The 144,179-nt window shown below is 41.9% G+C and overlaps 2 protein-coding genes across 8 annotated transcripts; one reads left to right on the top strand and one right to left on the bottom strand.

The window, feature by feature from the left end:
• Positions 1-38,818: 38,818 nt before the first annotated feature.
• Positions 38,819-55,520, bottom strand: CCNE1 (cyclin E1). 3 transcript variants are annotated; one of them, XM_073307769.2, is made up of 12 exons: positions 55,257-55,519; positions 54,891-54,940; positions 54,667-54,757; positions 54,285-54,353; positions 47,486-47,628; positions 47,265-47,400; positions 45,673-45,819; positions 44,020-44,115; positions 43,512-43,646; positions 43,297-43,408; positions 43,058-43,215; positions 38,819-40,948 (listed from the first exon to the last, which is right to left on the bottom strand). In XM_073307769.2, exons 2-12 carry the CDS (start codon positions 54,902-54,904, stop codon positions 40,826-40,828), a joined length of 1,224 nt encoding a protein of 407 aa, XP_073163870.1. In that variant the 5' UTR covers positions 54,905-54,940; positions 55,257-55,519; the 3' UTR covers positions 38,819-40,825. The 3 variants fall into 3 exon arrangements, with proteins under 3 accessions (XP_073163870.1, XP_073163868.1, XP_073163871.1); XM_073307767.2 differs by having other exon boundaries at positions 54,891-55,519; XM_073307770.2 differs by lacking the exon at positions 54,285-54,353 and having other exon boundaries at positions 54,891-55,520.
• Positions 55,521-55,644: 124 nt separating this feature from the next.
• Positions 55,645-135,643, top strand: LOC140896266 (uncharacterized protein F13E9.13, mitochondrial). 5 transcript variants are annotated; one of them, XM_078848107.1, is made up of 8 exons: positions 55,645-55,789; positions 56,091-56,166; positions 58,200-58,282; positions 71,044-71,224; positions 83,082-83,232; positions 84,656-84,709; positions 85,548-85,675; positions 132,092-135,643. In XM_078848107.1, exons 2-8 carry the CDS (start codon positions 56,094-56,096, stop codon positions 132,118-132,120), a joined length of 699 nt encoding a protein of 232 aa, XP_078704233.1. In that variant the 5' UTR covers positions 55,645-55,789; positions 56,091-56,093; the 3' UTR covers positions 132,121-135,643. The 5 variants fall into 5 exon arrangements, with proteins under 5 accessions (XP_078704233.1, XP_078704234.1, XP_078704232.1 ...); XM_078848108.1 differs by lacking the exon at positions 132,092-135,643 and adding an exon at positions 112,350-112,867; XM_078848106.1 differs by lacking the exon at positions 132,092-135,643 and adding an exon at positions 93,431-98,189.
• Positions 135,644-144,179: the final 8,536 nt, after the last annotated feature.

Here is a 144,179-nt window from a genome sequence, read left to right as displayed (position 1 = left end):
GCTCCCCGGATTCTCCTTCTTCCCTTTTTTAGATTGGTTCTGTTAGGGTTAGGTTGGTATAACTACGTTGCTCAGGGGTGTGGATTTTTTACACCCCTGAGGGACGTAGTTATGCCAATATAGGTCTGTTGTGTAGACCTGGTCTGAGTCAGATCCTTATACCATCATGCTGACAAGACAATTTAAGGAATGGAAAAAGAAGAAAAAAAACCCCACAATTTGGAGAATAAACCTAATTTTGTTAATCCAAGAATTTTCCAAACCCTTTAAAATTAGATCTACTATAGCACAGTAAAACCTCTAGACAAAATGAGGAGAAGGTGTTCTATAAATGGGGCTCACAGGCAGAGTCCACGCCTCACTGTGAGGCTGCCATATCATCATAATTCTTTACTGTTTGAATGAACTGAAATATGTAGAGAGAGCTGGACAAGAAACACCAGGAATAGAGCACCGGAGTCCCAATTCCTAACTACTAACCTTTAATGCAAAGTGACCATAAAAGGCAAACAGATTAGGCAAATTCTGCTCTCTGTTATACCAAATGGGGCTTCCATGGGTGAATACCGGACCTTCATTTTTAAAAGCTCAGTTTTTCTTTTACTTATTCACATCGGGGAACAATGAAAGACGGGGGATATCACTGAGCAGTCTGATTTTTAAAAGATTATACTAAAAGGTGAATTTATGTACAATAACATTTGCTTACATTTTAGCAGGTTTTGCAAGTCAGTGAGCAGATACCCACAAGCCTGAGTGTCAGAGATGGGCCAAAACAGAATCTTCAACTTGAGCCCCTTTGAATTTTTGGGTCATTTGGAAATGGATCCCTAGACTCTAGATACAATGCAACACTGAACAGGCCTATCTGTCCAGTTTCACTTTAGAAATGGTCAAAATCTCAAGGGAACAGCTTGCAAAAATTTCAGCACCATCAAATCCAAACCTCAAGTTCTATCCCCGGTTCTTCCTCAATACCAAACCATGAATCTAAACTGGAGCCAAATGTCATTTCCTCAGCCCAGCTGTATTTAGCATGAATGAAAATTACAAAGTATGCAGAGAATATTAACATGTCTCTTATATCTCTGAGAAAACATTCAGTTACTGATCTCTGAAAAGAGCAGAGCTCTCAAAAACCTCCCATTCCTGCCACGCAGAGGATCATGTGCCCTCAGCATTAAAGGGGGTAAACACTCCTTAATATGCAGTGAAATCCATCCTCCCCCATTGTCATCAACCAAGTAATAAAATTCACACAGCTAAGTGAGAGATTGTTAATTATTTTATATGGTCATTCTCTCTTGTGCAACACTGAGGTCGGTTACGTGCCAAAGCTTGCTCAGTACTTCACCCACAAAATCATGCACGTGCAGAGCAGAGAAGGACAGACCGACCGGTGGATTTCTTCAGGCCATGCCAAGCAGGGCACATATGCCAATCGATTTATAACCCTAGCAGAGATCAGACAGCAGCGATTGGGGAGAAGCGAGATATTGTAGCATGCAGCAAGTACTGAGGCTAATTCCAGACCAAAGGGGAAGTAGGATAAGAGGAAATTTATGAGTAAGCTCTTGAAGTAATGAAACGAAAGTAATGTTGATTGGCCTCATTTACAGCAGTTCAAAAGCAGATTGTCACCACTGCAGCAGTGAAGGATCGAGGGACAATCATTTCTACGAGAGAGAGAGAGAGAGAGAGAGAGAGAGAGGAGTTACCTTGAACAGGTTGAGAGAGAAGCTCCTTAGGCCCTCTGGCGACAACATGGCCTAGCAGTGTAAGCACATGACTAGAAGGCATTTAGACCTGGCTCTGTGACTGGCCCTGGGCACATCATTTAGCAGAGCTTAGCACACAGAGGCCAAATTTATGGGTCCCTTACAATGCTTAACAATAACAGTGACAATAATGGGCTCACTGCCTCACGGTTCTCCCTCTGTAACATGAGGAGAGTAACAGCCACAGGAGTGGTAAGAGGAATAGCTGGTTGGTATTTGGAAAGTTCACCTGAAGATAAAAAGCACAATATAAGCACTAAGTGTTGGTATTATCACGGTTGTTAAACTAAGTCAAATGTTTATGGAGGCAACTATTGTTTTTCCCTTACGGAACGTAAACAGAGAGATCTGTGTCACATCACACAAAGTGAATTATTTAAATTAGTGCCTCTCAACTGCATGTGGCCAGCTAGGGCCCAACGCTGCTCCCACTCCCACGGCTGGGCACCCACCACACAGAATCATGTACACCAACACTAGTGCCCTTCCCCACTAACCCATCCACCCACCACTTAATGGAGATCATGCCTATTCCACCTCTTCTGGGGCTCTCAAAACCCTCTAAATGTACCCCTTTTCTGGACTCTCAGGAGTCCTCAGGCTTCTGGATCTTTCATGTGCCCTCATGACTCCCACCTGAGCATCTCAGTCCCTGGGTCCCCAACAGCCATGCTCTGGGTCCCTCAGCCACCCCCTCTCCATTCCTTGCCCCAGATCTCTCAGAATCCCTCTTGGCCCCTTGTGGCCCAATCCCCTCTTTCTGGATCTCTCAGGGGGACCCTCAGTTATCCCTTATGGTTCCCGCCATGTCCCCATCTCTTTCAAGCCTCCCCTCCACTCACGCTGTCTCTCTTCTTGAGGTGGCTGCAGGGGGAGAAGTAGAGTTGGGGACCTGGCCTGGAGGGCCTCTATGATCTGCCTCCCCTGTTCACAGAGCCCTGCAACAGGGCAGGCAGAGATGGCAGCAATTCCTCCTCCAGTCTCCTTCAGCCTGTGCTAGCACCATGCGGGGTGGGATGTGGGAGAAGCTTTGGTGGCTGACGCAGGGGATGAGGCCAGAGAGTGAGGGGGGTCCAGGAGAGTTAGCGGGAGGAACAGCATGAGCCACAAGAATGCAGCTGCTCCCCAACGAAAGGGCTGGAGTGCTGCAGGAGGAGAGGAATGGAGAAGGACATGTGATGTCTCATGAAATTCTCAGACTTGGCGGCGAGGGTGGCCCTAGGCATTTTGCCAGCCAAGGTGGAAAACATTTGTGATGTGTCCCCCCACCCACACCCAACACACCCAAGAGAGGCCACAAAAACCAAAAACAAAGCAGGTAGGCCCAGTGGGCACTCACCTTTAAGCCACCCTTAATATCCACCCCAGCTTCGCTGCGGTCTTGTTAGGCACAAGGATGCACTGTACTCATAGCTTAGATACTGAGAAATGAACATGGCCAATTGACTCTAATAGGAGCAAGACTGGGCCCATAACTTTCAAATAGTCTCAAAGTCATGAGCTTCACTGAGTCTTTACTCCCACTTCAAGAAACAGACATATCCTGCAGCTTGTTCATCTTCTCCCAAGCACAGCATACCTGAAGTCTTCAGAGAGCTGCTAACACAAACCTTTTAATACTGCCCTCTGATGCAAGGCAGGTGTTACCCTTTAGTAGAATCACATGTCCAAGACCATATGATCACCATTCTCTTACCCCCAGTCTGAGTAAGAAAGACCATTCAAAAGTACAGCAGCTAATAGAACCAACAAATCAAAATAAAACCTAGTGCATCACCTTTATTCTATCAGTGTTTCTCAAAGTTTTGTATTGGTGACCCCTTTCCCACAGCAAGCCTCTAAGTGTGACTCCCCCTTATAAATGAAAACATTTTTTATATTTAATACTATTATAAATGCTAGCGGTGAAGCAGGGTTTGGCGGTGGAGGCTGACAGCTCGTGACCCCACATGTAATAACATCCCAACCCCTGAGGGGTCATGACCCCCCCAATCGAGAACCCCTGTTCTAGATCCTATTTGTAGAATGTAGGACAATTGCCTCCCAGATACTGTGTAATACACTAATCGAGAAGCAAGACAGAGGGAAATAATGCCACTAGGTTGAATTGATCACTATTGTAATTCCAATGAAGCCACTAAATTTGCCCTATTATGTTTATACATGAATTATACTGGAATACAATTATTTGAATGTCATTATGTTGAACTATTTGGAAAACATTTGATACTTTTGAATTTGAACATAGCCATCAAACCAGTTTGTCCAGAAACATTCATAGCCAAATACCAGATAGTACTCAGTTCTGTGAAATCTTTTGTCTTTTCCAGGCTGATGTATCATGTTGTGACTAATTTTGCAGGTCACACTGCATTATGTCCTGAGCTGTAATCAAAGTAGCATGCCTGATAAAATCACATATGATACCATTCAGCACAATACATAAGATTTGAAATTATGGATGGGGAAATGGCAATTTCCACATAAATACTGACTTAATTAAGAATGCAGCAAAAATTCACTCTATGTAAACACTTGTTGTTCAAGAATGCAGTATTGTAGCTGAATTCCTACACCTGAAAAAATAGGTTTATTTCTTTAAGGTTTAAATTTTAAAATTAAAATCAGATTTTTTAAATTAATCCTAATCTACAAATTATGACACAATCGGTTTATAATAATAATATAGCCAGACTTATGTAAATTAGTGATTTCCTGTGTAGATCCCCATCAGTAAGCAAAATGAAGCCTAGAGCTGTGCAACACTTGGTGATTTTACTTTGCTGACCATTGTTTTGTTCAGTTCATGTGGGTTCGTTCCTGTGGTGTTTCACTTTGAGTTTCAGGTTCTAGCAAACCACAAAACTCAAAATGAAATCCAGCTGAAATGACTAAGATTTGCCTGTGCTCATGTCAAAACCATCCCAAGCCAAAAGGAGTCAATCGCCTCACAGGTGGCTCTCAAAGTTTTGCAGGATTGGACCCTTATATTGTAAATTCTTTAAGGTAGAAACTGGTCATTTTTATTTGTCTGCAAAGCACCATATACATATATGGTGTCATATATATAATACCTAATAAGAATATTCAGAACACGGATGATGTTCTTTTCCAATATGTTATAGTTGCATAAGTATATACTTATCCACAAGATGGCAGTAGAATCTTTGAAATATCCTAGTTAGGTGATCAATACCTACATGCATTTTTAAATAAAGTACAACTGTTTGGTCTCAAATTATAACATTTAATATTGTAAGGTGAAAGTAGATTTATTCTGAAACAAGCACAGTAAAGCTAAACATGTTTGGAACATTCTTTCACCCACTTCTTATAATGAACAAAAGAGCAAATCTAAATAATTTCATGGGCTGGTTATAAATCTCAATAATTAATCAGAGTTTTTCATTCCCAAATTCCCAAACACTCCTCTCTTGATAATTGTCATCCCACCCAGCACATCCACACATCCTCCCTCTTTCCCTAATGTAGATTTAGAAACCAGGCACATGGGACTGATACAACATGCAGATAGTTTTTTTAAAAATGAAATAAAAATAAGAGCAACAATAAAGCAGTGGTCTTCGAATTCCACTGCTCCTGTAGAAGTGTTTGCTACTTCACTGCATATAAAATAATAACTAAGTTACCCAGAGATAACCTTCTCTTCTCCTTCACTGTATTGATGCTAGAGACTGGGCCAAACCAAAGCTCAACACCTCCTAACTATAGGAGAGTTTCAAAATTGATCAAGATCTAGGTCTCAGCTTTGTGACTCAGATCCATCTCTGAAGGATGCTAGGCCCTTAGGATAGTCCTGTTCACTCAACAATACCCTTACCTTATTTATTCACACTGAAGGTAAAAGTCCAGAGGTTGCCTGTGTAATGAATCTCCCTCAGTGGGATTTTATGTAAGGTAGGATATCCCTTTTTATCTCTCTGGAGGGAATTATAGAACACAATGAAAGTATCTCTAGAAGGTAGCTTAGTTCAGCCTGACTCCCTTGGTTTAGACCTGATGGGCAAGAGACCAGGAGAAAGCAGAATTATTATAACTGCTATCTTTATAACAACATCCCTTTCTTCATCTTATCAGGCTCTAACAATCTCGCCATATTAAGTGCAGTTTGTTGTGAGTCAAGCTTAGAAAGGCTGGAGTCTTGAATACTTGAAATGTTGTTACCATCATAAAAGGAGAAACCTTTTTCTTAAATATTTTTACAGAACAGCCCCCATCCAATCACAGAGGAAATGCAATAAATCACTTGTAAGCAAGTAATATTCCTGGAACACCAGGACACAAAAGGGACCCTTTCTCCATCAAACATGCTAGACATTAGGTTTGGGGAGAAGTTTCTTCCCTCCCCAGTCTTTGGAAAATCAAGTCACTTATTAAGGTGCCTAAATATGGACTCAAGGGCCTAACTTTAGAAACCCACTTTTGAAACATTGAATGAGACTTGGGCCCTCCATGATTTCATAATCAAAAGCAGAGTCAGGCTGGACAGGCCTTGACTTGCGATGAATGGGCCATGGCTGCTGCTGCTGCCAGCACAATGGACCGGCCAGCCATGACATGAGGCACTAGACAAGCCAGCCAGTGGTTAGATGTAATCACAAGGCATAATCACTGACCCGCTTTCAAATATGATACCATAAAAATTCAACCTAAGGTAAATACATCTTGGAGGGTTAAGGGGTTTTTCCATCCCAAGGTTGAAAATATTAACACAGAAGCTCTGTTCACACTGTGATTTTTTTCCAGACAGCTCATCCACTAATAGAGGCTGCTATACATCTCCTCAATTAAGCAGTCAAGACATTCTGAATAATAAATGAGTACAGGAAGAACTCAGTGCTGCAACTAGAACCCAAATCCCCTGGTTACTCTTGCAAGTGCTCTTCCAGTTGAGTTAGTGGAATATTTCTGCAAGCTCAAGATAGGAGAAAATACTCCAGCTTTACAGTACCTTTCTGTACTCACCCCATCTGGGCAAGCGAAACATTTTAGCGCTTTCTAGACAGCACCATGTGGCCTTTCACTTGCTCTACCCTCCCAGCCACTGCACAGCCCAGAGGGGCTGATGATTAAAGGATCCAGTTCAGTCAGAACTGAGACATATTCATATAAACATCAAAACCCCCACTCTTAGATGCCTCTCTTCCTTCTGCTCACAACAGCAGTCAGTTCCTTACCATCTCTGCAGCTGAGGGAACAGTCTTTAGGATGGCTGGTAGAAAAGCACTGAAAACAGATCCCTGAAAAGTCAGAAAGGACAGTCAGCAAGAATAAGGTGAACGTGGCTAATATAATAACCCCCGCCTGTGCTTGGTGACTTTGTAATGTAACAATCCTCTTCATTTTAATATGAGGGAAGAATATGCGGGAAGAAATAAAAAAGGAAAGAGAATCAACTTAGTTAACGCATCTGTAAAGTACTGTGCCATCTTATGTGCCTGCATGCAGCATGTCATCACATGCACCATGTGAACATGACTGGGGTCTTTGAACACTGCTGTACTAATTAACTTCCAGTTAGATCTGTGCAAAACAAGCTGTGCTTTTTGCTAGAGAGATTGTCAGAGAACAGCTATCAGAAAGGAAGTCTGTTTAACTTTCATTTTTTATTGAGTAGCAAAAAACAGATAGACTACTGCCTATTGTACATGCACCTAAGGGCAAAGGGCGAGATAACTATGCAGTTTACATATTAACCTTATTAATGAAGCTATAACCTGATACAGCCTATTAGTGTGCATTTGATACATAAATAAGGCTAACGTAAATGTCAGGAAGGACAACCCATGTACATCAAACAAGATCAGTTTTTTGTTTACAAGAAATTATGGGTCTCCCCCATTTGAGATGTTTTCTCAACATTTACACCTGGGCAAAGTGGATGTAATGGTAGAATTTTACACCCACTTTGGGTAACATTTTACACGTGCTTAAAAGACTACACAATGTGCCACGCAGTGGAGACCCAGGCCCAATGACTACATCTATTTAGAACAGTGTTATCAAACAGTTCATTGTTTGCATGGGTGGAGGGACAATAAGCAAATTCAAAACATTGGCTCCCAGAAGCCTGTAGAAGTAGCTAAACCCAGCAGCTAGTCAACTAACTGTTTGATGATAAATGCAAATGTACTTAAAGTAAAACATCATTGTACCTCAGATGGGGGGAGGGGAGTTTATGACAATGGAACTCACATTTTGCTATGTGAAAGCAACATCAACTTTTGCATTGCAATCCAAAGTTTATACTGAGTGTCCTTAGGAGATATAAATGGTGAAATTTTCTGCCTGTTTAAAACTCCATTGAAGCCAATGGAACTGCATCACTACAATATCATTTGACTGCAGTGAATGAGACAATTATGTAAATTAATACAAAGAATCCTGGTTTTTTATCCCCTTCTCATAGAATGATGGAAGATCTCTGATCACATGTATTACACGTCTTTAATGGCTTATCCTACTTACAATGCTGGACGCTGCATTTTGCACTAGCTGAAGGTCCCAGGTGGGAATGCTACAGCATGACTCTCTTACAGCCGGGGGAGTGCAGAGAAACAGGACAGAGCAGCTACATGCGCAGAACAGAGGCTGGAACTAAGAAGTAAAAATGTTAAAATTAGCCGTTCAACCCCGTGATGCGTCTACCTGATGGGAACCCACTTTTCAAAATTGGGGTCTCAAGTTTGGTACCTACATTTATAGTTTCATAATTAAGTGCTACTCATTACAGGTATCTACTAATACAGAGACTTGGTGGGATAACTCATATGACTGGAGTACTGTCATGGATGGTTATAAACTGTTCAGGAAGGACAGGCAGGGCAGAAAAGGTGGGGGAGTAGCACTGTATGTAAGGGAGCAGTATGACTGCTCAGAGCTCCGGTACGAAACTGCAGAAAAACCTGAGTGTCTCTGGATTAAGTTTAGAAGTGTGTGCAACAAGAGTGATGTAGTGGTGGGAGTCTGCTATAGACCACCGGACCAGGGGGATGAGGTGGATGAGGCTTTCTTCCGGCAGCTCACGGAAGCTACTAGATCGCATGCCCTGATTCTCATGGGTGACTTTAATTTTCCTGATATCTGCTGGGAGAGCAATACAGCGGTGCATAGACAATCCAGGAAGTTTTTGGAAAGCGTAGGGGACAATTTCCTGGCGCAAGTGCTAGAGGAGCCAACTAGGGGGGGTGCTTTTCTTGACCTGCTGCTCACAAACCGGGTAGAATTAGTGGGGGAAGCAAAAGTGGATGGGAATCTGGGAGGCAGTGACCATGAGTTGGTTGAGTTCAGGATCCTGACGCAGGGAACAAAGGTAAGCAGCAGGATACGGATCCTGGACTTCAGGAAAGCAGACTTCGACTCCCTCAGGGAACGGATGGCCAGGATCCCCTGGGGGACTAACTTGAAGGGGAAAGGAGTCCAGGAGAGCTGGCTGTATTTCAAGGAATCCCTGTTGAGGTTACAGGGACAAACCATCCCGATGAGTTGAAAGAATAGTAAATATGGCAGGCGACCAACTTGGCTTAATGGTGAAATCCTAGCGGATCTTAAACATAAAAAAGAAGCTTACAAGAAGTGGAAGGTTGGACATATGACCAGGGAAGAGTATAAAAATATTGCTCGGGCATGTAGGAATGTTATCAGGAGGGCCAAATCGCACCTGGAGCTGCAGCTAGCCAGAGATGTCAAGAGTAACAAGAAGGGTTTCTTCAGGTATGTTGGCAACAAGAAGAAAGCCAAGGAATGTGTGGGCCCCTTACTGAATGAGGGAGGCAACCTAGTGACAGAGGATGTGGAAAAAGCTAATGTACTCAATGCTTTTTTTGCCTCTGTTTTCACTAACAAGGTCAGCTCCCAGACTGCTGCGCTGGGCATCACAAAATGCGGAAGAGATGGCCAGCCCTCTGTGGAGATAGAGGCGGTTAGGGACTATTTAGAAAAGCTGGACGTGCACAAGTCCATGGGGCCGGACGAGTTGCATCCGAGAGTGCTGAAGGAATTGGCGGCTGTGATTGCAGAGCCACTGGCCATTATCTTTGAAAACTCGTGGCGAACCGGGGAAGTCCCGGATGACTGGAAAAAGGCTAATGTAGTGCCAATCTTTAAAAAAGGGAAGAAGGAAGATCCTGGGAACTACAGGCCAGTCAGCCTCACCTCAGTCCCTGGAAAAATCATGGAGCAGGTCCTCAAAGAATCAATCCTGAAGCACTTGCATGAGAGGAAAGTGATCAGGAACAGCCAGCATGGATTCACCAAGGGAAGGTCATGCCTGACTAATCTAATCGCCTTTTATGATGAGATTACTGGTTCTGTGGATGAAGGGAAAGCAGTGGATGTATTGTTTCTTGACTTTAGCAAAGCTTTTGACACGGTCTCCCATAGTATTCTTGTCAGCAAGTTAAGGAAGTATGGGCTGGATGAATGCACTATAAGGTGGGTAGAAAGCTGGCTAAATTGTCGGGCTCAACGGGTAGTGATCAATGGCTCCATGTCTAGTTGGCAGCCGGTATCAAGTGGAGTGCCCCAAGGGTCGGTCCTGGGGCCGGTTTTATTCAATATCTTCATAAATGATCTGGAGGATGGTGTGGATTGCACTCTCAGCAAATTTGCGGATGATACTAAACTGGGAGGAGTGGTAGATACGCTGGAGGGGAGGGATAGGATACAGAAGGACCTAGACCAATTGGAAGATTGGGCCAAAAGGAATCTGATGAGGTTCAATAAGGATAAGTGCAGGGTCCTGCACTTAGGACGGAAGAACCCAATGCACAGCTACAGACTAGGGACCGAATGGCTAGGCAGCAGTTCTGCAGAAAAGGACCTAGGGGTGACAGTGGACGAGAAGCTGGATATGAGTCAGCAGTGTGCCCTTGTTGCCAAGAAGGCCAATGGCATTTTGGGATGTATAAGTAGGGGCATAGCGAGCAGATCGAGGGACGTGATCGTTCCCCTCTATTCGACATTGGTGAGGCCTCATCTGGAGTACTGTGTGCAGTTTTGGGCCCCACACTTCAAGAAGGATGTGGATAAATTGGAGAGAGTCCAGCGAAGGGCAACAAAAATGATTAGGGGACTGGAACACATGAGTTATGAGGAGAGGCTGAGGGAGCTGGGATTGTTTAGCCTGCAGAAGAGAAGAATGAGGGGGGATTTGATAGCTGCTTTCAACTACCTGAAAGGGGGTTCCAAAGAGGATGGCTCTAGACTGTTCTCAATGGTAGCAGATGACAGAACGAGGAGTAATGGTCTCAAGTTGCAGTGGGGGAGGTTTAGATTGGATATTAGGAAAAACTTTTTCACTAAGAGGGTGGTGAAACACTGGAATGCGTTACCTAGGGAGGTGGTAGAATCTCCTTCCTTAGAGGTTTTTAAGGTCAGGCTTGACAAAGCCCTGGCTGGGATGATTTAACTGGGAATTGGTCCTGCTTTGAGCAGGGGGTTGGACTAGATGACCTTCTGGGGTCCCTTCCAACCCTGATATTCTATGATTCTATGATTCTATGATTCTAATGGTGCCTAAATTAAGAATTTTGGTGACTCTGGTGTAGGTGCCTAACATTTAGCAGACAAATGTGAAAGTTTAATCTGGGTAATTTAGAAACAGGAATGTTTAGAATGTTTGCAAATAATTCTTCTATCCAGTGTGAACTCTGCATGCCACAGGTAGCACAAGGACCATGTGATGTGGTAGCTTCTCATTTTTTGCTTCAGTAGACTCATTTTTTATTGAATAGCAGAGTAAATATTTAAGTAAAACTAGTGTAAACTGTTGGCAGGTGTGCCATGCTAAGGAGCAGTCATTTACTTTTAAATAATTAAAAGTCAATATACAAGCACAGCATTCTTGTTTCGGTGTGGAACGCAGCACTGCAGCTCTGTCTACTCTATATGCTCTTTCAGAGCCTGATTTACTAGCAAAACATTTAGCCCAGCTCACTTTACAGAACCGAAGTTTTTAAAATTAGCCTACTTTATGGAATGATTTTAGGTGTTTTGGCTGAACAGACCCATTATTTCTATGCAATACTAAAGTTATGCTACTTGATAAAAAGGGCCCTGGTTTCTTTTGCATTATGCATAGTGGAAGTGTCAGGATGACTTTGATGGTATTTAATTAAATATTTGGCAGTGTTTAATTAATTAAATATTTAAACATTAAATACTAAATATGATGTGATATCTGCTTGGTGGACATTATGTCTCAATAGCCATTAGTCATTTAATAGAACTCAAATTGGCCCTACAAGGCTTCCCCCAGCTAAGTGAGGCCTTAAGTATAGGCACTTTTGGATCCTCATTAATAAGATAACTGAGGCTGGATTCACACTAAGTAGCCACACAGATATCCCTATTAACTGAAATGTTAATGACTCTAGCTGAGAGAAGGCTCTCCAGTCAAGACAGCAGAGGATGTACTGAGAATAAACTAAGATGCGTTGCTTTTTAGACCACAGCAAACTTTCCCCTCACACCCCTGCTGCATTGTTAAAAACAGTAACACAAATGCTAGTCTACGTAACACATTTGTGGCACTCCTTGCTAACCCAGCATCAGCAGCGACCTGCTGGACACCAGATGTCCAATGGAAACCATCTGCATGATTCACAAGGAAAAAGGTCCTTGTTATAAGCTCTTCAGTGCCACCTGCTGGCCTCTAGCTGAAAGAGCCACCGTTGGATGACTCCTGCCCTTCACATGAAAGAGTGGGAGCTCATGAGCAGAGAACAAAGGTGTCAAGTTGTATAGATGCGTGTGGTTTCCCAGCACATACAAATAAAATACCCTGCCTATTTTTAGGTTAACTTCAGGGAATTTTACACCATTTACATGGTTTAGAATTCACATACCATGCCTGAGCCATGTAAAGTGGCTGTTGTGTAAATGGGAATCTGGCTCTCTATTCCCACCACCTGCCATATTCTCCATAACCATTCATTATGGCTTTAATTTATCAAAGCACTGATGCATGGGCCTAGCTTTAAGCATAGGAGTAGTCCCATAGAAGTCAACAGGACTGCTCAAGTACTTAAAGTTAAGCAGATGGTCAAACGCCTTGCTGAATCAAGGTATATCAAAAGAGACAGACTCAGGCTTTCAAACTGTTATGATATTCCCCTGCTAGAAATAATATTTTAAAGGCTTCTGTGGTCTTGCATTTCCTATTTCATTATTGTCTATTCCCAAGACAACCACCTGGGGTGAGGATTTAATATTTTTTCGTCCCAGTGATATTTGTGGTAACATTTATTATTTTTTGCCACTAAATCTGCATATTGGGCAATAGTACCAAATTATATATTTTCTGTTTCCTTCCTCATTGCAATTTCATCAACACTGTTTGCGTGGCAATAATTTCATGAACGACTCATTTGGCGTGGGTGAATCCTGACTCTCTACCACCCCCGCCTTCTGACCCCAGCATAAAGAATGAGTTGGGCCAAGTGTGTAGCCCCTGCACACTGCGCTCCAGCAATCCCAAGCCAGCATAATGGCCTTTGGGGGATCCACTATAAATGAGTGTAATTTAGAACAGCCCGGAGACGGTTCTGAGTACACTGCCCCCCAAACCTATTCCCAGCAACACCAGGAATTGGGGGAGGTGAGAGCACAGAGGTGGCTTAAAGTCACCTTTGCCCCATCCCCTTCAGCAGCTTTTTAAGGTGTATTCCTTTTGGGTGAAGTTTGGTCCTGTGCCTAGGCCTTATGAAGGTCCTTTGCACAGGAACAAATTAAACTCTTAGGGAGGAAGCCATATACCAAGAAATTAGGCTCCTGGAGGCACTCACCTGTGTTTTAAACTTGGGACCAAATCCATATTGTTGTCCTCCAGTAGGGAATCCTGTCTGGTCTCTGTGTAGCAATTGTTTGATTATAGTCTCCTCTTTGCTGCCAGCATTTAGCACAAAAGTGTTCCTTTCTACATTTTAAAAGGAACTTGATTTGTAGGATCCACAATTATCTCTGAGTTCATCCTCCTTGGAATCAGTGCAATTAACAGTAGCTTGTTGCATGCTTTCCAGGAACTACTTTTTTCTAAAATTTCAGCAAAGACTCAACTTAATAAGAGAATAAGTTCTTGCCTAAAAGTTGTTAAGAACTTGGCTCCCTAGGCTTTCAGCCCTGGGTTTCTCCCAGACTTTGCTGTTTATAGTCTTTTCACTCTTCACCAACATATGTGCTCCTCTAATCTAATTGCATCTTTCTCTCCTAGAACGGGCAGTTTTCATTTGTTTTAAATACTGTTGTGTCTGCTCCTGGGATTTGCACATTGTGATGTACATAAATTTGTATAGAAATCAGATCCAGGTCTTCCATTGCAAAGATCTCCTTGATGGAGTTATTTATGAAAGAAAGGGCATCTCCTCCTCCCTCTCCTGCTATAAGACAAACCTCAGATTCAATTTTCATCCTTCAGACCCTGCCAGTTTCTCCTGGATCCTGGAAATCTCTGTTTGATTTTTACTGATCAAAGCTTCGGCTGCAGATCCTCTGCTGTCAATACTCCCAGTCTAGCGCTTTGCTTCTGAGATTCTGTCTTGGAGTCCTCCTCCATACCAGTAATATCATTTACTGTTTTCGGCACAGAAATCATTTGGCCAGTAAGGAGAATATAATTCTACAATATTTTTATTTGTGGCTTCAGGGTTTCCAACACCTGCCCTATGTCTTGGTCTAGAGGGTCTGATTCTAGATCAGAGCCAGCTGGTGAATCAGTCATTTTACCTTTGTATTTCATCCCTGCCAGCTTCCTGGGGTTCTTAGAAGTTGCCATCTCAGTACTTTGGCGGGGGGTAAATCAATCCTGGTGGTGGATTTCTGCTGAGGTAGAGCAACCCTCTGCCATCTTGGTCCATGTGACCTCTAGTTGCATCCATTTACATTTCAAGAAATTGAAACAGTGCCTGGAGCCATTGGGGTAATCTAAAGAATATAAACCATCAAACATTAAGCAGCACATTCACTTTCCAAATTATTAGCTAGCTGCGCAGTGTGGATTTACTTTTCAATTTTAGTGGATCTTGTTTTGCAATGTCAAGTTATCAGAAGATACAGTCTAAAGAATACAAAACAAATAGAAGTGCCTCACTTAGTAATCATTCAAGCAACTAGCTCCTTCGTCCCATATTATCTGCCCAGCCCACAGTGAGTGGAGTGAGTGGGTTTGAATTGCTCACAATCTGGTCCGCTCCCCTGAATTACTGCTATCCCAGTTCTTTCTTGTAGTAGTTTTGTATGCTTGTTGCTTGCTGTTAAAAGGCTTTTCATTTTTTGACATTTTATAAATATGTATTGGAACTGAAGGATGCGGGTGAAATAACTGCTGTTTCTTTTTTAAAAGAAAATTAAACATGCCAAACTTAGTTATTCATGCAAACCATCAGTCTGTTATCTCTGATTATGCAGGTGAATATGAGTGAATGAGTGCATTCATCAAAGTAAACTGTCAGAGGCAGGAACACAGTTTTAACCTACCCTTACCTATTTTCTTTTGTACTTCTATTTCTTTATCTTCAACAGGCAGTTCAGTTGCCTAATACTGAGAGTACCTATTTCTCTACAAGTGTATTTTAAGGGGATTAATCAACCTCGAGAAATTGGTGGAGAAAATCTGCACCTACACTATCTATTGCTTTAAAACATCATTTCATCAAGCTATTTTAAGCGCACAGCCCGGAACATATGGTATTTCAAGAACAGAAGCTGAAAGCACAGTACATATGTATTCCTTCACACATGTATTCGTTAAACGCAGAGAGTTTAAGTATTTCGGTAAGCCTCTATATGTGTGCATATATATGTATGTGTGGAAGAAATAAGCAGAAATAAACTTCACACAGAGAAATAAATGACACAGATTTATTTTCATCTCTGCTCCAACCTGCCCCATAGAAACAGTGAAAGACTGGGATATGTAAACTTGAGAAAACAAGAAATATTTTATCAAATCATCTGAATTTATGGAAAGTGCCAAAGTTTACTCTCATTTTTTAGATCAAGAAAATCCATTCCAGCTGGTAGTAAGGCATGGCTTCAGCTCAGGGTGATGACCTGTTCTAGCTCTTGGCATTAATGCAACTCTCATTTCAACAGGAGCCAGCTACAGGCCATGAGACATGGCGGAGGGCATTTTGGCGGTGGCTTCTCACCAGGGCCGTCCTTGTCCATACGCAAAGTATACAGGTGCGTAGGGTACCACATTTCCTGCTCCAGCCGCTGCTCCAGCTCTTCCCACCCCACCCTGCCCCTTCGCCAGCCCACTCCCCGAGGAGTGCAGCAGGGCCAGGCCTGCACTCACTGGCGGTGGGAAGTGCAGCAACCTGGCCCACAGCCATGCTGCCGGTGAGTGTTGGGGGGCGGTTCCTCCCTGCTCCCCAAGCCAACCCCACCCCCCGTGGAGGCCTGGGGTCAGGCCCCTGTTCCCCCCCTGCTATGGTAAACTACACCAGTGGTTCTCAACCAGGGGTACATGTATCCCTGGGGGTATGCAGAGGTCTTTGGGGGTACATCAACTAATCTAGATATTTGCCTACTTTTACAACAGGCTACATAAAAAGCACTGGCAAAGTCAGTACAAATTAAAATTTCATAGACAATTATTTGTTTACACTGCTCTATATATTATACACTGAAATTTAAGTACAATATTTATATTCCAATTGATTTATTTTATAATTTTATGGTAAAAATGAGAAAATCAGCTATTTTTCAGTAATAGTGTCTGGGAACACTTTTGTATTTTTATGTCTGATTTTGTAAGTTTTTAAGTGAGGTGAAACTTGGGGGTACACAAGACAAATCAGACTCTTGAAAGGGGTACAGTAGTCTGAAAAGATTGAGAGCCTCTGAACTACACAACATATGTGACTACAGGGGAGAGAATTTGAACCAGGAAAGGGTCCATGTCTGTTCTTGTTTATGGGCCCAATGCAGGTAAGCAGGAAGAGCACCTTTGATCACTGAAGCTGGGTCCAGTAGCAAAGGGAAGAAAAGGATTACTTGTATGCTCACATCCTTGCTTTACAGGGGGCATGCACAGGGAAATGTGGTGATGTGGAATAGTGTAATTCAGCCATACTACATGTATCAATGTGTCTCGTGTTGTTATGATACTGTATTAAAAGCTTTGGTTTAAACTTCCTGCCTCTTTATTGTTTCCCAAGCACTTACATGCCAATGGATTGTGTACCCAAACACTTACATAAGAACAAAACAGGCAGCCTTGCTGCCACCCCACAGAGAGTGCAGATGTTAAGAGGAGTGGAGAGTACAAAGTAAACCAACATCACTGGTAATGGAGCTGCACATCACCAATGCACTTGTTCTCCTTCCCCCACTGTTGCATTGGAGTCGAGTGAGCAGGAAACATCTGCCCATGCACATTTACATACAGGAGGGCATGGACTGGCTCATTGACCACCCCCAATCATCCAGTGGCTGCAGGATGTAGTAATGTGGAGCAGTGTCCATTGGAGATTGCTGCACCAGAGCAGCCAGTCTGCAGAGGCAGGTACTGGAGTCTGCTGCCTTCTGGCCATCAGGCTAAGCAGCCTCTCGAACAGTTCCCTCTGTTGTCGTTGGTCCTGCTCCTTCACCATCCTGTCATTTTCAGCGTACTTCACCTCATTCTCTCCTCCCTCTCCAGCATGTCTCTCTGCACTTCTGATGTGATACTCTGATCTGTGGCCAAAGTCCTTCTGCGCGCCTGCAGCCAGTCATCCCTGAGCCTTTTCCAGGAGATATTTCACTGCCTGATGACTCATCAGCAAATTACTGGAGAGTAGAACTGGCCAAAACTTGTGACTTTTGGTTCATGAGAAATTTTGTTTTTTGGAATCTGGGTTCATTCCACATCAAAACTAAAGCAATTTGCCCAAACGTCTCTGAGAATCAAAAATTTTGTTTAGGAAATGCTGAAACATTGCCTTTCCAAAATGAAATGTGGAATGGCCATTCCTGCATCTGTGGCTCAGGGACAGCTTGTTACCAAAGCTGACTGACTCTAGTAAAAGCCTGCCTGTGGTTTGATAAAAATCCTGTCAAATCTGTAATAGACTTGGTGAAACATTTTGCTTCAGTGAATCGCCATTTTCTGATGAAATTCAGAACTTCAACCAACTCTAGCAGAGATGTCTAGTAAGCTAGATAGGGGGTAATAGAAAGTTTGCCCTGCCCAGTAATCTCAGACCATCTTGAATTTCTCTTCTATGAAAAGCTCTCAAGCATCATCAACCAGGAATGGACGAAAATTTGGAGGAACAATAAACAGGATGCTGAACTAAGATGCAAACGCTTCATTACAACAGATGTGGCTTTTCAAATCACCCTGCATGGACAGAAGACTGGCAGTTACAAGGAGACTTTAAACTGCTCTGCACTTAAGACAGCTGCAGGTCATACAGTGGGACATACAATCTAGGCTATCTTAGACAATACTTTAATGCTAGTGTCACTGTGAGAATAAACAGACTGCAGTATGTATACAAATATGCATGTATGCTTATGCTGCATGTGTCCCTGCATCTGCCAGCATAGCTCAGTTTAAAATCCCAGCTTTGCACACACGCAATAACGTGTAATAGAATAAATCAGTAGTTGCATGTTTACATTTCTTTTCTCTGCTTGGATTCCATCTTGGATCATGTGTCCAGGAGGAAAGGGGGCCAGGAAATGGCCTCATTTCCACCTCAACTGAAGCAAAGGCCATCCCACAGCGTAACATCTTCCATGGCAATAATTACATTGGTCATAAACCACCAAAACCCCTCCCACTTATGTTGTAATTTCTCCCCACACAATAACAAAGATGGCAGTGGTGACTTAACCAGCTGCAGCTGTGATGGGGATTCCTCCCTGCTCTGTTCCCAACCCCCTTCCCCAACAGATCCATGGACTCCAGGCCATCATTGTTTTCCAGTCCCCCTGCACATGGGGTCTCCAGACTCTCTGCCACTAGGGTCTCTTCTGGCCCCTCTGGTCCTGCTGGCCCTTTTCCAAAAATTAGCTCATTCAATGTCCAAAGCTCATTCAGCATTACTGTGGGCGCCATACGCAGTGCAGAGCTGAGCACCTGGTCAAACTCCTTGTAGTCAGGTTAGGTTGAGGGGGATTTTCCTGACTTGCCGTTGGTGTTTTCTTCTTGCGGTATGAAGTCTTCAGGTTTTTTAATCTCTCCCTGCATTGAATTGCCATCCACTTAATCCCTTCCTCTGCAGGCCTGGTACTACTATCGCCCAGGTGATGATTTCAGGATACATCTCCCCAAACTGTGGACCTTACTGACCTCACACTAGATGTCCCGCAGAAACCTTGGTGGGAGCTCTGGCCAACGAGAAGCATGCTGGGAGGAGGATCTCCCATATCACATTTCTGTTCAGGCACTGTCTGAGTGCTGTGCCGAAAAGGAGCAGGCACATGGAATGTGGGGTTTAAACACCAGCTAGCTACATATCAACTGGTAGGTGTCTTCTGGTGCAGATGAAGGGAGTAGGTAGAAAGGCAGGAAAATACAGTCCTTGGGAACTGTGGAAAGGCATTAAAGGACTATCAGCACCCGAGTTTTGTAACCTGGGTTAGAGCCTTCATCCACACTGCAAAGTAGGTGGGTTAGAGCCCAAATTAAGTAGCAAAACTCAGGCTCTAATCTATAAGAACGTCGATACTGGGTCAGACCAAAGGTCCATCTAGCCTAGTATCCTGTCTTCTGACAGCGGCGCATGCCAGGTGCCCCATAAGTAATGAACAGAACAGTTAATCATTAAGTGATCCATCCCATTACCCATTCCCAGTTTCTGACAGACAGAGGCTAGGAACACCATCCCTGTCCCTCCTGGCTAATAGCCATTGATGGACCTATCCTCCATTAACCTCTCTAGTTCTTTTTTGAATGGTTATAGTCTTGGCCTTCACAAGACTTGGCTTACCCCCACCTGGATAAGCTAGTCTGAGTTCAAAGCACATCTAAATCCAGGTAAAAGGTTTGTTGTGTGCGTTGACAGTATGGGGGAGGAGGGGAGGGTGGTTAAAGCTAAAACACAGGTAAGAGCTAGGTTAATTCTGAAGTGAAGACACACCCTGTATGGGGGAGGTGCTCTTATCTCAATCTTTGTCCTAGGGCGAATCTGGAAAGAGTGATCCCCCCCCCTCGCCCTTCAGATGTTTTGAAAATACATGCTAGTTACCAGGGCTGGTCCTAGTAGGGGTCTAATTGGCACTGCTCTGCATTTGGAGAGGCCCCAAACACTGAGAAACCTCCTATGAGCTCCTGCCCTTAACTTGATGATCTCCTCCCACATAGAAATCCAGAGATCCAAATCCAGAGGGATCCAGGGATCCTCAGACTGTTAAAATGAGAATGGCCCAGTCCATTCTGAGTAACAGTATTTGGAAAGAGGAGTCTTAGTCTGAGCCCAACAGGAGGCAGAACATAGCTAAGTAGTACCTGTCACAGTATCAGGGTAACCTCACCCGCCCCCCACCCCACCTCTTGGTCCATTCCAGGAATGCCTAGTCAGGTATCCTAGCATCACCTGTCTCTGGGCAGGGACCTGTGTCCCACTCCCTTTTGACCAGGGGTTTTAAGGCTGAACAGCTCCCTGCCTTACACTGTGATATTTCCAGCATCTGTGTTGCTTTCTCTCCGAGGGCAACGAACAATGTTTTGCCCACAGTTACAAGTTACCAGACAGCTCTTTCTAAGCAAGCACATTTATTTTAAAGTATACAGAGAAATTATTTTTTTAAATGTTCCTACACTCATGCAAAAAGCTTACCAGCCATCACCCATCAATCTCACGGGACCATAGTAGGTCAAAGTCTTTCCAATCCTCCTGCAAAGGTTGGGACCCCCTTGAATAGAAGGTCCTGTCCATTTGCTGGATCAAAAAGGCAGCCCTGGAGGAGTACAAATGCAGCCTTTTTATACCCAAACCTTTTATACCCAATCTCCTTTCTTTGTTTCCTACTCTCTGGAAACCCAGCTTATAACAGTATATGCAAACCACTCCAGGAGCTGGTACTTCTCTAGAGTTGTTTAGCCCCAGTGACTCGCCTTAATCATCCTCCACTGTTTTTAGTTCTGGTAGGATCTGTGGTAACCCTTCTCTGTGAAGTAGAACACAGTCATTCACAAACCATTCATAAATTTAATACAAAGCCCCGTAAGATATTGCATGGGGTTGCCATGTCTGTCACGGTACCCTCCATATTACTTTTCACAGAGTCTTTTGACAGCTGAGAGTGAGTCTGTGGCAGGGAAAGGGGGATTGATGGCCTAGGTAATGCAGGAGAAAATAGGCCCTATTGGCTACCCTCTTACCCTTACCCTCCACCCAAGTCAGAGTGGAATCAGATTGACAGTGCAATATGTGGGTAGGGTGTAGTGCTTCTGTCTGTGCCCTACTTTTTCTGTGGCACGCTCTGAAGAGAATTACAGTCTCCAAGGTCCTGCCCCAGAACCACAGAAAGACAGACAGATTTTCTATTCTTATGCATTAACCTTGTGTCATGTACATTTTATTTTTCAGCTCCTTTATAAAAAAAGTCAAGCAATCTGCCCCGAAAGACCTTTGACCTCTCCCTAAACACCCCGAAGTTACACACGTGAGTCAATGAAAACAGATGGCCTGGCCTCCATTTCATTTATTATTTGTGTCCTATTCATTTTTAACTGAATCCGAGGCGAGCACGGTCACCGCTTTTTATTGTGCATCGCACCCTCTGGCTGGTTTCATCAATGTCCACGTTAAAGGAGACTCAGCACAGGATAGAATTATTTCAGGCCCACTTGGTTTAAATAACCGACAAGGCAAAAATAACATTTAGGCAAAAAGTCAATGTACCATGATGCCTAACTGGCAAGAACGTAACTGATTTGCCCAGCAGTTTCTGCCTGAACTGTAACAGCTTGCAACAGAAACCAAGCTAGAGTACATGATCATAATAAGAGGCCTCTACCACCCTGGCTGTGAGCGTGTAACTCCAATTAATGTTTTTTAATACCTTTGTCTTTATCTCAGGGTGCACACACACATTGGGAAGGGCTGATTACTGTTTAATGTGACACACTTGGATCATCTGTGCAAAATTTGCAAGTTAATTAATTGGTTACAAATCTTTTTTTTTTTAAAAGAACATTAATGTTGTATTGAAAAGTACTTCCTGCTTGGGTAATGTCAGGAGGCTGTCGACGCCTTCCTGCCTCCCACTGTCTCATGCCTTGCGGGCATCGCTTTCACCACTGATTCAGCTCATTTTGGTGGAAGCGGAAGAGTAGAATTTTAAATCTTCGGTGGCATTCACAGTAAGCCACTGTCCCTACTGTGCTGCTGAAAGCATGCGACGCATGAGGAGTGTAATTGGCCAGGCACTTTCATGGTGGAGTGGAGGGAAGGAGGACTGTTTGTAATAGAAAAACCTCACTGTAATACAATATGACTTTTTGGTATTGGAAAAAATCCACACCATTATACCATCCATGATTTACACACTGGCTGAGGCAGTTTGACAATGAGATTATTTAATGTTACCCTCCTCCCCCATTGTTGCAATGATTTGAACACTGCATATGTAGTCACAGTTTCCTTTCCATTCAAATCCTCTTTCTGACCTTCTTCTCTGACTCATTTCCAAGGTGCGCACTGACCTTCATGCTAATTTATGATTACTAATAGATAAGGATAATGTGACTTCTGAACTGTACTTTTGTGTGCACCGTACTACTTGACTGGCATATTCTGCATTTCTTGACTGGACTGAGATAATTTGAAATTGAAACAGATCCTGGTAGACAACTTAGAAAGCTTTCAAAGTGCCAATGAGTGTTTAGAATTGCACTTTAAGCATGGCAAGCCACTGCAACGTTATATACACCTGTGAACAAAGCAGACTGAAAAGCACACATCACTCTTTTTTACCACAGACATATGCTACATGTCTCTTATTAGCTATTATAATTAGACTTAATAGTATCACAATGTACTTAAGCATATTGTTGATACAGTAATTCTTTACATATTGCACTTGATCCAAGGACCTCACAGCACTTTACAGACATCCGCTAATTAACCCACACAACCCCTGTAGCATATGTTTGTGGTGAAGAGGAGTTCTATTTTGAGCTAGGCCTCTGACTCTCCGGATAGCTTTTGAAAAGTCACTTTAAATCATTGTGACTCAGTTTACCTATGGTGGGTAACGTTAATCTGATAATCTGAGTCACTAAGAATTAAAATGAGTTTTAAAAAGCTAGCCAGAGTCAGGGGCACAATTCAGAATAGAACTCAGGAGTCCAAGTCCTCATTCACCTGCTCTAACTATCAGAAAATACTACCTCTCTATGATTCAGTAATAATGAACAGCATATTTCATACAAAAAATGGATTATTATTGGAATCTCATACATAAAGCCATTCATCTTGTAAGGACCTTGGGAATTGGAGCAGTTGACACATATCAAGACAGAGAGAGAGACAATAGCAAACATGCAAAGACATGGTGAGCAGAGAGGTATATGGAAATGTCAAGAGGGAGAGAAGCTAAATGGAGAAGTAACTCCTTACCTGAGACACAGTTCTTTATCATTCAGAAGATGTGTGTACCACTACACGTTCTAAGCCAGTTTTTCAAATACCTTTAGTACACAGGGTGAGATTTTCAAAAGTATGTTAGCGAGTTAAATAGCTAACTCCCACTGACTTTCAATTGCTTTTGAAAATCCCAGCAATACATAGTGTACACTTTGGTTATTTGCATGCATAATTATCTGATTTGCATGCACAATGGCAGCAATTTTGTTTGTAAATTAGGCACACAATTGCACAAAGATTTTGGACACACAGTTGCATGCCTAAATTATTTGAACATCTGGCCCTATAGTCCTTTGCAATGATTGAAGGGAAGAGCAATATTCTTTAGGCCTCATATCTAGTAAGTACTCTGGTGCCATTATTATGGGTACCATATAAGGATCTGATTAGAACATAATAGAAAATCAATAATGAAATAAATGAAGTTGGGTCCCACATCTTACTGTAAGCATACTCCTTTTACAAGTGTTCTGCAGTGGGTTACCGTATGAAGATTGTGTGAGGCTCACAGCTGGACAGAATACAAAGCACTGTGTGAACTTTTCTCGGGTTATGCAGAAATTGGCAACAGGCAATAGTAACTGGTTATTCCTTTCATTCTGAACAGATCATTCACTCCACCATCTTATTTAGTCACTGGTTCTTTTCCTAGAGTGACAGATAATATAATTGGCAATCGTTGTACAGACCTTGACACAATTACAGTTTCCATGTCACTAGATTAGAAAATACCAGTAAAAGTGACCAGAGGTTTTTCAAAGTGTAGTTGGAAATGTTGACTGCATGTATATGGAGAGATTAGGTGTTTCCACACACACAAAAGAGGGGGCAGGGGCAGTCGGAACACACGGCCAGCACACACTCAAAAAAACTTTCAGAGTATGAATATGCATCTTATCCATAGCAAAATAAGACAATCTTCAGCAGTGTTACCAAACATTCAGATTAATGACAATGCTTCTGTGAAAATGGCCTTGCTGAGTCAGAACACGTTGTTACAAGATGCCAGATTTTGTAAGTAAGCAAAAATGTTGAGCTGTCTGTTTGCTTTAAACAATTATGTCAGCTCTGCAAGTAAAATACATCCCCAATTGACCTCTCCACAACTGCTAGGTGGAGCAACCTCTCTGTGTCTCTTGGGCTATGTCTACACTATAATGGGTTTCCCCCTTCTGGGATACCAAAGTCTCCTTCAATGCTCCCGGGCAGTCTTCCTATTCACTGCCTCACAGTGCCACTCCCACACTGACTGGCAGGGGAACCCAGGCCCGCCCTGTACTTTGGGTTCCGGCTCAGGGCCCCTCTAGTAGTCAGGGTCTGTTCCCTTCTAGATCTTACTGCCTTTCCCTGAGCCCTGTCCTACCTTTCTGCCTTCCTTTCCTCCTCTCCGGGTTTGCCAGCACAAACACACCTCCCTTCCCTCAGGGAGTGATTGCAGACTTTCCCGGCCACCCCTTCGGTTTCCATTTTCCTGTCTTTTACAGAATCCCTGCCTGTCTCTCACAAGTGAGCTTCTCTCTAACGAGCTTCCTCCAGCCTAAAGCTCCCCTGTTTGCAGTCTAACTAGCTGATTGGACTCACCTGGTCCAACTCAGCTCTTGCAGGGCCATAGTGTATTTTGCAAACGTACTGAGGTCTTAGTAACACAAGACCTCACTGCACCATTCTGCTAACCATAAGAGAATGAGCTTCTCATACTGAAACTGTACATAAAGCCAATAGTCATTTAAGTTCAACCCAGAAAAAGAAAATGTGGCTACATGGATATTCAGGGATTACTTACAACATTTCCAGTGCTATGTTCAGGTGAAGAGAGAACACCGAGAAAATTACATAACACCTACATTTTGATAATCCTTTAACTTCTGGTATTTCAACCTCCCAACTATCATCAGGTGAGAGGGAAATATAGTTTGCCATTGCCAGTCTTGAGCGAGTAGTATAGTTTAGCAGCATCCAAAAATTGTTCATAATCATCATAGTCCAGGAAATAGATCTAATTTGCTCAAAAATATTTTGGCAATTCACTGGGTAGAAAATTGCTATTTCTGCTCCAACATTGAAGAATTCCATTTTTTAATTACTGAAATTTGCAATAATAATATTCTTCATATTAGCTCTCCTTCTTTCAAACATACCGTTAGCTTTTTCATCTGGTGTAATGCATTGAGCAGACATAGGTCACTCTTGTTGCTCAGGGTCAGTCATTCTTACCTTCGGAACCAATTTCAGTGTATGACAGAGGACAAAGGTTTATGTATATTCCAGGACAAGTTGTTACGGAAATCAATAGCTTTTGGTAGCAAGAAATACTCACTCTAAATCTGTGCTCATCAAGCTGGTTATACTGTAATAATTAAAACAGGGGTTCTCAAACTGGGGGTTGGGACCCCTCAGGGGGTCACCAGGTTATTACACGAGGGGTCGCAAGCTGCCACCTCCACCCCAAACACTGCTTTGCATCCAGTGTTTCTAATGATGTTACATATATAAATGTTTTTATATTATAAGGGAGGGGTCACAGTTAGAGGCTTGCTATGTGAAAGGGGTCACCAGTAAAAAGTTTGAGAACTACTGAATTAAAAGATAATTCTCTTCTCCATACCTAGTACATATGGATCAAGAACATGTTTTAATATGGTTAAATGTACATTTATATATCTAGGAACAAAGAATGTAGACCATACTTACAGGATGGGGGACTCTATCCTGGGAAGCAATGACTCTGAAAAAGATTTGGGAGTCATGGTGGATAATGAGCTGAACATGAGCTCCCGGTATGACTCAGTGGCCAAAAGAGCTAATGCGATCCTGGGAATCTAAAGTAGGAGTAGAGGGATTATTTTGCCTCTTATATTTGGCAGTGGTGCTACCTCTGCTGGAATTATTTGTCTAGTTCTGGTGCCCACAATTCAAGGATGTTGACATATTGGATGAGGTTTAAGAGAAGAACCACGAGAATGACTACAGCATTAGAAAACATGCCTGATAATGATAAGTGAAACAAATTGAACTCTTTCAGAGTCTAACAAAGAGAAGGTTAAGTAGTGACTTGTTTACAGTCTATAAGTGTCTACATGGGGATTAAATATTTAATAATGAGCTCTTTAATCTAGCAGGGAAAGGTATAACATTATCCAATGGCTGGAAGCTGAAGCTAGACAAATTCAGACTGGTAATGAGGAGTAAATTTTTAACAGTGAGGGTAATTAACCATTGGAACAATGTACCAAGGTTCATGGTGGATTCACCATCCCTGACCATTTTTAAATCAAGGTTGGATGTTTTTCTCAAAGATCTGCTCTAGGAATTATTTTCAGAAAGTCCTACAGCCACTGTAACACTGGAACTCAGTTAGATGATCAGTTAGTTGGTCCCTTCTGGCCCTGGACTCGGAAGGTAGAATTTATTGTGAAAACAAAGCAAATTGAGCATCCAATTCCACAAACAGACATACGTGGCATTCCACTAAAGAGAATGGTATGACACACAGGTACCAAGGGGTCCATGCTAGTGAATACATTTGCAAATTCAGAAACCTAGACAATAATGGAAGAGTGTCTTGACTCATAGATTAGTAAAAGCAAAGGCATCCTAACGCAGTGATTAGTCATCCCATAGAATTCATCATCTCAGAGCATTGACTCATTTCATAAAGGATAACAAACTACTCTCCAAGGTCAACAATTTGCGATGTCTGGCTCAAATCAATCCCGGTTAGAAACAGCTGAGAAGTAAAGGACTCCAAATACACACATACTGGTTGAGAGCTACATACCCAGGATTATCAATGCATTTCTAAAAGATATACAAAGATGATAAATTAGCTGCTTTAGAGTAATCTGTTGATGTTTTATACAGATTGTCTCCAGAAGTTTAGTGTCTCCTTTTTCAGTTCCTACTGGAATGCAATACCTTCACTGATCCAAATAAATAGCCTTAATAGGTAGTTTATGCAAGGTGCATCAACATGCAAGGTGCATCAACACTGATGAAAACTGGGTGCATAATTATCAACAGGCGCAGCTCCATCAAAGCAAACCAGAGTGGGAGGTATAACACAGACAAGGCCCACCCCACCACCTGTGGGCAGAAGGGGGCACTTGGGCTGTCCCATTGTGGGCAGGAGGGGGAGGATACACTGATTGGTCCTCTGTGCATGTCTGGAAGAGAAAGGACACATTGGGTTGGCCCACAGCTAATGTGTGTGGGCAGAGAGGGCATGTGGGCTAACCACCTGTGTGAGTGTGCGGGGAGCCATGTGCATGTGGATGAGCGGGTCTATAAGAATCAGCTGTGTGTGTGTATGGTGGGGGGTGTGGAATATGAGGATATGGAAAAGTGATGGACTCCTATCTCCCAAATATAAATCTCATAGCCTGCTTCATGGTTTTAAATGCATAGAATAGATTTCCCACTCCTGCAAGAAAAGGCCTTATTCATTACATTGGTCCAATACAAAATAAAGCTAATACCTCAGGGAACTATCTTGCAGACACATGGAGACATTCTGAAAACAAGGACAAGTGGCAACCCTTCAATGATCTAACTAGCTGAAAACACTTCATTACTTTATATCGTAACATTATAATTCATGAGAGCAAGCCTCAAGCTGAGGCCCAGCACCCTTTCTTTTGAGCAGAGCTTTCTTGGCTTTTATTTTCTAATACAGACCTTTTTAAACCAATCCCTTCAAGTCCAGACCTTCCTCTCCTTCATTTACGATCCCTGTCTGTCTGCGTTCAAAACTAGTGCTGCTCTCCCCAGCCAGGATCTTTGCTGCAGTGACAGCCATTCCATTCTACTAAAGATCTGCTCTGGCATCTGCTCTGACAATGTTCCACTGCTACTGAATAAAAGATTACATTTAAATCAAACAAAACAATATCCCCCAATTAAGCTCTTTCAATATAAATCACAATTTAAAGCAGCCCCCACATGTGAGCACACTGGAAACCCTTGCTAGCCAGCATTTGAAGCCTCCAGCCTGTCCACATTTCCCTTTGAAGCATGCCTGCTGGCTGCTCACTTGCAATTACAACTCTTTTCAATTTCTCTCTTTTTTTTCATTTAAAAAGATTGAGAGGGATTTAAAAAAACCCTCATCCATCAGATTTATCAAATACAATTTCAGAGGTAAAGTCAGCTGCAGCTACACACTATGAGACTACAAGACAGCTGCAGCTCTGAAAGGAACTGTAGTAATTCACAGCTGAGGTGCTCCATCCTAAGTTTAAGGGCTCAATCCTATAATGAAGTCAATGGGGCTGCTTATATGCTTAAGCTTAAGCAACAAGCTTAAGTGCTTCGCTGGATCGGAGCCACAGTACTCGGCACTTCACAGGATCCAACCCTGATTGCACAGGTCTTGACCAGTGGATCTGGGGGTGAGTAGGTGCTGGATTTGTTATTTGTGTGTGCACATGTTTCTCACACTTCTTTAAATGAACCTGAGATTATCATTATTATTTATATTGTTGTAACAGGCCTGTTAACTTTGTGTGAGGCTAGAATCTGGCAGATTTTCTGCCCTTCTCCTTGGATAAGTTGGTAACTAAATAGCTAATAACAGAATAATAGAAAACAAAAGATTGAAATTATTTTTCCAAGGGAGGGGGGATCCAGACAGAAAATAATAAATAAATAATAATAATAATAATGACATTTGTGTGAAAAACCAATGTGTATATGAGCAGCATGGCTACTTCATTCTCCTGAGATAACAGTCACATGTCATTCAAGTTGGACAAAAGCTAGGATGAGAGAAAAGGACATAGGGTGAAATTCTGGACCCCACTGAAGTCAATGGCAAAACTTTCGTTGACTTCAATAGGATCAAGATTTTACCCACTATGTCAATTTTTCCCCACAGAGAAAATTTCAATTACACAGCAGTTCTCAAACTGTGGGTCAGGACCCCATTTTAATGGGGTCACCAGGGCTGGCTTAGATTTGCTGGGGCCCGGGGCTGAAGCCCGAGCCCCACCACTCAGGGCCAAAGCCAAAGCTCGAGGGCTTCAGCCCGGGGGGCAGAGCTGCGGTTACAGGCCCCCTGCCTGGGACTGAAGCCTTTGGGCTTCAGCTTTGACACCCCACCCCGTCCAGAGCGGTGGGGCTTGGAATTTGGCCCCCCACCCAGGGCAGTGGGGTTCAGGTTTGCTCAGGCTTCAATCCCCCATCCTGGGGTTGTATAGTAATTTTTGTTGTCAGAAGGGGGTCACAGTGCAGTGAAGTTGGAGAACCCTTGAACTACACTATTGCAGAAACTGTGCAATACCATCTGAATACATAAGCTGTTACACTATTAAATGGTTTATTTCTAAAGATAGAATTCTATAAATGCTGTGAGGGTTCAGTCCATTAACAGCACCCAACATGATCAGTTCTTTTTTTATATGAACACTGGCACATTCCTACTTTGGGTTTCTTATGGTCCAGCACATATGAAAATCCTAATAAAAGACCAATGGATGTCTGTGGCAGCTATTGTTATAGTGTTATTTAATTCACAGAATGGCAGTGTTAAAAAGTGACGTGTTTAAGCTAGGTTGCATTAAGAGCTGCTAAACAAAATATTTGCCGTGTACAACAAGAAGTGTTATTGGTCCTGCTTAACCCAGGTTCTACACTGCATATTCGAAAGCACTATCTTTTGGCACCTTATCTATTTACATATATGCAATGTTGTTGAAGCTGTCTCAGTCCCAGGATATTAGAGAGACAAGGCGGAGGAGGTTAAAAACTGGTTACCTACCTTTTGTAACTGTTGTTCTTTGAGATGTGTTCCTCATGTCCATTCCAAGCAGGGGTGTGTGCGCCACATGCATGATCGTCAGAAGGTTTTTCCCCTAGTGGTACCCGTCGGGTCAGCTGTGGAGTCCCCTGGAGTGGTGCCTTCATGGCTGTGTATATAAGTCCCTGCCAATCAGCCACCTCTTCAGTTCCTTCTTGCCGGATATTCCAACCGGGGAGGCAGGTGGGTCTTGGAATGAGCAACACATCTTGAAGAACAACAGGTATGAAAGGTAGGTAACCATTTTTTTGCCTTCGAGTGATTGCCCATGTCAATTCCAAGTAGGCAACTCCCAAGCAGTTCCTCAGAGGAGGGGTTGGAGTTCACCGAGTTGTAGACTGAAACACGGCTCTACCAAATGCAGCATCATCCCTAGCCTGCCGTGTGATGATGTAGTGCGACGTACAGGTATGGAGAGATGACCACGTCACCGCCCTGAAGATGTCCTGAATGGGGACCTGCACCAAGAACGCTGCAGATGAAGCCTACACTCTCGTGGAGTGCGCCATCAACTCTGGGGCTGGAATCTTTGCCAAGTCATAGCACGTCCTGATGCTGGCCATGATCCAATATATATTTTTTGAGATGGGGTGACCACATCTGCACGCAGTATTTAAGATGTTGGTGTACCATGGATTTATATAGAGGCAATATATTTTCTGTCTTATTACCTATCCCTTTGTTTCCCAATATTCTGTTTGCTTTTTTGACTGCCGCTGCACATTGAATAGATGTCTTCAGAGAACTATCCACAAGGACTCCAAGATCTCTTTCTTGACTGAGAATTTAGACCCCATCATTTTATATGTATAGTTGGGATTATGTTTTCCCATTACTTGGCATTTATCAACGCTGAATTTCATGTGCCATTTTGTTACCCAGTCATCCAGTTTTGTGAGATCCTTTTGTAGCTCTTCACAGTCCACTGTAGACTTAACTATCTTGAATAATTTTGTATCGTCTGCAAATTTTGCCACTTCACTGTTTACCCCTTTTTCCAGATCATTTATGAATATGTTGACTAGGACTGTCCCAGTACAGACCCCTAGGGGACACCACTATGTACCGCTCTCTATTCTGAAAAGTGACTATTTATCCCTATACTTTGTTTCCTATCTTTTAGCCTGATACTGATCTATGAGAGGAACTTCCTTTTATCCCATGACAACTTACTTTGCTTAAGAACCTTTGGTGAGGGACCTTGTCAAAGGCTTTCAGGCCTGTAAAGTTTTTCATGTTGCTCCAAGGCACATGTACCGTGATCCCTAGAGATCACCTTTACGGGAGCAGAGCACCTGCCTATTCACTCCTTCCTGCTCAGACCTCCAAAAAGACTGCCAATTGCCAATTCTCCACAAGAAACGGAACTGTGTTGACCAACTCGTTTTGTACAGGCTACCAAAGCTCTGTCATATGGTAAAGATTACTTGTCATTTCTCACCAGAGCTAAATCTGAAATAGCAAGCTAGAGCCAGAAAATATTTTAGGCTGTTTGACAGTCCCCTGAGACATCCAACACTCTTGATCTGCTGCTTTTAGTATGAACAACCTCTGCAAAGACAAAGTGTAAAGACAAACAATACTTCATTATCTTTTGCCTCTCTCTGCAAATTTGTGCAATTCTGAAGAAAATTCAGTTGTATTTAAATTCAGATTTATAATTATTTTTCACGCTTTAGGTACCACAGGGAGATCTTATAGGATTTATAGAGGAAATAACATATTTAAATCGTCAATTTGCTGAAAATTTAACCATAACAGTGGATTAATGTTCAATCGATTCATATTCAAATACATTAGCTTACTTAAAATCTGTTTTAGACCCTTCATGGTATATTCTCTTCATAATGCATGAAAAGCATACACTCTTTACTGTTGATATTTCCTACATTATTTTATTTGCTTTTCCTTTCATTATAAGCAAAAATGATGTTTGGCCACGCAGCCTTTTCCAGGACAAATGTCATACTTCGTGCTTGCAGAGGCAATGAAAAATTAAAAGAAATGATGTTAGATGCCAACATTAAATGTCAAAAAATGATTTTAAGTGATTACTAATATGCTGGTGTGAATGCATTTTATTCAGAAAATCCCTTTTAAGCATATTAATCTGGGAATATTCAAATTTATTATGTAGAACAATATGGCATTAACATGCTAGCTCCTATTTAATGCTTTGGTTCATAGTGACAAAGATACCAATGGGAAATCATTAAACCAATATGTGATTTTTGCAGTATAATAGGTCTATGTTTGGAACTATTGGAAAAACTCACTGAGCTCAAACTAACAGAAAAATTGCAATGATCAGGCAAAGTACAGCAACATTATAAGTGTTAATAGATTTCAGAAAGCGATTTTATGTTAATTCAAATGTTAATGTTGTCCACAGCAGTTGAAAGGAATGCAAGTCTGTGAGACGAGATAGATAGTGTAGTCAATAAGAAAGCAAAGGGCACACAAAAGGCTAGCTTTTTGGTGCGGGATGGTGAGTTTTATTAATTATATTTCCTTTATAAATGTAACAATAACATGTCAGTAATCTACACAGAATGTATTTAATTGATGTTAATGATTTCACTGTTCCATTGTTTTTGCTGGTGGAATCTCTCCATGTCCACTCCGGCCGAAATTCGGCTAGACGGGTCCTGAGAATCCTTGCCTTTTAACACTCTTCTCTCTTAGGGCCTTATCACCCTCCCAGTTAAGTCACTGAGTTTTGCCATCGAGCCTATAATACTCATACCATCTCCATACTCCCCTCTTTCATCCAAGTCCTCCCACGGCTACGTCCTCCAACCTGCTTTCTGAATCTGTTAAAATCACTCACTAACCATTCAGCAGAGGCCACAAAGGATCAATGCGTTTGCCTTTTCTCCCTCTTCTCCAACCCAAAGGGCTAAGCACACAGCCCCTGTAGGCTTGGAAAGGGAAATAAAGGCAGTAATCAAATCTGTCTTCTAGTTTAGAGTGAAAAATGCTACTAAGGCCTCAGGGCAAGCCTGGACTCTATTGTCTGTATTACATATAACAGACTGATGGGTACAAACTCACACACATACACCCGAACACCAAAATGTTTGTTCTCCAACATCCAAGATTTTTTATGTATAAATCCAGAGTAGGATGATCTCAGTAAGTATAAAAGGCCGGCTCACCCTGTGACAAAAACAAAATCAAATGTGCAATTCTGAAAGCTAGATAGAGGCTGGAACTATGCGTGGGGGGCACCTCCTGACTTAAAGTGGTTTTCATTATATATAGGGTTTAGAGTTTGGTTCAATGGCTCTCAGCATCCCCACTACACAAATTATTCCAGCACCCCTGGATTGAGGTCCCTTAGAAAATATGACCCTTAGAGTTCTTGTCCCTTTAAACCTTGCCAGTCTCTCAACTCCATTCACAGAACACCAGGCAGTAATACATGTTACTCTGAGTAGTAATACGTACTGTATGCACACTCGTTTTATGTTATCCAGGGTGGAGCCACTCCAACTCCTCAGACCCAAGTAACCTAGTCTGCAGGAATGTTATGAAACAAAACCCACTTTGCAATATGAGGCCTGGACACAGACCTGTAGCACAACTATATACAGGCTATAGTAGTAGCCACTATAGCACTTGCCTGACCTCTCAGGACACTGCATGGCCCTAAACAGCCCTGTGGATGTACGCTCCTATGTAGTTTGACTATTTAGTATGGTCCTAGTGTGCATACAGCTTGTGGTGCTCACAAGGATAATGGGTTTTAGCTGCATAAACTAGGTGGCTTCTTTCTGTCATTTAACAAATAGATCTTTCACACTTTCCTAGTGTAATCTGAAACATAGGATAGCAAATGATGTGTAGAAAATTAACCTCTTCTTTGGTACCTATCTTGTCTTCTTGTCATACAGAACTCTGGGACAATCCCATGGGATCCTTTGATGGCCTGAACATTGTTCCATTTCCCTGGAGAACAGAGGTGGCCCAGACATTTAATAAATTGTTCTGTCACTGGTGAGGGAAAAATGTTTAAATATAACAAAATGAATTCTGAGAAATCTCAGGTGTATTTTGTTATGTTAATAACTGTTTCCAACTGTTCCCTTTATGTTAAAGGCTTGACTTGTTTTCAGTTTGGGTGAGAAGACCATTTGCTTTTACCTCGCAGTCCTTTTACACTCACCCAAACTACTCATGTGAAAACACTTTCATATGAAAAAAACATTGTCTGGAGCAGTTATTAATCTACCGTTTGAAGCACAGAACACTAATAAAACAACTGAGGATAAACCAACCATTTCTCATTCTGCAAGATTTGGGTCCAAATTAATACCTTTCTCTCTGGCTGATTTGCCAGTCTTTGGAGACAACCACACTTCACGAATTGTGATTTAAAACAGAAGTTTTTATTTTTTGCTCCACTTTGCTAAAAACTATGCTCCAGTATGTGTGTAACTGGGCTTGTGGGAGACATCCCTAGAAACGTTAAACATTGAAAAAATAGAAAATGCACGATCAACAGAGCTGGTTGAGAGGACAAATGGATTTGCCAACTTTGAGTGGCCTCAAAAGGAGGTCTCACAACTGGACCTTACCAGGAGCTCAAAAATATTACTTAGACAACTGATAAGTACTTGGAAGGTTAATGTTATATGAAAGAATGATTACCTATTGAACTCATCACTCCCACTAATTATTAGCATACACAAACGTCGGCTGGAGGAACACCTGTTTGCAGCAATTATAGCCTCTAAATCTTTGTAAAGTATCCAATTAAAAAAGCAACAGCTGAGTAAAATACTGTACTGCAGTGGTACTCAACCTTTCCAGACTACTGTACCCCTTTCAGGAGGCTAATTTTTCTTGTGTACCCCAAGTTTCACCTCACTAAAAAACTACTTGCTTACAAAATCAGACAATACAAAAGTGTCACAGTACACTATTACTGAAAAATCACTTACTTTTGCATTTTTATCATATAATTATAAAATAAATCAATTGGAATATAAATTTAGTGTACTTATATTTCATTGTATAATATATAGAGTGGTATAAACAAGTCCTTGTCTGTATGAAATTTTAATTTGTACTGACTTTGTTAGTGCTTTTATTGTAGCCTGTTTAAAACGAGGAAAATATCTAGATGAGTTGATGTACCCCCGGAAGACCTCTGCATACTCCTGGTTGAGAACCACTGCTGTACTGTATTACTCATTTTGCCTTTCTTTTTGATGATGTAACTCTAGGACTCAGGTGAGAAATACTTTTTTCATACTATTCATTCTAGTTACCTGATCAGTATGTGTGAAGTGCACACAAGTGGAATCAGACCACAATAACTGTAGACATGGCAAGGCACAGCTGTTGCTGCTTCTCAATTTTACAAATGTATAGAAAAAAAGAAAAGTACCTCCTGCAGTTTTACTGGTCCTATACGGTCATTGCTGTGGGTGCTTAACTTCCAGCCAACTTCCTGTATTTTTGGTTCATTACGCTCCTCGCATGCACATTAGAAAGAGTTACTGGCCCAGATTCAGAGTTCAACTGATTTGCTCTAGAAGGGGTTGCAAAAACTTAAACTTGTGCAAGTAACTAATTTATTCCAGCTAATATGTTGCAGTTGCAGATTTTCAGTTTCAATTTTTCAGCTCTCTTTTATAGCTTCCATTTCCTTGCACTACCAAGGGGAGTCAGTTGGCTAATGAACATTCTTAATTGTGCAAGAAACTAATTTTGGTGGAGGTGGGGAGGAGAGAAGGGAGACGAGTCTTGGAATATCTAAGGTTTTTCTTCTAGATACGCAGAAACTAAAAGAATCTATTTCTAATATAGAGAAATGCATGTGATGTTGAGCAATGTGTACATGGTCTTGGCTTTTCGTACTAGGAGCCTAATTTCTGTGATAATGCCACTTTTCTGAAATACTTTTTTTGGGATGAATACAACATTTCATATTGTTAATTAAGGGTTTCTTTCTATGTTGGTAAAACAGACTCAAGGCTACAAACATAATTTACTTCTTAACCAAGATGTGGCATAGTTTCAGTGTCAAGGTTGGCTTTTTAATATCAATTTGTACAAATACCCCAGGCCATTTTACTATACTTTTGAAATTCAAGAGACAACTCATTTTTGGCCCAGTATTCAAGTGTGTTTTTTTTTTTAAAAAAGGCTTTTTATAAAAGCTAAGACCCCTTGAAATATTCCCATGAGGATTTATTTTTTTAAATTGCAGTGGAAGTTATTTTTAAACAATTCAACATTCCCCTACTATATGTGAAATAACAGGCATCAGGACAAAAAACAAAGTATTGCGGATTGTAATTACAAAACTTATTCTTTTGTGAACCCCATAACCACAAGTGTGGTTGAAATCTTGAAATATATGGGAAGGGAAAAAGCAAAAGTCATTGTGGATCATTCTCTGAAAACATCCACTCAATGTGCAGTGGCAGTCAAAAAAGCAAACAGAATTCTGGGAATAATTAAGAAAGGGATAGATAATAGGACAGAAAATATCATGTTGCCTCTATATAAATTCATGGTACGCCCACATCTTGTGGTCGCCCCATCTCAAAAAAGATGGGGTGGAATGGGAAAAGGTTCACAAAAAGGCAACAAAAATGATTAGGGGTATGGAACAGCTTCTGTATGAGGAGAGATTAATAAAACTGGGACTTTTCAGCTTGGAAAAGAGACAGCTAAGGGGAGATATGATTGAGGTCTATAAAATCATGATTGGTGAAGAGAAAATAGATAAGGAAGTGTTGTTTACTACTTCTCATAACACAAGAACTAGGGGTCACCAAATGAAATTAATAGGCAGCAGGTTTAAAACAAACAAAAGGAAGTATTTCTTCACACAACACACAGTTAACCTGTGGAACTCCTTGACAGAAGATGTTGTGAAGGCCAAGACCATAACATAAAAGAACTAGATAAATTCATGGAGGATAGGTCTATCAATGGCTATTAGCCAGGATGGGCAGGAAATGCGTCCCTAGCCTCTGTCTGCCAGAAACTGGGAATGAGCAACAGGGGATGGATCACTTGACGATTACCTGTTCTTTTCATTCCCTCTGAGACAGCTGGCACTGGCCACTGTTGGAAGACAGGATACTGGGCTAGATGGACCTTTGGTCTGACCCAGTAGGGCCTTTCTTATGTAATGTTTACTGTTTTGTGCTTGACAAAGTTCTTTGAGAATTAAATGGATTTCAAGAGATTGAAAAGTGACATTTTAAAATGGGGTTGGGTGCTGTCAGAGGCAGATGTTTAATTTAAAACTTGAAGGGAACAATTATATGCAAAGTGAAGCAAATATTTAATTCAGACTGTGCTGATGTATTCCAGATAGTATGCAGAATGATCTAGTTACCAAAGCTATACTAATGCAAGAACTTAAGAGTTAATGTTAAAAGTGTGTTTTTATAGGCACTTTACATAGTACAAAAATTCAACAACTTTTAGAAAATTCAAGTGAAAGGATCCATCAATCGCACTTACTCCATCCAGCTTACTCCTCCCTCCTAAATAATGTTGCACTTTGAAATCTGAGGTGGGGGGTGGGGGGGCGCGCACGCGGCGGAAGAGAATGAAAGATATACTTTCATTTCCTATTCAAGCAATCAATTTCTAGAAATCTGTTATTTTAACTTGTTATTCAGAAAGCTTTCCATTCTGAGACAATGCAACATAGCTCATTACCACTCAGTACATTGACTCCCATCTTCTACCCCTCTCTACATATAATCCATGCCCAAGTCAAATGAATTCAAAACACATTCCAAAAAAAATTTAAACTCTGCTTCATCTAACTCATGAAAACAGCTGTGTATTAGCATGGCCTAAGCTGTAGTGGCTGATTGAGGGGCTTGAGGAGGGCTATGATTAAGTGCACTCTGAACACAAGTCTCCTTTCCTCAGAAATAAGGCATTTTAAACTTTTTTCGAAGTTACCACCACTTATAGTTAGAACCTAAAGTAGGATCAGTATATAAAGTCAGGCTTCATTTTGGCTAGACACAACTGCTCATAGAAATTGAGTTCCATGAGGTACAACTTACTTCTATCCACGTATCTTTCCATAGGGGTATAGAACATTTGCATTTATTCTCAAACATTAGGATGTCAAACCAGAAAGTTTTTTTCCTAATGGAAACTGAAAATTAGTGCTGGTCACATTTGCTGTGTTTGCTACGGTCTTCAATTTTTCCACAATTGGAGAGGGCAGACTATTAAAGTCCTAAATTAAAAGTGTAACATCCTATTATAAGCAGTCTGTCAGGGTTCCCTCCCCCCTCTGAGATACAGATGGGGGATTCACATGAAAAAACCCCTAAGCTTATATTCCACCAGCTTAGGTTAAAAACTTCCCTAAGGCACAAATTCCTTTCCTTGTCCTTGGACAGTATTGCTGCCATCACCAAGTGATTTAAATGAACGTTCAGGGAGAGGCTACTTGGAGCTCTATCCCCCAAGCCCCTTCACCCCCTTTCCTGGTGAGGCTTGAGAATAATATACCAACCAATAGGTTAAAGTGAGCACAGACCAAATCCCTGTTTTTTAGGGCACTGAAAATCAAAATCAGGTTCTTAAAAGAAGAATTTTATTTTAAAAAAAATGTAAAAGACTCACACCTGCAAAATGAGGATGGAAGATAACTTTACAGCGTAAATAAAAATATTTAAAACCCAGAGGATCACCTCTGACTTTGCTTCCCAGTTACAAAACAGGAATAAAATTACTTCTTAGCATAGGGAAAATTCACAAGATAAAATGAAAAATAATCTAATGCATTTCCTTGCTATTACTTACAATTTCTGTAATTTTAGATGCATCTTTTTAGGAGAAGTTTTTTTCCTGCTTGGTCTCTCTTTGTCCTGAGAGAGAGCACACCACAAAGAGAGCACAAACAAAAACTCCCCACCCCAGAGTTGAAAGTATCTTCTTTCCCTATTAGACTTTCTGGTCAGGTGCCAAATCAGATTAAACAAACTGATTAACCCCTTACAAGTAAGAGATTCTGTACCTCTGGCCAGGAGGGATTTCTGTTACTGCATACATAGAGGTTGTTACCCTTCCTTTATATTTATGACACAGTCAAATGGGGGTTTTGTATATGGTGGTCATTATTTAATACTGAAGCTTTTATAGAAAGCATTAGAAATAATGACTGGAAGGTTTGCATTAAAAACTGATTTCTCATCAATTACAAGGTAAGAATTCTGAAATACTTTTGTTCAGGTTTTAAATGAGTGTGAGGATATTTAAGAGTAGTACTAAGCTACATGCATTTTCACTACTCATGAGTATTTCTAACATTCCTTCCAATAAGGTCCAGGCCTCACTGTCAGTCATATCTCTGCCAGAAGTAAGAACTTCAAGTTGGTAGCTGCCAAATTGTTCAGTTGACATTTACACTTGTTCCTTTAACAACCAATTTACAACCTTTCAGAGAAGGATCTTTCAAGAGACCGAACAGCATCATGAAGATAAAAATGAATTGTTTAACCATAAGCAGCATTATTTAACACTTGATCAAGACTATGCTTTTTTCAATGTATTAGGGCTTTAGATTGTGTCAGATTCCCTCCCACCCAACACGCTAAATTACTTCCAAACACCAGAGTTACCAGCAAGCTTTAGTTTGGACACCAGGAAGTTAATGAAAACCCCAAACAACTTGTATTCCATTCCTCAGTTTCATGCTGCTTCTGCGTAGTTTATGGGAAACTAGCATGAGTAATGCTGAAAGCCTCCCAGAATTTTCAGCATTACATTTGCAGTAGAAACTGCTCACTGACATTTTGAAAAACAAGTGCCAGGACGAACTGAAAAGCTGGTTTACATCTCCTCCTCCCTGCAATATGTGGAGGCGGAATATCAGTTTCCAGAAGTAGTCATTCAAAATATTTGAGAAAAAAAATACACAGTATGAATAGTCCCTGTTTTCAGTTGCATTCACAGCTTCATTCTCTGGATGTTCACATTTCTGTATCCAACAAGAGACTTAGTTCGCAGGGAAGCAGTTGGTGGTAACAGAAGATATCCTTACTTTCTTAATTCCCCCATGTTTTCTGCTTCAAAACAGCTACCTTTACCACACTGATACAACAAATACACATAAAACCAGCTGTCTTGGACAGCATTTTTATTTAAAAATTGATATACAGAGACATAGCAGCATTTACGTAAAGGGTTTTTAAAAAGTCATCAAGTTGTAAGCCAATAGCTTGTAAAGAGGCTCTAAAATGTAGTCTTCCACAGCATTCTCAAACCCATTTGCCCCCACAAGGTGAAATGACCCCGGGATATCCAAAGACAGACACACAGACACACACACAGTTGCAGGTTTTAACTTCAAGCCTTTTTTTTTGAACAGTTGGTCACATCAAGTATTACCTTCCTTAGCAGCATTTGGAGCACTCTTCGGCGTTCTTTTAAGTGGCTGGTGTACTTGATCCATTTATTTAAAATATCAATAGTTAATAAAAACTTTTTCATATAGAAGATTCTTCTGTCACAAAAAAATGCAAGTTTCTTTTTTAGAATCCATAAAAGCTTATGAACTTCACTGGCAGCATTTCCATAATGGAGCAGGATTCAGAACCAGCAAAAACAGGCACTTCAGCTAAATTGTCTCTGATGTAGACAGTTTGCAGTCATATCAGCTTCAGCCCAGTGGACTGTTTCTTACTACTCTGTGGTGGTGTGAGGACACCACTGGGTAAAGGAGAAGTCCTATTTTGCTCAGCCAACATGGCCTGATTTGCTTGAGCTTTGTCCTGAACAAGTAAAAAAAAGGTAATATTTAAGTTAGCGTGTTACAAAATCAGCTTTGATATTCCAGCCATGCATATTAATAAAAGAGGCAAAAGACTTGAGGTATTACTTAAATGCCCATTATTTTTCCAAAGCTATCATTCACACATTTAAACCTCTCTAGTTTGTTTTCACCAACTTATTATCAATTTAAAAATTCTTACACCATAGCACTGAAGTTGCTTCAAAGCTAAGACTGCCTCTGAAAAACCAACTGATAGCAGAATAAGTCTGAGAGTAACGCAGCAGCGCTAATTCTTCAATTTAGGTAATTTTCCAGTGTGCAGCTTTGCCTTAAAAGTATTATCAACGTGAGTCCAGAGTGCAATTTGGCAGGTTCCTATTGAGACCTACCAAACAACTTTACTGTAATCAGATGTATTATATTGCTAGTCAGACACTGTAAATCATGATAGATCTAAGTTAGCAGCATTTTGAATTCCCTTAACCACTATTAGATATAGACCTTACAAGTGTGTAAGAAAGCAGAATTTCAGTTGCTACTAAGCTTTAGAGGGGTTTTTATAATCTACTATATTTTAATCAAAACCTTTTTAATATAAAAGAATTAGTGAATAAAAAGTTAACTCCAGTTTATAATACAGCTGTAATTGCATCAAGCAAATATATTCTGACATTTATTATATATTATAATTGCTTAAAACATTATTGCTTGACTTATTCAACTAGTCAACTGCCAGCAAACCTTGGGATATTGATCTTACTGGCCTATAGTGAGAATTTAGTCACTGGCGGAGAAAGAAAAGAAAAAGAGAAAGAAAGCATTGAAAAATAAATCAAAAGCAGTCATCCAAATTGGGAACGTGTTTTCTTTCCTAAAATTAGACTATTCTATCTTTCCAAACATAATGGGGAAGCTCTATGTTCTATAATCCTTATGGAAAAAATAAGCCCAGTATGCAACACCTGAAGCATCCCAAAGCTGATACCAAGTTAGGGGAAAACCAAATTAGAGGAGGTTTTGTTTCTTTCTTTGACAAGTATTTGCAAGACGGTAGTATGTTTCTGACATAACATATACAAATTACTTTCAAGTGCTCTGTGTATTACGCCATCACCAAGAGCCCACAATCTGAAGAGTGGCCCTTTTGTGCGAGGCACAGCACAAAATATGACAGTCTCTGCCCAAAGGAACTTGCAATTTAAGCTCAAAGTTTGTCATCAGCTGCACTCTTAAGTCCTTCAGTATATACTGGGTATCACTTTTTAAAGGCATTTAGTTTCTGAATTTGCTCTATCGCAGAGGTGGGCAAACTATGGCCTGCGGGCCACTCCTGCCTGGCCCCTGAGCCCTTGGCTCAGGAGGCGAGCCCCTGGCTCCTCCCCTGCTGTTTCCCCTCCTCCTGCAACTTTAGCTCACTGCGCCGCCGGTGCAATGCTCTGGGTGACGAGGTCCTGGGGCAGTGCAGCTGCAGAGCCCGGCCTGACCCAGTGCTCTCACTGCACGGTGGTGTGGCTGGCTCCAGCCGGGCGGCGGGGCTGTAGTGCTGCCAGCCACCGGTGCTCCAGGCAGCGAGGTAAGGGGGCAGGGAGCAGGGGGACTGGAGAGAGGGCAGGGGAGTTTGGGGTGGTGGTCAAGGGGCGGGGGTGTGGACAGAGGTCAGGGTGGTCAGAGGGCAGGGAAAAGGGGGGTTGAATGGGGGCAGTCAGGAAGGAGGGGGGCGGGCAGTCAGGAAGGAGGGGGGCGGGCAGTCAGGAAGGAGGGGGGCGGGGCGGTTGAATGGGGAAGGGGTCCCGGGGGGCAGTCAGGAATGAGAGGAGGTGTTGGATGGGGTGGCAGGGGACAGGGAGCATGGGAGGTGAATGGGGCAGAAGTCCCAGGGGGGTGGGGGCACACCTGGCTGTTTGAGGAGGCACAGCCTCCCCTAACCAGCCCTCCATACAATTTCCAAAACCTGATGCGGCCCTCAGGCCAAAAAGTTTGCCCACCCTGCTCTATCAGGTCACAAATTTTAAAAAAGCCTTGAAATTCCTATACTCTGCAAGAGAATATATAGTTTTTGCCTCTAGAGATTACATAAAGTGAAGATTTTTTTTTAAAAAAAGCATACCAGCAAATCCAAGCTGTTTATATGTGTTTGTATATTGTGCAAATCTTCAGAAGCTATGCCTCTGAAGTGCTTGAGTTTGGAGCTTCCTGCTTCCCTGATAGCGATAGCAAATGGAACCATCCATTTTACACACTCTTCTATATCATACCAGTCATAACCTGGAAGGTAAAGATACTTATGTGAGCTTTAGGTTAACTTACTTGTCAGACAAATATTTGCGATTAGAAAGCGTTAATTACCCGAAACCTTCTGCATCAGTTCAGATGAGGAGAAGTGGTACAAAGCAGAAGCAGCAAGTACTCCATATGTATATTCCAAGCAGCCAATATCGAGCACACAGAGATCCAAAAGCTACACAGGGAGAAGACAGATTCCTAACATGTGACAATCTCATATTACAAATGAGAAGTCTTAACATGAGATGCATGGAGTTTGGGGATGAAGTCACCCTTACCTCTGCTATCTGTACAAAGATTTGCTGGGGATATTGTGGCAGCAACACCTCATAAAGCTCATTTAGATATGCAACTTGCATGTAAATATTTAGCCACGATACAACTGTCAGTGGATTTAAGTTCCAATTAAGAGCCTAAAAAAGACAGATATAAAATTGACAAAAATGTTAACGAAAATGTTATTAGAATATGCATCTTACTCTTTACATCATTACCTAGTGTTGGTGGGAGACTGCATTCCCATTTATGGTAGCAGTGCAAAGAAAACAATGTTCTTTTTCCCAGTGAAACTGAACTTTCCCAAGCAAAAAAAACCTAACCAAGCCACTTTATCTGTAACATTTGAGAAGTATGCAAATTTCTACATCTTATAAGGCACTAGTTTTAACTACAGGAAAAATATTACTCTACCAGAATATTACAACACTAATTGCAGATCTCTGCTGAAGTTGATCACACCATGTTTTGGTCCTTACAGAAATGTAAACAATACAATTTTATAACTACCTTCATAATGATCAATTCCATGCTGAGGATTTCATCTTCTGCACAAGCTCCATCTGTAACATAAGCAAACTGGTGCAACTTTGGTGGATAGATTTCCTGAAAGATAAAAGATCAAAAATATAAGTCAAGTAGAATGTAGATATTCCACATGTAAAAAAACTGAACATTTCAAGTTGTGTAAAACTAAAATCTCATGTTTCAGAGTAGCAGCCGTATTAGTCTGTATTCGCAAAAAGAAAAGGAGTACTAGTGGCACCTTAGAGACTAACCAATTTATTTGAGCATAAGCTTTCGTGAGCTACAGCTCCACTCCATACGGCTAAATGCAGTGTGGAGCTGTAGCTCACGAAAGCTTATGCTCAAATAAATTGGTTAGTCTCTAAGGTGCCACTAGTACTCCTTTTATTTTTAAAATCTCATGGGAGCCCAAGTGTTTGTTGACTCTCATGAATCATGGCAGTGATAAAAAATGGCTTCCCAAAAAGCAAATTTCTTGTTCATAGTCTTCGTTTTCCATTTTTGATTTATCAGTCCAAGTCCAAAATAGAGTTTGACTGCAAGGGATACAATGCATGTTCTCAGAGCTCATATCAAGATCTTCATGTCAGTTATTCCACCACCTCACAAATTCGCCTCTGTATTCCTACTGCATACATGGAGAGATAACACCTGCATATTCCTAAAAATGTTTATTCAGCCTTTAAAAAAAAAAAACCAAAAAAAAAAAAAGTGTGCCACCCCATTTTCTAGGGGCCAGGTTCCAATCTTAGCGGGGGTGTGTGTGTGTCTATTTTTGTGTCACATTACAAGAGGATTAGCCCTCTAGAAGAAATATTAGGAACAACACGGCCAATGACCTATTCTAATTTCCCAAATCTAAGATTATAAACCTGGTGCCCAATGCAGATGTGGTATGAGGATGTATCTCTAGAGGTTATGGGATATATTTGGTCTAAATTTGGCTTGTTAAAAGAGGCAGTGGGGAGAGGAAGAAACAGACATTAGCCCCAATTTAGCTTAACAATTTAAATGCTCTTTTAACATATCTGTTTTTTCAGACAAGTTGGCTTCCCCAACCCTTCCACTCAATTGACAGGTATAAACTTTACCTTACTCACACTTAAAATAAATATCTCATGAGGCCTTATGATTTAGAAGCGGAGCAAGGATGTGTGCCAAAGAATACCTCAAAGAATCAAATGCATTCCAGAGATTTCTATTCATCTTCACCTTTAAGAGTTAAAGCCAAGAGAAAGTCACTTATTTTAATAGTTGAGTTATTCAAACAATTGAGGGATAACTCCTGAGTTAGGTCATCTTGTTCCAATGTCAGTTATGTTCTTTATTGGTAGAGTACTTAGAAGTGGTCTCTGTATCCAGCGACCAACCTTAAAACCCAAGGTAACTAACTTCACCTCAGTTTTTGAATTTCCTAGGAGTACAAAGGAATGGCATATTCTGGTGTAACCTTATATAGGGTAAAATGGGCCAGAGGGGAATTGTAGCAAGAGTGGAGTCTTCTTTCTTCCTACAAACTCCTCCAAAAATTCTTTTCCCCTCAATGACTTCCATAAAGCAAAGATGTACCCAGCACAGAAAAGAAGCAAGCATTTCCAAGCCACTTATGTTTAGGTAGAAGCTAAAGACTTTTACCTCAAGCTTTGCAGCTATGAATAAAGATGAAATGCCAATAAGCTGCAACAGTGTTTTTACAACATTTTGTTGTGTTGCCATAAACCGATCAAAGAAATCTTGTGCCAAGTAAAAAGTCTCTCTGTGAAGTTTGTAGACCTCACAAACCTGCAAGAGATAAACAGTAATGCATATTCATAAGGAAAGCAGAGTACATACAAGTCCTTTTAGGTATCAAACCAACTCATGTACCTACAATGGGGGTTTTGTCTCAAGCAGCGTATAACATTTAATAAGACAAATCTAGGGATATTTCATACAGTAGTTTTAATATAAAAAGAGCTGAAATCAAATATGGGGTAAGAAGGATGGTGTCATGTCCACACTACAGCTGTAAGTTGACCTATGGTAGGTCAACTTACAGCCACCGCAGTGATGTCTTTCCATGGGACATCTGTGACCCTTCAATCCTAATAATTACTGCGGTGGCTGATGCCAGCTGAAGAGGGGCAGCATGAGGGGATGAGAGCCAGGGCTCTCAGCTTCATGCAGCTCTCTGCTCGGTGCCCAGCTGCCCCCCAGGCTCTTCCCTCCCTGCTCCCAGTCAGGAGTGGAAGAGCAGCTATCCAGGCTTCTCGGCTCCTTAAGCAGGGAGCCTTTGGGCAGTAGCCCAACTGGGAGTGGGGAGCCAGAGGAAGCTGGGCTCTAACTGCCTGGCTTTCTTGTCAATTTTCACACAATGTCTGCACAGACACTGCATTGCCTTAACTACACTGCCATGAGAGCGCTTATGTAAGTGGAGTTATGTCAGTGTAGTATGGCACTTACATTGCTGGGACAAGGCTGTAGTGTGTAAAACAAAACAACCAACAAAAAAACCACACACACACACACACGGGAAAGCATGCATGTTACAAGACCAGAGCATCAGGTCTTCATTTTCAAAAATATGTAGCCTCCCCACAGTTCGTAACGGAAAAAAAAATTCTCACAAGTTGGTTGTGACTGAGAAGAACTCTTCAGTCTTCTAAGCCAGTAGGTGGCCAACAGGAAGATACTGTGCAACAAGAATGTTTAAAAATAGCATCTTTTCAATTCTAAGATTATCATGTTAGAAACAGTTGCAGATCACATAGTATACGCTGAAACTATTAGAATTATGACACATTAAGCATTACATCAGGGTTCCCAACTTCTCTACACACACCATCACTTCCCCTCCACCATAATTTCATCTTCATTTGTTTTGCTTTAGTCTAGAACACAAAATGCTGAAATAAAACATTTCATGTAAGTTCCAGGCAGAAGTAGGCATTCACATTCACTGAGTATAAGTTTGATAAACTATCCTTATATTAGATATGAAGTTATCAAACTGCACACTTGAAACTTGGAACCATTAAATTCTACATATTTGGTGCCAACACTCTGGTAAAATTTCTTAGATGTGCACTGAGTAAACAAGTTCCACTAATATTCTGGTGCTGTATGCATTATGTAAAGTGCATGAAAATCAGATCATACTAGGTATTTAGAAAAATTCATGTTATTCAGGGCATCTCTATACCTACCTACAGCACACATAAATTGTTAGCAAGAACAGCAAAGCTCACCTCCATCAGCCAGTCTAGAAGAATTGTTCGCATTTTAGGTTGCAAGAGAGGGTGCTTTTGCATATAATGTTTCTCTCTCACATACGTCTGTTCTTTGTTTAGCATGTTTTTCCAAACATCATCTCTATTTGCCCAGCTAAGGAAAAAATATAAACATGTTAAGTATCAACTGTTAAGTGGTGAATGGGACAGACAAAGAAGGGGGAATGAAATACAATTACCCCAGAATTGGTAGCGGTGAAGTTCTAGATGGACTAAGTCTGAGGTGTACAAAATGAGAAAAGCCAATATTAACTGGCTCATCTTTATCTGGTGTGGGAATCAGCATATGGGGACTTTTCTGGACATCCTTATTCCAAGATGGCTATTAAAGGAAAGAAAAAAATGTTGCACTATAACTGGTTTTATAGTTTCTAGGGCTATTAATGCACACAGACTCCACACAAGACACACTAGTTCAGAGAGGTGATCACTCCTGTAGGCAGCTAAAATTCAGAACAAGTTGAAAGGTGCATTTTCACACGAAGAAAGACTTTCAATTGCTGAGCTTAAAACAAGTCATTTACCTTTCATATTTTGGAATTGAAGGGTCACAGATGTCCCACAGAAAGACAAGTGTTCTCTATAAAGAGTTCTGTTGCAATGTTTTGGATAGAAGGAGATTTTGTGTGAAAATACGATTTTTGTCTGGGAGTCGCATCGCTTATTCCCCACCTGAAGTTCGAATCCTTTCGTTTATGGCATCACAATCCCAGCCAGATTCCCTGGCCTGGGCCAGGCACTAATGATCCAATGCCAGCAGACCAAATTCAGTGATGAATGCTGGTCACGTGCCACATGAGGCATGTTGCACATATGCGAAGACGACAATCAAGGATTAGGACTCAGGTGAGGAATAAGCAAATGAGATTCCCAGACAAAGAGGCTGCTTTTGTGCAAAATGTCCTTGGTAATGAACACAGCAGAGAAGGAATGCTGATTTTGTTTTGTCTTTCAAGATTCAGAGGTTATTGACTGCTCATCTTGTGAAGTTGGTTAAGCAGAAAGCTAACATTTTGCTATCACTTCAGATATATGAAAATGACTTTGTATACATTTTATTTGCCCTAGGATGTTCCCTCTTAGAAAAGAACTAAAACTCATAATAGCTAGTCCATTCATATACAGAATAGGTTACTAACAAATCTGCAAATGGTAGACACCTGACATTCCAGCTATTATAACTTGTTATTTATGTATTTGGAACAGAACACAGACCTAATGCTACTTTTCTTTAAAGAAGGCTTATCTTGGCAAACTAAATTTTAAAAAAGCAAGACTTTACTATAAAGTTATCACCCCAGTTCCTAAAGAAAGACAGAACCCATTTTGCTTAGCCCAATGTTCTGAAAGTTCACAAAGAAAGAAAATCCTATCACCATGAATAAACACATTTATTTTTATTCTAACTAAAACTTGGCATTTGACCTAGTACTGGAGGCAGCCATCTTACTGAAAAAGGAATGCAATTTGTATCAGTGGCAGGGTCAAAAAGCTTCAGCAAGTCCTCAACCTGCTTTAAATAGAAAACACTTGTTTTACAAGTTAAAAATAAGAAGACTTATGAATCAGTTCCAAACCTGGGTTTTTAGTCTGCCTTTGTCACAACTAACACTTTCCAGCACTAGATTCAGAATGCTCATAACCACGTTTTGGTTTATTCATAGTGAAAATTGCTTTGTACTATTTGAGCCACTGCCTGAAAAAGCTAGGCAGTTTTCCTCTTCAAAAAGGAGAAATTGTGCATGCAAATCTATCACAGGCATGTGCACAGCTATGTCCAAGATCCCAGTGCGGTTTGTGTTACTATTTAACTGGGGGGAAAGATGTATCATTCAGAGTAAGACGACAGTAGATTCCCTATGAACTGAAAGTTTAAAATGTCACATCAGCACTTAACTTAATTTTTTGTCCTTCCTCTAAGTTACATTTTAGGTACATCTAGTTCTCCAATTACATGGCAGGCATGGACGACGGTCCTTTGAGTGCAGTTAATCAAACAGACTGTGGTTTGGATAAGAATTAAGGAAGGAGAATTATAAACTTTCTGTATAACGTGGCACATGCTTGGCACCTCAGAAAGACAAGGTCCCTGCCCCTGCCCCAGAGAGCTCACAATCTAAACATGTAGACAAAATGAGGGCAAAGGGAAACAACAAAAGGCAATGCAATTCATCAGTGCACTGAAGTACAGCGGGTGTTTTTAAATAAAAAAATAAGTAAAACTCAATAGGATTGGAACGAGAGGACCTCTAAGATTTAAGAGCAAAATGATGTTTAAGAGTGAAATGATAGGTGAGGGGCTAGGTGTGGTCAGAGCAGCAAGCAAGATACATTATCTTAAGAGGCAGCATTTTAAATAGGCTAAAAAGAAGCAAGATGACCATCTAGCAAGCTAGTGAGGAGGAAGAGGTTATAATCATTGAAGTGAGGGATTATTATTGCTTAGATAAGGGTTTTTGCAGGGGAGATGGAGACAGCTACAGATTTTGTGACAGCACCAATTTCAAATGAGGAAATGTATCAAAAAAGTTGTATTACATCAACTGAGTGGATTGTCAAGTTGCCATTTGTGGGGGGGAGGGGGAAATGGGCAAAGGCTTAGGTAGAAAAACTAGTTCAATTTTTGCCAAGCTTAGTTTAGGTTTGCATAAAGTAACTAGTCCCCAAATCCTGGAGCTGCAATCGGCTCCTCTGCAGGGACCCCACCCTTGTATCCAGGATGGCAGGTGCAGCTGAAAATCTTGGCAGTGTAGCAAAGGAAATCCTATGGTTCGTGGGCTCCTCCAAAGGCACTCTGCAATGCTGGAGCAGGAGTGGGATGTAAGCCAAGACCAGGATTCAGCAAGAAAGGGAAGCCAAAGAATCTAGTGTGGAAGAGGAGTGGTTTTATATGTGAGGTCCAAGAAGTTCTTTGGCAAGGCTCAGATACTTCTATGATGGCTGCGGTAAAAAACCTGTATTTTATTTATATGCTGCTATCTATATCAACAGGAAGGAGGAGTTTGAGAACTCAAGAAAGTTAATGGCTTCGCGGTAATAGGACACACACAAAACACAAAACAAAACAAAAAAAACAGCAAAGGCAGATGAAGAATGAAGAAATCTAGCCATGAGTGAACAAGCAGCAATGTACAGCACCAAATAAAGTCTAGACCACGGCTGTATGTAGGAGGTTGACTCAGAACTACTGAGGGAAAGAGGATATAAGAAGCAAAAGGTTGGATGGATCATCAGCATTGAAGCTGAAGTTACCAAACATGAAGGTGGGATCGGAAGAGAAAGAGGGATATAAACTTAGCCCTCCCCAACTCCGCAAAACCCAGCATGTGCTAGCAACTAGTGCCTGAAGCCATGTTAAGAATAATGCTGTTCTCCTGCAATTTGCCTACAGAAAGTGACACAATGTAATTCTAGTTAGTTTCATTCCCTGAAGGCACTAGGCCGTGGTTCTCAACCTGCGGGCCCATGGGCCGCTTGTGACCCAGTCAACATCCTCAGAGCCATACAGGCAGTATTGGATGTGGCCCACAGTGATAAGTAGGTTGAGAACCACTGCACTAGAGTCAAGTATTATGGCACAGGAAAGATAGACAAGACAGTTCTACCAGCCAGCTTCAAAAAATGAAGAGAAATGTTAAAGAAGTCAGACAAGGGACGGGATCATTGTGATTCATGCTCCAATTCCCAACCCTAAATTTGATAGTAGCCAACGTAATCTTGGTTATAAATTATGTGGACTAAGCTCATCATCCGGGTCTCCCTTTGGTAGGTTGTGTGAAAAAATAATTTCAGTTTAAAGGACCTTTGTTTCACAAAACATCCTGCTAATGTATCAGCACTCATGTTAGTTACGACCAAAATCAGGATGAGAATTGAGAACAGTGCCTGTTATCTTACTTCAAAACCAAATACAAAATTCCTGCAGTACTCAGCTTCCATCAGCCTGATATAACCACCCTTTCATCACATACAGGGTAACATCATCCTAATTAAAAGCTCGGGCCGTACGTTCAACAGAAACAAACTAATGAATTGGGTATTAACATGCCATAAGTGGGATGTGAGAGTGATACTTTATACATGGAGCAAAATGGAGCTTCAACTAGTATACAATAGTTTATTTAATGCAATGTATTTATGTAATGCAGTGTATGTTGCACAGGATTTAAGGCTACTTGCACATTGAAGTTTGCTATGCTATTATTGTGCACCATCTTGCTTTCTCACTAGCAATCAACAAGCTTGCTCTACTCCTGGTGGAACTGCACACAGTCTCATTAGTGGCCTATGGCAATTTATATCAGAGAATAGCTTGTGTCACACCACATACCAAAGAGCTGCTGCTGTGCAACCAAATGTTAGCTTCATGGATTTGTCAAAGGATAACTGTTATAACAAAGTATCCACAGAATCCTCTCAATGTACAGACTGATACTCAGGTACCTCTTATTTATGAACTACAGAGTTGCAGGGCCTTATCAACACCAAGTGGGTTTACAGAAAGCTAAGTCTTTAATTTACACTTCAGGAATTGGTGCTTTAACTGTATTTCAATACATCAATCATTCATGAAGGAATTGTCCCAGCATCTATTTTAAAAAAATCTAATTTTCATGTTAAGACAGGACTGTAATTCCATTTCTAGTTCTGGAATAAGAAGAGTTACAGTAAGAGCATTTTATGCTAAACATTTCAACTTTCTTTCTACTGCCATTTTGGGGAGAGGGGATAAATATCTGGGTACATGTTATTAGAGCTTATTAGTAAGTAGCTACTGTGTAATATATATTTTAAAAAAAACCTCAAATTGAGTGATGCTTTTTAGGGAGGGTGGAGAAAAGGAATTCTAATGAAGGACAGACAGCTCCCCCTTGTCAAAAGTGAGAAATTAGTTTAATATACTGCATAAAAGGAAGACAGACGGGAAGAAGAGATCCCCTCATTAAATGCTCACCATTTGAGCCCTGCTTAATATGTTGAGTGATAACTAGTATATGTGGTTGCAACAAGCAGAGACCATTCCAAACAATGATGTCCATCTGTTATGTAGCACTTCAGTCTTCAAATTTGCAGTTGCCACTTCTGGTTAGATGCACCGCATTATGCATAAGTAGGGCCCTACCAAATTCACGGTCCATTTTGGTCAATTTCACGGTCATAGGATTTTTAAAAGAATAAATTTAATCATTTCAGCTATTTAAAACTGAAATTCACTGTGTTGTAATTGTAGGGGTCCTGACCCAAAAAGGAGTTGTGGGGGGGTCGCAAGGTTATTATAGGGGGGATTGTACTACTTCTACCTTTACTTCTGCATTGCTGCTGGCAGCAGTGCTCCCTTCAGAGCTTGGCAGCTGGAGAGAGGCGGTTGGTGGGCTGAAGCCTAGCTCTGAGGCAGAGCCACTGCCAGGATGGCACGGTATGGTATTGCCACCCTTACTTCTGCACTGCTGCCTGCAAAGCTAGGCCCTCATTCAGCAGCCACTGCTGTCCGGCCACCCAGCTCTGAAGGCAGTAGCGAAGCAGTAAATGATGGCATGGTATGGGATTGCCACCCTCACTTCTGCATTGCTGCTGGCAGGGTGCTGCCCTCAGAGCTGCGTACCCGGACAACAGCCACCACTCTCTGGCCGCCCTGCTCTGAAGGCAGCACAGAAGTAAGGGTAGCAATACCACAACCCCCCTAAAATAGCCTTGTGCCCCTCCCCCACAACTCCTTTTTGCCTCAAGACCCCCAATATGAGAAACACTGGTCTCCACAGTGAAATCTGTATAGTATAGGATAAAAGCACACAAAAGACCAGATTTCACAGTCCGTGACGTGTTTTTCATGGCTGTGAATTTGGTAGGGCCCTATGCATAAGTAACCCTATTACTGAATGAACAGGGTACTGTATTCCCCACTCATGACTTTTGTAGTTTAAATATCCTCCTACATATGCATTAATTAGCTCAAATCCTAACAAGGAAGAGCATGTATGTATATTCTATTTCTTCATGCCTCAGCCAAATTTAATCTGCACATACCTTAAAGGTGTACAGTGAGTGAAACCTCACAAACTCAGTACACATCTCATATTGTGTATGAAAGTGTGGGGCAGTAACTGATAGCATACCCAAGTTTGTGGAACAAAGGAAGAATGGAAGTGGAATGGAAGAATGGAACAAACAAATGAAGTTTAGAATACTAAGGGTTAAAAATCAAAATTAAGTTATCTTAATATTATCACAGGGAGATTTAGAAAGCTAGCACTGCCTGCTAAGGACATTATTTCTCCTCCTAATCTCTACCCCTCCTAGGCCAGTTACTGCTGTCTATCTGAACAACCCCTAGTGCCTTTATAGGGATTACTATGCCTTACCTAGAAGCTTCAGTCCCAGCAATGCCACGGAAGTGTACATCCCCTAGTATATAACATAAAATTTCCAAATCCTAACTGTGCACTTTTTGATTTTTTGGCACTCAGAAAACATTCAGTGTCACAGCAACAACAAACCATTAATGGGCTGTAGGAGGAATACAGATGTCCTCTTTTCCACATTCATATTTAAAGTAGGGAGACAGCTGCAAGAGGGTCCAAACTGCCAGTTATATGGAAGTGGATAGGACATGTGTCCTAACTCTCTAATGAAGTAAATGGGGTTCTGTGCGGCTATCTACCCATGCAAAATTAAGGCCTTAATACATGAAGCCCATGCAAACCAGGATATTTAGTCATGCTATAGTAATACCACAAGAATTCGGACAGACCTCATCTGTTTTATGAGAATGTTAAAGATCCCATGTCACCTTGTGTAAATTGGAAGGGGGTTTCTCTTAGTGTCCCTGGACAAAAGTCTCCCCTCCCCCATTACCATGCAGCATGCTAGTGGTGATGTAGGTACAGAGTTGATGAAATGCTCTACATTCCAAGAAAACTATATAAATTAAAAAAATTACAGTAGTATCAGTAACTATGTATCCACAGCCAAATCAATTACCTGGCTTTCATATTGCTTTTTCTTGTTCATTTCCATTTTAGCAATTTCTTCATCAGGATCCTGTAAGAACTACAGTGGGGGGGGGGGGGGGAGAAAAGAGAGCCATGTGCTAACAAGAATACAGACTCCAGGCCAAACTCTGCCACTCTGAATCATACTGGTGTAAATCCAGTTGTTGCTCCGGGCACATTACGCCCGTGTGACAGAGCACAGCACTTGACCCAGTTAGTGTACACTCCAAATGCCACATGGACATTCACAATCCAGCAAGGGCAACAGAGGCCATGGTCCAAACAGTTCAGCAAAGAGAATCCACATTTACACTGGAATGACAGAGCAGGACTTAGCCCTAGAGGATCAAAGTGAGCCATTTTGTACTTACAGTGGCCACATCAGCTTTCCTCTTTCGGGCTCGCATGGCAAGATCAGCAGCACCCTCACCCTTGGGGGGAACCTTCTCATCCACGTAGTCACTGCCAAGAAAGAGAGATACAGGGCCATAAACCCCTCGAGGGAGTCTCCTCTGGGATCTGCCTAATGGAGATCGTGGCCTACCCCACTTCCACCCCCCACACGCCCTGCAGGGGGCTGGGGAGAGAGACTCACCTCTCCCTGCGCATGGTGCCTGGATGGGACGGGGTGAGGCTGGCTCCGACCTTAGGAGGAGGGAAAGGCAGAGGGTTAGGGGGGGCAGGTCACTGCCTCACAAAGGCGAAGGCGGCAGCAGCTGCAGCTCCCCAGCCCCACAAAGGGCTCCGGACGCGCGGGCGGCGGTGGCCCTCATCGCCGGGCGGGGGGACCCGAGCGGAGTCCGCCGGGGTCGGATGCGGGGTGCATTGGGGGGGGGTCGGATAGGGCCGGGACCTCCCCACCTCCCCCTCGCCTGCCCCCTCACTGGGGCACCTCCAGGAAATGGCCGAGGGGGAGCCCCGGGCACAGGCACCCGACCCTCGCCGCCCGCCCCCGCCTTACCCCGGGGAGAGGGTGCCCTGTGCGAGGCGCTGCCCGGCGGCTGCGGACGGGGCGCGGGGCAGGGCGGGCGGGGAGCGAGGCGCGGGCGGGCTCCGCTGGGCGCCTCCTGCCTCACAGCGCGGTCGCTCCCGTCCCTGCGCAGAGAGCGGCCCCGGCCGAGCGGGACATTTAAATGAGAGGGCGCGGGGCCTCCTCCCTGCCCGGGAGCCGCACACGTGGCCCCGCGCGGGGCCCCGCCGGGAGCCGGCCGGGGCGGGGCGGGGTCTGCGCGGGGAGGCGGCGGGGCGCAGGGGGCTGGGCCCGGGGGCAGGAGGGGAGGCGCGGGAGCCCAGGCTGCGCGGCCACCCGGCTCGGCGGGCAGCCGGCTCGGGCGGGGCCTGCGGGCGCGGGGGCGGAGCCGGCGGCCCCGACGCGGAAGCGGGAGGAAGCAGCGTGGCTTCCCCTGGATGTAAACACGGCGGCGGGGCCGGGCCAGGCCGAGGGGTCGCGCCGAGGGGTCGCGCCGCGGGGCTTCTCCGAGAGGCCCTGCCCAGGTAACGGGGAGCGGCTGGGCCGGGGCAGGGCTGAGGGCCGGACGCTCCCTGCGTTGCGAGGGGAAGAGCCCGGGGGGAACTGCCTGGGGCGCCCGCCTGTGTGGGCTTTGCCTGCCCTGGGTCAGGACAACCCGACTTTCCACTTTAAATCGCACCTCTTCCCTTCCCCTGGATTGCCGCCGTCACACGGGGCTGTACCGCTCAGTAGTGAACCACAGGAGCGTTCAGAACTCCCCCCCCCCCCGGGGCTGACTGACTGACTGACTGACTGACTGACACCCCCCTGTCTGTTTTCCCATAGGTCATGAAGTTTCTGAAGCTCTTTGGGCGATTAAAATCAGTTGTCATTGGGATGGTGCATGTGGGGGCATTACCAGGTAAAAAAGAGGTTTTATACTGATTGCAGCTCAGATAAGCCTGTGTCCAGTGAGTCTGATTTAATACCCCACTGACCCATGTTTGCTATTTCTTAACATCCAACAAGGCACAGAAGAGAAGTGGGGTGGAGCTAGCATATTGACATTCTTCCACGTTGTCCAGCTTGCTGCCTCTTGCCTACCTCCATATGTCTGTAATCTAGCAAGGTAGAAATGCACTATGCACCATATGATCACAACATAGCAGGTGCTGTTATGTGTAACCAGATCCAGCCTTTGCGTAGGAGTGCGCTCCCTGGACTTTACTTAAGTTGCACAAGTTTGTTGGCTGGATTTGCTCTGCTGTCCAGAACGTTAGAGAGTAACAGCCGTGTTAGTCTGTATTCGCAAAAAGAAAAGGAGTACTTGTGGCACCTTAGAGACTAACCAATTTATTAGAGCATAAGCTTTCGTGAGCTACAGCTCACTTCCTCAGATGCAACTGAGGAAGTGAGCTGTAGCTCACGAAAGCTTATGCTCTAATAAATTGGTTAGTCTCTAAGGTGCCACAAGTACTCCTTTTCTCAGAACGTTAGAGTAGGTGACATTTTATGAGATCCCCATGCAGCCCTGGGTGAGCGGGACATTTAAGATCCCACAACCTGAGCTCTTGGGAAGGGAGCCAGAAGAACTGCAGTCCCTGTTGTTGTGTGGGTTTTTTGTTTGTTTTGTTGTTGTTGTTTTTAGGGAATATTGGAAGTTAACCTTGTCGCTGAGCTCACCATTCCCATGGAGGGAAGGTGCTGGAGAGTGACTGGGGGGAATTGAGAATTTATGGGAGGGAGTGAGAGACAAAAGATCAGGGTTTCTTGTCAGGATACAGTGACAGTGACCTACCTGGAAACCTGATAGCTGAGATGAGCATGCAGGTTTTTCACTGGGACATTTGCCCTTGACTTCACAATGGAGCATCAGTAATATTAGCTAGTCAGTGTCAGGCAAATTCTTCAGGCCCTGCCCAGAGTGATCTTATGGTTGTGGCAGACAAATTGAAGGTGGAGCACTCACTAGGCTCGGTATTTTTAGAGTGGCTTCTGAGTTTGGTTGCCCAATTTGTGACATCTACAGCCTGATTTTCAGAGGTTTTTCTGTTGGAATTGTGAGTGTTCAGCACCTCTGAAAATAAAGCCTAAAGTTAGGCACAAAAATATCAGAGGACACTTGAAAGTTTTTGGATTTCATCTTACCTTTAGGGAGAACAGACAGAAAAACAGCAGACTTCACTGCTTTTTGTCTGTTACTCATCAATGAGTTATTTTGCAACAGTTTGCAATTGTAGTTGTATCTCTGTGTCTTGGATACAGTCCTGTGTACTCGCAAAAAGAAAAGGAGTACTTGTGGCACCTTAGAGACTAACCAATTTATTTGAGCATAAGCTTTCGTGAGCTACAACTCACTTCATCCTGTGTACTGAGAATCTTCCTTTTAGCACCAGTGCAGTTTTTAAATTGTCTCCTGTGCATCATTCCTGTTTGTGTGCCTCTGGGAAAACTGTCATGCAAGATTTAACCTCCACTTCTCATGAATCATTGGAGAATCCCTACCAAGCATCCCTTCCTGTCAATTTCTTTGATCTTCTTCCTATTAATTTCCCATCACTGGTGCAGAGTAGTTGCCTGTGACATTGCCACAGATTGAAATACATGCTTTGTCACTGGTAAAGAATGAGGTGTGATCACAATTACAGGCAAGAATGACAAGCTAGGTGCTGGTCTGGTTCAGTGTAAGGTTACATTTGATATTCCTGAAGTATGAGGGCTTTTAAACCAGTTTTAGGAACTCAGTAGTCAAACCATGTCAATCAAGTTCTACTAGGGACAAGATACCATTAAGGTATGAGACATTATGCAACAGCCTACTACTCACATTATTTACTCTGCCAGTTTGTGCCTACTTTGGCAGTTCTGTCAATGCTTGCAATAATCTTAATCTAACTCTGACTTTGTTTTGATTTCTGCTTGTATCATGGCATATAACATTATTGTTCTTTGCAGGGACACCACAGAGCAGTTTGCCATTGACCCAGATCACTGATCAAGCCTGTCATGAGGCTGAGATTTACAAGGATGCTGGAGTTGTAAGTTTCATTTTTCATCCTTCTATTTCGATTTTTGCATAAAGATATTGCTATGTCAGAGTACGACAAATGTTGGTTCTGTGGAGCTAATATTTTCAAGATCACATTTATATTAGAATTCTTGCCAAAACCTGGATCCAGACTGACATACAGATTGTTAGAAGGGGTTTGAAATTCAGTCCTAGATCCACATTTTGCAGATGGCCTCGATTTCTATAATAGTCTAGATCTCAGTATTCCTGAGCTTTGGAAGAATCTGGATTGGCACTTTGCAGCTCAGGGCCAATCACTTAAGCATGTCTGCAATCAAATCCTAGAAGAATCAGACCAGTTAAGGAAGTTAGATTGTCTTCTCTTGTTTTATGTTTATACAGTGCCTACCACATGGGTTCCTGGTCCATAAATAGGTTTCTTAGGCACTATGATAACACAAATAATAATTAATATGATTAAGATAAATTCGTTATTGCCAAACATCTTGTCAGCTTTGTTCTTTGATAAAATTGCTGAACCAGTCTGACAAAGTGGTATATTTGTTTGCCCTACATATTGTATTTTAATATAATTAAAGCGCTCTGTTTTGTGGACTTACTGGAGAATGGAGTATGCCCAGGCAGCAGATCAAGCACCTCCACTTCGCCTCTAAGCAGATTCAACCTGTTCTGGTTGTGCTGGCCCCTTTGTGTATATTATGCAGGGTACAAAAAGCACATGTGTCCATTTCTGCTAAGTGTAACCCTCCCATGATATACCCCTGGCAGTTAGTGCTCTTCTACTTTACATATCTAGAAGATCTGAAAGGCCAGTCTCAGCTAAAGGCAACAAAATGCAGGTACTAGTGACTGAATTTCTATGGACCTCAGGTGTTGTAATAATTTCCATAGTTCAGCAGATTTTTAACAGGGTGCATGTCCTTTTAAAAGGTCAGGGTATGTTTTAAACATTTCATTGCGCTCTGTATCTATGTGCTGCTGCACTTTTTGCTTTGACTTGACTGGAGTGCAAGTTTCTGGCATGGCAATGATGCAGGGTCTCAGTGATTGGGCTTTAAACAGGGCTTAAATGAATAAATAGTCACTCCTGTGAAATACTTTTATTTTCTGCATAACATTTTGAATATGTTTATTTTTATATAGTATCATAAATTCACATGGTACTTTACAGGCAGAGTAAAATTGAATCTAAGAGCGTAAAATCTTAAATTACAGAAAGCTAGAAATGAGATGCAGAACAACATTTAATTTAAAGAAGAGTTTGCAAAGTATTGGATGGATAAACCTAGAAGGAGTCATGGTAAAAGTGGGGAAGGAGAGCCGGGAGCATGAAAGTGAAACAATGAGATGAAAGAGAGTATTAAGAAGAAATCTGTGAGGAGCAGGAGACATGTCAGCTGTAAGAGGGCATGAGGTTATGTATGGCCTTGAAGGCAGAGACGAAAGTAGAATCTGATATGTTAAAAACTTACGCCCAAACCAGGCGAACTGCTTCATGGAGGCAGATCTCTGTGCCTACAAAGAAGGCCATTGGCTTCACAGAGTTTACTCATGCAGAGTTTTCTGGACTGATGCCTCAGACTGTAAGATAGTTGGGTCAGGATCTGAGTTGTTGTTGTTTTTGTCTTCTACAGCAAGGGTTCTGAACCTTTTTCTTTCTGAGGCCCCCCAACATGCTATAAAAACTCCACAGCCCACCTGTGCCACAACTGTTTTTCTGCATATCTAGTAGATTAAAAGATGTATTAAATTGATAGTTATACAGTTAAACACACACACATATAATATAAAAAAGAAAAGGATAAAATAGGCACAAAAATAAAAAACTGAATATTATTTTCTTTGTGTAAATCTGACGGGGTGCAGGTTTTGGCTTGAGGCCCACGCGGCGGGACATAGGCTTTGGCTCCTTAGTCTCTCTGCCCTGCACCCCAGTGAGTCTAGTGCTGGCCCTGAAACCTGCTCGTAGATCCCCAGTTGAGATCTGCATTCTACAGCACAAACCGCTCTGAGCACTTACTGAAAATACAACAGGAAATAAGTGACAGAATTAAGGCGACTAGATGTGGTTAGAGTGGCAGGAGAGGATAAGGACTAGCAGTAGGGCTTTGTGTAGAATGGCTGGGATAGGGAAGCTAGAGGTTAACATTTTGGTAGAGGGATCGGGTACAAAAGTAATCTGTAGTTCTCTTAAAGCCACTGTCAAACATTCCGTTATTTGACTATACTGGAGCTTTAACGAATATTTAGCAGGAGGAATTTTGTTTTCCTTGTGTAAGGAGTTATACATTGAAGCCTTTAGGGTCAAACCTGAAACAGCGTCACAAATACATTTTAAAAAATCTGTTGAAGAAAATGTAAACACTTAAATATAACTCCCTTCATTGGCCTCAGTTTTAGAACATCTTCAGCAATTTTAGACAAGTCACTAATATTAATATATGAGTTCGTGAAAATTTTTTTTTTCGTTTTTGCCTTTCTTTGCTGGATCCTCAATTCCCCTTCTTCAATTAATATAACAAATCCTGTACTAACTGGGCTGCCATAATTTGCAGTATCAAAATGGCTAAACTCTTCACTTGCAAGCTTAAAACTCGCTCTGTAGATAGATGAAAGATTAATGCAGTAATTTCTCTGCATATTAAATCTTATATTCACTCAGAGTAGAAGTAATAGCACAAACATTCCACGTAGCATTCACAAGTGCTGTAATAGTTACATCAAACCTGTCTTTAGTTCCAAAGTTGAACACTTGAAGTAGGCTTTACAGTTGAAATACCTTATTGCATTGTGATTGCAACACCAAACACGTGAGGACTCCGAAAAACAATGAAAACCACACACCTGTTCTTTTGATAACGAGGGTCAGAAATAGCTGTGAATATCAATAAGGAGGTTGTTATAAAATTTGTGCTGAGTACCCCGATAATGCTTTCCTTCTGCTACCCTATATCACTTGCACCATTTTCTCTAGCACTTCGAATGGTATACTGGTTCTCATTATACTTCAAAGGATTACTCGTTTCTGGATATTGAGAGAGCACTCCTCCTCCAAATTCAGCTTCTTCTGGGGAGGCAAGGAATCTATTGTCTCTCTCCCCATGGGGACTTGAGGTGAATGGTTAGACTGCCTCTTCACTTCTCTTGAAGGGTCCTGATGGGTCTCCTCTCCCACTAGAAGACAGATGTTCTTTAGTGCCTCAGACACTGGAAGTGTTGCTCAAATCTACCCAACTTCTGTCTGGCAACTACTTGTTGATAATTACTTGTTTACATAGGCAAAAATGCCCTGTGTACCCAAGCCAATCAAGAATTTAGTATCTATGGGATAGAATCAAAGTCCTGAACAATAGCTATGGGTCTTCAGAAAAGGCCTTCCCCCCCTTTGATCCCCTACATCATTTGCATATAACTATTTCCTCCATGCTAAGAACCTTCACAATCTTGTAAGGTTTCTCTGGCTAAGTGAATTGGACATAACTGCTTTTGAGCTAGCTTATCTTGAAGCAGCACCATCTATCGTAGGCATTCCTAATGTGCCCGTTACCATGGTAGGAAATTGACAAGATCAGCTGGCAGGCTTTATCACTGAAGCGACTCTTCCTCTTTTGGAAGAGGCACTTACACAGCAACAATGCCAGGCCCCATCAACCCTACTGCAGAAGTTGGATTTTAAGATTCATACTTTGGTCACCCACTAGGAAACACAGAGTGTTACCACTATTACTTATGAACTCTATCTACAATAGACCTTTATCAAGCATTTCTCACTAGGGCTATCACCGCTCCCACTGAAGATAAGGTTTTCGTGACTTCAAGGCTGGGAATTGTTAAAATTGCTTAGTGTAGACAAAGCTACAGACAGTTTAAATTTTCAAAGCACTCTATATACACAGCATTGATTAAAGGAAGTCCTGCATCTTTAGAAGGTGACTTGCCCGGTTCCTTAGCAGTTTTTTAACATAATAAATATGAAGGATTTATAATGTTGGAGCACAATAATAAAGACAAGTGAGTGCTCAGATAGGAGGCCATCTGTACTGAAAAATATCAAACACCATCCATGTACTTGTATTGCCAAATAACCAGGTTGCCTAGACAAGATTTTATAAGTGACAGATTCTGAGTCTTTAAGTTCTCTGCAATTTTTCCAGTGTTCTGCTTTCATTTTAAGAGAGGGTTAATACAGGGTTCACAATGTAAATCTCTGGACTTATGTTAACTCAGCCTCACAGAAAGCTTCTACATTGAAACAACAAGGGTTCAAGTTTTCCTCCTTCACATCATTTACTTTAATTAACATTTACTTTCGTCACCTAGTTGAGACTATTTAAATACTACAGTGAAGTACAGGCAATTTAAAAATACAGCAAAATACTCCGCTAGCATGAGGACATTGCTAAAGAAACATTGATTATGTTGTTGTCATGGTTTTTACCCATATAGTTTCCCAAACAAGTCTGTCTTGTTGCACTGGCTCCTTGTAAAGAATTTGGGGTTCTCCCTACCTCCTTTGTACTTGGAAAGTTTTACAGCTATGTGCGTAATTTGCATTAGTTTTTTGGCAGTGAAAAATGAACACCTAGACATATTTTTAACTGCTGGTAAAAGCTGCTGCATGGATATGGCAAGGAATGATGGTTGGAGTCTTAGTGTAACCTGCACTTTACTCCTGGGGGAATTTTGCACCCCTGCACATACGCAGAATTCATGTCCCTTGCAGATTCCCCTTCCCACCTAGTAGAAAATAGATTCTGCCAGGGAAGTGTTGCAATTACTCCTTTTGCCCACCAGAGACTGCTATGGCACCAAAAGAAAGGGCAGATGACTCCAGGCCGAGCAGCCAGCCATGGAGAGGGAGGGGGCAATGGCTGCCTTCCTCACAGCGTCCTGCACACAGGGCCGGGTGAGGAGGCACAGGACACTGGTGGGAGAGGGGCAAACAGACTGAGGCACATGGTGCTGCTAGTGGGTCATCTAGCCTGGGGTACAGAAGGGCTAGTGGGGGGGTCACAGGAGCTATTTGGGTGATACCATTGGGATAGGGGTGGAGGGGGTTGCTGAGTGGGGGTGCAGGGACACATGGGGATAGGGTGAGGGGGGAGCAGGGGCACACAGGGATAGGGCCAGATGTGCCTGACTGAATGGGAGAGGCTAAGGGTCAGCCAGGGTCTGCATGGGGGAGGGTCCTCAACTCCCTAATAATCCCCACCCCAAAAAAACCCCACCACGTTCCATACTTCTCCCAGCCACACCTAACAACCCTCCAGGTTCGTTCCCAGGCTCCTTCCCAGCAATTACTTCCCTCTCCCTCAGCTCTTCTGTTACCGCTGACACCCCCAAGCCTTTTCACTGCTTTTGAGAGGTGTGGGGAATACATTTATGTACTGTAATTTAAATGAACTATTACTCAGAAGTCTATATTAATATGTCTAGTAAGGAATCAATTTGTCAAAAAACATTTTCTGAATCTTTTTTGTTGTCTGTATTGTTACAGATATCTTGCTGACAGGTATTTTGAAATAAATTGTCAAAATAATTGAAACTGGCATGATTATATTTTGTTATTTTGACAAATAAAATATGCAGAATTTTGCAGAATTTTAAAATATTGTGCACAAAATTTTTAGGCACAGAATTTTTATTTCCCCCAGGCATAATCCTTGTTTCTTAACAGTTTCTTAAGTCCCATCCACACTATAGTGTGGTGGAATCTTGCATAATTATTATCTGATATAGCTTGATTTAGTAACAGAGTAGTACACAAAAAACCCCTTACATATCTAAGATAAAGAAGAAATCTTTTTGTTCAAGTAGAGCTTTTGAAGGAAAGCTGGTCTTGTGTTTAGGGTAGATGATTCCTACAAACAGAAAGTAGATCTTGTAGGACAGTGGTCTCCAACCTTTCTGAATTTAAGTGAAACCCAGGATCTGCCCCACCCCTTACCCAAGGCCCTGCTCTGCTCTCTCCATCCTCCCTCCCTCCGTTGCTCACTCTCCCCCACCGTCACTCACTTTCACCCAGCTGGGGCGGGGGATTGGGGTGCAGGCTCTGGGCTGAGTCTGAGGGGTTTGGAGTGTGGGAGGGGGCTCTGGGCTGATTCTGGGGCAGAGGGTTGGGGTGCAGAAGGGGTGCAAGTTCTGGGAGGAAGTTTGGGTGCAGGAGGGGGCTCTGGGCTGGGTCAGAGTGTGGGGTTCAGGAGGGGGTATGGGGTGTCAGCTCTGGGAGGGGGATCAGCATTGGAGTAGGGGGTTGGGGTGCAGGAGGGCGTACGGGATGCTGGCTCCACAAGGGGATTCAGGGCTGGGGGTGCAGGAGAGGTGCGGGCTTCCATCAGGTGGCATTTACTTGGTCGGCGGCACAGCAGGGCTAAGGCTGGCTCCCTGCCTTCCCCGACCCCACGCCACACCCAGAAGCAGCCAGCGTGCCCTTGCAGCCCTGGGGGGGGGCACGTGGCCCTATCCTCCATGACTCCTCTCTGTAGGTACTGCCCCCACAGCTCCCATTAGCCGCAGTTCCCCATTCCTGGCCAATGGGAGCTGCGGGAGCGGTGGTTGCAGGTAGGAGCAGTGTGCAGAGACTCCTGTCCCCCCGGCGTGCCAGCTGCTTCCGGCAACGGCGTGGGGCCTGCCTTAGCCCTGCTGCGCCACCAGACTTTTAGCTGCTGGAGATAGCGATCGACTGGCAGAGGCTCCAGGATCGACCAGTCGAACGCAATCTACCGGTTGGTGACTCCTGTTGTAGGACAATGTGCCAATTGATTTCCTTTTATAGGGGAGCGACTGAGGCAGAGCTAGAGGCATGGATTTTTCCAGAACACATCTGGGTGCTGGAAAGGAGATATAAAATGATGATTCCTAAGTGAAAGTTAGTTTTCTTCTAGACTGTTGTTTGTGTAACTATATCAGCATTAAGGGAAATGGTAGACTCCCCTCTGTAGTTAGAAGGGTTTTTTTTTTTAAGAACAAGTATCCAATATCTAATTGTAACAAAAGGAGAGCTTTTTGTTATTATAATATTTTGCACACAACACATTTTAGACACGTGTACACATCACTCAGAATGAAAGGGGTTACAGGAAATATTTTATATGAGAAGGAAGGCAATTGTCTGAATAAAGAAGATGTAAATAATCTTAATATTCAACTAAAAAGAAATGCTAGAGAAATAATTACAAGAGTTTTATCTGTTCCTATCCAAATAAATTCTGTTTTGGAATATGTAATACTGTAACTGTTGCCATAGATTTCTGCTCTATAAGCTTAAGTTCCAAGAACTTTAATTCAGCATAACTGTTTTCTCTCCACCATTTTAATTAGCTGTCTGATAATGAAATCTGTTTTATATCCATATGAATTCAGTAAAAACACAAAAATCTGTGGTAAGTGTTATAGTTTTGACACAAAAATAAGAAAGCAAGCTTTGAGTTAATGTATCTGTAATTTAGCTCACTGTATTGCAGAACATATGTTCTCTTTTTCAAATTAAACAAAACCTAATGTGCAAAAGATCACAGTCCTATCTGATGGTACCCAAAGAATAACATGTTATTAAAGTAATACCCAGAGCCTGTTGCGTTGCCCAGGGCTGAGGGGCACTCTAGTTGAGGAACAGATCTACTGAAGTGTCTGGGTATAAGTGTATTAAGGGGAAAGGGCTCAATGTTTGTGCTTTTGATTGGAGCTAATGTGTTTTAGTATCTTGTGCTGGGAGCTGTTATAAAAATGGGAGAGGCTTTCATTTTTAGATTTTAATGAATAAATGACATACTATTTTTTTAATGCTCATAGAAAATTTTCAAAAGTTTTCATAAATAATTTCAATGATAATTTTCTGTCCAGACTGTTATCAATATAAAATATTTGTATTCTCTAGGTCACCTAATCTACTGTATGTCTACAAACCACACAATAAAAAATTACCACTTGTGCTATTCAGTATATATTTTTTTCTATCATGAAGCACAGTGTGGACAGCATTAATTTGAGGCCTAGACATAGCCCTCTATGACTTCCCTCTCAAACTGTGGGTCAGCACATAGTCTGCTTCCTCTCTTCTCAGAAGCTACTGTGAAATGCCAGCAACACAGTCCAGTCCCTCAAGTCTGCTCTCTTCATAGGGGCAGTCATAGGGGCAGCCATAGACACTGTTCTTCCTGATTGTTTTATGGTTCATGAGAATGATCTTGTGGAGTGGATTGAGGCTGGCCAGTGCATACACAAAGCAGTGCATCTTCCCAGGCTGTTTGTTGGTGGCGAGTATATTGTGAGACTGGCTAACGGATCTTGGGTGGAATTGAGAGGGGGATAGGAGACACTGATGTTGGGCTCATTGAACTAATGCTTCTTTTCTTATTCCATAGCAGTGGTCAGGACTTAGGAACTCCTTCCTACCACAATAGCAATATGGGAGCGGGGGCTTCTTACCCTGGGAGGATAGGAGTTCTAGCACTTCTGCTGTAACTCTGAAGTGAAGAGGAGACTTTCCTGTAACTCTGGGATGAAGAAGAGAATTCCCATCTCATGAGTTCTAAGTATCTATAATATTTTTTAATTATAAACAAAAACCCCACAAACAACCACTGGCTTGGGTCCTTTTCGCCTCTCGAATGATGCATACACACACAATAAATTATTACTATTACAGCTCTATTAGCTTCTACTTCCTGTACGACAGTATAAACTCTTAACATAAATGGGGGTTGGTTTTTGCCTTTGGGTTATAGGGTCTTTTATATTAGTTATTCTTAAAACTGTGTGGACTTTTGCCCTCCTACTGCTCAGGCAAATAAAAATCTCATAGCATAATTTCTCCCTCCATGGTGATAATTTTTGTTGTGCCCAAGGTTCTGGCAGGTGACTTGAATCGCGCAGTGGGCAGCCACCTCATTGCCTGTGATCCGGGAAAAGGCCTTCTGTGAGATTGGAGGGTTTGGAATCGACTTGCCCAAGGTGACTGCCTCACCATTTTTGCAGGGAGATATGATGCTGCCAGTGGGAGCAAGGAATCCTTCTACATTTTATCTGTTGTCCACCTTCTGGTTCCTCTTGGTGGCTGTTATCTGCTTCATGATGGATCAGAGTTTAGTGCAAGGCTGCATTTCATGTGTGCAGATGATGCAGCCCTTGTGGCTCACAGTGTTGATGCCCTACATCTTATTACTGAGTTCTCTGTTTCATGCAAAATCTTTGGGCTAACAGTAAGCTTGAAGAAGACCTATCATGCACCAAGCCTCTTCAGAACCCATTCCAGATATCATCTTAAATGGTATTCATCTGGATGTTGTTGACCAACTTTGCTACATTGGCTCTACTGTTACCAGCAGTGTAGATCTTGATGCTGAGCTGACCAGTAAAATCGGCAAAGCAGCCCAGGAACTTTGGTCTTTTGCAAGACAGAGCCTGGAACAATAACAAATTGTCAAACTATAGTGAAAATCTGTATTTCTGAGATATGCTTTATCCACTCTTCTATATGGATTAGAAACATGGACAACTTATATCAAATATATCAAAAGACTAAACAGTTTTCATATCAGATGCCTGTGTAAAATTCTTCAAATAAAATCACAAGACAGGCTGATAAATATGGAAGTGTTCAATTGTGCTGGTATGTCATTCATGGCAACGTTGATCAGTAAAAAAGACGAAGATGGCTTGGACATGTCAACCGAATGCCGGATAACTGGATCCCAAAGCGTGTGCTGTGCTCTAAAGATTACAAAGGGTCTAAAAAGAGAGGCAGACCGCTGCATAGATTTCAGGGTGCTTGCAAGGATGATTTAGTATCCTTTGAAATCTCTGTGGATGATTGGGAAATGCCGTTCTGGTTGGCTTGTAGACGGGGTGATGCATTGTGAGGCGGACTGGATCGAGCTTTGTGATGAGCAGCGTCAGAGGAGGAAAGAATCTGCTGCTCGGATTCAGAGCGTTGCTAGCGCGTAGGTATGCCCTACCTGAGGATGGGACTGTCACGTGCGCGTTGGACTGAGCAGCCGTCCAAGAACTCAGCAGCGTATACGCCATGCTAAGCAAAGAGCGACAGTGCCAGTAGCATTTCAGTACAAGCAGTTTTTGTTTCATGCACAAGACCCTTTCTGCCATGGCCAGACTATTTAAAAAAAAAAAAAAAAAAAAAAGTAAACCGACCCATAGAGCTGGTCAGAAGTTCTTTGATGGAACATTTTTTGGTCAGAGAATGCCAATTGTGAAAATTGAAAAACTTTTTGCAGAGACTTTGACAAATTTGCAATGGAGAAATTTCTGGTTTCCTACCAGCTCATCCACCTGCTTTTTCAGCAGCCCAGGCTTCCAGGCTCCTCATTTTTTCCAAGAGCCTGTAAGCATTGGGAGCCCCAGCTCCTAAACTCCCAGGCTCTTTGGTCCTTCCATAGCTTGCCTGGCAGAGTACCATGGAATGGGTCTTCTTCGGGTTTTCAAATCCCAACTTACAAGGTTCCTGGCTCAGCAAGGTAGACTCAGCCAGGGTACCAGAGCTTTCAGAGTCTGTAGCTCTGGGACAGCCCACTGAGAAGACTGCCCCAGAGTTGGGACTCCAGTCTGTTTTTGAAGAGAGTTTTGAAATTTGAATAAATCCAGATCAGAACAAATTTTGAAATATCTTAAATCCTTTGCAAATTGGAGTTGCACGACTCTACAAATCAGCAACTTTGGGACTTTGACGTGTGTGTGTGTGAGAGAGAGAGAGAGAGAGTTACCTTTCCTTTGACATCAGCTGGGTTCAGCAGGCTTTCTTGAATGAGTAGACTAGAAAACATTTGATCAAGTTGGGATTTCTGGAGCAATTATTTGCTGCATCCCAGAGATTTTTATGAAATGTTTTAATTGTATAATTCTGAGAGTCCCAAATGGTGATTGATGGTTAGTCAGTCACCTTTATCCCACAGTGTGAGCACAGGATGAGAAGTGAAGGTGTTAAACTGTTTGGTTGTGCAGTTGAATTGGGCATGATTAAGAACAGATTTGAGGTTTCTTTATCAATACCCATACTGTTTCTCATGGGAGATTAGGTGGTTGGGGGATCCTTGACTTGCAAAGCTGAGTCCTCCCAGTGAGGAAACATCAAATAGTGAATGGCTCCATTAATTTGTTTGAGCTTTCGGACTAGGTCCATTGCTGAGTAACCATTTGTTAGCCAACTAATAAAAGTGTGACCTGTTGCCTCTAAGGAGATGTGTCTCCTATTTGTCTAGGTATTTAACTGTCAGTCACCTGGGGACATCAGCAGTATCCTATTATGTTATTCTCCATCATATTTATTTTAGTATGGTGCAGGTATATGGTCTTATCACACTGTTTCAAGAGACTGTTTAAATGCTCAAATTTGTGTTCCCATTCCTTCATTTTAGGTGTCTGTTTGTGATGTCGGATGTTTAGTCTTTAACTCAGCCATCACATGCTGGCTGCACATTTATGATATCGTATCTTTTGTTTACAGAAATAGCTTCTGCATTAAAAAATACTGTTAAAATGAAAAAAATATACAAATGTAATATTTCCTTAAAAATATTTGTCTTTCTTCCTGGTTCTACATTCTTAAGTTACCATTAGCTGCACCATCATTGATTATTATTTCACTTGTTATCGTCCCTATGGTAAAATTTTCTTTGTTGAAATGCTGTCTCTGGTGCCTTCCAAACACGTTTAGTTCAATTAAGACACCCTTGATAGGCTAAGATCTCTTGGGAATTAATCTCACTTTCCCCTAATTATGGAGTTGTAAAGAAAATAGGAGTTATGTATTTTTTTTTCAAATGATTCCCTTCTGTACTTTTAGAATTAAGTGAAGGTAGGTTAAGAAGGTCCAAATTCTTTTAAGAATCCTTATGTGAATGCAAAACATTAGATTTGAATGGATCTTTCAAGTTATATTTTTAAACTTATTAGTCCTGGGCATAATTATATATGATTTTCAGCTATTGAATATTTTCTAATGTATACCATACTGATGATTAAAAAAAAAACCACTGTCTCATATAATGTACAAAGATGTTTAATGATCACACAGGTTGAATCAGCAAAATAGTTTATAGCCACTCCATTGTTTACCAAATATATGTTTCTACCAAATGAGACATATAGTAGACAATAAAAAGCCAACATCTTCTGTTAAGCAACCTTGAATCCAAAATATGAGCAGTGTTGAAGCTTAATAACAAAGTTATAGGCACCTTGAAAATACTATACCTAGATATTTAACTCCTCCTCTTCTCCCTCAAATTTTAGTCATTTGAAAACATTTTTACTGATACAGTAAAAATACAAACCCCAAAAAACCGCAAAAGAAACCTTTGTTTATCCAAAATAACTTTAGTCTCTTGATATTAATTGATTTGAAAATTTTCTTGATTATCTAAAAATGCAATTGTCCAAACTTATTCAATATACTCTATTCCATCTGAATAATTGAGGTTTGACTCTACAGTATATATTTTAAATTGGATTTATGATTTAACGTGTTCCTCTATAGTTCGCATTGTAGCACAGATTCAAAGGAAATCTAATTGACAAAGTGTGTAATTGAAATCACATTTATTTCATTTTGTGATTACAGATATGATATTGATTTAAAGCATTTTTGCAAGTGGGTATTTGCATCAACAATTTACTGATCCCTTCTTTGAAGAAAAACCTTTAAATATAGTGTTTCTTTTTAATATAAGCCTTTGTCTAATATCAAAATAGCTATGATTTATTTGAAATGGCTCTTCTCAATTTAATCAGATTTCTCTATAATAATCTCCACAGGATGGCTTGATGGTGGAAAATATGCATGACCTTCCTTACACCGTTTATGTTGGGCCAGAAATAACTGCAGCAATGGCAGTCATTAGTGCTGCAGTGAAACACACCTGCCCACGTCTCCCATTGGGTATCCAGATTCTGTGTTCTGCAAATCAACAGGCTGTAGCTGTTGCTCTTGCTTCAGGTAATAGAAATGACTCATAATTTGGTACTGGTAATTGATGTGATATTTCCTCTCTGAAACTTGTGTGCTAACATAGACACCCTCAGGAAGGAGACAGGAAGGGCACAGATCCTTCAGTACACTCTCTCTCTCTCTCTCTCTCCTGAAAAGGCAGGAAGAGGGTTGTACAAAAGATGCCAACTTCATATTGAGATGGTCCCTATTCATTGCTCAAGTGAGAGGCAAATAAAGATTAATTTCATCCACAATGGTTAAACATCTGATTTCAGTTATATCTTGGGATACTCTTGTTAGCTACTGTAACTGAATTTTTGTAAAGGAATGTTTTGATGGGGTAATTAATACGAAGATTTTATTCTTTGAGTGATTGCTCATGTCCATTCAACTTAGGTGTGCGTGCCAGAAGTTTTTCCCTCAGCAGTATGTGTAGGGGACGGGCTCTAGTGCCCCCTGGAGTGGTGCGCATATGTCGTGGCATATAGGGCGTTGCCAGTCCCTTCCACCCTCAGTTCCTTCTTTCCGCCAGTGACTGTGCATGGAACTGGTGCTGCTTCAGCTAGAGCTGTTGCTTTTCGTTCGTTCAAACTCTTCTTTGCCTCTTGCAAATATTACTGTATATAGTTTCCCTCTAATTTAGTTCAACCTTTTTGTTAAGTTGGAGACTTAGTAGGTTGCTAAAGGGACTTCGCCTCAGGATGGGGCATGCCCCAGTCCCCAGACTTTAAACCTGCGATCACTGTAAAAGGCCCATGTGAGCCAGCACTGGCCTCCTTCTGTGGCTCCAGCCAAGAAGCCCAGGAAGATGGGGCAAGGAAGGTCTCCATCTTCCCACAAGGGAAAGGACAAGTCTGGGGTGGACAAAGGCCCTGTTTCAGGCACCTCCTCACCCCCTTCGGGATCCTGGGCCCCAGCTCAGGTTGAGTGGTGTAGCCCAGCCTGCAAAGGCGGAGGTCCTCGGCAGCTCCATGTGCCGTCCACATTGGAGGCCCTCCAAGCAGCGCAAGACATTATGTCCCTCCCGATGCCACACTCTCCAGCCCCTATGGGGTCCCGGTCCCAGGGTAAACCCACGTAGGGACCACCACAGTCTCCACCTTTCCGGCAGCGCTCCCCGTCATGGGGGACATCCTCCCAAAGGTCACCCTCTCGCCGCCGACACGCTTCTGACTGTGATAGGCAGAAGCTTCGTAGCTCCATCCAGTCTCCGGACCTAGGATGAGGGCAGAGAGACTTGAGGCACAGCTCGCCAGTAACCGGGAGCAGACCTCTGGAGGTACACTCCTCCCGGCAGGAGTTTTGCAGTCGGCGCCCGGAATCTCCATGGCACTGGTACCGTTCCAAGGACAGGTCAAGGGACCAACGGTACCGTTCCCCAGACCGTCGCCAATCCCTCAGGGTGGCATCACCACGTGTGGCTGCATCTAGTTCCCAATCTCTCTCCCCACTCGTGAGGCATAGATCGCCAGCCCGGAGTCATTGCGGATCCGCTGCGTACCGCTGGTCACCAGGGCCCCAATCCAGACGCTCATAGAGGTTAGCCACATCCAACTTTGGGATGGGTGACCAGTACCAATCAGCCCTGTCTTGGTCGCAGGGGAGCGACCACTCGGGCTCTGGCTCAAGGTTCCCTAGTGGTGGGAGCAAGGTTCCCTAGCTAGGGAGGTAGCCGGCATGATCTTCCAGAGGTGGGGAACTCCCCAAGTGGATTTGTTCACCACCAGGCAGAACAGGAGGTGCCACCGGTTTTGCTCCAGATGGGGTCTGGGCAATGGCTCCCTCTCTGATGCCCTTCCTCCTTCTGTGGGCAGGAAGCCTGATGCATGCATTTCCTCCGATTCTGCTCATCAGCAAGGTCCTAGTGAAAATCAAGAGGGAAAAGGTGCAGCTTGTCATGATTGCCCCGCTGTGGCCTCACCAGAACTGGTTCGGGATGCTGTCAAGCTGGTCAGCGATCCCGCCCTGGCTTATGCCGAACTGACCGGACCTGCTGTCACAGGATCACGGCCAGCTCTTGCACCCCAACCTCATGTCCCTCCACCTCACAGCATGGATGTTGCGTGGCTGAACCCGGATGAACAGGCCTGTTCGGACGGGGTCCAGAAGGTCCTCCTTGAGAATAGAAAGCCCTGGACTAGGCAGACCTACCTGGCATAGTGGGCGAGGTTCTCCCACTGGGCGGCCGAGCGGGGCATCTCCCTTTCTCATTCTTCGGTGCAGTCGATCTTGGACTACCTGCTTCATTTAAGGAACCAGGGCCTGGTGCACTCCTCTATCCGGGTGCACCTGGCGGCCATTTTGGCATTTCATCCACCAATTCAGGAGCAGACTGTGTTCTCCCATGACATGACTGTCAGGTTCCTTAGAGGCCTTGAGAGGCTCTTTCCTCAAGTCCGATCCCCAGCCCCTCAGTGGGATCTCAGCTTGGTTCTGTCCAGGCTCATGGGCCCGCCCTTTGAGTCTTTGGCCTCATGCTCCCTTTCCACCTATTGTGGAAGGTAGTTTTCCTGGTGGCAGTGATGTCAGCAAGGCGAGACTCCGAGCTATGAACCCTGACTTCAGAACCGCCATACGCGGCCTTCTATAAGGACCAGGTCCAGTTCCAGCCCCACCCAGCTTTCCTTCCCAAGGTAGTGTGTACTCTCCACATGAGCAAGGACGTCTTTCTTCCGGTCTTCTGCCTTGAGCTCCATGAGACTAGTGAAGAGAGGCACCTTCACGCTTTGGACTCTGAGGAGGACTCTGGCTTTCTACCTGGATTGGACAAAGCCTTTCCGTACGTCGACTCAGCTTTTCATCTCTACAGCTGATAGAATGAAGGGCCTTCCAGTGTTCACGCAAAGGACTTCTAACTGGATCACCTCTTGCATTCGAACCTGCTACGAGTTAGCGGGAGTCCTCCACCGCCAATCGTCAGAGCCCACTCGACTAGAGCGCAGGCAGCTTCAGTGGCCTTCCTGGCATGCTTCCCGATCCAGGACATCTGTCAAGCCACGACATGACCCTCAGTACAGATGTTCATGGCCACTGTGCCATCCCGCAGCAGGTTGGGGATGATGCTGGATTCAGCAGAGCTGTATTGCAATCTGCATGTTTGTGAACTCCTTACTTGCCCCCATAGGTACTGCTGGGAGTCAGCTAAGTTGAATGGACATGAGCAATCACTCGAAGAAGAAAAGACAGTTACTTTTTTCCGTAACTGGTGTTCTTCGAGGTGTGTTGCTCATGTCTGTTCCACAATCTGTCCTCCTTCCCCACGGTCAGAGTTTCTGGCAAGAAGCAAATGAGGATGGAGGGGGCCGGCAGTGCCCTATATACTACAGTATACACGCGCCGCTCCTGAGCCAGTCCCCTACGGATACTACTGAAGGAAAAACTTCCAGCACCGGTGCATGTAGCGAGCACACACACCTACGCTGAATGGACGTGAGCATCACCTCTCTTAACCAAAATATTAAGCAATTTAAATTGTGCTTAGAAAAGTTAAATATAAATTCAACTTACCTGGCTACATGAATCCCGTAAGAAACAGCAAGGCTAGCAACAATTGTACAGTCTCCTCCTCCCTGCTGAAAGTTTGGTTCAAACAATTTGTGTTCCACTCATTTGTTTCTTGGTTTAAAGCTGATGGCTGAATTAACACTGAAATCTTGCATTTCGTATCATTACCTTTAAGTAGTGACAAACAAATCTCAGGTTATATCAGCATGCTCTTTTCTAGCTTACAAGTATATTTTCCATGATCTATTTTATCTTCTTGCATTGCTGTATTGCCTTTTTCTTCCATGCTTCACAACCCACACTGTTGCAGGTAAGTTCTCAGGCTACTTTGAACCACTGGAGTCTTTTAGTTACAGAGTCATGGTGAGTGGAGAGCAGATGCATCTTCTTATAATATCATACCATTTAAATGGTGGTTTTTACCAGTTTTTGTTTCTAATGCTTTTGTAATATTTTAGAAACTTTCCCCTAATGATTGTTTTCTCAACAAAAAGGATAAACTGTTCTTTTCTCCCAGTATTTTGCATGGAGTTCAACTGAATATCATTGTTTTAATTTTAATACAAATGACAGTAACTTTGACGAAGATTCTTGTCATATCAGAATATTTTTATTGGTGATTGAGCTTCTCTGTTGTTTTTTTTTTTTTAAAAGCTCAGCTCTGTAAATAATATCTACTGCTGCAGAGCAAGGCAGGCAGCATGTACCATTCCATGTCCATGAATTGTGTGCATGCAAAAATATGCACACACACTTTCTTTGATGCACTTCAGATCACAGGACTCCCATGTAAAGGACCATTTAAACTGCTCTGACTGGTAGTTTGCACATGCATTTACCCAGATTGCCCATGCAAGAGCAGTATATTCACATGTTTGTGCATGTATAGTTTTAAAAACCTGGCACTTTCTTTTGTAAGACCCACAAAATTAAAAGATGTTTAACTTTGTGTTTTAAAAATATTAAAAATACCATTCAGAAAATGTGGACTTGTCTATTAGAATGACAGCTGTAATTTGGTTGAATTTCTCTCTGAAAATCTTGAGTCTCTTTCTTAAGAGAGTTTTTATTAATAGAAGTGTTTTGTACTGTGATTTCTTTTCAACATTTTAAAAAGTGAAACTGCATTTTTGCTGTTGATCTGGTTGGTAAACTAGCAAGCTTAATCTATTTTCATTGCTTCCCTAAAGCTTATAGGAAAAGCTATGGCTGCAATAAAAAGTAACTAACAAAATCCAGTTATCTTTTAATTTTTAGGTACAGTTTCCATATAGGGATACTTGGCAGTGCTTGCAAAAACGTCAATTTATTGTATTTCAAAAAATCTGAACCGGATGCTTTAAATTAACTGGGATTCATTTAGGGACATGTTGCAGTACCAAAAGGAGAAGATATTGAAGGAGCAATGTATTTCTGACTTCTTAGTCATTGTTAATGAGGGAGAGAATTCCTGAAGGTACTGTTAGAGTTCTGTGCTACTTGCTCTGTAACTGGGGGACTGGAGCTCTGAAGGACCTGTGTTTAATGCATTTCATTCAACTACTGCAAAAATGATTGTATCAAGCTCAATGAACAGGAAAGCAAGAAGAAAGAGGGAATCACTGTAATTTGAAGAGCCCCTTTCAGCAACTCTTCATTAAAGTGAATGCTGCTTTGTAGATCCCTCATCTTTGGTCAGTATTTCTGTAATGATGCAGTAGTGACTTGATTGTGTAATGCTGCAGTTTTGATGGTCAATAGAGGTGACTATTAATAAACAGAGCATTGCACATTTTAGTCTTTGTTACAAAAACACTTAAAGATGTGGTACTTGAAAAAGCAGATGCAGCAGCAGCAACGTCTCCTGCTATTATGTAGCCATTTCATTCCCTCTGGGGAATGTCTGTCTACTCTCTGTCAGTAATAATACCTTGGAACAGAATTGTGTTGGAAAACAGCAGTTGTCTTCTGGCTTTTGAGAAAATGTAAGGAAATCAGAAGAAGCACCAGCACTTTGTCACTCATACAAACATTTTGTCTGTAGGTGAGGAATGAAGCAGAGATGAACTTCTCAATTTCCCCCCCAGCATTTTAACTCAAAGGAATTATCAGATAAATCTGACATTGGCAGTCATATGGTGCTACATTTAAGAATGTAAAAGGAAGGCACCTCCTCCCCTTTTTTTATTGTGTAAGAGTAATGGTCACAGAAAGGAACATGGACTAAAGGAAAAAAGCCTGTCATAAAATACACCCACTTGGTGGAACTTGGTTTCTTTACAGACCTATATATTTATTAATTCTACAGCTCTTTAAAAGAGAGATCAAGGTGCCTGACAACATGCATCATTTTCAAGCAGCCTCAAGAAAATGCAATGGAGTCCGCTGATTATGCAGAAAACAGTAACAGCTAGGTAAACAAGTGTGGACATCAGACGTGCCAAACCTGTGGAAAAAATGCAGAAATTGGGCTTGTTTTTGGCTTAATTGGCTTGTGAGTTGCTTGTTGTCTAGTTTTTGACTTGTAGCTTGTTGCTTTTTTTTTTTTTTTAAATCGGCTTCTGGCAAGCAGGGGCCGGTGTGGGGGAGGAAGAGAGTCAGGGGTGCATATTGGGCTGCCACAGTCCCAGTCTGTACACTAGGGGGATCTTGTCACATAGGGTATGTCTACACTACGAAATTAGGTTGAATTTATAGAACTTGGTTTTGTAGAAAGCGGTTTTATACAGTGAATTGTGTGTGTCCCCACACAAGTGCTCTAAGTGCATGTAGTCAGCGGAGTGTGTCCACAGTACCGAGGCAACCGTCGACTTCCGGAGCGTTGCACCGTAGGTGGCTATCCCACAGTCCCCACAGTCTCCGCCGCCCATCTGAATTCTGGGTAGAAATCCCAGTGCCTGATGAGGCTAAAACATTGTCGCGGGTGGTTCTGGGTACATATCGTCAGGCCCCCGTTCCCTCCCTCACTCCATGAAAGCAGGGGCAGACAATCATTTTGCACCTTTTTTCTTGAGTTACCTGTGCAGACGCCATACCACGGCAAGCATGGAGCCCGCTCAGCAAACCGTTACCGTATGTCTCCTGGGTGCTGGCAGACGTGGTACTGCATTGCTACACAGCAGCAGTTAATTGCCTTTTGGCAGCAGACAGTGCAGTATGACTGGTAGCCGTCATCGACGTAGTCCTGGGTGCTCTTTTAATCGGGTGCCTGGGCAAACATGGGAGTGACTCAGTCAGGTCATTTCCCTTTTAAGTTTCGTCTCGTGGCGATTCAGTCCTACTGGAAGTGCACTGTCTTTTAACCTCCAGCCAGCAGAAGATGATGGCTAGTCGTCATACTGCACCGTCTTCTGCCAAGCACCCAGGAGATGATGATGGCTAACGGTCGTACTGCACAGTCTGCTGCCAGCAAGATGTATAAAGATAGATGAAGTGGCTCAAAACAAGAAGTAGACCAGATATGTTTTGTATTCATTTTCTCCTTCCCTCTGTGAAATCAACGGCCTGCCAAACCCAGTTTTGAGTTCTATCCTTGAGGGGACCATTCAGTTTCTCGCAAAGCCACCCCCTTTGTTGATTTTAATTCCCTGTAAGCCAACCCTGTAAGCCATGTCGTCAGTTGCCTCTCCCTCCATCAGGGCAATGGCAGACAATCGTTCCATGCCTTTTTCTGTGCAGACGCCATACCACGGCAAGCATGGAGCCTGCTCAGATCACTTTGGCAATTAGGAGCACATTAAACACCACACACATTATCCAGCAGTATATGCAGCTCCAGAACCTGACAAAGCGAAACCGAGCGAGTAGGCAATGTCAGCGCGGTGACGAGAGTGATGAGGACATGGATACAGACTTCTCTCAAAGTAGGGGCCCTGGCAATGTGGGCATCATGGTGCTAATGGGCCAGGTTCATGTGGTGGAATGCTGATTCTGGGCTCGGGAAACAAGCACAGACTGGTGGGACCTCATAATGTTGCAGGTCTGGGATGATTCCCAGTGGTTGAGAAACTTTCGCATGCATAAGGGCACTTTTATGGAACTTTGTGACTTGCTTTCCCCTGCCCTGAGGCGCAAGAATACCAAGATGAGAGCAGCCCTCACAGTTGAGAAGCAAGTGGCGATAGTCCTGTGGAAGCTTGCAACGCCAGACAGCTACCGGTCAGTCGGGAATCAATTTGGAGTGGGCAAATCTATTGTGGGGGCTGCTGTGATGCAAGTAGCCCACGCAATCAAAGATCTGCTGATATCAAGGGTAGTGACCCTGGGAAATGTGCAGATCATAGTGGATGGCTTTGCTGCAATGGGATTCCCTAACTGTGGTGGGGCCATAGACGGAACCCATATCCCTATCTTGGCACCGGAGCACCAAGCCAGCGAGTACATAAACGGCAAGGGGTACTTTTCAACAGTGCTGCAAGCACTGGTGGATCACAAGGGACGTTTCACCAACATCAATGTGGGATGGCCGGGAAAGGTACATGACGCTCGCATCTTCAGGAACTCTGGTCTGTTTCAAAAGCTGCAAGAAGGGACTTTATTCCCAGACCAGGAAATAACAGTTGGGGACATTGAAATGCCTATAGTTATGCTTGGGGACCCAGCTACCCCTTAATGCCATGGCTCATGAAGCCGTACACAGGCAGCCTGGACAGTAGTCAGGAGCTGTTCAACTACAGGCTGAGCAAGTGCAGAATGGTGGTAGAATGTGCATTTGGACATTTAAAAGTGCGCTGGCGCAGTTTACTGACTCGGTTAGACCTCAGCGAAACCAATATTCCCACTGTTATTACTGCTTGCTCTGCGCTCCACAATATCTGTGAGAGTAAGGGGGAGACGTTTATGGCGGGGTGGGAGGTTGAGGCAAATCGCCTGGCTGCTGGTTTCGCACAGCCAGACACCAGGGCGGTTAGAAGAGCACAGGAGGGTGCGGTGCTCATCAGAGAAGCTTTGAAAACCAGTTTCATGAATGGACAGGCTACGGTGTGAAAGTTCTGTTTGTTTCTCCATGATGAAACCCCCCGCCCCTTGGTTCACTCTACTTCCCTGTAAGCTAACCACCATCCCCTCCTCCCTTCGATCACCGCTTGCAGAGGCAATAAAGTCATTGTTGCTTCACATTTATGCATTCTTTATTCATTCATTACACAAATAGGGGGATAACTACCAAGGTAGCCCGGGAGGGATGGTGGAGGAGAGAAGCACCAGGAGGGGTGGTGGACGAGGGAAGGACAAGGCCACACAGCACTTTAAAACTTTAAAACTTATTGAATGCCAGCCTTCTGTTGCTTGGGCAGTCCTCTGGGGTGGAGTGGCCGGGTGGCCGGAGGCTCCCCCACCGCGTTCTTGGGCGTCTGGGTGAGGAGGCTATGGAACTTGGGGAGGAGGGCGATTGGTTACACAGGAGCTGTAACGGTGGTCTGTGCTCCTGCTGCCTTTCCTGCAGCTCAACCATACGCTGGAGCACATTGGTTTGATCCTCCAGCAGCCTCAGCATTGAATCCTGCCTCCTCTCATCACGCTGCCGCCACATTTGAACTTCAGCCCTCTCTTCAGCCCGCCACTTACTCTCTTCAGCCCGCCACCTCTCCTCCCGGTCATATTGTGCTTTCCTGCACTCTGACATTGTCTGCCTCCACTCAGTCGTCTGTGCTATGTCAGTGTGGGAGGATACCATGAGCTCAGAGAACATTTCATCATGAGTGCTTTTTTTTCGCCTTCTAATCTTCACTAGCCTCTGGGAAGGAGAAGATCCTGTGATCATTGAAACACATGCAGCTGGTGGGAAAAAAAAAGAAGAGGCAGTGGTATTTAAAAAGACACATTTTCTAGAACAATGGCTATACTCTTTCACGGTAAACCTTGCTGTTAACATTACATACACAGCACATGTGCTTTCATTCCAAGGTCACATTTTGCCTCCCCTCACCACGTGGCTAGCCCCTCCCCTCCCCCCCCCGCCCCTGGCTAACAGCGGGGAACATTTCTGTTCAGCCACAGGCAAACAGCCCAGCAGGAACGGGCACCTCTGCATGTCCCCTTAAGAAAAGCACCCTATTTCAACCAGGTGACCATGAATGATATCACTCTCCTGAGGATAACACAGAGAGATAAAGAACGGATGTTGTTTGAATGCCAGCAAACATACACTGCAATGCTTTGTTCTACAATGATTCCCGAGTACGTGCTACTGGCCTGGTGTGGTAAAGTGTCCTACCATGGTGGGTGGAATCAGGCTGCCCTCCCCAGAAATCTTTTGCAAAGGCTTTGGTAGTACATCCAGGAGAGCTGCAAATGCCAGGGCAAATTAATCATTAAACATGCTTGCTTTTAAACCATGTATAGTATTTTAAAAGGTACACTCACCAGAGGTCTCTTCTCTGCCTGGTGGGTCCGGGAGGCAGCCTTGGGTGGGTCTGGGGGGTACTGCCTCCAGGTCCAGGGTGAGAAACAGTTCCTGGCTGTCGGGAAAACCGGTTTCTCCGCTTGCTTGCTGTGAGCTATCTACAACTTCATCATCATCTTCCTCATCCCCAAAACTTGCTTCTGTGTTACCTCCATCTCCATTGAAGGAGTCAACACGGCTGGGGTAGTGGTGGCTGAACCCCCTAAAATGGCATGCAGCTCATCATAGAAGCGGCATGTTTGGGGCTCTGACCCGGAGCACCCGTTTGCCTCTCTGGTTTTCTGGTAGGCTTGGCTCAGCTCCTTAAGTTTCACGCGGCACTGCTTCGGGTCCCTGTTATGGCCTCTGTCCTTCATGCCCTGGGAGATTTTTGACAAAGGTTTTGGCATTTCGAAAACTGGAACGGAGTTCTGATAGTACGGATTCCTCTCCCCATACAGCGATCAGATCCCGTACCTCCCGTTTGGTCCATGCTGGAGCTCTTTTGCGATTCTGGGACTCCATCATGGTCACCTCTCCTGATGAGCTCTGCATTGTCACCTCTGCTAATGAGCTCTGGCCAGTGTGGCAAGCTGCAGGTGACCATGCAAACAGGAAATTGAAATTCAAAAGTTTGCGGGCCTTTTCCTGTCTACCTGACCAGTGCATCTAAGTTGAGAGTGCTGTCCAGAGTGGTCACAATAGAGCACTCTGGGATAGCTCCCGGAGGCCAATACCGTCTAATTGCGTCCACAGTACCCGAAATTTGACCCGGCAAGGCCGATTTAAGCGCTAATCCACTTGTCAGAGGTGGATTAAGGAAATCGATTTTAAGAGCCCTTTAAGTCGAAAAAAAGGGCTTCATCATGTGGACGGGTGCAGGTTTACATCGATTTAACCCTGCTAAATTCGACCTAAACTCCTAGTGTAGACCAGGGCATAGAGTGTTCGGGTTCTTAGGGATTGGCTTGTTTGGGGCTTGTTTTGAAATGGGATTAGTTTGATTTTTGGGCTTATTATGAAAGTCAGGGTGCTTATTTACTGTGTGAAAGTTGGCAACTGTGGTGAACATCTGTTCTAAGAGGTTTCTGGAAAAATAACTATAGTAGTAAGAGAAAGTGTGGGGTGCATACCCCATCACAGGAGATAATAGCACTTTCCTACCTCACAGTGTAAATACACTAAAGATAGGGAGATTCTCAGATTCCACAGTACTGGGAGCCATATAATTACCTGAGATTCATCTTGTTCCTTTACTACCTATTGTTGCTTCTTCTTAGAATCAAACACTATAGTTGATGCAAGGCAAATGTGAGTTTGGTACACTGGGAGGGGAGAGAATGTGGGGGAAAGGGAGAAATGAAAGTCATTGTCTTAAATAGTGCCCCACAGTATGCAAAAGTTTGAGAACTGCCATTTTACTGGATTACCAATAATGTTCTAAATTCACAACTGAAAATCATTTTTAATTGGGGCCTGATTTTGCATTCAACCAAAACTCCCTTTCTATTTTAATAGGCATTCAATCTCTATAAGAATTACAGGGCCAGATCTCTAAATTTGATCAATTAAATAAAAACTGCAGAAAGTTTTAGAAATTTATTTTAAAATTTGAAATTTGTACATCGAAATCCAAAGATTGTATCTTAGCTGCAATTAGGAGGTAGCTCACCATCCAGCTTACGGGTTTTTCCTTGTAGTGGGCCTAGGAGGTACGGGGGGGGGCTGTTTGTGGAAATTCAGTTTGTGTTGCTCTTGATGTATGCCTTGCACCTAGAGGCTACGGTGATGGGTTGCACTAAAAATCTTTAACACATGTTTTAACTAGGCTTGACAAACTACTTATCAGCAGAGACTTGCTTTTTGTGCTAGTGTCTGAGAACCTCTCAATACTGTATCAGAATAGACTGAAAATGTAATTACAGGATGAAATTTAGGAGAAATGTAATTTCTCTTTGCAGTTCAATTTCATCTTCAGATTTCAAATTTCTTTTCTAGGTCTGGATTTTATCCGAGTTGAAGGGTTTGTTTTTTCTCATGTTGCTGATGAAGGGATTATAAATGCCTGTGCAGGTGATCTGCTAAGATACCGAAAACAAATCGGAGCACAGCATGTTCAAATTTTTGCCGATATTAAAAAGAAACACAGGTAAATATGCGCACTGTTTACATATGTGTTAATGTAAAAATAATCTGATGTTCATTTTACATTAATCTTATTAATTACTCAGAAAGTGAATATTGGGAGAACTTTACTGCTCACACAGGGTCTTGCAAAACTATTAAACTTGCCCCTATAAACTGCAGCTTTCTGCATCTGTGTAATTTGCAGTTGTTTAACTTTCAGAATTTGTAAATGTCTTGTTTCTGACATAAGGTGATGCTTTATATCAGTTAGATGTATCTCCTTATTATGTTTACAAATAAATCATGTTTCATGAGGGTAAGCATCTAAAATAGCTATTTTAATAGCTAAGTTAATATTAATATTTTAATAGCTAAGTTATATGGGTGGCTACCAAATGTGACACATACAAATCATGAGATTTTTGCCACATTAAAAGCTCTTATCCCTTTCCCTCTAATATTGGTTTCTTCAATTTTAAATCAGTGCTGTATGTGGATATGGAGTATGTTTTATGATTATCAGGCAGCAGCATCTTATGACAGCTATGTGAATTCAAGCTGACATTTCATCACAATTGTCATATAGTCCTTTCTGTTATTAGATGTTTCTTTGAAATTTAATTCAGAAAAAGAGAGAACCAAAAAGCTGTGTATTGCGCATATCAAGTAGCTTGAATTCAAGAAAGATTTGTGTGTGGAGTGTGGGAAAAGTCATGGAAATAGCTAGGTTTGGGGCATATTTAATATCTGGTTTAAAAAAAGAAACATTTCATTATAATAAATGATATGCCGCATTTTCAACATAAGTTTAAAGGTTCCTTCAAAGCATTTACTTTCTAACTTCACCTCTCCATATTCTGAACATCTGTGCAATGATATTTCTTCTTCTGAGAAGTCCCAGAATGTGGTACTTCATGCACATATTCTCATCTTTGTCATATGAGACACTCATATTCAGAATGTACACTGAATTGTTCATAGGCTGATACAATGTGGTGTTTGTTATTTGCTTAGTTAATAGTGGAAAGGAGAATGTCATCTAACCAGTTTATGGGAAACAAATATTCATGGGATTATTGAACTAAAGGGCAGGGGTTAAAAGGCTGTGGTGTTTTCTCTAACAACAACAACAAAATGCCTGGCACCAAGAATTAGCAGTGTCCAATTCTCTAACTTGACAAACTGTTTCCCAGGTTATCCTTCGTTACTAGCGTTAGGGATTTCCATTTCCTTTCACTCTGTTTTTTCCCTCCATATTTTTACATATGCACAACTTCATCAAGGCCCTGACATCACAATGACTTTCTTCTGGCTGCAAAAAGTTGTTTGGTATTCTTTTTTTAGCACAGTCACACTGATGGAGAGGGTCATGGCAGAGTGAATATGCCAGAAGAGGCATTGCCTCTCAATATGACTGAAGCAAGTTCCTTCTATTCCATTCCCAGATCTGGTTGGCCCAGAAAGAAGGACACTAGTCCCAGGACTACTGGTCTTTTGTGGTTAGTGCTCTGTACTACCATAACAGAGTATCAGGTTACTGTATAATATTGTCTGTGTTAAATATCGTATTTTCTGATTCTATTGTAGAAAAGATAGGGGGAAATTATAAATGTAAAAGTTGGTGTTTCAAAGGCTAAAACTTTCTCAAATTTTTGAAGCTGTCTAAAGCTGAGGTTGCTCTAGATGTAGGTTTCAGAAAAAGAGGCTAGCTTACACATCTTACTGACAGTTACTGCTTAAAATTTGAATGGTACATCTTTGGATGCATGAAGCAACTACTGTTTGAAGATGATAGCTGCTCTCATTTTTTCCTCCAAAGACAGATATCCAGGATATAGTGCTTGCTAATGACTGAAAGTTAGTTCTTTTTGTTGGCCTTTATGAAATGAGATGATGCTCCTAGTCCAGTTCCTAGAGGACAAGGACCTGATTTACAGAAACACCGAGCACCTACAAATCCACTTGAAATCAGGGGAATTCAGCATCTATGAAAATTAGCCACTCACTACAAAAGCTGCCAGCTCAGTTGGTACTCCAGGGTGACAGTCTAGCACATTTAGCAGTCACTGTGTAGACAGGGTGAGACCCAGACAAAGAGACAAGTGGGTTATGGGTCTAGGATGACCAAACTTTTTTTTCCCTCACATTGTGTTTTTAATGTCAACTGTAAAAAAAAAAAAAGGCACTTAACACTCAAAAGTCAATCTTCAGTTGTTCTGACAGTAGGGAGTTGAAATACAATCATGAGTTGTAAGAAAAGCAGCCTAACATTAAACAAGGTGGATAGCAAGTATGTATGCTGAAAGTAACAACAGGTTATGTTTCTGCTGTTTACAGCGCTCACGCTCTGACAGCAGATGTCAGTATATCAGAGACTGCTAAGGCTGCTGAGCTCTTCCTTGCTGATGGGATTGTATTGACTGGAACAGCTACTGGAATGCAGGCAGATCCTAAAGAATTGAAAGGTGAGAGCTGTCACACGAAGGTCAGGCAACAACCAGTGAATCATTTTCTGGATTAAATATAGAGAGAAATCTATACATTCTCTGTTCTAAAAACAGAGAAACTTTCTTTCACCCTAGTGTTTGATTTGGTCTCGCACAAACCAGCGTGATTTGGGTTTTGGTTGGATGTACAGTAGCATGTTTATAAAAACAATTTTTATAGCATAAAAGTTAAAATTATTGTAAGTATTGGGAAAGTATGCTTGGTAACATTTAAGTGTTACTCATATTGGCTTCTTGTAAGAAAAGGAAGGCTTAATTTCTACATGATTTTAATTTAAGAATGAGATTCTCCATAGTCTTTTTTTAAAAAATAGGCTAATAACTAGACTAGTTAAAAATACTTAACTATTAACATGGAAAGACTATTTATAATTGGATTTCTCATTGTGAAACACATATTCCAGCAGCAAGAGAGGAATCTGCCGAGATTTGGACATTTCGGTTCAGTAATACTAGGGGAAGTGTAGCCTTTAAGAGTTGAAAAAGAATTCTCTTTCTCTGATAAGTGGAAAAGTATGTGACATTTAAATTATTTTTAAAGGCGTATTTGTTTCTAAGAGAGAATAACTTGACCCATGAATTCTGACCTGTGTAGATATCATGTATGGTGCCTGATGTTACTATATTGGCACAGGTTGGAATTGTCTTCAACAAATTGGATTGCTCCTTTGTTACAGTTCATTGTGCTAAGGACTGATATTCACGTAGATGAATGGCTTGAATCTGAGAAATGCTGAGCACCTGCAACTTTCATTTGAAGTCAGCTCCCATCGATATGGCTGGTGTTCATCACCTCCCAGGGTCAGGCTCTAAAAGTAATCATCATATGCTCAACCAAGACTGGGAACATTTTTAGCAAAAATCATGTTTGAAGAAACAAGAAGACTGCTTTTGTGGGTTCCATTCTTGCTGCTTTAAACATGGCTCTTTCTGGTCTAAAGACAGCCAGTCATTCATCCTTCCTTATTACAATTCTAAAGAAGAAAAGGCAGGTGATAAACATACTACATGTTTTACATATTTACCACAGAGACCTGCGTATCAGACCACATTCAGAATGTTACATAGTTAGTGGAAATTTCCAATATTTATCCATACAATACAGGTTCAACACTATGTTGTTACAGGGCATATTAAACTTGACAAATTAGGTTTTCATGTGCATATACAGAATTAAAACAAAGCCCTTGCCAAAGAATAGATGATAAATGACTACATTTTAGCTCACCCTTAGGTAAACTGCAGTGGAAAGCTGGCTATGTATGAAGATAGGCCTCTTAAAGTAATGGATTTTCTCAGTATTAAAACAAAAATTGTTTCATGAAACAGAACCTTCTGAAAACAATGTGACTCTAAAGTTTGACAGACTTAACCTTTGTATCATCCACACCCTTAAATTAGTTTTTGTTTCCCCCTTCTTCAATGGAAAAAAACAAATAAGTCTCAAAAAGTCGTAAAAACCAGAAGGCAAAATTCTGTTCTAGGATGTGTGTAGCTTCCCTTGACTTTGGTGGGTGCCACCTCACACATCAGAGAGCAGATTTTGTCCTATAGTTTTTTACAGTGGGATACCAACCAAGCCAAACCATGGATTCTAGAATTTATGTATACGTGCCAGTTTTATTCTCTTTCTGGCTCCAAAGAACAGAGATCAGAGAAATGACACAAAGTATACCCATTTGTGTGGCTCTCACTTTTGTGTCATGAATACAACAAACCTAGTATTCTGGGTTTGTTTTGGTTGGGTCACACAGCTAAGTGCTGAGATTTTATGACAGTGTGGCAATCCCTCATTTAAGAGGGTTGGTAGTTTTGAATTGTTAATTGGGGAGGGACCTCTTGAAAAATCAGTATTCTTGGGTCGGAAATGAGAGTTTAAGCACATCAGTGTTGGTAATCTCTCTAACAGAATCAGACCTACGGTCACAAAGTTGAGTGTTGGTGTGAGTGAATTTTTGCATTTCACAAGTTTGTGTTGTTAGAAGTACTGTGTTACAATGAAGACGTTAAGTGTAGACAAAATTGGACACCTTTCATCATGTTACAAAATATATAATTTAAAACATTTTATGCCAACTTAAGCTTTGATCTGATCAGCTGTCTCTTGAAAGTAGAACTGAAAAGGCAGTTGAGATTTTGCCATATCCTTTTTCAGATTTGTTATGCAGCAATACAGAAATGCTAGTGCCTTTGTCTCTGATGTATTGAATTGACTGTGATTTGAGGTAGGAAAGAAGTGTTTCTGTCAAACAAGGAAACTGTGTGAAGGGGCTAGAATTTTGTTTAGATTATGTTGATACCTTAATTCAAGCCTCCTAATTGTGGTGATACTTTGCCATGACCAGCCCTGACCAAAGGTCCTTTCACATGATATTGTGAGGATCTCTCAAGTATTATTCTCTGTAAAACTTCTATAGATGACTATAGATACGTCGCTTTTTCTCTGTTTATGAGTGAAGGCAAGCAGGCTCCTCTGAGGCAACTACCAGTCCATTCCACACAGCAGCTGGCAGGCATTGCTTATACAGTCAGTGACTATTGGGCTCTCTGTAGTACCCAGCTACTTCAGTTCTACAAAGTACCTAAGCAGCACCGGTCTAGGAAGTGAGGGACCCAAAGTCCCTTGTGCTTTTGCACTCTACCACTGTTGGGCCATTAAGAAGCAGGCATTAGAATGCTGGGCTTATGTTGCACTTAATTTCTTAGCAGACTATATTTCCATTTGAGAATGTGTTTATCTTTCAGATAGGCAAAATTATATTATAAAAACTTCTATGATGGGAGACTTGTCCAAGTCTAAATAGCTCAAGGCTTGCTTTTGGAGGATAGGTGCTTTCTTCTTTAGATCTCCAGTCCATATCCAGCCTAGGTTGGAAGTAACTAAAAAGTTTTTACTATTTGATGACTGTTTGATGAACTGTGGGAAAATGAGTTAGTGGTCGCAGTCCAGTAACCGCTGGACATGTACCCATGTCACAAAAACCACCAGAGTAGATAGTAATAATTTGGACCTTTGTTGGCATTGTTCACAGTGGGAACATGGAGACCAATTTACCTTTCTGCACATAGGTGGTTCGCTTATGTTGGGTACAAGCGCATTGCTGCTGCCCATGCTGTACCTGTTCTATAGATAAAGAGAGGACATCTGTCTCTAATCTGCACCTTTTACCAGCACTAGGCATAATGATGAAACAAAGCCCTTTGAATTAAAATAACTAAAACGTGTTACAGTACTGCATATACCATAAACACAGTGGTGTGTATGGTACAATGATTATTGCATATGAATAAAATGTTAAAGAAAAGTATTTGAGCAAGTTATTGGGGCATTGTTTAGTTTTACACTGTTTACCTTTTTTTTTTAAAGCTATGAATTGTTGACCTTTATTTCATGCAATTTGTGCATATCCTAGTTCAAAAAGTTTCATTATGCTTTGCTATTTCATCTGATTTTTATTAGACATGTATTCAGATATACTGTCACAAGGAAGAACACAGTGTCCTCTAGTTATAGTTTATTGAAGCAGAGGAATGTCTAAGTATAATTGTATAAACTTTGAGATCTTGTCACGTAGAATACATAGTCACAAAATTATCTGAAAAAGTACAGTAGCTTGCGAAGAGTTGGCTTAAGAGTTATAAACAAGGTTTTGAGTTTAGAGACAATTAACAAATGTAGTGTTTAATGTTAAATTCTACTACGCAGAAACATCATACTGCACTGATTCCCATAATGCTGTTGCCTATTTAAAAAATAAAAAGTTAGAATTTGGGCAGTGATATAGTGCAAGTCTTATTAAACAACACCAAAATGTAAACCATTTGACCTGGATCAACATTATGTCTTACTGTGTGAAAGTATCTGTTTAAAATAATTTGAGTGACTTTACACTCAATTTGGTAACCAAATGTAATGCCAAAGTGGGCAGTAAGGACGATGTATGTTTCCTATCCTGGTACTTTCTGGCTGCCCCCACCTTCTGCACAGGAAAGGACAGATCTGTGTGTGGAGGGTCCACTTCACACACAGATTACTGCAGGATGCTTGGATCCTTTGTTATTTAAGGAAGCCTTTGAAATAGCACATTTCAGTTTTCATTGTCTTAGTCTTTGCTTCTTAGGGCTTCTCTTGGGCCCATATGTCAGCTTAGATATTCTACTCTTCCTGCATGATCAGTTTACTTATTGACTCAGTACAATTATGTAGTGCCGGCAATGTGTCCTGTGCACTTTTCATAAAAACAAATACAGACTTTTGGCCAAATTCTCCTGGGAGAGCAGTTGAGCACTGCAACGCATATCTGTGAAAAGAATGTCATGTTAAATCTGTATTTGAGCCTAAGTAAAGCGGATAGGGTACTCTTAATAGATAGGGCATTGTATAAATAAAATTCTGATTTTGTTTTTGTTCAGTAATATAGTGGAAAGCTAATGAATCTATTATTGTGAGCAGGACTCCTGTCAGGATATAAAATAGGCATGAAAAGGGCTATAGCCCGACTCATCTGATGTGTCTAATTCAGGGCAAGGCTTTCCTTAAAATTGTCTTCCACTGTAGGATGGTCTTATTCTTCTGTGTTTACAGTATGTAGGATGACCAGATAGCAAGTGTAAAAAATCGGGATGGGATGTGGGGGTAATAGATGCCTATATAAGAAAAAAAAAACAAAATTGGGTCCCTATAAAATCAGGACATCTGGTCACCCTAACATTATGTGACAGATGGTGTTTGTTTTAGATGGAAGAATGCTAGCACATCTGACCTAGAGGAAGCTTCAGTAGCATTTGTATAGGTAGCTCTTCTCTTGGTGAAGCAGAATGGAAGTAAATAATTAGTCTTTCCTGTAGCATCATTAACAAGTTACAATTCTTCTGAAACTTTAAAGTAAACAGCATTTTCTTGCAGAGTTATATTTTACATGTGTATCCTTCCTCTGACGCTGTAACCACCTACGCCAGCTTGTTATCACCAAGTAAAGCAATTTTTATATTTCTGTAAAGGTCAGAAATAATGTTCTACACCATTTTCTTTGAGGAAGCAAATAGAGCATCCTGCAAGGCACCGAGTCATTTTTGTGAGAACCAATTTGAAGTTAATGGTGATGAGGAAGTTCAGCACCTATTAGAATTGAGTCTTTATTTTTTCATAGCTAGATATTGACTTGTGCCTTTCAGAGACTTCTGTTAATCATCTGTCCTTTCTCCATAAAAGAAACTGAGCATAATAATAAATTTGAGATCTGAACAACAAACTACTTTCTCTGGACCTTGTATCAATTTCTGTCATATTAAAAAAAACCCAAAAACCTCAGAATGCTTACATCTCACAGTGAACACAGTCACTTGAATAAATCTGAGGGAAATTCACCCTTGTGCACAGGGACTGCACAAAGGCTGAAGAGGGACTTCAGTGTTGCATAAGTCTTGTCTTGTGCCCGGGGTGAATTTCACCATATGCAACCTGGTGAAGGTTCGACTTGTTAAGTGATTTGTTGTTTCTAGATAAAATAATGTGCTGCTTTTATGTCCCACTGCCCTTTTAAAACAAAAATAATATTTACTAGCACTGCCTTTGGCCTGCAAATAAAGTAGATGGAGTTGTCCAAATAGTCCTTATGACCACTGTTTGCTTCTCTGCTTCCCTTCCCCTAAATTAGAAGATCAACTAGAGAGCCTGTTTTTCCTTTTCCTTTCATGGGGAATAACACTGTTTTGCTGCCTCTTCCCTGAAGATCTTGTTCTAGTCATCAGCATAGCATAAATTCAGCAAAGAGACCTGGTAGAAATATACACTGCTCCAACTACCATTATTGTGATTTAAACTGATAACTACAGAATTGTAATGAACACAGCACTATTGAATAGTTCTGCCATTTTAATAATCTCACCGCCTCCACCCAAAAAAACCCATCTGTGCTGACATAAATGGAAACAAGAATAACGTCTTATTCTTGTTGCTGTTACACTTTAATTACCATCTAGAAAGATTTGTTTTTATTGTTTTCCTTTTGGGATGAGAGAGAAATTGATAACACAGTTAAGAATCCTTATTTTTGTATTTAAGTAACTCCCATAGGAATAAATTCTGTCCCCAAGACACTGGGTTCTGACTTGAGTGATCTAGGTTCTATTCTAGATGCTACTTCAATATAAATGACTGCCTCTTTCTATGTGTTTGTACAGCACCTCGTAAAATGAGGCTCTGATCTTATTTGGATGCTAGGTACTGCTGTAATATTAGTAACAAGGGAATCCAAGATGCAGAAGAACCATTGTACTTCTGCTGCGCAAGGGAGCTCCCTCAAAAGCTTAGTTCAGCAGAGGCTTCTTGGTAGGGTTGCCAGCTGCCTAATCACACAAACCCAAACACCCTTCCCCTCCTCCTGTCCTGCCCCTTCCCCAAGCCCATGTCCCTGTCCTGCCACTTCTCCGAGGCCCCGTCCCCACTCACTCCACCCCCCCCTTCCTCTCTCTCCCCCACCCTCACTCACTTTCACCAGGCTGGAGAAGGAGTTTGGGATGCGGGGTGTGGGCTGGGACAGGGAGTTGGAGTGTGGGAGGGGGTTGGGGTGTAGGGTGCAGGCTCTGGGAGGGAGTTTGGGTGCAGGAGTGGGTGCAGGCTCTGGGAGGGAGTTTGGGTGTGGGCTGGGGCCGGGGGTTGGGGAACAGGAGGGGGTGAGGGGGATGGCGCTTACCTCGGGCGGCTCCCAAAAGCGACCAGCACATCCCTCTGGCAGCGGCTCCTAGGCGGGGGGGCCAAGGGGTCTCCACATGCCGCTGCCCCTGTCTACAGGCACTGCTCCCGCAGCTCCCATTGGCTGCAGTTCCTGGCCAATGGGACCTATAGAGTCGGCACTCTGGGCGGGGGCAGCGCGCGGAGACACGCACACACCCAGGAGCCAGAAGGACGTGCTGGCCGCTTCCGAGAGCAGTGCGGAACCAAGGCAGGTAGGGAGCCTGCCTTAGCCCCGCTGCGCCGCCAGACTGTCAGTGCTTAAAATCTCCCAGTTTGGGTGCAGTAGCTCTGGGAGACAGATCGTGATTCCAGTAGACTCTCGACGAAACCAGGAGCATTGGCCACCCTACTTCTTGGGCATCTTCGTGCAGCGTGGTTTGTGGGGGCAGGAGAAGAAAGGGCTAGTACAAGTGAGGCCAGAGGATTCACTGCCAAATAATCATTGCCCCATGTGGAGTGGCGGTCACAAGAGTGGCCGTTAATTGTTTCAGTTGCAGGCTTTGCCTCTTCCTCAGCACTGAAACTGCCCTGTGATGCATGGCCAATGGTGGTTTCGTGTGACCCCAACTTTGTTTCTTTTGCTTGAATAGTGGTTTACAAAACAAATGCAGCATTGTTGTAGCCATGTTGGTCCCAGAATATTAGAGAGACAAGGTGGGTGAGGTAATAGCTTTTATTTATTCTCAGTTGGTGAGAGAGACAAGCTCAAAAGCTTACACAGAGCTGCTCTTCTTTTGTTAGCAGTCATTACAAGTGGTTTCTACAGACAAGCCACGTAATTCTTTACCAGAGAAACCAAGACCAGGTGTTGCTGACAGTCAGTATCATTTTTTAGCAAAGTATCAGTTGGAAATTGGATAAGTCAAGGCTGATTAATTTTGTGTCCCTATAATTTTAAGGGTGGGAGAAGGGAGAATGATTCTAGAGTGGGCTTAATCCTATTGTTGGATTTACATACGTGGCTTTCTTCATCTTAGAAGTTGAACATGCTGTGAAGATTCCAGTGCTGATTGGGTCTGGAGTGACGCTGGAGAATGCAAGGAACTACTTGGATGCAAATGCTTTAATAATTGGTTCATATTTCAAGAAAAAAGGTTATTGGGCAAATAGTGTTGATCCTGACAGAGTAAAGAAATTTATGGATCATATAGGTAAACTGAGAGAATGAATTTATCATCATATAGTATTGTGTTTGTGTAGAATAAGATTTGGTCATAGCACAACTTCTGTGGGGTTACCATACAAATCCAACAGGATATACAGTACCATGCACAAGCAACCTCTATTAGCATTCATGGGAGTTGCATGGGAATTGGTTAATACAATATTAAATGAGGAGAAAAAATCTTCTCTGTGGCTAGCCAGTAAATCAGGTGGCATTTTAAAGAAAATGGGTGTTCTCAGTTTCATTTGTCGAAGGCACATTTCTGCCGCTCTCTACTCCATGTTCCAGTACTAAATTATCTCTTAGACGTTTTCAGGAATATATTCTTTATGACAGGTAAAGAATTTGTGCAGCTTAAGAATTAGCTGAGTTTTGTTTTACATGTGGAATACAATAGGACACCCTAAGATTTCAGCCACCAGTACTGTAAATTGGGCAGGTCAGTTAGCCGCTGTGTGCCTCAGTTTCTCCATCTGTAAAATGGGGATAATAATACCTATTTTAAAAAATGTTGTAGGACATAATGAGATTTTGTAAAGCAATTTCATCTAATAAAAGTTACTATAAAAGTGCAAGATTTTTTTTCATTCAAACTCTATTTGTCAAAAAAATACAATAAAAATGCTGTAAGTTAGTAAAGTCCATTTATTCATGTCTGAATACTAGTGACGTCGTAGCAGAATTTTTGGAAGTCTTGATCCATCACTAACTTCAGACACTCAGCAGCTGCCCCTCCCAGTTTTAAGTGGCACCCCATCTATTTATCTCTTTGTTGGTCCTTTGCTATGATGACCCATCATGAACTCCTTCCGTGATGACTGTCTCAAGATTATTTCCATCTCTATGGCTGATGTGAGCAAACTACATAAGTTTGTGCCTGTTGATTTCTGAGAGCAGAGTCCTCTTTTCTCCAATAATATTTCGAACATAAAAGTATATGCCAGCACCCCATTCAAAGGCTTCAGTTTTCTTCTAGTCATCCACATTAGTTCCCTAAGATTCACTTCCATAAGTCGCTATGGAAAAAAATTATACTTTTCACCAGTTAAACCTTTGTATGTTTCGAGAGGCCACAGTTTTTCTACACTTTTATAAGGGAGGCCACGACTGAACAAGCCATCCCTAGTCTTCTTCCGATTTCTTTAGACTAGCCTCCTTGATTGGACTATGAATGATCCCAGGTAATTAAATCAATCTACTTCCTCTACAGCTTGACCATTAATCTTGTTGTCCACTTGCATCCTGACGTTAGTGATAGTGTCAAGATACATGCATTTTCATTTTTGCCCCTTTCAGTAGTACATATTTCTCATTAACTGTTTTTAACAGACACCAACATTTGTTGAATTCCATTGATGGTTGCAACAAAAAGCATATCCGAGGTCAGTAAGAGGTGTTCACCAATGGAAATCCTAGTTCCTTTCACTTTATCAAAACCTTCAGGGCTTGTCTCACAAGAAATTCTGCATACATATTAAAAAGACTTGGGAGGCAAAGGAGCATTCTGTCTCCATGTACCAATGGAAAACTTACTGCTGTTTGCACCATGATCTGTTGATGATGGAGACTTGTCACAAATTCAATTAGATGCTTTGGAATCCCCATGTCAGCCAGTATCCTCCAGAGACTGTCATGATGGATGATATCAAATGTTTTGGAGTAGTCAGAGAAACGCCTAATCAATGGATTGCTGAATATTTGCAATTTGATTGTATGTGCCTCGTCCCTCTCTAAAATCAGCTTGTGGTGATGGTAGTTCTGCTTCTGTCATTTGCTTCGTGCTGTCCTGAATTATACAGAGGAACACTTTACTTGCATGCTATATCAAGGAGATGGTACAATAGTCACTGTGCTGTTATATTTCCTTTCTTTGGTAAGAGCAGAAAAATTCCCTTTGTCCAATCATCCAGTCAATTTCTAGTCATTCATGCATTGTTGCAAATTTTCCACATGAGATCAATATCACCATCACCAATCACTTTTAACAATTCTGCAGGCACATTATCTACCCCTGGTGCTTTCCCAAGCTTCATTTTCATAAAAGCACGCACCACTTCCTCACTCAGGATTGATGGCTCAGGCTGTGTACTCTCTTTTCTGTCATCCTGTATTGTAAGTGGCTCTGATGAGGCATAGAGGTTGGCACAGTAATCTCTCTGTGTTTGAAATCACCACCTTCAGTAAAAACACTACTGTCATGATCTTTTATTATGCTTGGTTGCAGGGAAAACTTTTTACTAAAATGTCTGACCACTGTGAACATACCTTTTGTTTTATTATTTTAATTCTCGAGTTCCTCACATTTTGCTCTAATGTATTTGCTCTTATCTCCTCTAGTCTGCCTTTCTATCTGTCTGCTCAGTTCCTTACAGCGTATTTTCTCTCCTGCATTCTTCAGTCTCCAACCTTAACCTTCTCTGTTAATTATGGTGCGGTCTGACACTCACTTTTTGGAATGTGTGCTTTAGTGGCTTCAAGCATGATAGTTTTCATTTTATTCCAAAAGTCATTCAGGTTTTTTCTTCTCTTTCACATATGATAGTGACTCACACCTGTTCTTTACGGAAGTCATGTAGTTTTAGTTGATTTGGGACAAGTGCAGACGCAGCGGACCTGACAAACGTCCTATCTTTTTACGTTTTAATTTTATGTTTGAGGGTAACAGTTGATGGTCTGACCCACAGTCTGCACTCAGGGAAGTCTTTGTCCATTGGACGCTTTATCTCCAGCGTCCCTGTATCATTACATAGTTGAACTGGTTCTTTGTCACATCATCAGGTGACCTCCATATATGTAAACATATAGGATGTTGGGTGAAGATATTGTTTGTAATGATCAGATGATTACAGTACAGACTTCGACTAAACATCTTCCTCTCATATTGTAAACCCAGACCACTGTTTCCCTTTATTTCTTTGAGAGCTTACAACTCCAACTTTTGTGTTCAGATCTCCAATTACAAGGGTGATGTCTTCACTTGGTGTTTTAATAAGTGTCTCTTCAAATCATTCATAGAATGCCATAAATTGTTCGCTCGTCAGCTGCATAGAGGCTTAAACCTCTATGATCAACCTTTTAACTGACTTTGCTTGAAGGCAAATTGTAATGGTTGTATTGCTGATTGTATTATATCCAAGCACACACTTTGGTGTCTCCTTGAATAAAATAAATGCAACCCCTTTTTTCTCACTTTCTCAGAACCTGAGTGTATACCACATACCCATCCATCATCATGAAGTGACTTCTACCATTCCATCACAGCTTAGATTTCATGTATATCTATCTTACATCTTTGTAAATGGCAAAGTTCCCTTCATACATACGCCTCACAATCCATGTTCCTGTTCTGATCATTCTTTTATGAAGGTTCAAGTTATTCTTTTCCTTGGTGCAAACATCAGGTACTGTACTTCCCAAAGGATTTGGTACAGCACCATCGTAACTGCAACTGGTACTCTTGATGGCCAGAACCTCCTCCCCAGGATAATTTGATGAGCCTTTTGACGTGGGAGGTATCTCACCATCCAGTGCCACACATGGATCATGTTGCCTTTGTTCTGCCATGATTGGTCTCATGGGAGAAGATACACGGGGTGGTTTCCTATTGCCTTCTCTCTGGTTTGTGGTTGCTGTTGCTTAAATCATGATTTAATAACTCTTCTCCCTGTTGATGGCATTTCCCAATTGGAGGTCCCAATATCCTCCCCAGGACCTCATCTGTCTGAAGCCATTAGTACTTCCTGAGGTTTCAGCCAGTTGTAGATGGTACGGTCTACTGCCATTACAGCATCAGGCTGACTTGGAAATGCTGTACCACAACCAAAATTTTGAAAAAAATTGGGAAATGGATTCACTTTCAGTACTTAATGAAGAGTAAGTGTAAATATTTAAATTATTTTAAATAGAGCTGCTTGACATTTTTTAGGAATTTTGACAAAATATTTTAGTAAAAGTATTTGAAATGAAGATTTAATGCTGTTTCCAGACCAGCTAATTCAGCTCTGCACTTCTCAGGATTAGTATTAGTGATGTTGCAGACTGCCAAGATCCTTCCTGATACACACAGGGGTAATTGTGATGGAAGCCTTTCTTGTTGTACTGAGGGGTAAACACAGATTTTCATTTTTCACAAAGAATTCTTCAACACAGAAAACAATAGTGGATAGATTCAGCCATCTCTTAAAACTAATAAATTATCATGAATAAAAAATGATTTTCCTTAGCCAAAAAAAGGTCTAGAAGTCATTGTGTGCTTATGTAAAATCAGAGAATGATAGAAGTACTAAAAGATCTTTAAAAAATCTTTTTTGTTATTTTGGGTTCATAATGTGAAAATCTGTGTGATGTTTTAGTGAGAATGATGTGGACCCAGACATGTTCTACATGGATACATTTCAGAGAGGTGTTTTTATCTGAGCACCGAAGTGAAAGAAGAAATTTTGCACGATAGTATTTATTTATTATATATTTATAATGTATTTTGCAGATTTGTTGGGTTGGAAATGTATTTACTTCATGAACTATCATGTGAAAAACAGTCAAATGTAAATAAAAATGACAATTTCTGATTATATTTTGAGATTTTACTCTTTCATTTTTGATAGAATGTATGTGTGTTTTCATTCTTTGAGACTGTGAGTGAAATCTGTCCTTTGGAATCTCTCTCTTGACATCTGTGCGTAGCTTCCATTGATGCTAATGTAGATTATGTTATGTATATCAAAGGATAAGTGTAAACCCTTTGTAAGCTGGTGGAGACCCACCCATCTCCAAATAAAATGGCACACTTATTGTAGAGCAAAAAGATAATCTCCCAGAGGTTTTGTTTTGTAAAGATAAAGGTAATTCCAAAAAACACAGCATGAAACTCAACATAAGCCTTCTCCCATGGTTCCTTCTCCCTGGACTTACCTGTCTGTCCCATGGTTCCACCAAAGGCTGTTGAGTCCTTTGACTTGCTGTGTGGCCTGTAGAAAGCACAGATGCTTCAGAAGCATGTGTGTCATACACACACAGAGTTTCAAATCTTCGGAAGTGATGTGTTACAAATGTCTGTGTCTGCAGTAACTTGCACTCCTTCCCCTGCAATTTGGTGGGTCTGGTTGGTGTGTTCCCTCCAGAACTACAGAACATCAGCAGGGAAGAGTAGATAATGTCCTAAAGACGTTACTCTTCCCTTTTCATACATCCCCAGCCCCCAAGCAGAGTCTGCATACACGGGCTGTGTGCAGAAGTATTGGGAAGCATGGGGTCCTTCATATGTTAAATTATTTTTCATCTATTTACACTCTACATATTCGCAAAAAGAAAAGGAGTACTTGTGGCACCTCAGAGACTAACCAATTTATTTGAGCATAAGCTTTCGTGAGCTACAGCTCATTTTATCAGATGCATCAAGGTTCCACAAGTACTCCTTTTCTTTTTGCGAATATAGACTAACACGGCTGCTACTCTGAAACTCTACATATTGTAACATATTAATTTATATGCTAGCCAGGATGTTCACTTTGTGTATTCTTTAAGTCCTTAATACTAAATTATGAGACCCATATTATATAGTACTTGTCCTGTTTACAAAGCCATATGCTGTATAAAATTAAAAAGCAATGTGTTTAGAATTCAGTAAAAACAACTGATTTCCATGTTTTAAAATTAATAATGTTTTTTTTCCCACCTGTGTGTTTATGGGGAGGTTTCAAGCAATTCTGAACTTGCATATATTTCCATACCTGATTGCATAGTAGATGAAGTTCTTCTTGTAGTGTCACATGTTTTCTAGTGGAATTATCACCAACTTTGAAATTCATTGTTAAGAAAATGATGAAACTAGAAAGACTAGCATGTGAACAAAGAGCACCAGCTAATAATCAATCTAGTGTTGGAAAGGTTTTAAAGCAGTCAATTGGAAAGTGCAACAAATACATTGATAATGACTGTGCAGCAATGATAGTTTTTAAAGACACTGATTACAGTTGCTAAAAGTCACATTAATTACTGTGAAGGTGAAAATCTAATGTGTTACTGTAGTGTTACTAGAAACAAAGAAAAATAAAATTACTTGGCCTGATTTTCTACTCACTTATACCATGTTAGTTAAGAGTAACTCTAATGACATCAGTGGAGTAACAAGATTCTAAAAAGGGGGGTTAAGTGAGAGGAGAATCAGGCTCAATGTGTTTAATACCATTGCTGTGATCTAAGTGAGGAACACAACATGTCCTGTTTCTGTAATAGCTATTCTTCGGAACCAAGAAATCTGCACGTTTTGGCAATGTCTATAAGGTCTAAAATGAAATAACATCAGGTACACCGTAACCTTATAAGAGAGAGACCTTCTAGCGATTTTGTGCAATACTCCGAATATGCACTGAATGTGTCAGACAGAGCACCTCCACTCAATGATTGCTACCTCAGTGTAAAAGAGGACCAAGGCCATAATTTGGCCCTAAATTATTATATGAAAATGTAACTGCAGGATGTAGGGACCCATGTCAAAGAAAAGCTGATTTTAAAGCCCAAGAGGGTGATTGATCGCCAACTCTTTATCATTCTTTCTGCTGAAAGTATTTGTCTAGCATCATTAAGCATCTGCTTGTCTGTTGCACACAGATGCTGTAAATAGAATTTGACCTTTTTATGTAGAAAATGCTTGAATATTTAATGTAAAAATATTAAGTTATCAGGAAGGCTGTGTCTTTTGGGAAGAATGTTCAATTTTACACAAGTTCTCAGAGTACTGCAGAGCATGAATAACTTTGCAGCAGAACAAAGCAGCCAGTGTTATGTGTAGAAACTCTAGATGTGAATAACAGCTGTTCAAGAAGACTTATATTAAATATGTATTAATTAATTTGAAGTGCATCACTTAAATATGTGAAGAGATTATCTTGTGTTAATTTACAGTAAAACATTACAGTACTTGTTAGCTTCATTATAGTATCCTAAAGTATTCCTCTGCCTACATGGGAGCATTTTGTTGAGTGTTGATTGTTTTCGATTTGCCCTTTAAAAATGTCAGTGGCCTCTTTCTTGTTGGATTTGTTCTTGCATAGATACTGCACTTTCTTCTGAGCATAGAATGGACACAAATAATTTGAAGCCAAACTGTTTGAAGAAACTTCAGACAAAGAGAGCTTGTAAAAATATGGCTTCAACTATACACAGCCCTGTAATCACCTGGATTTCACACACAAATCTCTCAGTTGCTTGTGAGCAGATAATAGGTGCACAGTTACCTGTTTGTACAGGTAAGGGCCCGTGCATGGAAGTTCAATATCACCTATCATTTAGGTGGCTATTTGGGAAAATTGGGCCCATATAATATACATGAGGTTTAAGGAGTTGATGGGACACTATAAGCATTGTAATTGTGAAACTTACAAAATTGGTTAATAATACATACTTTCTGTAGTTAAATCAATGTACAAACTTTAACTAATCCTCATTACATCTGTAGAGGTAAGAACATAAGAATGGCCATACTGAGTCAGACTAAAGGTCCATCTAGCCCAGTATCCTGTCTTCTGACAGTGGCCAACGCCTGGTGCCCCAGAGGGAATGAACGGGTAATCATCAAGTGATCCATTCCATATCGCTCGTTCCCTGTCGCAGGCAAGCAGAGGCTAGAGACACCATCCCTGCCCATTCTGGCTAATAGCCATTGTTGGACCTATCCCTCCATGAATTTATCTAGTTCTTTTTTGAACCCTGTTATAGTCTTGACCTTCATAACATCCTCTAGCAAAGCATTCCACAGGTTGACGCTACATTGCATGAAGAAATACTTCCTTTTGTTTGTTTTAAACCTGTTGTATATTAATTTCATTTAGTGACACCTAGTTCTTGTGTTATGAGAAGGCGTAAATAACACTTCCTTATTTACTTTCTCCACTCCCGTTATGATTTTATAGACCTCAATCATATCCCCCCTTAGTTGTTTCTTTTCCAAGCTGAAAAGTCCAAGTCTTATTAATCTGTTCTCATATGGCAGCTGTTCCATACCCCTAATAATTTTGTTTCCCTTTTCTGACCTTTTCCAATTCCAATATATCTTTTTTTGAGATGGGGCAACCACGTCTGCACGCAGTATTCAAGATGTGGGCCTATGATGGATTTATATAGAGGCAGTATGATATTTTCTGTCTTATTATCTATCCCTTTCTTAATGTTTCCCAACATTCCATTAGCCTTTTTGACTCCCGCTGCACACTGAGTGGATGTTTTGAGAGAACTATCCACAATAACTCCAAGATCTCTTTCTTGAGTGGTAACAACTAATTTAGATACCATTGTATTATATGTATAGTTGGGATTATGTTTTCTCATGTGCATTACTTTGCATTTATCAACATTGAATTTCATCTGCCATTTTGTTGCCCAGTCACCCAGTTTTGAGAGATCCTTTTGTAGCTCTTCGCAGTCTGCCTGGGACTTAACTATCTTGAATAGTTTTGTATCATCTGCAAATTTTCCACCTCACTGTTTTACCCCTTTTTCCAGGTCATTTATGAATATGTTAAATAGGACTGGTACCAGTACAGACCCCTGGGGGACATCACTATTTACCTCTCTCCATTCTGAAAACTGACCATTTATACCTAACCTTTGTTTCCTATCTTCTAACCAGTTACCAATCCATGAAAGGACCTTCCCTCTTATCCCATGACAGCTTACTTTGCTTAAGAGCCTTTGGTGAGGGACCCTGTCAAAGGCTTTCTGAAAATCTAAGTACCCCTTGTTGACCCCCCTTAAAGAATTCTAGCAGATTGGTGAGGCATGTTTTCCCTTTGCAAAAAACATGTTGACACTTTCCCAACAAATTATGTTAATCTATGTATCTGACAATTTTGTCCTTTACTATAGTTTCAACCAGTTTGTCCAGTATTGAAGTCAAGCTTACCGGCCTGTAATTGCCAGGATTACCTCTGGAGCCCTTTTTAAAAATTGGCATTACATTAGCTATCCTCTAGTCATTTGGTACAGAAACTAATTTAAATGATAGATTACAGACTACAGTTAGTAATTCTGTAATTTCACATTTGAGTTCCTTCAGAACTCTTTGGTTAATACTATCTGGTCCTGGTGACTTATTATTGTTTAGTTTATCAATTTGTTCCAGAATTTCCTCTAATGACACCTCAAATCTGGGACAGTTCCTCAGATTTGTCACCTAAAAACAATGGCTCAGGTTAGGGAATCTCTTTCACATCCTCAGCTGTGAAGACTGATGCAAAGGAACTCATTTTATTTCTCTGCAATGGCCTTATCATCCTTGAGTGCTCCTTTAGCATCTCAATCATCCAGTGGCCTCACTGGTTGTTTAGCAGGCTTCCTGCTTCTGAGGTACTTAAAAAAATTTTGCTATTACTTTTTGAGTCTTAGGTTAGCTGTTCTTCAAATTCTTTTTTGGCCTTCCTAATTATATTTTTACACTTCATTTGCCAGAGTTTATGCTCCTTTCTATTTTTCTCACTAGGATTTAACGTCTACTTTTTGAAAGGATTCCTTTTTGCTTCTGACTGCTTCTTTTACTTTGTTGGTATTAGCCACGGTGGCACTTCTTTAGTTCTCTTACTGTTTTTTAATTTGGGGTGTACATGTAAAGTGGGGTATACATTTAAGTGTCTTTAAAACGTTTCCATGCAGCTTGCAGGAATTTCACTTTTGGCACTGTACCTTTTAATTTCCGTTTCACTAACCTCCTCATTTTTGTGTAGTTCTCCTTTGTGAAATGAAATACTACATGTTGGGCTGTTATGGTGTTTTCCCTTCCACAGGGATGTTAAATTTAATTATATTATAGTCACTATTACCAAGGCGTCCAGCTATATTCACCTTTTGGACCAGATCCTCTGCTCTACTTAGAACTAAATCAAGAATTGCCTCTCCTCTGGTGGGTTCCAGGACCAGCTGCTCCAAAAAGCAGTCATTTAAGGTGTCAAGTAACTTTATCTTTGCATCCCGTCCTGAGGTGACATGTACCCAATCAATATGGGGATAGTTGAAATCCCCCATTATTATTGAGTTTTTTATTTTAATAGCCTCCGATGAAGTGAGCTGCAGCTCAGGAAAACTTATGCTCAAATAAATGTTAGTCTCTAAGGTGCCACAAGTCCTCCTGTTCTTTTTTCTAATCTCCCTGAGCATTTCACAGTCACTATCACCATCCTGGTCAGCTGGTTGGTAATATATCCCAACTGCTATATTCTTATTATTAAAGCATGGAAGTACTATCTATAGCAGGGGTGGGCAAGCTTTTTTGGCCCAAGGGCCACACTGGGGTTGCAAAACAGTATGGAGGACTAGGTAGGGAAGGCTGTGCCTTCCCAAACAGCCTGGCCCCTGCCCCCTCCCGCTTCCCACCCCCTGACTGCTCCCCTCAGAACCCCCAACGCGTCCAACCCCCCTGCTCCTTGTCCCCTGACACCCCCCCAGGACCCCACGCCTCTAACCACCCCCTTTGACCTCACCGCCATTGAACCCCCCTACTCCTTGTTCCCTGACCCGTATCCACACCCCTGCCCCCGACAGCCCCCCAGGACCCTTGCCCCATTCACCCCTCCCCACTTCTTGTCCCCTGACCGCCCCCTCCTGAGACCCCCGTCCCTAACTGCCCCCCCAGGACCCCACCCCCTATCCAACCCTCCCTATTCCCTGTCTCCTGACTGCCCCCCTCCCCGAACCTCCACCCCATCCGACCACCCCCTGTTCCCTGACTGCCCCCTGGGACCTCCTGCCCCCCGCCCCCTTACCATGCCGCTCAGAGCAGCAGGACAGGCTTGTTGGAAAGCCTGGGAGGTGGGAGGGCGCAAGCCACGCTGCTCACTCGGCAGCATGGCTGCGTGGGAGGGGGGACAGCGGGGGCCCGGCTGGGGGTGAGCCTTCCTAGGAGCTCAGGGGCCGGCAGGACGGTCCCCTGCGGGCCATAGTTTGCCCACCTCTGATCTATAGCAATTCTATGGTACAGTTTGGTTCATTTAAGATTTTTACTTCATTTCATTCTACACTTTCTTTCACATATAGTGCCACTCCCCCACCAGCACAACCTGTTCTTTCCTTCCAATGAATTTTATACCCTGGTATTGCTGTGTCCCATTGATTATCTTCATTCCACCAAGTTTCTGTTATGGCTATTCTATCAATATCCTCGTTTAATACAAGGCACTCTAGTTCACCCATTTTATTATTTAGACTTCTAGCACTGGTATATAAGCCTGTTAAAAACTTGTCACTTTTTAGCTGTCTGTCATTACATGATGTAATTGAATGGGACTTTTTTTCATTTGACTCTCTCTCTCATCAGATCCTACTTGTATTTTATCATCTTCCATCCTCTCCTCCTTACTAGGACATAGAGAATCTCCATTAGTAGATCCTCCCTAAGGGATGTGTCTGTCCAAACCATGTGCTCCTCTGCACCCAGCCCTTAGTTTAAAAACTGCTCTATGACCTTTTTAATTTTAAGTTCCAGAAATCTGGTTCCATTTTGGTTTAGGTGGAGCCCATCCTTCCTGTATAGGCTCCTCTTTTCCCAAAAAATTCCCTAGTTCCTAATCTAAACCCCTCCTCCCTACACCTTTGTCTCATCCACACATTGAGAGACTGCAGTTCTGCCTGTCTACCTGGCCCTGCACATGGAACTGGAAGTATTTCAGATAATGCTACCCTAGAGATCCTAGACTTCAAATTCTTACCTAGCAGCCTAAATTTGGATTCCAGTACCTCTCTCCTATTCTTCCCCATGTCATTGGTACCTACATGTACCACAACCAACAGCCCCTCCCCAGCACTACACATAAGTCTATCTAGATGTCTCAAGAGATCTGCAATCTTCTCACCAGGCAGGCAAGTTACCATGCGGGTCTCCCGGTCATCGCAAATCTATGTTTCTAATGATTGAATCGCCCATTACTAATGCCTGTCTTTTCCTAATAACTGGAGTTCCCTCTCCCGGAGAGGTATCCTCAGTGTGAGAAGATACCACAACATCATCTGGAAGGAGGGTCCTAACTATGGGATCGTTTCCCTCTGCTCCAGTTGGATGTTCTCCTTCCCTGAGACTTTCATCCTCCTCAACAGCACAGAGGCTGTGGGACCGTTCTATTGTGTCCTGGAAAGTCTCATCTATGTATCTCTCTGTCTCCCTTAGCTCCTCCAGTTCAGCCACTCTGATCTCCAAAGCCTATACATGGTCTCTGGGGGCCAGGAGCTCCTTGCACTGAATGCACACATATGCCATCTGCCCATAGGGGGGCTGGTAATAATACATGCTGCATTGGGTGCAATAAACTGGATAGCCCCCACTTGTGCTGGACTTCTGCTGGCATTCTTTTTTTACTCCTGAAGTTAGTTCCTTTGTTGAGGTTTTGTTTTTTATCAGGGGGTATTTTTGGCTTTCAGTTTAAAGTATGTATCTAGCCCTCTCTCACACACCCTGTCTAAATTCCCTTGCAAAACTCCTGAAAGCAGTGTCAGGATGAGCTCCACTCTGACATCTGGTGGTGAGGTGTGGCAAGTTGTGGAAAAGAACTTCAGGGGCTGATCTCATTTGCATAGGCACACCCACCCCGCCGAGAATGAGGCCATAACTGCCCAAATGGTCACTTTGGCTGTTGTGGGATCCCCAGTGTCTCTGTTATTGGGGCGGGAAGAATAAATTGTTATTACCCTGATTATGGGAACTGTGCTTGGAACTGTACTTGGCCTTTTGTTATGATGGAGGGACTCACCATCAACTAAGTAGCACTCGCAAGGCAAGGGACATGGGTTCCAAAACTCTGTGAATTGAGAGAGGTTTGAGACAGGTATTAGTACCTAGTGGCGTGGGCCCCTTTGTGAGGGCCTGGAACACTAATTGCACCTCTGTCTTTCTCCACTGTGGAATGTCAGAGCTAATTTTGGGTCTATTAAGAGTCTTGCTACAGGTACTGTGCTGAATTCACTTTGGCCTTATGGTGCACCAGCACTAAGTCTCCCACTACTATGAGCTGAAATCACTGAGCACTGTGTCAAGTAGTGGGGAGCTGGAAGATCTAGAGTGCAGTGGTGCTGTTCATGGATAGGCTGGCAGAGCGTTCGTGAGACGGTGAGGCGAGCTGTGCAGAGCGGAGCTGTTCGTGAGATGGCGAGCTGTGCAGAGCGGAGCCATTTGTGAGACGGCGGAGCAGAGCGGAGCCCTGTGGGGCAGTCAGCTTGAGGACACGTAAGGTGCCCCTTACCTCTTTCCACCACACACAGGCACATTTTAGCCAGACTGGGGAGTAACACTATGCAGATGAACTTTTGAACTCTGGGGCTGGACTTTTTGGACTTTGGGTGATTTGTGGATTGCTGGACTCAAGAGACGTTTGGGTTCTGAGACTCAAGCACCCGAGGGAAAGGATGTGGCCCAATTTGCTGGGGTGGGTCTTTGCTCATGGTTTGGTTAATGAACACTAGTTGTGGTGTTTCCCCAATTTAATGCTGATGTCGTTTACCTCATGTTATTAAAGATTCTTTGCTACACCGAGACTCTGTGCTTGCGAGAGGGGAAGTATTGCCTCTTTGAGGCGCCCAGGGGTGTGTAAGATTTTCCCAGGTCACTGGGTGGGGACTTGAGCCAGTTTTGCATTTGCTTTGATGAGAGCACTGTGTACTGAACCCGGCCCTTGCTGCTATCAACTTGGCCTGGCAGAAGGGTTACACTCCCATTAGCTGCTCCTCGCTAGCTTCTCTGGTCACTTCAGTAGGTGTTTTTACCCTCAGTTAGAAATAGGGAAACTGGGGTAGAGAAGCTAAGTAACTTTGCTGAAGCCCCACCAGAAAGTCAGTGTATGAGTCCCAGTTGGGAGCCCTGAGTTCCTGGCTTTCAGTCCTATGCGCTAACCACTGGATCATATAAAGTGTTGTGTAGAACAGGACCCCATGTAGTCCTCAGCACAATGGGCCAAGTTCCACAGCAGCAACCCCTAAATTCTGTGGCAACATTAATTTATTTTGTCACCATTAAATACCCTTCTTTCCCATCCTCCAGCCCTGACATTAATGCACACAGCAATGGCATATAGTTTGGAAATACTAATGGACGTAAATCATTGATCATTTTCAAGGATGGGCTTTTTGTTACACTTTCCAGGGGGCCTGGAGCCACTTTCTAGACCTCAACTCCTGCACTGTTCTCTGGGCTGCCTAGCTCACCAACTTGCACTTCTGTCTCCCTCACTACAAGCTGGAGACCAGCTCTGGCTTCCCAGCCTTGCTCTGCCAAGCTCCATGAAATAGTCTGGGGAGCGTGCATAGTAATCCAGTCAGCTCCCCCTTGTGAAAAAGCTGGAGAGCCAGAGGCATAGGAAGGGGAGTAGAAAACACAATGCTGAGCATTTGGCTGCAGCAAAATGCTAAATTCCATGGCATTCCTGGCTGAGGTGAAGGGGGATGTTCACACCACTCAGAGCTATCGTTTCAGGCTGTTTGCAGAGGTAGGCAGTTTACACTTGGTTCACATTTTCAAGATTATTTCTACAACCATAAACACTAGAAAGATGTTTTTTTAATGAAATCTGAGATTCTGAAGGATTTTCTGTGACAACAAGGGGTTAATTCTATGGTACATTTCCTCATCATAGAATACATGGAGACCTGTTTTAGGAACAGATTTATCTGAAACATAGGAATCTTTAAAAAGAAACCATTAAAGCATTTGTTATACTTTAAATTAAAACGCATTTTTAATAAATTCACAATCTCTTTCCCCATTCCTTCCACTAAGCCTCGGCAAGTGTAGCCACACGTTGCTCTGTATTCACTGTGCCAAAGCCATCTGTGCTTTCTAGACTGGAGGGTCTTCAGAGAGAGAATGGCTTTTATCCTGTGTTTAACCTATTTTAAAGAATGGTGTCCTGTGATGGTGCTATATAAATGATAAAGAATAAGAAAAATAACTCCTTGGAAGCTTGGAAATTATAATAATTAAAAAGGCAGCACATCCCTAAGAAAACTAACTGACAGGAAAAAAAAAATCACAAAACAGCCCAATGCACCTAACAAACATAACCCTAAACTTAGGCTACATAAAAAAGACATGAGTACAAAAATGCAGGCAGAAGACCAGCAGCAGAGTGGGGCTACCTAGTTTATTGCATTGAATGCAACATGTCTGATTTCCTGCCTCATAGGCAGGTTGTGTGCGTGTGCGTGCAGTGCAGTGCAAGCAACTCATGGCCTTCAGAGACAGTTCAGGCTAATGAGGCCAGCGTGCCTGAACTGGAGAAACCAAGGGAGACAGAGGTACATAGAGGAAATTTTTAGGGACATAGTAGAGCAGTCCTACCACCTGTCCAACAACCTCTGTGCTGTTAAGGAGAATGAAAGTTTCATGGCAGAAGAACATCAAGCTGCAGCAGAGGGAAACAGTCCTATAGTTGGGACCCACCTTCCAGATGCTGTCATGATATCTTCTCTCACTGTGGATATCCCTCCAAGGCCAGGACTCCAGTTATTAGGAAGAGACAGGCAATAATAGTGGGGGATTCGATTATTAGAATCCCCATTATTAGTTGGGTTTGTGGTGACTGGGAGAACTGCATGGTCAATTGCCCGTGGGGTACGAAGGTTGCGGATCTCATGAAACATCTAGGTAGCCTTATAAGTAGTGCTGGGGAGGAGCTGGTGGTCTTGGTACATGTAAGTACAAGTGACCTAGAGAAAGGTAGGAGAGGGATCATGGGGTGAGATTTAGGCTGCTAGGTAAGAAGTCCAGGACCTCCGTGGTAGCATTCTCTGAAATGCTTCTGGTTCACATGCAGGGACAGGAAGACAGATCTAAATAAGTGGATGAGATGATGGTTAGGGAGAAGGGATTTAGGTTTGTTAGGAACTGAGGAATCTTTTGGGAATGAAGGAGCCTATACAGGAGGGATGGGCTCCACCTTAACCAAAATGGACCCAAACTACTGGCATGTAACACTAAAAAGGGTGTAGAGATTTTTTTTTAAATAAGGTCTGGGGGAAGGCTGACATGCGGAGGAGCACATGGTTTGGTCAGAGGCATCTGATAGGGATGAATTTAGTAAAGGGGAAACGCTATATCCTAGTATAGAGGGTAGGAAAGAAGTTGGTAAAGTACAGGTGGGAGCTAGTGAAGAACAGTCAAACGTAAAAGAATCCCACTTAAACATAATACATGAAGGCAAGTAACTAAATATTGAGAAAATGTATAAGTGCTTACATACAAATGCTAGAAGTCTATATACTAACTAAAATGCCTGGCATTAAATGAGGATATTGACATAATAAGGTATCCCGAAAACTTAGTGGAATGATGATAATCAATGGGGCACAGTATTACCAGGGTACAAAATATATAGGAATGACAAAGTAGGCCATGTTAGTGCAGAAGTAGCACTATATGTTAAAAAAAAGCATGGAATCAAATGAGGTGAAAATCTTAAATGAATCAAACTATACCATAGACTCTCTATGGATAGAAATTCTATGCTTATGTAAAAAGATCAGAGCAATAGAAATATATTACCAATCACTTTACCAGGATGGTGACAATGATTGTGAAATGCTAAGGGAGGTTAGAGAGGCTACAAAACCACAAAACACAACAATCATGGATGATTTCAACTATACTTATATTGACTGTGTAATTGTCTCTTCAGGACATGATGCAGAGATAAAATTTGTAGACGACATACATGACTGCTTCTTGGAGCAGCTTCTTCTGGAACCCACAAAGGCAAGGCTATTCTAGATTTAATCATAAGTGTAGTACATGATCTGGTCTAAGAGGTAACTATAGCTGAACCACTCGGTAATAGGGACCATAATGTAGGGGGAGAAATACCAAAAAATACCCCACCATAGTAACATTTAATTTTAAAAAAGGGAACCACACAAGAATGAGGACACTAGTTAGATAGAAATTAAAAAGAGTATTCATAAGGGTGAAATTTCTGCAAACTGCCTGGAGACTTCTTTAAATACCATAATTGAGGCTCAGACTAAACGTATACTCCAAATAATAAAAACAAAAGACAGTAAGAGTTCAAAAAGAATGTCACTATGGCTAAACAGCAGAGTAATGGAGGCCATTAGAGGCACAAAGGCATCGTTTAAAATTTGGAAGTCAAAACCTAATGAGGAAAATAGGGAGATTTACAAACTCTGATAAGTAAAATGTAAATGTATAATAAGGGAGGCCAAGAAAGAATTTGAGAAGCAACTTGCTAAAAACACAAACACTAAATTTTTTTTAGGTACCTCAGAAGCAGTAAGCCTGACAAACAGGCAGTGAGGCTGTCAAGGTTCCTTCCCCAGTCTGAACTCTAGGGTACAGATGTGGGGACCTGCATGAAAAACCCCCAAGCTTATTTTTACCAGCTTAGGTTAAAACTTCCCCAAGGTACAAACTATTTTACCTTTTGCCCCTGGACTTTATTGCTGCCACCACCAAGCGTCTAACAAATATGTAACAGGGGAAGTGCCCACTTGGAAACGTCTTTCCCCCCCAGAATCCTCCCAAACCCTACACCCCCTTTCCTCGGGAAGGCTTGATAAAAATCCTCACCAATTTGCATAGATGAACACCGACCCAAACCCTTGGATCTTAAGAACAATGAAAAAGCAATCAGATTCTTAAAAGAAGAATTTTAATTGAAGAAAAAAAGTAAAAGAATCACCTCTGTAAAATCAGGATGGTAAATACCTTACAGGGTAATCAGATTCAAAACATAGAGAATCCCTCTATGCAAAACCTTGTTACAAAAAGACACAAAAACAGGAATATACATGCCATTCAGCACAACTTATTTTATCAGCCATTTAAACAAAACAGAATCTAACGCATATCTAACTAGATTGCTTATTAGCCCTTTACAGGAGTTCTGACCTGCATTCCTGCTCTGGTCCCGGCAAAAGCAACACACAGACAGAGAGAACCTTTGTTTCTCCCCCCCTCCAGCTTTGAAAGTATCTTGTCTCCTCATTGGTCATTTTGGTCAGGTGCCAGTGCGGTTATCCTAGCTTCTTAACCCTTTACAGGTGAAAGGGTTTTTCCTCTGGCCAGGAGGGATTTAAAGGTGTTTACTCTTCCCTTTATATTTATGACAGAGGCCAATAGACAATAAAGGTTATGTGTCAATAATAGATATTTTAGAACAAATTGATCAACTAAACAGTACTAAATCACCATGACCAAATGGTAGTCACCTAAGAGTTCTGAAGAAACTCAGATACAAAATTGCCAAACCACTAATTATAATATGTAACATATCACTGAAATCAGCCGCTTGTACCAGGTAACTGGACAGTAGATAAAGTAACATTGATTTGTAAAAAAGGGTCTAGAGGAAATCCTGGCAATTGCAGGCCAATGAGCCTAAATTTGATACCAGGCAAATTGTTGAAACTGTAGTAAAAAATATACTTATCAGACACATAGATAAACATGATTGGTTGGGGAAGAGTCTTTTATAAAGAGAAATCACATACTTTGAGGGTGTTATGACATTACATTTCATATTCCTTATGAAAATACTCTTATATGCCCATATTCCTTATGAAAATATGCTTATGATATGAATATGACATAACCGAGATGTACTTTATGCAAGATGGCTCATATGAGATATCATTGGAAAGGTTATGATTTACTGAATGTGATTATCAAATTTGTACACCTGTATCGTTTCTGTATCTGAAGTTAGGAATATCAACTATGTATCTTTATTTCAAATGTGTTACTGTAGGTGTCACCCCCAACCAGTGCTTCAGGTAGAACAGTGGAAAAGCCGGACAGGGCTAATGGGCCATTAGCAGAGACAGTGGACTGTGAACGAGCGTAGTCTTCCTGTGGACACTGGAGACAGCCTATGAGCAATGGCTGCCACAGCCCTTCTGAGACATGGGTCTTTTCACCTGATACTAAACATTACCTTGGACTCCTTGTAACTTTCCACTGGGGGTCAAAAAAAAGGATTCCCGCCTTATGTAAATTCCATTTAGGGGTGAGGAGGAAGGCAAATGGGACTCCTCCTCTCCATGGCTGTCTGCCCGAAAAGAAAGACTGCAAAAGACGCCTGAAGGGAAGGCCAGGGGTAGTCCAGACTGAGACAGGGGTCCAGTCTGAAAAGGAATATAACTGGAACTCTGAACCACAGAAACTTTGCAACCTGCCTAAAATAACATTCAGGGTGAGAATTTACATTTTGTAACCTGTTGCTTAAGTATATTGAGCTCAGTTTGCGTATTTTGTTTTATTTGGTCAGTAATCTTCTTTGTTCTGTCTGTTATCTTAAAACTTAAAATTCACTTTTGTAGTTAATAAACTTATTGCTTGTTTGTAATATAACACAGTTTATGTAATTTCTAACTGAGGGGGCAAGAAGTGTGCATACCTCTCTTCACATTGAGGAAGAGGGTGGATTTTTTGAGCTTGCACTGTACGGATTTTTCTATACAGTGCAAGACAGTATTATTTGGGGTTTATCTCCCAAAAAAGGGTTTGCACTTGAGTGCTGGGGGAGTCACATGACTAAATTAATAGGCAGTACCTTTTCACTCAGCACACAGCTAACCTGTGGAGCTCATTGCCATGTGATCTTGTGTTGGCCAAAAGTATAACAGGGTTAGAAAGAGTACTGGATAAGTTCCTGGAGGATAGGTCCATCCTTGGCTATTAGCCAAGATGGTCAGGGCTGCAACTCCATGCTTGGGATGACTCTAAACCTGTGACTACCAGAAGCTAGAAGTGGAAGACAGGTGTATCACTACATAATTTCCCTGTTCTGTGCACTCCTCCTGTTGGAGATGAGATTCTGGTCAAGATAGACCATGGTCTGACCCAGCATAACAGCTCTTATGTTCCTGCAGCTGAGCTGTCTCCTATCTGAATTGTTTCCTTGCACTCATGATGCTTGTGCACACAGGTTTCTTAGACTAGTATTGCTGAGGATTTGAAAAGGGCAAATCATTGGACTGGGATGTCTTCTTGCAGTTAGGTCTCTCACGTCTCTGTAACACTGATTCTTCTCCACTGGGGTTGGGGGATGGAGCAGAAGACTATCCATGCTGCATTGCATTGTCCCTGCAGAGCCCAGTGCAAAAATCTGGTTTGGAGTGTTATGTTTCTCTGGGTCCCCTCCACGTGTGTTATTGAAGCACTGCAGGGAAACGTATCCAATACACCTTGCATCTACAGGAGACATTGTGCCTGGGGGAAGGAGACCCATGGGAGCTATGTTTAAGAACAGCTGTTACTGCAGACAGCCCTGTTTCAGCAAATGTGTATGGGGGATCTCCTCCTCTCATGGCTACCCTGGATCTACCCAATGCCTGACAGGAAATTCTGCACATTGAACCTTATGGAATTTTCCTGTCTGTCCTTCCCAATCTCAGCCCCCTTTCCCTCTCCCAATGAGAGGAATGATTTGACCCTTTGAAACGTTTACTTTGGGGGGAAAATTCATTTACCAAAAAAGCTAATTGAAAAAAGGGACACATATTGGGTCTAACCACCTCAGTCATGTCCCTCCAACATGATGAATAGTTCAGAATCTTCTATTGATAAATCTATGCTCACTCAATAAAATCTTGAAACCAGTATGTTACTTCGCCCCATTCATATTCCTGACTTCTTCTCTCAACAAGAAACTTTCAGACACTCACTTGTTCTAGCCCAGACAGAGCTATTAAATACTTATCTCAGATTATTCTTCAGCTGACAGTGTTACCACTCCTCTGCTCTGTATGCTAGTTTAGATTGATGCCTTTGGGTCACTGAAATATCCCAGCCCTCATTATAGATGACTCCCTTCCTCCCCTATGCTTTATTCACATTCAGTGAACAGTTGTCGCTGCCTTTCATCCTATCTACAATCTGCTCCACATACAGAAAACAGACACAGCAGCTGAGGCACAGGCCAGAGCAGAGGGGTCTCCAGCAAAATGTTAGAGAGTAAAGGAGGAAATCTTTCCCGCCTGTAGCCAGGCAGCTAACTGAAAACACATGTTCCTCAGTACAAAATTTGATAACCTTTCACCTTGGACGACCCAACCTCCGTTTATTTGCTTACAGTTTGAAGTTGCAGAAGTCCTGGTAAAGCTGTGGGGAGTGTGAGTCTCTCTTTGTGGAACCTCTCTTGGTGGGCAGAGATGTGTGAGGGGAATCATTTTGGTGTGATGAGAAACAGATTTGTTTTATTCAGACTTGGTTTTGTGTTCAAGCCATCCAAAAAGTGACTTTGCTGCTTTCGGCTGAGATGACTCCCCACCCTTCTCCACTTAACTTTCCCCCTCTGCTCCCCACAAAATCGGGGGGGGAGTGGGGGGAAATGCACAGTTCCACAAAGTGGAGCCTATGGGCAGCGAGCCACTGCATTTCACAGGATTTCTTTTTTCCCCAAGGACAAAACTCCCATTGAAATGAATGGGACAGAGATTCCATTCACTTGATTGGGATGCTAGATTATCATGTGTTCCTGCTCCAAACGATGTGCTCTGTTAAAAGGATTTCATTGTTTTTGAAACCAGCATCCAACTTTGCAAAAACAAAATCAGGGGCAGATGCAAAATATAAGAGAGAGGAAATTTCAGAAGGGTGCAGAATCCCCTTCGTTAGCATACTCAGTGGGTCAAATTCAGCCCTTGTGTAAGTGGCCCACTGTTTACAATCTCTCAATCCTTATCCAACAATTTAAAAATTGTAAATGCAACTCCCCTCCCTAACCCTGCCCCCCTTTTGTGTGTGCTAATCAGATTGCTGTGCATAGTGAAATAACAGGTTTGTGTGGAACTGTGGGGTATAATATTTAGCACCATTCTAGTGCATCACAGACAACATCTAATTCATCCCTCAACCACACCCCTCTGAGATCTGAGATAGGCATGGTAAGTATTACCATTCCCATTTTATAGATGGGGAAACTGAGGCAAAGAGGCTAAGTGATTGGTCATGTCTCCAGATGGAGTCTGTGTTAATGTTAGACACAGGGAAAGATTTCCCCACCCCCAAAACTGCCCTTTTATACTTTAGCTTTATCCCAGCTTCCTGTTCTTTCACTTGTACATATACATAGACTAAACCATACTATGCAGGGGAACTAGGAATACTACAAGGGCAGAAACTGACTTAGTAAAGACATTCTTGTGATAAACAAAAGACTCTTTGCACCAGATGCATATAAATAAATAGAAAAGCAGATGGGCTTAGAAATGGAGTGAAGAATAGAGAAGGGCCCTGTAGCAGGGCACAGGCCCCTTCTGCCTTCTTGCACTACAGAAACCTGCTCAGACCCTCCTGGTTGGCGATGCAGGTTGTGCTTTTTATTTTCTGCTCCCTCCTACGGTTTTGCTCAGCAATACTAAGTACAACATCCCTTCTATCCTCAGCCCTTTTCCCAGAGCCCAAGAGGAGAAGATTTCTCCCTTCCTGGAGACCTCTCTGACTCTATACTCAACTATCCCTCCTTCTCTGCCTTACAAGTCTTTCCTATGCCTTTTTTATCAGTCCTCAGATGGTGGGCTAATCAATCCTTTAACTCCCCCAGCCTGCCATTCTGATTAGCGAATTAATTATCTTTCATTCCCAATCAGACTTCTCTGGGGGAGCCAATTAGTGCCAGAGTGATCAGAGTGCTGGCTCACTTGCCAGCTCCCAGCTCTCTCTCACAGGCCTTAGCTGGGATCCAAACTGCCTGAAAGTTCAGTGGGTGAGAGGATCTTGATTTTGTTTCTGGTTAATCTCTAACAAAGAGAAAAAATAAAGGAAGCATCTGGTGGGAAATAACATTCAACTTGTGGTTTCTAGATGCTGTTCTGGGAGGTACTGGCTTCGTGACTGAGGTTCCAAAAGAGGAGTCTGAGAGTTCTGCTCAGTCTGAGAGTTCTGTTTTCTCCTTTGAACCCTTTCTGATAACCTCTGACCGCACCCCAAATAGGGTAGGGATATAACCATCCTTTCAGCTTGTATGGGAGATTTTCAGAGACACAAAGGTACCTGCTTGTCTTCCCTTCAACCTTATTGAGAAAATCCCAGGTAGATAAGGAGGCAGAGACTATCAGCATAGAGGACTATTTGACAGAGATCTAAGGATTAAATTCCCGTTTTGTTTCAGTGTGATGTATGACTTGCAGGTGGATGGGACAGAGCGGAACTGAGATGTAGTAGTCAAGTGGAGGTTCCTTGGGCCATTTGGCCTGTAAAGGGCAGTAAATTAAGAACCCACAAAGGGAAACTCTTGTTCATACCATAGTCAGCCTGTGCAATTCACAGAGGCAGATGCTGCAGCTGAATTTCAAAACAGGACTGGAGAATTCTTTGACTGTTAGTAACATTTCTACACTAGCAAAATGAGAGCTAGGACAATGATGTGAGTAATTCAAGGTCACCTGCAGGGTTCAGGAAAGAATTCTGTTCGCATTGATCTATTAGCTGGGTGCAATATGGGATTCTCCCTTCCTCTGAAGAGTCAAACACTAGCCATGTCTGGGACAGGATAGCTGATTAAATAGCTCAACAGTCTAGTCCACGATGACAATTCCTGTGTAACTAAAACCAGGAAATATAGAAGAGAGAGATTGCAGGGTTAGTAGTGACTTGTATTTTCAATAATTTATCAAGATTCGAGAGTACAGATTTCCTTTGGGGAATATTAGTTCTTAGGTTTACAAAGTGCCTCAGTTGTAAATACCCATAAAAATGACAATTTGGTAAGCTGTATTTATTCTTAAGCGGGTCAAAGGACATTAGTGTATTCCTACTATATAAATCTGTCAAGTACAGAATTTCTTCATGCTCCCAAATCACAAAGGCACCTCTTATAATTCTGGAGAAAATGTACCATTGTTGCCAATCAAGGATAACAAGCAAGCATATCAATCCCTGCCCAATAACTTTTGCCCTTCTCACCAAGTTTTTATCACTGAAACTGGATGCATCAAGGAACTGGCTTTAATGTACACGTACAATGCAGATTTATTATAGGAGGAGAAATACAATCCAGCCTTACTACCCAGATTACTGTTTTAGCACTCATTTTATACCAAGGCTCAGAGTTATATTGGCACCTATTATGATTCTTTCTGCAAACAAGGTTTGACCCCAAATTTTTCAGACTTCATTGTGTACAGGCCAAAGTCTTAGCTGTGCCCAGCAGATACCAGGCACAGCTGAAGTGTGTGTCTGTGGGAGGGGGGGTTACAAAGGAATTAGATGTGGCTCCTTGATTCTGAGACCAGTTCTGTGCCAGTCTTGACTCTGGCATATAAGGCTGCTCTAAAGCAAGCTAGTTAGAATAATGCCCTAGGGGCTGCACACCGATGGGGGATTGTGGAAGCACAGGAGAGCTCTGGCTTTCCCTGCTCAGCCCTAATATGTCTTGTATGTCCTCTTTCTAGCTAGTGTGACCCAGCTACTTTTGAGACCCTTTTTGCCAGGAAACAGTGCAAAGGGGCCAGATCACAGGGGATGATCTGGCCTACTGTCTCAGTATGGCTCCCTTGCACTGTCGGAGCACCATAGTATTAAAGCTTCAGGATATACTTGGCATTTCAAACTCCATGGCGTGAACTGTGAAATAACACTTTGGAAGGCAAGGGCATCCTCTGTGCTATAGTGATATAGAAGGATCTACCAAACACACTCCTCCACTGTAACAGACCCTCCTGGATTTTTAGACATGAGTCTTGTTCAAACCATCACTGAACACTTCATGCTCTTTAGGGCATAAACAAAGAACTGCACCAGGGAAAAAACAGACAGGGCCAAGGCTATCCTGGGTGTAACTCCACTGAAGTGAACCAGGTTTTTTTGCTCTAAGTGTGCAAGGTGTATATCCTAGGGCGTGGCCAGCTCTGCCTTATTATTATAAGTTTTAAAGTGTGGTTGCGCTTTTACACATCTGTGCAAAATAAATTGGACCTGGTTGCTTCTTTCACCTCTATGCAGTAGATAAGTACATAAGCGGTCCCTGTGCACTGTAGGTTGCAGGGGCTTCTTCCTACTGCCCTCTGGTGAGGCAAGACATTTCAAAGAGTGCTGGAAGGGTAGTGGGTCCCTGGCCTGAGGCCCTTCTCCATTCTCTGATGGTCAAGTGAGATGGGGATGTATGCTGAAGTGGTGTAACAGCAGGCGTGCTCTTCTGTGTACTGGGGAGCTCCCAGTGGGGATTCTGCCACAGAGAACAACTGGTTCTTGGTTCTGCCACCTCCTGGCCTCCTCACAGAATCACAGAAAGATCAATTTGCCAGTGAGCCCCCGCACAGGAGTTTCTCTTTGTTTCAGGAACAGGGTGGAACAGTCTTGCAGAGCTGCACCTCCCAGTTGGCTATCAGTCTTCCACATCTCATCTGAGCCTTTCTGGGGGAAAGTCAACAGGTGCAGAGGAGCACATGGGTCAGACAGAGCTATCCCTTAAGGGAGGATTTGCTAAAGGGAATACTCTATATCCTAGGAAAGAGGATAGAATAGAAGTTGATAACTTACAGATAGAAACTGAGGAGAAACAATCAAACAAAAGAGAGTTCCATTCAATTATATCACATGAAGGCAGATAACTAAATATTTTGTAAGTGCTCATATACAAATGCCAGAAGTCTAAATACTAAGATGGGTGAACTTGAGTTCCTGGTATTAAATGAGAATATTAATATAATAGGCATCACAGAAACTTGGCAGAACAATGATAATGAATGGGATATTGTAATATCAGGTTACAAAATATATAGGAATGATGGAGGAGATCATGCTGTTGAGGGAATGGCACTGTATGTTAAAAAAAAAGCATAGAGTCAAATATAATAAACATCTTAATTGAATCAAACTGTATCATAGAATCTCTGTGGATAGAAATCCCATGCCTGAACAATAAGAGTATAGCAGTCAGAATATACTGACCACCTGACCAGGATGATGACAGTGATTGTGAAATACTCAGAGACATTAGAGAAGCTACAAAAAGAGAAAACCCAATAATAATGGTGAATTTCAATTATCCCCCCTATTGACTGGGTATACGTCACCTCAGGACGGGATACAAAGATAAAATTTCTAGACACCATTAAAGACTACTTCTTGAAGCAGCTTGTCCTGGAACTCACAAGGGGAGAGACAATTCTTGATTTAGTCCTAAGTGGAGCACAGGATCTGATCCACGAGGTGAATACAGCTGTGTCACTAGATAGTAGAAACCAAAATGCAATTCAATTTAACATCCTTGTAGTAGGGGAAATCCACCACAGGAGCATTTAACTTTAAAAACAGGAAACACACAAAAATGAGGAAGCTAGCTAAACAGAAATTAAAAGGAACAGTCACAAGGGTGAAATGCCTGCAAGCTGAATGGAAACTATTTAAAAACACCATAACAGAGGCACAAACTAAATGTATACCAAGTAAAAAAAACCAAACAGTAATAGGACCAAAAAATGCCACCATGGCTAAACAGAAGAGTAAAAGAAGTGGTTAGAGGCACAAAGGCAGCCTTTCAAAATTGGAAGTCAAATCCTACTGAGGAAAATAGAAAAGAGCATAAACACTGGCAAGTCAAGTGTAAAAGTATAATTTGGCAGGTCAAAAAAGAATTTGAAGAGTAACTAGCAAAAGACACAAAAGCTAACAGCAATTTTTTCAAAGTATATCAAAAGTAGGAAGCATGCCAAACAATCATTGAGCCCCTGGATGATCAAGTTACTAACAGAGCATGCAAGGAAGACAAGGCCATTGCAAAGAAAGTATTATTTACCCCTTCCCAACACAAGAAACAGGGGTCACTCAATGAAATTAATAGACAGCAAGTTTAAAATAAACACAAGTATTTCTTCATACAATGCACAGTCAACCTGTGGAACTCATTGCCAAAGGATGTTGTGAAGGCCAAAAATATAACTGGGTTTAAAAAAGAATTAGATAAGTTCATGGAGGATAGGCCCATCAATGGGTATTAACCAAAATGGTCAGAGACGCAACACCATGCTCAAGGCAACCCTAAACCTCCAACTGCCAGAAGCTAGTACTGGACGACAAGGGCTGGATCACACGATAATTGTTCTGTTTTGTTCATTTCCTCTGAAGCATTTGACATTGGCCACTGTCCAAAGCAAGGATACTGGGCTAGGTGGACCATTGATCTGACTCAGTATGGCCATTCTTATGTTCGTATGTATAAAATCCTTAAAGACCTTTATTTCTGTACATTTGAGAAAAGTAAAGGCAAGTTCACTCCCTCAGACCAGTGATAAATTTGGCCCTTTGTCTTATTTAAAAATATATATATTACTAAGGGAAGCACAGATATCCATTTTGGGGGAGACGGCTCCTTTGCCCTGAATGGGAATATCTTTCTTAAACCCATATGAGTTTCAGCCAGAAAGTAATAGGAAGGAAAATAATTGTGAACCAACTTGAAGTCAAAGGGAGACGGTAAAATGTTTCCCCCTTGAGGGTCTAAGCTTTGGAAATGCTGGGCACCTCAACCCTCATTGAAATCTCTCAGGATCAGGGCATCAATGACAAATGGGGCCCTGTGTAGCATTTCCTTCCATGAAATTCTCACCTTTCCAGGTAAATACACAACTCTCATATTTGCTAGATTAGTGATGAATCATGACTTTATCCTGTCCATGTGAGAGCCTTTTTTTTTTCACCTTCAAACATTTAACTTACTTGCAGAGTTGACAGAAAAGCAGATTCCCCCCCCCCCAAATATCCATTTGCTTTGCCATTTATCTACTTTGATCTAAAATACAGAACCTGATGGATGCTCTAGGTAAATCAAACATTTTCTGTCTGCCAAAACAGTTTTGCAAATGCTTATTTCATGCCATTACCATTTTTCTGTTTCTTGCAGTAAATCAAAAAGTATCACCCATTCATCCACTTTAAAGAAGTAATGCCTTTCCTTTGCATAATTACACATACCCAGTGGGGATATGTATGCACAGTAAATCTATTCCTTTAAAAGGTTTTGTCTTAAGTACAGCCGTGACATAAATTGGTGTAGAGCAAATTTATTTATTTAATAGGTTGATTCTTTTAACTGGTCGGCTAACTGTTATACTTTCATTGTTTGATTTTGGGAGGGGGGTTCTTATTAATACATCTGATTTATTTACGCAGTAGATGTTTATGTAAAAAGGTCGAACTCCATGTAAGACTTGTGGAAATTGGTATGTGTGTGTCATTTATTCTCATTACACCTTCATTCTTAACTGGTGTTCAGGAGGTCTTCACCATATCTACAATAGATCCTTGAGAATTAAGTAGCTTAATAAATGTGATGAGCAAAACCTGAAGGGAATATGAGTGGAAAAGAGTGTGCGTTTGGACATACTTTCTAGATGGAAGACTGATGTAACCCATCCACAGTGTTAAAGGGATATAGGGAAAGAAATCAACAAAAATAAACTTCTTCCAGTAATAAGTGCCCTGCACAGTATTTTGGCAAAATGAATATACAAAGGAATCTGTTCATCTTCCTCATGTAAACTTGTTCATTTTTATAAATTGTGTCAAATCTAAAGCAGATGGGCCCAGCTGGTGGAAGCTGAGGAGTGAAATGCTGAATTGTTTAGCAGATCCAGGTTTATTTTTAGGCTTTATAGAATTATCTTTAGTTTCCCAGTAAGTGAAATTGAAAGGAAGCATCTTAAAAATTAAATTGTAAAAATTAACAAAACTAGAGCAACAAAAATCAGCAAGACACCAGAGCCTACCTGCAGCCTAACTCACAACAAGTCCTTTCCCTAGTGTATATGCAGTTGTGACTATGGCTCTGACCCTACAAACACTTATACACATGCTGAACCTATGCATGTGAAAACTCCCATTGACTTCAGTGGAACTCTGCACACATGTGTAAAGCACAAGGATTTGCAAGATCAAGAACCTAGTGTTATTAGCAGTGTCATGGAGAACTGGACCAAATACCAGTGTAAATAAATTCTCTGTGGATAGAGCCTTATACTTTCCATGTGGAGGTGAAATTCCAGGTACCTCTTTTTCTTCAGTTATGCCATGAAAAGATGCTGCTGGAACATTGTTTTTTCACAGTGAACTGCAGGTTTTAAACCTAAAAGAAGGTAATTTTATGAAGATTATCAAAACTCTGGAATTTTACAGTGTCCATTTCAAAATGTTACCTTCTCCTACCGGCTTTAGTAGAACTGCGGGTGCTGTCTTTCATGCAGTTGAAAAGGACACATTGGTTTATGATCCAAGGCAAACCTGAGAAAATGTCCTGGGCATGGGACGGGAAGATGCATATAATAATTAGAGATCTGGCAAGGGCTACATAGATCAGTGAGAGAGAAAATATCACGTTTCACATCCCTTGTCCATTAAGGTCACTCTTTTCAGATTTCAGTTAAAGTGGATCTGATTTGTTGTTGTCTTTGCTGTTCTCTTTTTCCAGTATACATATATCTGAGGTTGCCAACTGTCCCTTTTTGTTCCACCACTGACTAGCAGTAGTTGTCACCATATGGGCTAACGACAGCATAGGAGAAGAATAATTAATGCTTAGGGTGGAGAGCAGGGGAAAAACCCATGAGGAAAACATCCAGCTAAAACTTTAAGGGAGAGATCCTCAGGTGGTGTAAAAGAGTGTAGCTGTATTGAAGTCAACAGAGCTATGCTAGTTTATGTCATCTGAGGATCTGTCCCTAATTCTTCTGTTTCAGCTGAATTCCAGCCATTGCATCACACACTTACACTGAACTGTCACAGCAAACATCATTTTTACAGTATTCAGGTGTATATGTGAATGTCACCAGTCAAACCATTCCCACTAACTTGGGCAACGTACACTTCCAGGGAGATCTTATTTTTTGACATTTGGGGTGAATCTAACACTCATGAGAGCTGCTGGATTGAGAGTCCTGGAGACTAAAGGCTCTTTGGGACAGAACCAGCTCAGAGAGTGACAGCATAAGCCTCCCCCCACAGCTCCACCAACATGTTTCAGTTGTGATGCCGGGGGGCCACCTCAAAAGGGGAGAAACTAGTTTAGAATCAAAGCATGTTCAGTGTTTCAAAGCATGTTCAATCTCTTTTGAGATTATTGGCAAGAGTGCTAATTAGGGAGATGGGTTTTGTGATGTGCACATTGGGGCAGGGACCATCTTTTTGCTCTGTGTTTGTACAGCACCTGGCACAGCGGGGTCCTGGTCCATGACTGGGGCTTTAGGTGTCACAGTAATACAAATAATAATCATGCACTGGGAAATGGACTGGGGCCACCAAACCCGTTTCACATAGGCCGCTGAACCACCAGGCCATCAGGCGGCAATGCTCTTCTGTTGCTATCAGCACGCTGTAGCCTGGATTTGAATTGGTATCTGAGGCCCCAGTTCAGCAAAGCACTTAAGCTCATGCCTGTCTTTAAGGATGTGCTTAACTTTAAATCCAGATACGTGCTTGAAGTTAAGCATATGCTTAAGTACTGCTGAATCAAGATGCAAGTGCTAGTGGGTTCCCTATCCCATAACCGACCTTCAGCTATGTAGTCCCCCAGGATGGACCTGATTCTACGCCCACTTCAATCATTAAGAGTTTTGCCATTGACATCAATGGATTTAAGAGCAGTTTGATTATTCATATCTACTTATTAATTACATGTTATTTATAATTACTATTTAGAGCTTGAATGTGCAGCCCTTACTCATGAGGAAGCACTTACTCAGGTGAATAATCCCATTTGATGCCAATCTCCATTGAGTCCACACCAAACTAAATTTTCTACAATAGGTCCCTTATTGGTTATGCTTCTTATTTATACATGTTCCATTCCAATCTTTCAATCACTATTTAGATCCCTTCTTTTAGGTTTTATTGATTTGTAGGCATTTTAGATTTATTGATTATCTGTCTAGCTCTCACTAACTCTTTGTAGCCATGCACTATTGTATGGTTCTCCAAGCATATGTAGCAAAAAGTTTTAAATTGTTAAAACAAGTTTTATTATATTACCTCTCTCAAGTGCTTCAGATGTTGTTTTAAACGTGTATTTGGATCAGTGTGCATTGCTTTCGTGTTTAGAATTAATTTAAAATATTTAGTATAGCAGCTAGATTGCCTTGTTAACAAGTGCTTTACTGAATGTCATGATCTATAGCACACCCTAGTGATATCTGGGAATCATGAAGTAGACCCAATCATTTCAGCTTACTCAGTGGTGAAACAAAGCATACAACCCCACTGAGGGACTTATGTCACTTAAAAGGATTCCTTCAGCTCTGACTTGGGAAAGATGTTTGAATTCTTTTGTTTCTAGGAAGACAGAAAAAAAAAAGATTAGATTTAGGAAACTATAAGACTACAGTGTATTCTTCTGTAAACACAGCATCTATTAAATGACTTCATCTCCTTTTCTGAAAATCTGAAGTGCTGGGCATATTCTGATAACAGAGCACAGGGAAAAGCAGCAGTAGCTCTGTGGAAAAAGAAAAATGATCATTGTTTAAGTCTCAGGACAGTGTACAGAGAGAAGCAGGATAAAATGAAATTATTATCAATATTTTGAAGGAGACCAATGCTTAAGATTCTACATGGGGTAGAAACCAGAATGATTAATATATTTCTGTTGTCTTATAGTGCATTACAGCTAAAATATTCAAACTAAAATTAGGCAGTGTAATACAGATTTTTGTACCCGAACAGGTAGTCTGGTTTTCAGAGGTGCTTTGAAACCTAAATATCGGTTTAGATAGCTAACTGATCCTGCAAAGGGATATGAATATGTTTAACTTTTAATCAATATTGAACTCATCTTTGGCAGGATCAGAATAATTTGGTTTCTTTTTAATGGTGTGAATTTACAGCTTATGAAGAGTACTGAATTGTTATTGCTCAGCATTGTTATCTAAGAAAGGCAAGAAGGTGTGAAAGGACAGAACAGAGGTAAGAGTGATGGGAACTGGGAGAGAAATAGATGGACAAGGCCTGTGAGATTATTTGAAACAAATTCATGGAGGATTTTACATAAATGGGGAGCTGGTGGAACTGTTTGAGGATGGAAGAGATGAGCTTGAGAAGGTCACAGAAGGAAGTTAAAATAGTCAAGATGAGAGAAGATGAAGAGCCTGTCAGCAGAGGTGGATTTGAATCAGTAATACACCTGGGCAATCTTGCAGGGAGGGCACTGAGCTATTTGCACACATACATTAAGGAATGAGAGAAGGTTTAGGATCCAAAGATCACCTATTACTTATGGTTAGTGAGGATGAAAAGTCAAACATATACAGACTCCCACAAAGGGAGATTCCTGAAGGTAACTATAAAAGGCATAAAGAACAGGAGTACTTGTGGCACCTTAGAGACTAACCAATTTATTTGAGCATAAGCTTTCGTGAGCTACAGCCCACTTCATCGGATGCATTCGTCCGATGAAGTGAGCTGTAGCTCACGAAAGCTTACGCTCAAATAAATTGGTTAGTCTCTAAGGTGTCACAAGTACTCCTTTTCTTTTTGTGGATACAGACTAACACGGCTGCTACTCTGAAACCTATAAAAGGCATGTGTCCCTTTTCATATGGACTCAGGGAAGGAGGACGTGTAACAACAGTTCAGACCCTAGTTCAGCGCTCCCAAACTTAAAGTCCCCAAACAAAGTCTCTGGGCCTATTCAGGCTAGACTCCTGAACCTGAGAGACTCCACTGTGGCCTGCATGGCTTCTAATTCCCTCTCTATTCGTACCCGACTTCATGTTTAAATAGCCCAGGCAAAGCCTCAGAATGGGGAAGGGGGACCTTCTTGATTACATCCAGGCAGTCTTAGTTGTAGGCTCCAGCCTGTCCTTTAAAAGGGTAGTTCACTTCTTCACAGTAACGTTGAATTAAAGTCCCAGTGCACTTCCCTGCTCTAACAAAAACTGGACAGAATAGTAATTGTAGAGACTGACCCTGATCCGGGCCATCTGTGTCACTTCAGTGATGCAAAGGGCCCGAAAGCTGGTCTAAATATTAGCTGTCTCAGCAGATTCCCTACGACACTGCCTTTTGCCCCCCAGTTCTGGTTCAGGGAGCATGCAGCTGAGGAAAGAAACTGCACAGCCAAAACCCACTGCACTCTAGCCAGCATAACCATCCATGAGGCTGCTCTAATTTACGCAATGGTCCAACCAACACCAGATGCCTCAGAGATTGCAGGAGCACAAAGCAGAACATGGCTAGAATCAATGATCTGGTCCCACGTCTTTGTTATGCCCGAAAAAGATATTAGCCTACTGTACAGCAGGGCTTATGGTGGATTACTGTCTATCTATCTATGCCCCATACATCATGGTGTCAGTCGTAATTTGGGGAGGGAGAAAACTTTACCTTCAAAAAACTCTGCAGATGCCAGGTTATCTAAACAATAATGGAAATGAGCATTTTGTTTTATGTAAATAAAATTGAAAGTTTGCAACAATTTATATTCCTTATTTAAATGAAATGCAAATTATTTTGTGAAATAGGGAAAAAGCAGCACAACAGAAAACAACACAATTGTTTCCAAGAGCGCTACACATTTATTTCAAATCCACATACAATATTTCATTCATGCTTAATTATTTCCCCAATGCTAGTATAAGCATTACTAGTTCCCTTTGTCTTCCTGATTTTGCATGCAATGTGATTAGCAAAAATGCTTGTGCGCTACCAACTCGTGTACATATGGGGTTTAGCCTCATTGTTTAAGGGGTGGAGCAACAAGCGCTATAAACATTAGTGCTGCCAAATTTGTCACACGTGAGCCCTCAGAGATGTACAAATAGCACTCATTTCATTTAAATCCTCTTCCATATTTTGCATTGCTACCATAACTGCAACTCTATTGTCTGGATGTATTATTTGAAGCAGCTTTTCTCCCATTGTTTGTGTACTGTAATCCTTTAGCTTTCTGTAGTCATCGTGAGAAGCTTACTTGAAAGAAATCACTTAGCTCTCACAGATCACTCTCTCCAAACCTGCTGGCAAAGGAACAGGCCATGACGAAAGCATGAGACCTATGATCTTTCTGAAGAAAATCTCTTCTGTAGAGTTTATAATTTGTTGCTTTCATGGGGCTCTATTCTCAGGGTTTGTGCTCAGCATTATCTTTCCTCCCCTGTGGATTTTTCACCAAGGCATGATGGGAATGTTAGCTGGAAAAAAGAGAAGTAATGCTCACTGTGGACATGTGCCTAATGCACATTTTACACACAGATCAAATACAGGCAAAGGGAGACATCTACTGTTCGACAGAAATTAATAAACCTTGTTTATTCTAATCACAGCAGAATCTCAGCCCTTTATCCTTCCGTGGTGTAAAAACTGGCACATCAGGCTGTGAGTCTTTCAACAGGATTTGGAAAACTGAGTTCCTGTCTGCTCAGTACAGACATAAAACTTCCCATATAGCTTTTCATAAGAGAAAAGACTGGCCCCAATTTGGCCATAATTTTCTCTTTCCAACTTAAGGTTGTCTGCTTGGGTGATGCACTCCATCCCAGAGATAACTGCATTTCGTTGGTGACATGATTTCCTGTATGTGGATTGTTTGTATATAAAATGCTTTGGGATCTTTTAGGTTAAAAGATTCTATATAAATGTAAGATTTTTTATTTTATTTATTTAACTAATGTGCTTCAGTTTTCCTCTAATTAGTTCCTAATTCCTATTTAGTATGTCCCCCAAACTGAGGACCGTGGAGAGCCAGTGATCTATAAAGCACTTGCTGGTAGTCTGTAGAGAGCTGGCTGGTCAGGTGGTGTTGACTCTCTTTGATTCCAGCTGCTAAATCACATTCCAAGATGGCTAAAAATTACGTAAACACTTTCCTGCTGTTGCCTTCCCAGGTAAGCGATTGCTGTGGTAGCCACAAAGTTGATCCTAAATGGGAAGGGAGGTTGTCCATGGGATTGCAAATGGGATGGGAGGTGGCCCATGAGACAATCTCTCTTTAAGAAAAGATTGACACTGCAGGAGGAAGCTCTGAGAAAGCTTGAGAAACTCCTCTTTTAAGGCTTCGCCACAGCTCTGTGCTCAGTTCATCAGTGGGAGTATTTCCATGGGCTTCAAGAAGCTTTGAACCAGGCCCTCAATGTACCAAAATAATTTTATTCGACCTTGTTCATCATCTGGCAATGAGGTGCATGTGTGTGGAAGGAATGAGCAGAACACATGCTTACCCCCATGTCACACAAGAGAGCTAGCACCCACTGAAGTCAATGGAAAGATTCCTCTTGGCTTTGGATCAGGCTGTTAGTGCATATTTCTAGCAATAAATAAATAAATAAAAGTTGTGTTTACTTGGAGCTAGGGTTGTATGTACCTATCACTGAAGAGGAAAAGCCTTCATAGAACATGAATTACTCTCAAAAACCACAAACACTAGAAAGCCTGGAGATTCAAAGTCAAGGACACACTTAAAAACTCCTTAAACATTGGAAATGTGTTGTTAAAGTAATCGCAAATATCTTAACTTAGCCCATGTTGCACTAGACCAAGACATTCTGGTGAAGGAATGTGTGATAAGAACTTTAAGATGAAAACTTAAATCCACAGCATCTACTTTATTTGCACAGTTTGCCCGTAAGGTTGAACTCTGGGGTACACTTTTCTCAGGTATGTTCTGGAGAGGAGTGGGAGGCAGTGGATCAGGGAATAGTCTTTTTTCCTTACCTCTGAAAGACATGGAGATATATGTATTTATGTGTGTTTATTAATGATACTCTAATTAAATGCAGCCAAAGGCACACTTTCAGCTATAGTGTGTGCACAAGTACCTGGGTACATGCTGCTTCTGCTGGTTCAGAACACTGGCTTCATTCGGGTTCATATAGCTTTTTTTGAGAGAGAAGCCCAGTAGTCATTCTGCACTGGTAACATGACTCAGCAATCATCTAGCAGAGCAAATGCAGAACAGCATAAGTGAGTGACACTATAAAGAAGAATTTTAGAAAGTAGAATGGAGTTATCTGCTCTGGAATTTAGAATGTGAAAAAAGTTCCATGGAGTCTTCAATAACCAGAAATGGTCAGGACCATAGTTCTATGTCCATACCATCCCTGGTATTAAAATGGGGATAGACTCAATACTGACTGAGTCGTCGGAGTGCCAGCCTGAGGCAGTGAGTCACCAACACCATTTCTGTAAGAACCTGGGTCTTCCTAAATAATTACCCTTCCAAATACTAATTAGGCCTGTCCCTGTTTAGCTTATGAGATCTGACAAGATCACAGATCTAAAACATCAGGATCAGGAAAACAAATTAAGGCTGCAATCCCACTAAAGGAACCACTCACGTAGACTTTTAGACCCTTGTGGAGTCACACTAAAACCTGTGGGTTCCATGCAGTCCTGAGTGTCTGTACAGTGGATCCCTTTGTAGGATCTGGTCCTAAAGTTCCCTACAAATCTCACTGACTTTGGTAGCCTTAAGCAGCAATCTTTGCATGGGGTTGAATTATTCTTCAACTATTTCTCCAGGACATTAGGCATAAACTTGCTTTTCCTGCTTCTTTCTCACTCTTTCGCTCTCTCATTTTAAAACAAACTCTTTTTGCACTTAATTCAAAAGATAATTCCATGCCCCATTCAAATTTGAGTTGCTTTATGTGTATTGTACAGTGTCCCCTGGGTAGTAATACTGTGTTGCTCACTATTATTTCAAAACTCTTGTATATATTTTTGGATCATCCTTCAAGATTCAAGTGACATAAAGTAATTCATAGTGTTTTGTGACCTTCTGCACCAGTTGTTTATCTTTTTGGCATTGAAACTGATTTTGCCCATCTCGGCATTCCATCACCTGAGTGTGAAGCAGATCAAGAGAGAACCTTTTATAGCATCAGCAGCAAACGTGGGATGATTTAGCTCTCTCATACTGTTCTTCAAAATCACCCAACAAGCTGATGAGGCAAACCGCTTCTTTGCTTAATACCACAAAAGGTGCATAGAAAGCACTTCATATGCAAAACCTACTGTATCATTGAGTTATATTTAGTGAGAAGACACAGTCTAATGCAGTGGTTCTCAACCTTTCCAGACGACAGTACCCCTTGTAGGAGTCTGATTTGTCTTGCGAACCTCAAAGTTTCACCTCACTTAAAAACTACTTGCTTACAAAATCAGACATAAAAATACAAAAGTGTCATAGCACACGATTACTGAAAAATTGCTTACTTTCTCATTTTTACCATATCATTATAAAATAAATGAATTAGAATATTAATACTAATAATTTCAGAATATTAATATTTCAGTTGTATAGCATATAGAGCAGTATAAACAAGTCATTGTCTGTATTAAATTTTAGTTTGTACTGATTTAGCTAGTGCTTTTTATGTACCCTATTGTAAAACTAGGCAACTATCTAGATGAGTCGTTGTACCTCCTGGAAGACTTCTGCGTACCCCTGGTTGAGAACCACTGGTCTAATGAATATCTACCACCAAATGAGAGGAAAAGAATTGCCTCTGAAGCTTCCCTATGATTACAATGAGCCTCAGTAGTCCCTTTGCTGTGTCCTGACTAATGATAGAGTCACTTGCACTATATTATTTAACCACTCAATGAGCATCAATGGGAACTTCTAGAACTTTTGGAAAATCTGGCCACATCTGAGGATGCTTGAGTATGGAATTAGGAACCTAACTATAGATTCATGTTTTCAAAACTTTGATCTCTGTGTTGTATAGAGTTCTAGACAAGGTGTAGCTCTTGGTAAACAAGGGAGACAAAGCTGGAATTGAAGCCATGTGGAAGCTCAGTTGTAACTGTTTTCTATAGTAAATGTCTTCTGTTTAAGAAGGACTGTGATTCTGTATGTCATGACACTACTTTTCACTCACCTTTTCTTTCCTGGTGAGGCTTTCCCTGTATTGATGTTCCAGAGTGCACTGTGCTTATGAAAATCCAGAGCCAAATTTCAGGAACTCTGCAATTTCATAAATGTATTGTGTAACCCACATACCTCCTGGGTGTGGTATTCTGTCCCATCTAGTGGCACCGAGACCACTTAGAGAGAGAGTTAAAATGAGTCTGCTCTACAGCCTTAGCTAAGAGCCAGCTGGCTTTTAGCGCATGCGGTAGAGGCTCATGCACTACGCTCCAGAGGTCCCCAGTTCAATCCCACCTGACAACGACCGAGGTCTGTCGGTGTTACAATTGCATTGAGGATGTGGGAAGACTCAGCTTGCAGATGAGGTTGAGCGAAGCCATGTAACGGAGTGTACTGGAACCTTTCAGAGTTGGTGCCGCTAGCCCACCTCTTAGTGGGGTTTGGTCCTTTAAGGCCATGCATTTAGGGTAGTTATATCATCCAACCAAGAAAGACCCATGTTACTGTAGGCAAGTTTATTTAAAGGGCAGCCTTCCTTTTCTCAGTACAGAGCAGTGTCTCCCAAACTTCTGAAAGCTGAGCCACTCTTCAGAAATTTAAGACAACTGCACCCCTTTAGTCCTGTTATGTGGTATTAAAGACCTACTCCTCCTAATTAATATATCTGTCATGGCATCTCCTTCTTTTACCAGGGGTTCTTTCAACGCAAAGCTCTTGGTAACTTTTACTCTGTGCGAGGTGGTGTCAGGAAATAAATCAAGGGAGAAATGGCTGTCCGACCGCTAGATGGCTGGCACAAACAGGACTACACAAGAGTGCTTTCACTTAAAGCTAAACTTTACTTAGTCTCAAGCATTTACACACGTCTGCAACAGGTTAGTAAAACACCCCCAACCCTCGATAATTACCGAAGCTGAGTGTGGCTTTCAAATGGCACCGTGACAGGCTTCTGCTGGCCAGGCTTCCGTCTGCCGGTGGGGACCTGAAGATGCGTCCAGAAGGAGCGTCCCTGAAGAGCCCCTCCTGAGAAGTCCAATTACCTCAAACTTTTTCCCTTTATTTATATATTAGTAATACAATGACATATCCCTTGACTACTGTTAGCAACACACTATAGTGGTTCAGGCACTTTACTGGTTTGCCAAAATCTTCCCAAACACTTCCTCCTGACTACTCCTCCATGCTTCCCACTCCCACACACATTTTGGGAAACACTGGCAAAGATCTTCATAATATGACACTTCTCTCCTTTCTGACATGCTTTGACAAGCAGTGAAATAGTTAACAATATTGACATTTAAAATATCACCATTAGCATCTGAGTTAGAGCCCACTGAAATGATCAGGCAAGTTCACCTCTCAGAGCTATTGTTTCGGGCTGTCTGAAAATTCAGGTAGACATCTCTATATCAGCTACACTCCTGACAGCTTTTGAAATGTTTTCTTTACAACCATGACAGCTAGAGATTTATTCTTTCTTTTTAAAAGAAAGCCTGAGACTATGGAGAATGATCGAAGTTCTTTCACACATACCCAGGAAAACACTAGGGTAAGGGGAAATCTGGGGGAGAGTTTCTCCAGTCAGTGCTGCCCATGCTCACATAGCTCCCTCTTGGTCACATGGTCCCCCTGGAAACACAACCATCCTAAATGCCTGGTCTGAAAGGGCTGAGACCCAGTAGCAAGCGGGCTAGGAATCTCTACTTTTTTGAGAGCCAGCACACTCTACTACAAGCAGTAGGGGATTATTGGATCCTGACATTGTCACTGAGTAAAGGATAGGGTCTCAGCAGTAGTGCTATTTCTTTTCCATTATCCCCTGCAGAAGGGCAGAGATCCTTGACAATGGCAGTAGGCACCTCTTCCCCTCATGATATTTACATTAAGTGTTGACAGCCAAAATATGTGGCAAACTCAACTTGGTTGCTAGTGCATGGTCCTGTCTCTTGATTGTTTTCTTTCTGTTATATATTAAGCTGTATAATTCCTAGTAACCCTGGAGGGAGAAGGGAAAGATACCACAAGTATGACTGGGAAAATAAATAGTGTAATGCATTGACATTGGAAAAGGGAACAAAGGAAGACGATGCAGCAGGAACAGAAATGAAATACATTTTTAAGAGTCAGGAGCACTGCACTGAACATTTGGAGATTATGGAAAGGTTTTATCTCACAATGGGGCTGCCTTAAACTGCTGTTGTTACTGCCACTGAATTCCAAGTAAACAAATGTAAATTCCTGCTGCTTCTATGATACGTACTGATGAAGGCACCCAATATATCTAGACATGCATTAGACAGACAAGACTAAACTTTGGTTTCAAGTTAAACTATGAAAAAACAAGAAAAAAGATGGAAAAATGGGTTTTCCCTCATTTCCCCATATGCACTATGATTACTCTTTTAAATTTCAGGACTATTTAGAATAGTCACGTAGTTCTCTAAATACACAATGCTAAATTCAGTAGACCTTTGCAAGTTACTATAAAAGACTATGATTGAAGTCCACTATCAGCATACAGCAAATTGTATCATTACCGTGCTTTTCTAATTCTCTCCTGCTTGTCCTTTGCCAGTAAGCCTTATGGGACAATTTTTTAGAGGTGCCATTTTCTTTGCAATGTTCATTTGCATGCACAAACTGGGTCTTGCATAATTGCCAACTTGCATGTGCAATTAACTGGTATACAAATACAAATGTTCTTTTGCAAGGAAGTTCCAGGTTTTAGGGGTATTTTGAGTGTGGATACATTTCTGTAGGTGTTCCCGATGTGCTGTTTTGAATATGTGACAGTCTAAGTCCTTCGTTGTGTACTTATTAAGATCAGAATGATTACATTATGTAATTGTGAGCATGGCTTTACAAGTTAAAGGTACTATTCTCCCCACTGTAACTCTGTCAGTCAACTCATTTCTGTGGTCCCTTAAATAGCTGATTAGATCAGGGCTCTTCCTGAAGGTGCATAGAAGGGGAACATTTGATATAATATTTTCTACACAAATTGATGCCTGGCACCATAAAAAATTGTAGGTGCCTGGCACATAAAACCTCCTCTGTGAGTTTGAGGCCATAGAAACTTTTATCACACGGTGCATAAAGTTATATTTCTTCTTTAAAAATGAGGAAATTTCTCCACAAAAAACATCTGAAAATTTACATTTGCTGAAAACAATATGGACATGTAATACTAGTTACATACTTTAGGTAGTCCACAATTTTTATACTTTGGACTATATGCAATATATTAGTGATGTATGCATCAAAAGAGTTCATACATTTTATTACTGAGTCAGAGCTAAGGTTGTTAAATGGAATGTTGAAGGTGAATGTTCACATCGATGCTGTCGTCTGATTGTATACGTTATAATGGCAACGTGTAAGTAAATTAAATTAATTGGTACTGTAGCGAAGCAGTGTGGTCCCCTGCCACCCCGGAAAGGGACGAGCCTCTCCCAACACCAGAGTGGGTGGAGCCAGTGAGTCCTGCACCCACCCCCAGAGGTCAAGGCGCAGGACAGGAAGTATAAAAGCCCAACCCCAGCACTCACTGGAGGAGCAGCCGCCAGAGAGGCCAGATGTCTCCGGCCTAACTCCCAGCCAGGAGACTGTAGCGACCTATGGCAGACCTAAGGACTGGCCTGGCCTGGCCTGCCAACGCCTAATGCTGCCCAGAGCTCGGAGGAGCTGCCCAGCCTGCCCCTCTCCAGTTACCCAGAGGACCTCATGGTGCTCGACCCCCCCGGAGGACGCCGTCCAGACCCTGGTACCTCCGGGGGTGGGGGGGCTGGAAGTAGCCCGCGGGCAGCCGACCGTAGTCTGGCTGCAGCACTACCAGAGCTGTCATAAATATAAAGGGAAGGGTAAACCGCTTTAAAATCCCTCCTGGCCAGAGGAAAAATCCTCTCACCTGTAAAGGGTTAAGAAGCTAAAGGTAACCTTGCTGGCACCTGACCAAAATGACCAATGAGGAGACAAGATACTTTCAAAAGCTGGGAGGAGGGAGAAAAACAAAGGGCCTGTGTCTGTCTGTGTGATGCTTTTGCCGGAGACAGAACAGGAATGGAGTCTTAGAACTTAGTAAGTAATCTAGCTAGGTATGTGTTAGATTATGATTTCTTTAAATGGCTAAGAAAATAGCTGTGCTGAATAGAATGAATATTCCTGTCTGTGTGTCTTTTTTGTAACTTAAGGTTTTGCCTAGAGGGATTCTCTATGTTTTGAATCTAATTACCCTGTAAGGTATTCACCATCCTGATTTTACAGAGGTGATTCTTTTCTTTTTTACTTCTATTAAAAGTCTTCTTGTAAGGAAACTGAATACTTTTTCATTGTTCTAAGATCCAAGGGTTTGGGTCTGTGGTCACCTATGCAAATTGATGAGGATTTTTACCAAACCTTCCCCAGGAAGTGGGGTGCAAGGGGTGGGAGGATTTTGGGGGGAAAGACGTGTCCAAACTCCATTTTTTCAGGAACCCAGATAAAGTTTGGTGGTGGCGGTGGAAATCCAAGGGCAAAGGGTAAAATAATTTGTATCTTGGGGAAGTTTTAACCTAAACTGGTAAAAGTAAGCTTAGGAAGTTTTCATGCAGGTTCCCACATCTGTACCCTAGAGTTCAGAGTGGGGAAGGAACCTTGACAAGAGCCTATGTCAGTGTGTTGCGGCCAGAATCCCCACTGACTCAGCAGCCGGCCTTTGGCTGCTGCTAGGGCCCCAGGCTGGGACGCAGTGGAGTGGGTGGGCCACCCCCAGGGCATCCCCCCTGCCACCCACAAGTTGGGTGGCAATCTCCCCCTCTCCCAGGCCCCTCTGAGCCGAGAGCCTGGGCTGGTTGTTTACTTGCCTTTGCTCAGCCCCTACCTGAGGACCTGAGCCACTGACGCTTGGCTGCCCCAGCCTGACCCAGGGGCTGGGCCTGCTAATTATATAGCTGTTTGCTCAGCTTCTGCCTGAGGGCCTGAGTCACTGACTCTCTGCTGCCATGCCCTGACCCCGGGCCTGGGCCTGCTAGTTAAATACTGTTGCTCAGCTCCTGCCTGAGGACCTGAGCCCTTGATTCTCTACTGACTGCCGACCATGGCCAGGCGCGAATAACTGTTTGTGTTTGCCTCTACTGCTGCCGCGGCGAGAGACTCCCTCGGCCAGGCTAATTCCCCATCAACAACTGGAAGGAAGTAGTGAGGTGGTGTGGTTCCCTGCCACCCCAGAGAGGGACGAGCCCCAGCCAAACCCCTCTACAGGTGCTTTACAAGTTAAATCTTTACAAAACCTTACAAATGCTTTAGATTTTCTTAAAACTATTGCTGTAGTTAAGTATTTTTTATATATGTTACTTCAGCAAATTTAACACTGAGTTAACAATGATTTTTGTCTGAAGTAGCTACTAGATACAAAATTGTCCTTCCATTAATATTATACTTCCCAAGGGAAGCTTTCCCACTACACACTTTTGACCCAAAATTCTGATATATGTCATATTTGCAAAATGCTCTCCAGAGTAACCCAACAGGAAACAACTTCAGATTATACTTTCATGTGCTACAGATCATGTTACCTCCAGTTAGGAAGACAATATACTAAACTTCCAAGGAAGAAAATTACTAGGGAGCCAGAGACGAGAACAATGTGCCTTGAACTAACAAAGCAGACTAAACGCTGCCTCAGGTATGGCGCTAGTTATTGGTTAAAACTGGACCACGTGATTCTGAAGTATAGTTAGGCAAATCTATGTTTATTAAAGCACATAAATTTGATAGAAACTACATAGAATGAAAATATTTGTCAGTTTCTTCAATTTAAAAGCTTTTTTCCAAATGGCAATGTAAAACAACGTAACAGGGTTAGAAGGTGTTAATGTAGCCACCAGATGGAGCCATCTGTGTAATAAAAGCAGTTTGAAAGGAAATCGTAGTTCGTTTATTGTACTGTATACTTTCCTGTTTCTACAAGAACAACTCTTTGACTTTTGTGCTATATATTCCTCAATATCTAGTCAGCCTATTCAAAAAGTTTGATGGGAATTTTTGACATGTAGTGTTAGAGTGAATAGGTTAGTACTTAAACTAGAATATTTCTAAAATGATAGTATACTACATATGTCATCCGGTGCAGTTTGGTATACACATACTGGGTGAAATTCTGGCTCCAGAGATGTCAATGGCAAAACACCCGTTGAGTACTTCAATGTGGCCAAGATTTCACCCATGGTGCATATATATTTACAGTAGTGCTCATAGCCTAACTAGGATACATTCATCATTACTGAATATTTGTATCTTTGTTTCGCTGGTGTTTTACTCTAGAAAAAATATAGCAAGCCAATGAAATGTCCAGTCACCTGCCCCTAATAAACTATGAATATTTGTCCTTTATTGGAGTTTTAAATGAGCATTTAGTTTCCTTCCCCTGAATATTGCCAGACTCCAGTGCTCCAATCGCCTCCTTCTTTGGAAAGCTGCTTACAGTTGGAATTATTCACCTTTTAAACAATTTACATGACATTTTGTTTTTGTTCTTTTTTGTTTTGTTAAATTAAATGCCTTTTGCATCTAAGTAATAAAAATCAAGAGCATCAGTAGGCCTGTAACATTTGAATATGTTACACTGAGAGGGTTATTTTATGTGATCATATAAAGCGTGGGAGGTTAAGAAGTCCCAAGTGTAACCACAGGGAGGGAAAGAAAGACACAGAGATGGGAAGTTTTATTTCTTATTGGTTTCCTCGTTCATTCCTCTCACTTCCCACAGAGGAGTCTAATGGGAGATGGTTTACTTTAGCATCAGAGAGATGGTATTATAATAAGGCTTCAGTGACAAAGAAACAAAAACAATCAGTTAATAATCCATGCTTTGGAAACACAACCTAGTTTTTTTGTTTGTTTGTTCGTTTTTACATTAGACAACTTTTTGTATATTTTACTGTTGTAAAGAAACATTGTGATGTTTCTGGAGCCATATGTGACACAGCTGTCCAACATTCTTTTAGTTCATTGTTTGCTTGATTACATATGGTAGTGTATCAGACTATCACATCATATCACACCAAATGGATGACTGAAATAAACCTGGATGAAGGAGGCAGAGGTACCCTTGGATGAGCCTGCTTGGTCTAGGGACACACCTTGTTTGCATTTTTGTTTGTTTGTTTGTTTGTTTGTTTGTTTGAGTCGCTCAGCTAAAATTCAGGGGGAAGGGAAGGTTAAGAAAAAAAACATGAAAACCCTCTCAAGGGACCAAGATCCAACAGAATGCTCAAACTCAGGATGACCTCCTCAGGCAGGCAGGACTTAAGGTAAATGCTCCTGGACTACACAATGAGACCACTCAGTCCAGCTCCTTGTAGTCCTGTGAGCATTACCAGAGGTCTCTCGTCCCGGGTTTTGTTCTGTAGGCTTTTGAGTTCTTTGTTCTTGTTGCAGCATTGAGAAGGGTCCCTGCTGGAACCCTGTTCTGCCATCTTTCTAGAGATGTCCATACACACTGCTTTATTCTGGTGATTTTTGGTAAGGGCTTTCTGCACCCTTGCTTCTCCCCAGATGGTGAGACATTCAATGATTTCTGCACAGCTCCATGATGCTGCACATGGCATTGTATGGTAGTATAGATTGTAGAATAGTAGTAATACCCTACTCAGATGTTGAGGTATGTGAATCCAGGAGTAAATGGACCGGTCCTGGCTTCTGGCCAGCATTTGAACAGGGAAGATGACATCTGGGTAACATGACCTCAGAAGAGTGGAGAGTACTCAGGTAAACCGGCTGATCCTGATGACATGCAAAGCAGAGTGGGATAGCAGTTGGCGAACTGCCACCCTAGTGCAAATGAGCATTTGGGTACATGAACATTAGTCCACACTAACTCATCCACAATTAACTTAATCCACTTTCAGTCTGGATTGTGGAATACATATTACTTGGTCAATTAGAGTGCTTTGAAAGAGTGTGTCATGTATATGAAGGTCATTTGAGTATGTACTGGGTAAAGTTAGTGCAATTTAAACCTCCCATATAGACAAGCCCCAAGTGATTGCAGAATCGAGACCTTTAAAATACCAGAGAAATAGCATTTGATTAGGCTAGTGACCTTTTCTTTGCATAGGAGTGTAAACAGAATACGTTACTTCTGGCTTTGCATATCTCGTTTTATAGAAAAATAGTGCTACATTCAGCCGTAAAGAACTCAGATCATTACTGCTGACATTTAGTGTTACTCCACTGTTTGGGCCATTATAGCCTAGACCATCTAAAGATTAATAAGTCTACTACAGCCTTAGCTAAGTGCCAGGTAGCTCTAAGCTCATACAGTAGAGGCTCATATACTAAGCTTCAGAGGTCCCAGGTTCGATCCCAGTGTTACATGTGCACACAGCCAGCCAAGCAAGTCTATTTGCAACAGGGTGGATTTGATTTAAATCACTAGTCAGGAAGGCTTGATTTAATCATGGATTTCTACATAAAAGTGAATTCTTGTTGGTTGTTATAACCTTAATATATATTCTTCACAACTCAGAGATAGATGTAGGTTTCATTTTTAGAAGGTACACACTATACACTTTTAAAGTGATTTAATCTGAAAACTTTTCAGATTAGTTTTACAGCTATATCAGAAAATGAATGATTGGTTATTTCATTTACCAAAAGGTAATTGAAGCAGATATTTATGAAGTCACTCGGAGGTAAACTATCTTCAATTCAACAGGTTAATCCTTTATATTTGGAGGATTTTCTTGCCATGCTGTATTAGGAGGAGAACATCGTCAGACAGACATTTAAACTGTTTTATTTAACTAAAACAACAACGTTAGGTATTTTGGATATATGATATTTTAACAAAACAAGAATATGAATTTTTGAATTTAGTTAAACATTCAAGTTTTTTAAAATCAGGTTTGTTTTTGTTAAAATAGTTTTTAACTGAAATAGTTAAATGAATTTTTTTTAAAAGCAACAAAAATTAAATTGACTGTGTCAGCCAGATCAACATGAGAAACTTAAAACATTGGCTTCTGCAGCTAACTCAGTCATCTTCACCTTCATTTTCCTGTTTGTTCATAATCTGGAAAAGAAAAACAAGCGTTTCTGCTCTTTCAGGTCCCAAATGATTTCTCAATTTGGAACAAATTAGTCCAAAGGAAGAAAATATTCTTTCTACACCGGCAGAAGAAGCTACAGTTGTTAAAAGTGAGATTACCACTTCAACAGTCTCTGAGTCCAAGTGCTTAAGTGACTTCCACCAGTTTGCTGGTGTGACTTTCTTTGAAACATCATCAGCAAACATATATTTCTTGAATGGTTCTTATTCCCAAACTGGGTCTCTTTTACAGCCTGCTGCCATTATAGATTTTCCCTTCTAGTGAGAGAATGGTATGGTAGATTTCAAATCAATGAAGGCTATACTCAGAAAGACCTCAAGACTTCTGGAATATGCTGCTCAAACAGTTCCACTTTTGTTTCTAGTGCCTGTCCCTCCCTTCTCACATTTATCTCCAGACTTCTTCTCCTTGTCCAGATGTATTTCGCTCCCAACAATAGTCTATTCATTGAACTTTCTGAAACGTTGCACTTTTAGAGAGAGGTAAGGGATTGACTCTGTGTACACAAATTTGCAGATGGACAATAGGGTTGAGGTCTGTTATAGCTCACCTCTATATATTATTTCTTTAAAAACATTTTTGCTGTTAACAAGCATGTTATCTCTGGAGATGCAAATCCAGTTTGAGAACTGCAAACCTAAGCATCTCTGATGGTATCTTCTAGACTGAGCACTGAGTCCCATTGGGTAGATAGAAAGATTAGCCTAAATAATCTATGCAGAAGCCCCTAGAACCTCATAAGATTGGGTCCTTAATCCATGAACTATTGGAACTCATTTACAAAACTTTTTTTAAACATTACTTGAATATATTCTCATACTATAGAATTAAAATTTATAATCTTTATTCCATGATGAGAGATCTTTGAGCTATAATGTATCTTAATTAAAACTATCTTCAGATAGGTTTTTTCCTCAAAAAGCATTTTATCAAAAAAATCAGATTTAAATTAAAAAATCCGATTTGTATTTATTTTTTTTAATTCATTGATTTTTATCCACCCTGATTTGCAATGTTAGAAAAGATAGGATGCCCACCAACCCTGTTAAGTCTTAAATGTTCATTCCACAACAACATGAGAGCAACTGTCCAGTTTGACAGGTCCATTTCAGATGGGTTTAAGATGAAAAGCGGAGTGAAACAAGGATGCGTTCTTGCCCCTACACTCTTTGGAATCTTCTTCTGAGTACTCTGGAACTATGCATTTAAGGACATGAAAGATGGAGTGTATCTTCACACAAGATCAGATCGGAAACTCTTCAAACTGTCGTGACTTAAGTCAAAAAGGCGCTAATCAGGGAACTTCTATTCGCTGCTGCTGCTGCCCTCATAGCCCATGATGAAGATCTACTACAAGAACTCATGGACGGACTGCCTTTCAACTGCTTGTCAGGCATTTGCTCTCACCATTAACATCAAGAAAATGGTTGTATTAGGACAAGGGATTCCACAAGATCCTTCAATCACCCTAAATGCAAACCAGCTAGAAGTAGTCCAAAAGTTCAGCTATTTACGTTCTACAGTGACCACCAACCTCTCACTAGATGGAGAACTAAATGTTCGCATTGGAAAGTCTACCATCACCACCTTCAGCAGACTAACTAAAAGAGCATGGAACAACTCAAAGCTGACCATCAAGACCAAAATGCTAGTGTACCAAGCTTGCATCCTCAGCACTCTCATGTATGGCAGGGAACCATGGACAATTTATGCTCATCAGGAGAAAAGGTTAAACAGTTTCCCCCTACATTGTTTATATCGGCAAAGATAAAGTCACCAACACAGAGGTTCTTCAAAGGGCAAATTTACCAACCGTGAAAGCCCTGCTCAAGCAAAGACAACTGCACTGGCTGGGCCATCTGAGTAGTTTGGAAGACGGACGCATACCCAAGGACATGCTATACAGGGCGCTATCAGAGGGAATAAGAACAGGATATCCCAAACTTCATTATAAAGACACATGTAAGTTAGATATAAAGGAATTTGGTATTGATCCTGACCAATGGGAAATCTTGGCAGGTGATCATAACAAGTGGTGCCATCAGGATATCAAAGTCCATGACAGGAGCTGGCTCCTGCAGCTTGAAGAGAAAAGAGCCAAAGATCATGCCAATCTCAGATTGGACTATTCAGTCACCTGAAAAAAGAAAAGGAGTACTTGTGGCACCTTAGAGACTAACCAATTTATTTGAGCATGAGCTTTCGTGAGCTACAGCTCACTTCATCAGATGTTCACCGTGGAAACTGCAGCAGACTTTATATACACACAGAAATCATGAAACAATACCTCCTCCCACCCCACTGTCCTGCTGGTAATAGCTTATCTAAAGTGATCAACAGGTGGGCCATTTCCAGCACAAATCCAGGTTTTCTCACCCTCCACCCCCCCACACAAATTCACTCTCCTGCTGGTGCTAGCCCATCCAAAGTGACAACTCTTTACATAATCAAGTCGGGCTATTTCCTGCATAGATCAAGGTTTTCTCACATCCCCCCCACCCCCATACACACACAAACTCACTCTCCTGCTGGTAATAGCTCATCTAAACTGACCATTCTCCAGGTTTAAATCCAAGTTAAACCAGAACATCTGGGGGGGGGGGTAGGAAAAAACAAGAGGAAACAGGCTACCTTGCATAATGACTTAGCCACTCCCAGTCTCTATTTAAGCCTAAATTAATAGTATCCAATTTGCAAATGAATTCCAATTCAGCAGTTTCTCGCTGGAGTCTGGATTTGAAGTTTTTTTGTTTTAAGATAGCGACCTTCATGTCTGTGATTGCGTGACCAGAGAGATTGAAGTGTTCTCCGACTGGTTTATGAATGTTATAATTCTTGACATCTGATTTGTGTCCATTTATTCTTTTACGTAGAGACTGTCCAGTTTGACCAATGTACATGGCAGAGGGGCATTGCTGGCACATGATGGCATAGATCACATTGGTGGATGTGCAGGTGAACGAGCCTCTGATAGTGTGGCTGATGTTATTAGGCCCTGTGATGGTGTCCCCTGAATAGATATGTGGGCACAATTGGCAACGGGCTTTGTTGCAAGGATAAGTTCCTGGGTTAGTGGTTCTGTTGTGTGGTATGTGGTTGTTGGTGAGTATTTGCTTCAGGTTGCGGGGCTGTCTGTAGGCAAGGACTGGCCTGTCTCCCAAGACTTGTGAGAGTGTTGGGTCATCCTTTAGGATAGGTTGTAGATCCTTAATAATGCGTTGGAGGGGTTTTAGTTGGGGGCTGAAGGTGACGGCTAGTGGCGTTCTGTTATTTTCTTTGTTAGGCCTGTCCTGTAGTAGGTAACTTCTGGGAACTCTTCTGGCTCTATCAATCTGTTTCTTTACTTCTGCAGGTGGGTATTGTAGTTGTAAGAAAGCTTGACAGAGATCTTGTAGGTGTTTGTCTCTGTCTGAGGGGTTGGAGCAAATGCGGTTGTATCGCAGAGCTTGGCTGTAGACGATGGATCGTGTGGTGTGGTCAGGGTGAAAGCTGGAGGCATGCAGGTAGGAATAGCGGTCAGTAGGTTTACGGTATAGGGTGGTGTTTATGTGGCCATTGTTTATTAGCACTGTAGTGTCCAGGAAGTGGATCTCTTGTGTGGACTGGACCAGGCTGAGGTTGGTGGTGGGATGGAAATTGTTGAAATCATGGTGGAATTCCTCAAGGGCTTCTTTTCCATGGGTCCAGATGA

The sequence above is a fragment of the Lepidochelys kempii genome, chromosome 12 (assembly GCF_965140285.1).
Source record: "Lepidochelys kempii isolate rLepKem1 chromosome 12, rLepKem1.hap1, whole genome shotgun sequence".
NCBI classification, from domain to species: domain Eukaryota; kingdom Metazoa; phylum Chordata; order Testudines; family Cheloniidae; genus Lepidochelys; species Lepidochelys kempii.
The sequence above is the reverse complement of the archived record's forward strand: the minus strand, read 5'-3'. Positions and strand labels throughout refer to the sequence as shown.

Bases quoted from the DNA above. Each gene is read 5' to 3' on its own strand.
- CCNE1 (XM_073307767.2), bottom strand. The intron at 43,409-43,511 runs GTAAGGGTGACT...CTCCCTGTGTAG, and splicing joins TCTTTGTACAGATAGCAGAG to CTTTTGGATCTCTGTGTGCT. The intron at 40,949-43,057 runs GTATGCTTTTTT...TTACTTGTTCAG, and splicing joins TAAACAGCTTGGATTTGCTG to GACAAAGCTCAAGCAAATCA.
- LOC140896266 (XM_078848106.1), top strand. From the start codon at position 56,094: ATGAAGTTTCTGAAGCTCTTTGGGCGATTAAAATCAGTTGTCATTGGG. The intron at 71,225-83,081 runs GTAATAGAAATG...TTTCTTTTCTAG, and splicing joins AGCTGTTGCTCTTGCTTCAG to GTCTGGATTTTATCCGAGTT. The intron at 83,233-84,655 runs GTAAATATGCGC...TTCCATTCCCAG, and splicing joins GATATTAAAAAGAAACACAG to ATCTGGTTGGCCCAGAAAGA.